This window comes from Phyllobates terribilis, unplaced genomic scaffold (assembly GCF_046119375.1).
Source record: "Phyllobates terribilis strain yellow unplaced genomic scaffold, ASM4611937v1 Scaffold_7__3_contigs__length_470593459, whole genome shotgun sequence".
Taxonomy (NCBI): Eukaryota; Metazoa; Chordata; class Amphibia; order Anura; family Dendrobatidae; genus Phyllobates; species Phyllobates terribilis.
The window spans coordinates 445,811,261-445,955,439 of NW_027362767.1; positions in this window are offsets into that span (position 1 = coordinate 445,811,261).

Genomic DNA, 144,179 nt, shown 5'->3' on the forward strand with positions numbered 1-144,179 from the left:
AGGGGCATCATACAGTGTGGAGACAATTGTACGGGCATCATACAGTGTGGAGAAAATTGTAGGGGCATCATACAGTGTGGAGACAACTGTGGGGGCATCATACAGTGTGGAGACAACTGGGGGGCATCATACAGTGTGGAGACAACTGGGAGGCATTATACAGTGTGGAGACAACTGTGGGGGCATCATACAGTGTGGAGACAACTGGGGGGCATCATACAGTGTGGAGACAACTGTGGGGGCATCATACAGTGTGGATACAACTGTTGGGGCATCATACAGTGTGGAGACAACTGTGGAGGCAGCGTACAGTGTGGAGAAAATTGTAGGGGCATCATACAGTGTGGAGACAATTGTAGGGGCATCATACAGTGTGGAGAAAATTTTAGGGGCATCATACAGTGTGGAGACAACTGTTGGGGCATCATACAGTGTGAAGACAACTGTGGAGGCATCATACAGTGTGGAGACAACTGTGGAGGCAGCATACAGTGTGGAGACAACTGTGGGGGCATCACACAGTGTGGAGACAACTGTGGAGGCATCATACAGTGTGGAGACAACTGGGGTGCATCATACAGTGTGGAGATAACTGTGGAGGCAGCATACAGTGTGTAGACAACTGTGGGGGCATCATACAGTGTGGAGACAACTGTGGGGGCATCATACAGTGTGGAGACAATTGTAGGGGCATCATACAGTGTGGAGACAATTGTGGGGGCATCATACAGTGTGGAGACAATTGTGGGGGCATCATACAGTGTGGAGACCACTGGGGGAATCATACAGTGTGGACACAATTGTGGGGGCATCATACAGTGTGGAGACAATTGTGGGGGCATCATACAGTGTGGAGACCACTGGGGGAATCATACAGTGTGGAGACAATTGTAGATGCATCATACAGTGTGGAGACAATTGTAGATGCATCATACAGTGTGGAGACAATTGTGGGGACATCATACAGTGTGGAGACAACTGTGGGGGCATCATACAGTGTGGAGACAATTGTAGATGCATCATACAGTGTGGAGACAATTCTGGAGGCATCATACAGTGTGGAGACCACTGTGGGGGCATCATACAGTGTGGAGACAATTGTAGATGCATCATACAGTGTGGAGACAATTGTGGGGACATCATACAGTGTGGAGACAATTGTGGGGACATCATACAGTGTGGAGACCACTGGGGGAATCATACAGTGTGGAGACTACTGTGGGGGCATCATACAGTGTGGAGACCACTGTGGGGGCATCATACAGTGTGGAGACAATTGTGGGGACATCATACAGTGTGGAGACAATTGTGGGGACATCATACAGTGTGGAGACCACTGGGGGAATCATACAGTGTGGAGACAACTCTGGGGGCATCATACAGTGTGGAGACAATTGTGGGGACATCATACAGTGTGGAGACAATTGTGGAGGCATCATACAGTGTGGAGACAATTGTGGAGGCATCATACAGTGTGGAGACAATTGTGGGGGCATCATACAGTGTGGAGACAACTGTGGGGGCATCATACAGTGTGGAGACAATTGTGGAGGCATCATACAGTGTGGAGACAATTGTGGAGGCATCATACAGTGTGGAGACAATTGTGGGGGCATCATACAGTGTGGAGACAACTGTGGGGGCATCATACAGTGTGGAGACAATTGTGGGGACATCATACAGTGTGGAGACAATTGTGGGGGCATCATACAGTGTGGAGACAACTGTGGGGGCATCATACAGTGTGGAGACAACTGTGGGGGCATCATACAGTGTGGAGACAATTGTGGGGGCATCATACAGTGTGGAGACAACTGTGGGGACATCATACAGTGTGGAGACAATTGTGGGGGCATCATACAGTGTGGAGACAATTGTGGGGGCATCATACAGTGTGGAGACAACTGTGGGGGCATCATACAGTGTGGAGACAACTGTGGGGTATCATACTCGGTATAGGGGCATTATACTGTGTATAGAAAGCTGTGGATGGCATTATGCTGTGTATTTGGGGATATTTAGCCATTGTACTGTGTATTGGGGGATAAGGAGGCATTAAACTGTGTGAAGATTACTGTGGGTTTATTTTACTGTGCTTAGGGGGCTTTTGGATATCAATGATAATGTGTATAGGGAAGCTGTACATGCGGCGACATTATTATTGTACATTATTATTGTACATTGGAAGACTCAGGGAACATTATTACTGCACATGAGAGGGGTAAGAGGACACTATTACTGTATGTAGGGGGACTCAGGGGACATAACTGTACATGGGGGAGACACAGGGGACCTTATTAAATGTTAAGTGAGCATTATTGTTATGGGTGCACTTGAGGTATTGTGACTGTCAAAGGGGCATACATGGGGTATTTTTAATTTCTAGGGGCAAAATGTGGGCACTGTTTTCTAGGGCTCTTGCACAGGGCAATCATATTTTCTAAATGGCAATCTAGAAGTCACAAAGGAGGCATTTTACTATGCAAGAGGCACAGTGGTGGGCGGCTCAGTATTGGGGTATCTGCAGGATGAGGAGCTTGTGCAGGTTGGGGTTAGATGGGGACGGGGCTGGATGTGTGACAAGTCTAATGTGTCTTTGTTGTAATCTCTGCAGACGAGTCCTGGCTGGAGAAGTCGTCATGTCGGTCTGGGCCAGATGGAAAAGACAGGAAAAGTGAACGACTCCATCAGAAACGTCATCTGTAAATCACTATATATAACTGTACTGTAATCTCTTATGTGTTCTGCAAGACTGGTAAAGAGATTAGTCTTCAGTAACAGCCCGGTCATCTGCTGAGGTTCCCCTATTCCCACTATTAGGATGAGTCTCCATAGTTGTACACATGGTTACCTGATTAGGGGCCATTCAGATGTTTCGCCCCCACCCCTTCTGTGTTAAAACCCCAGCTACACCTCTGCTACTCCATTTATATACAGAACTGCACTCACATCATGTCTTATTTTCCTTTAATATCCAGAGCTGTATTCATAAATCTGCCATTACATTATTTTTTACTGTTCTTATATCCAGAGCTGCACTCACAATTCTGCTGTTACATAACATTTTTTAAATCTAGTCACATCCAGTAATGATGAGCGAGCACTAAAATGCTCGGGTGCTCGATGCTCGGGTCGAGCACATTGGAATACTCGGGTGATCGACCCGAGCAACGAGCCCAATGTAAGTCTATGGGAAACTCCAGCATTTTTCAGGCGGCTCCCCCCGGTGGTCTGCAGATGGCCTAAAAATTGTCCAAATCGATGGGAACAGTGCTCAAATGACATGGGGACAGCATGGGGAAGACCCCTGGAAGCATTTCTGACTCCCAGGTCACTGCTGTCAACAACGTTGTCAGAGTATTATGCCACTTTTACGGACTCACAATAAAACATACAAAAACGAAACCAAAATGGATTTTCCTGGGAAATATGTTAAGGAACATCCTTTCCAGGGTAATGACTTGTATATAAAGCAAAATAAATAACCAAATACGCCTCCACACCTTGGGCTATGTTCACACGTAGCGTTTTTGATGCGTTTTTGCACTTTTGCATTGCTTTCAACCAAGACAAATGCATTCACTGGGAAATGTCATTTTAACATTTTACAACCTTGTGGTGTGTGACACATCATCAGACACATGCATACAGTGCTGAAAAGACATGGGAATAACATGGGGAAGACCTCTGGAAGCATTTCTGACTCCCAGGTCACTGCCTAAAAGTGTGCCCATCATAAGTGATCCTTGGCGCATGCGAAGATACCTCCCACCATGCACCTGTCGTTGCAGACTTGCAACAATCACCGTCCACGTCCTTGTCACAGTGCATCATTCAGTTGTCCCTACCCCATTCCTTGAAATGCAAGAGCAAGTATGCAGCCAGCCACCCACCCACCCACAGGCTGCAATACTATACTGCTAAATTTTTAACAGCTGCCTGCACTTGAAATGTGGCCTTTTAGGCTCATGGAGGCGGAAGCTGTCCACAATCTTATGGTGACGGTGACTGGGTATCCATACTCGGTCCCCAACCGCCACTAGTTTTCCAGGTATTGTCTCCGCCTTCCACAAGCACGGGTCCCACAACATTACCCGTGCCCTCCCCAGTGCACTTACTGGGAAGGACTGCCTAACCACAAACATGTGGGCAGGAGAATGTGGCCAGGGACGGTACGGAGCCAGTCCACAGCTTTTTTTGCTGAGTTGTATTTCACCACAGCCATATTCTTTCGCTTGGTGAAAGGACTTGGGAAACCATATCTACCCAACTGTCATTTCTCCCAGGAAGTCCTCTAAAGCTGCTTTCACTTGAAATGTGGCCTTTTAAGCTCATGGAGGCGGAAGCTTTTCATAACCTCATGCCTTCGGCCTTCGGCCGTCCATTCTCGGTACCCAGCCTCCACTATTTCTCCCGGTATTGTTTCCGCCTTCCACAAGCACGGGTCCCGCAACATTACCCGTGCCCTCCCCAGTGCACTTACTGGGAAGAACCGCCTAACCACAAACACGTGGACAGGTGAATGTGGCCAGGGATGGTAAGGAGCCAGTCCACAGCTTTTTTTGCTGAGTTATATTTAGCTCGGTGAAAGGACTGGCATAGAGGGAAACCCTATCTATCCTGCGTGTCATTTCTCCCAGGAAGTCCTCTAAAGCTGCTTGTTGCAGAAGCAATGGCAGTCTGTCCAACATCAACTCGCACTTCTCGGTGGTGCTTTGACGCACACACATCTTTCTTTGCGCATTTAATTTCATGAATACAAAGTTGGACAATGGCCTGATCTGCAATGTGGTTTAAGAAATAACATGCATAAGCATGTTTGATCCACATTAAAAAAGCAGCCATAGAGTGTCCGGGAACCTTGCCCAACACTTTTCTTAGCCATGACTGCTTCTCGGCAGGGTTGGACGGTCCCACCAGAGAATCCTCTGGTGTGCCTTAGCTTCTACCTCAGGAGAGTTCATGATAGCGCTAACTTTGCAGCTGCTATGGGGCTCTTGAGTGGGGGAGAAAGGTTATCCCTTAGAATCAAATCCTCTGGTGGGCACAATGTTTTTCAATCTGAAACAGCTTCTCAGTGGGAGTTGTATTTCACCACAGACATATTCTTTAGCTCAGTGAAATGACTGGCACAGAGGGAAACCGTATCTACCACGGCTGTCATTTCTCCGTCACCAGGTTCCGCCCATTGTCACACATGACCATGCCTGGCTGTATGTTCAGTGGTGAGAGCCACAGATCAGGCTGCTGTGTTACAGCTTTCAACAACTCTGCAGTGCTGGGCAGTTTGTCACCTAAGCATTAAGCATGTTATCTTCAGCACAGCCTGTTGCCGCTTGGCCAAGGCAGTGCTGCAGTCCTGTCAGCTTGTGACTGATGTGGTCATTTCGGGGATGGAGGAGGAGGTGCAGGAGCTGAACAATGTGATTACATTGTTGTTAAATTGGTGACGCTGTTTTTTCTGCTAAAGAAAGATCCTATTGTTTTGGTTTTTTTTACGTTATTATTTAAGACAAATGCATTCACCGGGAAATGTCATTTTAACATTTTACAACCTTATCTGGCAATGTGGTGTGTGACACATCATCAGACACATCCTGTTTCATTGATGATGTAGGGACTCTGAAAGTCATAAAGCCTATTTTTATAGGGCCATCAGACGGCCCTTACTATTCTTAAAAGGCCAGCAGTCGGCCCTCGATATTGTTAGAAAGCCATCGGCTGACTATGCTTTGTTGTTCACATTATTAACAAGTGGGTCTCCTATACTGTTATTGCGCATGCAGGGACTGCAAGGGCTGCCGAAAATTTGGACGCAACCCAATACCCCTTTGAAGAGACATAGAGGAGGGTCTCAGTAAAAAAAATGTTCCCATTATAAAGGAGTGGGTCTCCTATAGAGGTAATGCCCATGCTCTTACTGCAAGGGCTGACCAATTTTAGGAAAAACCCCACTAAGAATTTAAAGACACATAGAGCAGGGCCACAGTAATGACAAATTCCCATTAGAAAGGAGAGAGTCTGCTATACAGTTATAAGGTATGCAGTGAGTCTAACGGCTGACCAATTTTAGGAAAAACCCCACTAAGAATTTAAAGACACACAGAGCAGGGCTGCAGTAACGACAAATTCTCATTAGAAAAGAGAGGGTCTCCCATAGTGTTGGCCTGTGCAGTGAATGCAAGGACTGCCAAAAATTGGGAGGCACTTCAATGCCCCTCGGAAGAAACTTAGAGGGTCTCATAAAAGAATGTTCCCATTAGAAAGTAGCGGGACTCCTATACTTGTAATGCCCATGCACTAAGTGTATGGGCTGACAAACATTTACCCCTGGGGGGTATACAGGAACGTACTGTATAATTAATTTTTTTTTACGGGCATCATAACACCCTTTAAAAAAATTATGTGGGTGTTGCATCACGGACCACGGTCACCCTGGTGATATGGTGGTGAAGGATGAGGAGAAGGAGGAGGACAAGAGAAAATAGCCAAAATCAGGAAGCGTATACCCATGTGTGGGTGTGAAAAGGTGCATGGGAATACACCTCCCAAGAAAAGACACTGGATTTGAGTTTATGTTACACTGCTATCATTCGCTGGTGTTAAGTCTGGCCCAATCCAGCCCTTGTTCATTTTTATATGAGTCAGCCTGTCAGCATTTTCAGTTGACAGGCGGATGCGCTTATCAGTTATAATTTCACCAGCGGCACTAAAAACCCGCTCTGATAAAACGCTGGCGGCAGGGCAGGCCAGGACCTCCAAGGCATAGAAAGCCAGTTCATTCCATGTATCCAGCTTGGATACCCAATAATTAAAAGGCACAGAGGAATCATGGAGGACGTTGGTACGGTCGGCAAGGTACTCCCTCAGCAACTTCCCAAACTTTGCACTCCTTGTGAGAGTACCCCACACCTGTGCCATGGGAGGGTCTGAGAAAACTGTCCCAGAACTTTGACAGTGTTCCCCTGCCTATGCTGGATTGCATTTGTGTCTCTCTCGCCTGTACTCCTTGGTTGTCCAACGAACTGTGACCTCTGCCCCCAGCGTTTTCAGATGGGATTTTTTTTTAATAGTTCCGCAACAAGGGCCTTCAGGTACTGCCCCATTTTTGTAGACCTGTCCGCCTCAGGAATAAGAGATATAAAGTTGCCATGCGTGCCAGACTGCTAACAGGCAAGACTTCCGTGTACTCACCAAGAGGATGATTGACCATGCTTTCCTCCTCCTCCTCTCTGTCCTCTGGCCATCCACGCTGAGCAGAAGGTATGACAGTTGTGCAGGTTGTACCGTCTATAGCGAATGAAACTAGCTCCTGTTCTTCCTCCTCCTCCTCTTCCTCATTGTCACAAAATCCACGTTGGGATGAGATGAGGCTGGGCTGTGTGTAATCACCCTGTATGGTTCCTTGCTCCATCTCATCGTGCTCCGCCTGCAATGCCTCCTCTTTAATTGTGAGCAGAGAGCGTTTCAGAAGACAGAGAAGTGGGATGGTGATGCTAATTATGGCGTCATTGCCGCTCACCATCTTGGTGGAGTCCTCAAAGTTTTGGAGGATGGTACATATGTCTGACATTCATGTCCACTCCTGAGGTCTTATGTTTGGAGTCTGAATTGAATTCCGACGGCCTTGTTGATGCTGGTACTGAACAACTGCCCTCTTCTGCTCACAAATCCTTCCCAACATCTGCAGTGTAGAGTTCCAACGCATGGGGACATCACATACCAGTCTGTGAGCCGGAAGCTGCAAACGCTGCTGAAACACAGCAAGGGCTGCAGAAGCTGTAGGTGACTTTCTAAAATGGGCACACAGGCGGCGTACTTTAACAAGCAGATCCGGCAGCTCCGGGTAGGATTTGAGAAACCACTGAACCACGAGGTTAAGCACATGGGCCAGGCATGGTACGTGTGTGAGCTTGCCTCGCCTGAGAGCCGCCACTAGGTTCCGGCCATTGTCACACACGACCATGCCTGGCTGTAGGTTTAGCGGTGTGAGCCACAGATCTGCCTGCTCTTTCAGAGCTGTCCACAACTCTTCAGCATTGTGCGGTTTGTCACCTAAGCATATTAGCTTCAGCACAGCCTGTGTCGCTTGGCCGAGGCAGTGCTGCAGTGCTTCCAGCTTGTGACTGATGTGGTCATTTCGGAGAGTAATTGGGGAGTTTATCATTGGTGATGTCATATTGACATGGCAAGCAAGCGCCATGTCATTATGACATCACCAATGACTAACTCCCCGATGATTGGACCCCAGAATGAATGGGTTGTCCTAATTTTTGGGTATCTCCATGGCAACAATTAAGCAAGACGCTTCTTATACTGACGTATCAGGATACATCTTTTGTATTGATCACTCACATTGGTTGAGTGTTACACACAAGACTATATATATATATGAGGCATTTAGTACTGGCAGCCATCTTGGCAATTGTCCCATCCCCTGATGACGCCGCACATGTTGGGGGGACTTGTGCTACGAGTACAGTTTGTCCTATTCTGCTGTTTGAATGAAGCCCCCCGGGGTGCCGCTGTGTGTACAAATACAAATACCATTATAAAATACTAAAGGCAGATTAGGGACAAAGTTTTTATACCCCTAGACGTTTTTAATAAAATATGAAATAAAAGCTACGTTTTATGGCTTGTTAGAGAGGGGTCTCTTTTGGGGTTCTCCCCATTTTGTAAATTCATTTATAATGGCATCATTTCTTCTACTCCAGTCACATCCAGAGCTGTGTTCACAGTTGTGCTCCTGTACATTTAGGCTGGTATAAGGCGTATACTTTTCCTTTCTGCGTGGAATAGTGCAGCAAACTGTAGTCCGGGCATATTGTGCAGTATTATTGTTTTATACGGTGGGAGCTCCAAACCTTCAGGTGTATTGGGGACACCGGATAAACACCTGTCATTCAAGCACTAAGGTGCTTGGGCATCTTTATACTCTAGTCACATCCAGAGCTGCATTGTCTATTCTGTATAACTTCATGTCTTGTATTCCAGTAATGTGTAAAACTGTATCAGCTCTCATGCTTCTTTACTGTTAGCTCTCAGGCTCGGTGATCCTTCATGTCTCTGCTTCTACCTTGTCTTTAAACTGTATTCAGAATGTTATCATTATGTATTTGGATTAGTTCTTGACTCTAAATATGGGCTCCGCTGCTGCATATGGATATATATCGCATGGCATAACACTGTCATTACAGCAAGAACCGCTACTGTATGTCCAGCTGAGCAATCCAGTGCTGGCAATCTAAGGGTATGTTCACACTCAGTTCTTTGAGGACTTTGTGGAGCAGAAACTCTCCAAAATCCTCCTAAAAAAAAATTGCCGTTTCCACTCAGTTTCAGTTTCAAAAACTCAGTGTAAACACATTTTAAGGATATGTTCAGACTTTTGCTTCATGAGTTTTTTTTGTGGCTTAAATTGTCCTAATTCCTCCTCAAAAACTCCCGGAAAACCCTTTTCATCTATTTCTATGGTAAATCCACTTTGGCGTTTTTATTTTTCCTGAAGAGGTTTTAAAAATCTCCTGGGGAAAAAAAGAAAATGCCTGTCTCTTCTTTGACATGGGTACCGATGGAAACCTATCCAAACTACACACCATCCAGGCTGCAAAAACTAAAAAAAACCTCTTCCAAATCCTCCCCAAAATGGAAGGTTTCCTGAAGCCGTTTCTGCTTGAAAACTTGTTGATTTGAGATCCTGAAAAATACTCAGTATGAACACAGCCTTAATGGTGGAGGTTATGGCCTTAGGTGCAAGCATCAAATATCAAGCACAAGTCAACGACACCATGGAGGGGCCCCATTATCACTTTGCGGCCCTTCTTCCTCTACTATTCCGGATATTCTACACTCTTAGGTCCCGATAAGCCGGCGTGTTTTCCAAAACAATAGAATTATCCATCAAAGTCCCAATTTGTGTCAACACATGAAATCTATTGTGACAAGGAAATGATGATAAATCGCCCCTGATGGCGATATCACTCCCAGCACGTGTTGTGAGACAAAACTGCACCTTTAAGTGCACGCTGTGAAAGCCGCGCGGTTTATGGGGCATGTAAATTATCTGTGATTGGGAATATTGTCTCACAATTGGGCCGCGATGTAGAATAACCTTGGCTGTGCTGATTCCATTTGGCAACCATTTCTGTATTTTAAGATCCTAATCAGAAGAGAGTAATCCATCGTGAATGGCTCACATTTGTCTGTAAATGAGAGAAAAGTGTTCATTAAATGGCAGCGCTGAAAGCATCGTCAGGTGCAAGGCGAAGGGATACAATGTAATCAGGAGGGAAGGAATAATGGGGGCTATAATGAACAATTACCGATCTCGTCCTGACTATATATAATCCATCCTCTCTATGTCAGCAGCGCTGGACTGATATTTATAGAAGTGTCCCCGGTTTTATATCTGGACTTCAGGATAAGCTACATTTCATGTCTCCAACATCTCGACTGTCCTTGTACTGGGACCTCTGACCCCCAGAAGTCATGGTTCTGATGGTCTACACTCCATTAATTCTTCCACCCTTAGTTACATTGTAATCCATGCTGGATTTGTACATACAGGACATTATCCTATAGGAAAAGATCATAATGATAAGTGATTGGCTCCAAAGTCACCCCCAAATTGATTGTCTTTAGGGTCCTCAGATACCCTGAGGAGCTCATTACGAACCTCTTCAAATCTACAAATGAGAAACAGCAAGTTTACATATCCATACTGTGTAACTGTCACGGGTGTAATAGGTTTGACAGATAGTCGTTCTGGATCCGGCTGTAGAAGGTCTCTGCGCTTGGCTTTGCAGACACCTTTGTGATCTTTTCATCATTCTTCTCTCACTAGGACCCAGCAGTGATCTCCACCTTCTGCTGCTAATTGACAAACCCTTGCTTGATGTTTAAAAACCCTCAGTGTCTCCAGAAAGTCGACGGTGATAGAAGTATTTTCCTCTGTTCAGGCCTGGAGTTCTAGCAGTTATCTAGTTTCTTCTTGGAGTTCCTTGGTGGATTGTAGTGTATTCCCTTGTCTGTTTGTGTTGTTTGTCTTTAGTTGCAGTGGGGCTGACTAGTCCTCACCCCTCCCCCTCCTTACAGTACTTAGGGCCTAGCTCTAGGGTCTGCGATAGATTAGGTATCCTGCTAGGCGATACGTGTGGAACCTATTTAGGGAGGGTAGGGGAGCCAAGGTGTTGAAAGATCTGCCTAGGGGTCTCCACTCTACCTTTTCCTAGTTGTTTGGTTTCCCCCCTTTTCCCATCGTCATACGCTGCATCCTTCCCATACCTAGCATGATAGTAACAAAAAGAAATAATAAATATCAAAGTCCAGCTTATGTGTTTTTTCTGGCTGATCACCTTCTTTGCAGCCACTGAGCAGTCACAGGAGTTCTGTTTGCTGAATGCAAGATTTCTATACTTATAATATGGACATTTAAAGCACATCAGGTGATGCTACAGAATAACCTTGTGTGTATATGTTACGGGTCCGGGTGGTGGAACGTCTGTGCTGTGATACAAGGAAGGACCAGAGGGGTGTAACTAAGTGCCTACGCTGACCGACTGTAACGGGTCTGGGAGGCGGAACCTCTGAGCAACTTATACAAGGGGGCGGTCCTTGTAAGAAAGCGGGTGGCTCCCAGGGAAGACGGGCAGGTAGTCACGGCAAGTGACAGGGACAGTCTCTGGATAGAAGGGCAGGTAGTCACGGCAAGTGACAGGGACAGTCTCTGGGTAGAAGGGCAGGTAGTCACAGCAAGTGACAGGGACAGTCTCTGGGTAGACTAGCAGACAGGTAGCAGGTGGACGCTCCCAGGTGAGCGGGCAAAAGTCTCTGGACGGGCAGGTGGTCACAGCAAGTGACGGCAGAGCCTCCAGGTAGGCTAGCAGGCAGGTAGCAGGTGAGCGCTCCCAGGTGAGCGGGCAAGAGTCTCTGGACTGGCAGGTGGTCATGGCAAGTGACGGCAGAGCCTCCAGGTAGGCTAGCAGGCAGGTAGCAGGTGAGCGCTCCCAGGTGAGCGGGCAGGCTGGTCCATAGACAGACTGACAGGTGTCGGAAGGCAGACCGTCGGACCGCAGGCTTGCAAGCAGGTAAGCGGATATCAGGCAGGTATCAAGCTGGAATCTGGCAGGTGACTGGCAGGTAACAGGCAGGAATCTGGCAGGTGACTGGCAGGTAACAAGCAGGAATCTGGCAGGTGACTGGCAGGTAACTGGTAACGGGACCTGAGGGCTGAAGCAGAGTGAAGGCTTTGCAACAACATTGCTCGGGCACCTCCATTTTGGAGGAGGTGCCTTATATATGGTGAGGTCCTCCGGCCATTGGCCGGGGACTCCATAGGACGGCGTGCGCGGCCCCTTCAAGAGAGGGGGAGCGCGCGCGAGTGCGCCCTAAGCACAGTGGCCGGGAAGCAGCGCGCGCTGCCAGCAGAGCAGAAGGAGGACGCCGGGCACGGAGCGGAGAGGTGAGGGGAACAGCGTCCCTGCCTAGCAGGAGGCAGGGACGCCGACGCTACAGTACCCCCCCCTTTAGGCCCCCCCTTTTTTAGGCCAGACAGAAATTTATCAAGGGTGAGAGGGGCATGGATGTTCTCCCAGGGCTCCCAAGTTCTCTCCTCAGGACCAAACCCCTTCCAATCTACCAGAAAAAAGGGTTTTCCTCTTACCCTTTTGGTGGACAGAATGTTCTCTACCTCAAACTCGTTTTCAGCGGAAACCGGAGCAGGAGGCGTACCTGTAGACTTGGAAAAAGAGTTAAGTACCACGGGTTTGAGGAGAGATACATGGAAGGAGTTAGGGATCCGCAAGTTGGCCGGGAGTTTCAATTTATAGGCCACTGGGTTGATTTGTTTGATAACTTCCAGTGGGCCGATGAACCGAGGCCCTAACTTGTAGGAAGGAATCTTGAGCCAGACATACTTGAACGAGAGCCAGACTTTATCTCCAGGACGGAATTGTGGAGGATCCAGGCGTTTTTTGTCAGCGTGTTTTTTCATCCGCTCGGACGACTGAAGGAGTGCGGATCGGGTACTCTCCCAAATGGAGGAAAATTTGCTAACGAGAGATTCCGCAGCTGGATTGTCCACCGAGGTGGAGACGGGAAATGGGATCCGAGGATGCTGACCGAAGACTACAAAAAACGGGGATTTGGAGGAAGATTCGCTCTTGTGATTATTGTAAGAGAATTCAGCCCATGGCAGGAGATCCACCCAGTCTGAATGGTGGGCATTAACGAAGTGCCGGAGGTAACTGGTCAGGATCTGATTGATCCGCTCCACTTGACCATTGGACTGTGGGTGGTATGCGGAGGAGAAGTCCAGGGTGACGTCTAGCAGCTTACATGTGGCTCTCCAGAAGCGTGAGGTGAACTGGACCCCACGATCCGACACGATGTGGAGGGGCAGGCCATGGAGACCGAAGATATGGCGGATAAAGTCTTTAGCCAGCTCGGGTGCAGACGGGAGGCCTGGCAGGGGAATGAAATGAGCCATTTTGGAAAAGCGGTCAGCGACCACCCAAATGACCGTACAACCGGCAGAGACAGGGAGATCTGTTATGAAGTCCATAGCTATATGCTGCCAGGGGGCAGCAGGTACTGGAAGAGGAAGGAGGCGACCGGCTGGCAGGTGTCTCGGAACCTTGTTGCTGGCGCAGGACACACAGGCAGAAACAAAGTCTATTACGTCCTTGTGCAGGGTAGGCCACCAGTAGTGCCGGGTGATAAGCTGGAGGGTCTTTTTCTGACCGGCGTGGCCAGCAAGCTTAGACGAGTGACCCCAGTGTAGGATCTTCTCCAGATCAGATACCGTTACGAACGTCTTACCGGGAGGGAGACGATTTAGACTCACGGGGGCCACCTGCATTACTCTGGCGGGATCGATGATGTGTCTAGGTTCCTCCTCAAGATCAGACACCAGGAAGGATCGGGACAAGGCGTCCGCTTTGATGTTTTTGTCAGCCGGGCGAAAATGAAGAACAAAATCAAAGCGAGCAAAAAACAAGGACCACCGGGCTTGGCGCGGGTTAAGTCTCTGGGCACTCTGGAGGTAAGCCAAGTTCTTGTGGTCCGTGTAAATTATTACCGGGTGAAGAGCCCCCTCGAGCAGGTAACGCCACTCCTCCAATGCCAGCTTAATGGCCAATAACTCTCGGTCTCCTATAGAATAGTTGCGCTCGGAAGAGGAGAAGAGTTTGGAGAAGAAGCCGCAAGTTACCATTCTCCCGGAAGACAATTTTTGGGTAAGTACTGCTACGGCTCCAGAGGAGGAGGCGTCAACTTCCAGGAAGAATTGCTTGTTGCCGTCCGGGCGATGCAGCACCGGGGCGGAAGAGAAAGCCTGTTTTAAGGAAAGAAAGGCTTCCTCTGCTTCGGGCAGCCATTCTCTGGGATTAGTGCCCTTATGGGTGAGCGCAGAGATAGGGGCAGTCCGGGAAGAGAAGTATGGTATGAAGAGGCGGTAGTAGTTGGCGAAGCCCAGGAACCGCTGAATAGCCTTCAACCCCTCTGGTCGAGGCCACTTCTCGATGGCAGACAGTTTCTCAGGATCCATTCGTAGGCCGGTCTGAGAAATTATGTAGCCCAAAAACGGAAGCGAGGTCTGCTCAAAGAGGCACTTCTCATATTTAGCGTAGAGGTGGTTCTGCCTGAGCCTGAGCAGAACCTGACGAACATCCCTCCGGTGTGTGGGGAGATCCGGAGAGAAGACCAAGATGTCGTCCAGGTACACCACTACGCAGGAGTAGAGAAGGTCCCGGAAGATGTCATTGACCAACTCTTGAAAGACGGCGGGAGCATTACAGAGACCGAAGGGCATTACCAGGTATTCATAGTGGCCGTCCCGGGTGTTGAATGCCGTCTTCCATTCATCCCCCTGACGGATACGGACCAGGTTATACGCCCCACGAAGGTCCAGCTTGGTGAAGATTCTAGCCCCCCTCAGACGGTCAAATAATTCCGGAATGAGCAGAAGGGGGTATTTATTCTTCACCATGATCTGGTTAAGGCCTCTATAGTCTATACAGGGACGGAGTGAGCCGTCCTTCTTTTTGACGAAGAAGAAGCCTGCTCCCGCCGGGGAAGTAGATTTCCGGATGAATCCCCGGGCCAGATTCTCCTCAATATATTCAGACATGGATCGGGTCTCAGCAGCGGACAAAGGGTAAATGCGCCCACGGGGAGGAGTAGCGCTGGGCATCAGGTCGATTGGGCAGACGTATGGTCTATGAGCGGGTAATGTCTCTGCCTCCTTTTTATTAAAGACGTCCGCATACGACCAATAAGAAGCCGGAAGACCAGGTAGATTGGCTGGAGTAGGAGAAGGACGGACAGGATGGACGGGAACTAAACAAGTCTTATGGCAGTCCTGTCCCCAGCGAAGGACTTCTCCGGTCTGCCAATCAAGCACGGGTGCATGTCTCTGAAGCCAAGGTAGGCCTAGTAAGAGGGCGTTAGAGAGTCCAGGCAGAACATGAAAGAAGATGCTCTCAGAGTGCAGCATTCCCACCTGCAGGGTTATGGATTCGGTGATGAGTTGGATGGGATGTGGTAAGAGGCCCCCATCCACGGCAGCGACAGATAAGGGTACAGCTAGAGGTTTGGTGGGAATGCGGTATTTCTCTACCAGAGACTGAGAAATGAGATTTCCGGCAGCTCCAGAGTCAAGTTGGGCTAGTTCAAAATAACGGTTCTCCCCGCAGATGATAGAGACCGACAGCAACAGGGATGGAGAGGGTTTACTCTTGTCTAGGACGACCTATCTGAGCGATCCTAGACACAGGCGTTTCCCGACCTCTCCGGGCAGGAACGGATCCGGTGCTCCTTGCTGCCACAGTAGAAGCAGCTCCCCTCGGCACGACGTAACTCTTGACGGGTTTTGACCATCTTGGTCTGGTCGACCTGCATAGGCTCGGGTGAGTGCGCCTGGGGAGTAGCGGGAGAAGTGACAGGTTTCTGAAAGGTAGGGGCTAGACGTGGAAACCTCCTCTCACGGATGACCTCTTTGGCGCGTTCCTGGAGCCGGATGTCAATCCGGGTGGCAAGAGTTATTAAGTCGTCGAGAGTGGTAGGTATGTCCCAACCGGCGAGTTCATCTTTAATACGGCCGGACAGACCCTCCCAAAAGACAGACACCAGGGCTTCGTTATCCCAGGCCAGCTCCGAAGCAAGGGTACGGAACCGTATGGCATATTGGCCCACGGTGAGATTTCCTTGATGGAGGCGTAGCAGAGATGATGCGGATGAGGTCTTCCGTCCGGGTTCGTCGAAGACTTTCCGGAAAGCCGTGAGAAAGGCTGGCAGGTTGGACACCAGGGGGTCTCCTCTCTCCCATAGAGGATTTAGCCAAGCCAGTGCCTCCTCCGTGAGATGGGACATGATGAAGGCTACTTTAGCCCGGTCGGAGATAAACTGGTGGGACAGGAGTTCAAAGTGCAGGGTGCACTGGTTTATGAAGCACTGAGCTTGAGCGTGGTCGCCTCCGAAGCGAGGAGGTGCAGAAAGCCGGGGTCCGGGGCAGGATGCCATGGTATTGGTGGGCAGCGGCGCTGCCGGGCTGCGAGTCATGACACTAGCGGTGGTTGCAGGTGGAGAAGTCAGAGTGTCCAGGCGAGAGTTGACATTCCGCAGATGACTCAGGATGGACTCCTGTTGGGACCTCTGACGGGACAGTTCATGACATAGGTCCGAGATCGAGGGAGCTTGGGTGCCACCGGGTTCCATGGCCCGAGCAAACTGTAATGGGTCTGGGAGGCGGAACCTCTGAGCAACTTATACAAGGGGGCGGTCCTTGTAAGGAAGCGGGTGGCTCCCAGGGAAGACGGGCAGGTAGTCACGACAAGTGACAGGGACAGTCTCTGGGTAGAAGGGCAGGTAGTCACGGCAAGTGACAGGGACAGTCTCTGGATAGAAGGGCAGGTAGTCACAGCAAGTGACAGGGACAGTCTCTGGGTAGACTAGCAGACAGGTAGCAGGTGGACGCTCCCAGGTGAGCGGGCAAAAGTCTCTGGACGGGCAGGTGGTCACAGCAAGTGACGGCAGAGCCTCCAGGTAGGCTAGCAGGCAGGTAGCAGGTGAGCGCTCCCAGGTGAGCGGGCAAGAGTCTCTGGATTGGCAGGTGGTCACGGCAAGTGACGGCAGAGCCTCCAGGTAGGCTAGCAGGCAGGTAGCAGGTGAGCGCTCCCAGGTGAGCGGGCAAGAGTCTCTGGACTGGCAGGTGGTCACGGCAAGTGACGGCAGAGCCTCCAGGTAGGCTAGCAGGCAGGTAGCAGGTGAGCGCTCCCAGGTGAGCGGGGAGGCTGGTCCATAGACAGACTGACAGGTGTCGGAAGGCAGACCGTCGGACCGCAGGCTTGCAAGCAGGTAAGCGGATATCAGGCAGGTATCAAGCAGGAATCTGGCAGGTGACTGGCAGGTAACAGGCAGGAATCTGGCAGGTGACTGGCAGGTAACAAGCAGGAATCTGGCAGGTGACTGGCAGGTAACTGGTAATGGGACCTGAGGGCTGAAGCAGAGTGAAGGCTTTGCAACAACATTGCTCGGGCACCTCAATTTTGGAGGAGGTGCCTTATATATGGTGAGGTCCTCCGGCCATCGGCCGGGGACTCCTTAGGACAGCGCGCGCGGCCCCTTTAAGAGAGGGGAAGCGCGAGCGCGTGCGCCCTAAGCACAGTGGCCGGGAAGCAGCGCGCGCTGCCAGCAGAGCGGGAGGAGGACGCCGGGCACGGAGCGGAGAGGTGAGGGGAACAGCGTCCCTGCCTAGCAGGAGGCAGGGACACCGACGCTACAGTGACCCTGGCTACACGGCGGCTTAATCGACTCCGTGAACCAAGGAGGGACCAGGAAGGTGGACCAGTTGCCACTCTGGGACTGACCTTGTGTGAGAGCAGACGACTCCCATGGGACTAATGGCCGAAGCCAATAGGCATGACAGATGAGCATGGCAGGTAGACGGGCAGGTGATGCAGGTAGGCAGGCAGGCTTGGCTGGCAGACTGACAAGTGGACTCAGCTGGTAGACGGGCTGGCGGGCACGACTGATAGGCTGGCGGACAGCACTTAGACCTGAGGGCTGGAGAAGTGTTTATTACACAAAACAACAACTTCGCAAAGGCACCTCCATTTTGGAGGAGGTGCCTTAAATAGGGGCAGTCCTCCGGCCATTGGCCGGGGACTTTTTAGGACAGTGCGTGGCCCCTTTAAGAGGGAGGGAGCATGCACGCACCCTAAGCACAGTACCCCGGTCGGACCCTGCAGGAAAGCCAGAGGGAGGAGCGTGGGGCACCGGACCGGGGCCGTGGCAGTGAGTGGTTCGGCGTCTCTGCCGGGCAGGAGGCAGAGATGCCAACGCTACAGTACTCCCCTCTTTATGCCACCTCTTCTTCAAGCCCGCAAGAAACTTTTCTAGGAGAAGAGGAGCATGTATGTTCTCCCTGGGCTCCCATGACCTCTCCTCGGTACCAAACTCCTTCCAATCCACAAGAAAGAAAGTCTTTCCTCTTACCCTCTTGATGGCCAAAATGTTCTCTACCTCAAAGACGTCCTCAGCGGAGACTGGAGCTGGAGTGGTACCTGGATCGTCAGAGAAAAGATTGAGGACGACAGGTTTGAGGAGAGACACATGAATGGAATTGGGGATCCGTAACGAGGCAGGGAGTTTCAACTTGTACGCCACTGGATTTATTTGGCTCAGAATCTCGAAAAGACCAATGAACCGCGGACACAACTTGTATGATGGTATCTTGAGACGAACATATTTGGAGAAAAGCCAAACCTTGTCACTCGGACGGAATAGAGGCGGATCCAGACGTCTCTTATCAGCATGCTTCTTCATCCGCTCTGAGGACTGTAGCAGTGCAGATTTAGTGTCCTCCCAAATAACCGAAGTCTCTGAGAAGATGCTGACTGTACACCACAAAGAACGGAGACTTGGCAGAGGACCCACTCACATGGTTGTTGTAAGAAAATTCAGCCCAAGGCAGACGTTCTACCCATTTGCTATGGTGAACGTTGACAAAGTGCCGAAGGGAACTGGTGAGGATCTGATTAATATGTTCCACCTGGCCATTGAACTGAGGATAATAGGCCGAAAAGAAATCCAAATTGACATCCAGCAGCTTGCACGTGGCTCTCCAGAAGTGTGAAGTAAACTGAATATGAAGAGGTAGGCCATGGAGATGGAAGATGTGATGGGTGAAGTCTTTAGCCAGCACAGGCTCAGAGGGAAGACCTGGCAGGGGAATGAAGTGAGCCATCTTGGAGAAGCGGTCAGCGACCACCCATATGACAGTACAACCGGTCGATACAGGAAAATCCATGATGAAGCAGAAGGAACGGGTAGAGTAAGAAGTCGACCAGTCGGAAGCTGCCTAGGTGTCTTGTTACAGGAACAGGAAAAGCAAGCCGCGACAAAATCCACAACATCCTTGCGCAGAGTCGGCCACCAATAATGTCGGGAAATAAGCAGAAGCGTCTTCCTCTGTCCGGCATGTCCAGCCAGTTTGGACGAATGACCCCAGAGTAAGACCCTCCTCCTATCCGGAGCCACCATGAAGGTCTACCAGGAGGAAGAAGAGACAGGTCAAACGGAGCAACAGTCATTATTATGGAGGGGTCAATAACGTGTAGAGGCCCCTCCTCTTGATCGGTAGACAGGAATGAGCGGGAGAATGCGTCAGCCTTAATATTTTGTCTGCCGGGCGGTAATAGAGAGTGAAGTTGAAACGAGCAAAGAATAGAGACCATCTGGCCTGATGAGGATTTAGTCTTTGAGCAGACTGCAAGTAGGCGAGATTCTTATGGTCCATGTAGATGATCACCGAATGCAGAGCCCCTTCTAATAAGAAGCACCACTCCTCCAGCGCTAATTTGATGGCAAGCAGTTCCCGATCTCCAATGGAGTAATTGCGTTCGGAAGGAGAGAAGAGCTTGGAGAAGAAGCGGCAGGTCACTATTCGCCCGGACGAGGATTTCTGAGTGAGTACTGCTCCGGCCCCAGAGGAAGAGGCATCAACCTCCAGGAAGAACTGTTTGTTACAGTCAGGACGGTGTAGCACCGGAGCAGACGATAAAGCTTGCTTCAAGGACACAAAGGCACATTCCTCCTCAGAAGTCCATTCCTTGGGATTAGCCCCTTTGCGGGTCAGGGCAGAGATGGGAGCAGTCCAGGAAGAGAAATGAGGAATGAAGAGGCGGTAATAGTTAGCGAATCCCAGAAACCGCTGCATAGCATTCAGCCCTTCAGGCCGGGGCCATTTTAGGATGGCAAACACTTTTTTGGGATCCATCCTAAGTCCGGTCTTCGAGATTATGTATCCAAAAAATGGAAGAGAAGTCTGTTGAAAGACGCATTTCTCGAACTCGGCAAACAGACAATTCTTCCTGAGCCTCGGCAATACCTGTCGAACATCCCTCCGATGTGAAGGTAAATCAGGAGAGAACACCAGGATATCGTCCAGGTACACTACCACACATGAGTAAAGGAGATCTCGGAAGATGTCGTTCACCAGCTCCTAGAAGACAGCTGGCATGCTGCAGAGAAAGAATGGCATCACACGGTACTCATAGTGGCCATCTTGTGTGTTGAATGCTGTCTTCCACTCGTCTCCTTGGCGAATCCGGATCAGATTGTACGCGCCGCGAAGATCGAGTTTAGTGAAGATCTTCGCGCCTTTTAGGCGGTCAAACAACTCTGAGATGAGAGGCAAGGGATACTTATCTTTGATCGTAATCTGATTTAGGCACCTATAGTCGATACAAGGGCGAAGAGACAGCACGTAGAAGGAGATTTTCTCAGAGTGTAGCATTCCCACCTGAAGAGCTACAGGCTCGGTGACGAACAAGATGGACTCTGAAAGAAGCTTCCCATCCACGGAGGAAACTGCTAACGGATCTGAAAGACATTGAATAGGGGTTTGATACTGCTCCATAATGGCCTGTTGGATGAGATTTCCGGCGGCACTGGAATCCAGATAGGCAGTATCGAAGAAGTGTATCCTCTCGCAGGTTATCGACACCGACAGAGTCAGTGATGAAGAGGAAGAATTTTTGGCCAGAACGATCTCTCCAAGTGATCCTAGGCACTGGAGTTTCCCGTTCTGGATAAGAGCAGATAAGATGTTCCAGGCTGCCACAGTAAAAACATCTGCACTCAGCGCGGCGGACCCTCTGGAGACACTTGCCTATCTTAACCTGGTCTACCTGCATAGCTTCATGGGAGGATGCCGAGGTTGAGGCCTGTAGGGAGACTGGCCTTTGGAAGGTTGGTGCAAGGCGCAGAGATTTCTTTTCACGGATCACCTCCTTAGAACGCTGGAACCGGATATCGATCCATGTGGCCAAAGACACCAGGTCATTTAGAGAGGAGGGTATGTCACGACCAGCTAGTTCATCCTTGATCCGTCTAGAAAGGCCCTCCCCAAAGGTAGACTCCAGGACCTCATTATTCCAGGCCAGTTCAGACGCGAGGGTCTGTAACCTCACTGCGTACTGACCCACAGTGAGACTCCCTTGGCGCAGACGAAGAAGATACGAGGCAGACGAGGATGTATGACCGAATTCATCAAAAACCCTGCAGAAGGCCGCAAGAAAAGCCTAAAGATTCATCACCAGGGGATCCCCTCTCTCCCATAGGGGGTTGAGCCACACTAACGCCTCTCTGGTGAGATGAGACATGATAAATGCTACTTTGGCCCGGTCAGAAGCGAACTGATGAGGCAAGAGCTCTAAGTGCAGCATGCTCTGGTTGATGAAGCCCTGACATAGAGTGGGATAAGCCGAAACGTGGTGGAGCAGATAGCCGGGGTCCTAAGCCGGGTACCACAGTGCCACTGGGTTGAGGTGCCGCTGAAGCGGATGCCGCTTTGTTAGAGGCGGACACAGCCGGGGTGGACACAGCATCCAGGCGGGAGTTAACAGTCCGCAGATAGGACAGGATCGCATCCTGTTGAGATCTCTGGCAGTAGACCTCTTGGTACAGGTCAGAGAGCGAAGGAGCCTGGGAGCCACCGGATTCCATGGCCTGTGCAAATTGATATGGGTCCGGGTGGTGGAACCTCTGTGCTGTGATACAAGGAGGGACCAGAGGCGCGTAACTAAGTGCCTACCTGGACCGACCCTGGCTACACGGTGGCTTAATCGACTCCGTGAACCAAGGAGGGACCAGAAGGTGGACTAGGTGCCAGTCTAAGACCGACCTCGTGTGAGAGCAGGCTACTCCCATGGGACTGATGGCCGAAGCCGTCAGGCATGGCAGATGAGCACGGCAGGTAGACGGGCAGGTGATGCAGGTAGGCAGGCAGGCTTGGCTGGAAAACTGACAAGTGGACTCAGCTTTTAGATGAGCTGGCGGGCACGGCAGATAGGCTGGTGGGCATGGCTGATAGACCGGCTGGCGGGCATGGCTGATAGACAGGCTGGCGGACAGCACTGGGACCCGAGGGCTGGAGAAGTGTTTAGTACACAAAACAACATCTTTGCACAGGCATCTCCATTTTGGAGGAGGTGCCTTAAATAGGGTCATTGGCCGGGGACTTTTTAGAATGGCGCGTGCGGCCCCTTTAAGAGGGAGAGAGCATGAATGCCCTAAGGATCTGCGCACAGTGCGCGCACCCTGGGCAGACGCCGCAGGAAAGCCAGAGGAAGGAGCGGGGGACGCCGGACCAGTGAGTGGATCGGTGTCTCTGTCGGGCAGGAGGCAGAAGTGCCAATGCTACAGTATAACTGAAGAATAACACTATTTCTCACCATTATATGACTTGTATCCTGCATTTTCTACCAGTTTTCTTATCAGTAAACACTACCTCTAATTTTCAGTTGTCTCTGACCTACTTGGTGTAGTTGAGCAGCTATAATGTCTCCATACACAGCACACAGAGACATGAGGAATTTCTGCTCTCCTGTCTCTATGTAGCTCATCATGGAGTATATTATATAGTAATATTGAGCAGCATAGTTGTGAATCCAGCTCAGGGGTTAGATAAACACTTACTGGAAAGCAAAAACAGCATAACGTACATCTTATAAAGTACTGACCAATGAAGCTGCGAATCTAACACTGAAGGAATAAAAAACAGTTACTAAAAAGCAGCAGCAGCATGGAGGGCATTATACTACAGTACTGAGAAGTGTAGCTGTGAATCCAGCACTGAGGGGGACACTTATAAGAAGCAGCAAAACTGTCTCTCTTACCTTCCCACATCCTCTTCACCCATTTCCATAAACTTCAATAGGCAGCTGTAATCTAATCTCACAGTGAGTCATTTTTATCAGTTTTTCAGAGTACATGATGAGTTCAGGAGACATGGAGAGAAATGGCTCATCAGTGGAGAAGGAAGTCTATTTATCCGATAATAAGACATCTGCAGGGAGTTTGTAGGTTCACCGCGTGTTTGCATTGGTTTCCTCCGGGTTCTCCAGTTTCGTGTCACATACAAAAGACATACTGATAGGGAACGTAGATTGTGAGCCCCAGTGGGGACAGCAATGATGATGTCTGTACAGCACTACAGATTATGATAGCACTATATAAGTGAGTAAAATAAATAATTCAAATGTAACAATGTTTTTTATATTTACTTATACTATTGATTTATACAAAGTTTGTTGAAATGACGGTGACCATTTTGGTGCTATCCCCAGGATCAACTGAGAACATCAGTGACATCTTTTACTGAACGGGCTTATAATGTCTGATGAGAATCAGGGTTTCCTCTCCATGCTGCGCAGGAATTGCCTTGTCCATCCATTGTATAACAAAAGATCTGGACTTTCTACTATACTTTGTGCTTCCATTTCTCCCCATATTCAGCAGCTCTGCTGGCAGTTGGTGAATGGCAATTCTTGTCTACATTTAGAGGCTGAAATCACTTCTGAACCTTTCACAAATTATTATTGGAAGCATTGTATCCTGGAGTAAACCAAAGGCATTTCCCTCCGCTCTTCAGAATTACAGCTCTTCCATCGCTGACACATTGTAACTAGAGTTGAGCGAGCACTAAAATGCTCGGGTGCTCGAAGCTCGGGCCGAGCTCACTGTGATACTCGGGTGCTCGACCCGAGCAACGAGCCCAATGTTAGTCTATGGGAGACCCGAGCATTTTTGCGGCGGCACCCCCGGCAGTCTGTAGAAAGCCTAAAAAGTGCCCTAAACGATAGTGACAGTGCTCAAATGACATGGGGACAGCATGGGGATCGCCCCAGGAAGCATTTCTGACCCCCAGGTCACTGCTGTCAACAACGTGGTCAGAGGTATTAAGCCACTTTTACGGGCTCACAATAAAACGTTCAAAAACAAAACTGAAACTGTTTTCCTGTGAAATATGTTAAGGAACTTCCTTTCCAGGGTAAAGACTTGTGTATAAGGTAAAATAAATAACCAAAAACAAAAATACTCCTCCACACCTTGGGCTATGTTCACAAGTAGCATTTTTTATGCGTTTTTCCACTTCTGTATTGCTTTCATCCATGACAATGCATTCACCGGGAAATGTCATTTTAACATTTTACAACCTTATCTGGCCATGTGCTGTGTGACACATGCATAAAGTGCTGAAAAGACAAGGGATCAGCATGGGGAAGACCCCTGGAAGCATCTCTGACACCCAGGTCACTGCCTAAAAGTGTGCCCATCAGAAGTGATCGTTGCCGCATCAGAAGATGCAGACTTGCAACTATCCCCGTGCAAGTCCTTGTCCCAGGGCAGTGTTCAATTGTACCTCCCCCATTCCTTGCAATGCAAGCTCAAGTATGCAGCCTGTCACCCACCCACCCCCAGGCTGCAATACCATACTGCTTGCTTGCTTGCACTTGAAATTGGGCCTTATAGGCATGTGGAGGCGGAATCTGGCCACTACGCCAAGGCTGCGTTGGCGGCCTGGTATCCACACTCAGTCCCCAGCCGCCCGGCGGCCGGGTGTACACGCTTGCTACCCAGCCGCCAGGGGGTGGCCGGGTGTCCATACTCGGTCCCCAGCCGCCCCGCGGCCGGCCGGGTGTCCATACTTGGTCCCCAGCCGCCCCACGGCCTGGTGCCCACAAACGGTCCCCAGCTGCCCCTATTTGAAGGACAGCCTAACAACAAACACGTGGACAAGTGAATGTGGCCAGGGATAGTCCATCTGGCTGACGCCTTCACACTGGGTTAATATTGTGGAAGCCGGGACACAGTTGGACACTGGGATGCAGCACGTCCTCCAGACATAGAGGATTGCAGGTCCTGGGTCAATCAGGCTTCAACACAAAGTTCAGAAGGTAGACAGCAGCAGTGTTCGGCCTCCTACACGACGAGTAAATTATTCATGATCATGAGGCCATCCATCTCCTTAGCTTTCTGTTCCTTGGAATGCAAGCGCATGTATGTAGTAGCGGCTAGGCCTGAGGTGGTCAGCGTTTTGGCGCATATCCTACCTCCTCCGAGGATTGCTGGATGTTTTCCTGCTACTATCCCAGTTCTATGACTCCCGTTAAAACAAAGCTTCAGGTGATGAATGATGGATGAGGTGGTGGCAAAGGAGAAAGAGCAGGAGGAACAGGGACCATTCACATCAATATCAGGCCAGTCAACCACACATGTCTTGTAGGATATGTTTCTGTACCAAAAGGAGCGGTTCGGCTACACAGTTATAGGGCATATAGTGAGTGCAATGCCTACCAAAAATTTCGAGGCACTCCAATGCCCCTTGGAAGTGACATGGAGGTCAGAGTGCCTTAACTAAGCCGTTTGTTCCATTTATAGCAACTGGGTCTCCTGTATACTGTTGGCCTAAGCAGTGAATGGAAGGCTTTCCAAAAATTATGAGGAACTGCAATGCCCCTTGAAACAGACGTGGATTACAGCGTACTAAAAACTTTCTACCCATTATTGGGGAGTGGGTCTCCCTTAGTGTTCGCCTATGCATTGAAAAGCAAAAGCTGACTAAAATTAGGAGGAAATGCAATGCCCGTTGGAAGAGTCGTGGAGGTTAGAGTTAATTAAAAACAACATTTCAATGCCCCTTGGAAGAGCTGTGGAGTTCAGAGTGGTTTAACAAGACGGTTTTAATGCCCCTTGGAAGAGACGTGGAGGTCAGAGTGGTTTAACAAGATGCTTTTAATGCCCCTTGGAAGAGACGTGGAGGTCAGAGTGGTTTAACAAGACGGTTTTAATGCCCCTTGGAAGAGTGGTGGAGGTCACAGTAGCTTACCAAGACAGTTTTAATGACCGTTGGAAGAGACGTGGAGGTCAGAGTGGTTTAACAAGACGGTTTTAATGCCCCTTGGAAGAGACGTGGAGGTCACAGTAGCTTAACAAGACAGTTTAAATGCCCCTTGGAAGAGTCGTACAGGTCGCAGTGGAATAAAAAGACAATATCAATGCCCCTTGGAAGAGTGGTGGAGGTCACGGTAGCTTAACAAGACGGTTTTAATGCCCCTTGGAAGAGCTGTGGAGTTCAGAGTGGTTTAACAAGACGGTTTTCATGCCCCTTACAAGAGCCATGCAGTACAGCATATTAAAAACATTATTCTCATTATTGGGGAGTGAGTCTCCCATAGTCTTTGCCTATGCCTTCCAAGCAAACGCTGCCAAAAATTAGGACGGAGGAACTTGCAATGCTGGCAACACGGACCATGGTCACCCTGGTGGTATAGTGGTGGTGGAGGCTGAGGATAAGGAGAAGAGCAAAAAACAGCCGCAATGAGGAAGCGTATACCCATGTGTGGGTGTGAAGCGGTGCATGGGAATACACCTCCCAAAATAACACAGTGGATTTGACTTTATGTTACTCTGCTGTCATTTGGTGGTGATGAGAAGTCTGGCCCAATACAGCCCTTGTTTATTTTGATAAATAGCAGCTTGTCCGCATTGTCAGTTGACAGGCGAGTGCGCTTATCAGTTATAATTCCCCCAGCGGCACTAAAAACACGCTTCGATAACACGCTAGTGGCAGGGCAGGCCAGGACCTCCAAGGCGTACAGAGCGAGTTCATTCCAAGTGTCCAGCTTGGATACCCAATAATTAAAAGGCACAGAGGAATCACGGAGGATGCTGGTACGGTCAGCAAGGTACTACCTCACCATCTTTTGAAACTTTCCACTCCTTGTGAGAGTATCCCGCGCCTCAGGGCCTGTAAGCTGGGCGGGTCTCAGAAAACTGTCCCAGAATGTTGACAGTGTTCCCCTGCCTCTACTGGATTGGAGTTGCGTCTCTCTCACCTGTACGCCTTGGTTGGTCAACTAACTGTGACCTCTGCCGCTAGCGTGTTCAGATGGGAATTTTTTTAACAGTTCTGCAGCAAGGGCCTTCTGGTACTGCCACATTTTTGTAGACCTTTCCACCTCAGGAATAAGAGAGTGAAAGTTCTCCTTGTAGCGGGGGTCTAAAAGTGTCACCAACCAGTAATGACTGTCACCCAACATTTTGACAAAGCGAGGGTCACGGTTAAGGCAGCGTAACATAAAGTCAGCCATGCGTGCCAGACTGGTAATGGGCAAGACTTCCGTGTCCTCACCAAGATGACGACTGACCATTCTCTCCTCCTCCTCCTCCCCCCTGTCCTCAGGCCACCCACGCTGAACCGACGGTATGACAGTTGTACAGGTACTACCGTCTACAGCGCATAATACCAGCTCCTGTTCTTCCTCCTCTCCCTCATTGTCCCCCAATGCACGTTGGGATGAGATGAGGCTGGGCTGTGTGTAATCGCCCATTACGGCTTCTTGATCCATCTCATCATACTCTGGCTGCAATGCCAAAAAAAGGCAAATACAATTCTGGGATGTATTAACAGAAGCATACAGTCTAGATCACGTGAAGTCATTATCGGTCTTTACTCCTCTTTGGTCAGACCTCATCTGGAATACTGTGTACAGTTTTGGGCACCACATTTTAAAAAAGACATCGACAAACTGGAGCAAGTTCAGAGAAGAGCGACCAGAATGGTGACTGGTCTGCAAACCATGTCCTATGAGGAACGGTTGCAGGATTTGGGAATGTTTAGCTTGCAAAAAAGAAGACTGAGAGGAGACTTAATAGCTGTCTACAAATATGTCAAGGGCTGTCACATTGTAGCAGGATCATCTTTATTCTCATTTTCACAAGGAAAGACTAGAAGCAATGGGATGAAACTAAATGGGAGGAGACACAGATTAGATATTAGAAAAAACTTTTTGACAGTTAGGGTGATTAATGAGTGGAACAGGCTGCCACGAGAGGTGGTGAGTTCCCCTTCAATGGATGTCTTCAAACAGAGGCTGGACAGACATCTGTCTGAGATGATTTAGTGAATCCTGCTTTGAGCAGGGGGTTGGACCAGATGACCCAGGAGGTCCCTTCCAACTCTACCATTCTATGATTCTATGATTCCTCTTTAACTCTCTGCAGAGAGCATTGCAAAAGACAGACAAGTGGGATGCTGACGTTAATGATGGCGCCATCGCCAATCACCATCTTGGTGGACTCCTCAAAGTTTGTCAGGATGGTACATATGTCAGACATCCAGGTCCACTCCTGAGGTCTTATGTGTAGAGTCTGACCTGAATATCGACGGTCTTGTTGCAGCTGGTACTCCACAACTGCTCTCTTCTGCTCACAAATCCTTTGCAACATGTGGAGGGTAGAGTTCCAATGCAACACAGCAAGGGCGGCGGAAGCTGTAGCTGACTTCTGAAAATGAGCTGACAGGCGGCATACTTTGACGAGCAGATCTGGCAACTCGGGGTACGATTTTAGAAACCGCTGAACCACGAGGTTAAGCACATGAGCCAGGCATGGTACGTGTGTGATCTTGCCTCGCCTCAGAGCCAACACCAGGTTACGGCCATTGTCACACACGACCATGCCTGGATGTAGGTTCAGTGGTCTCAGCCACAGATCTGCCTGCTCTTTCACAGCTGTCCACAACTCACAAGCAGTGTGAGGTTTATCACCTAAGCTTATGAGTTTCAGCACAGCCTGTTGTCGCTTGGCTGAGGCAGTACTGCAGTGCTTCCAGCTTGTAACTGATGTGGTGATATCTGAGATGGAGGCTGAACATGAGGAGGAGGAGGAGGATCTGTACACTGTGGGGGCAACTCTGCCTGACATAGTGCCCGCAATCCTCGGTGTGGGGAGAATTTGTTCCGTCCCAAAGTCCGACTGGGTCCCGGCTTCCACTATGTTTACCCAGTGTGCCGTCAGGGAGATGTACCGTCACTGGCCACAAGCACTTGTCCATGTGTCCGTTGTCAGGTGGACTCTCCCAGTAACTGCATTGTTGAGGGCACGGCAGATGTTTTGGGACACGTGCTTGTGTAGTGCGGGGATGGCACACCAGGCAAAATAGTGTCAGCTGGGTACCAAGTACCGAGGGACGGCCACCGCCATAAGATTGCGGAAGGATTCCGTCTCCATCAGCCTAAAAGGCAGCATTTCCAACGCAAGCAGACGTGAAATGTGCGAATTTAGGACTGTGGCCTGTGGGGCGTTGGCTGCGAATTTGCGCTTTCTTTCAAAGCTCTGGGATATGGACAATTGAACGCTGCGGTGGGACGTGGATGTTGATGCTGTTTCTTGAGAAATTGCCATAACAAGTGAAGACAGAGAGGAGGGGGCATCTTTGCATGCAGTATGGACAGGGGATTGCCTTGCACGCACAACAGGGGGTTCTATTATACGCACAACAGCGGAAGAAGCAGTGGTGACACCCACTGACACTGGTCGTGGACCCTGGGGTGCTTTGCTGACATGTGCCTGATCATGCTGGTGGTGGTCAGGCTGGTAGTTTTGTCACCCCTGCTGATGATGGCATGGCAGGTGGTACAAATGGCCTTTTTGGGGTTATCAGCAGAGTCTTTAAAAAAAATTCCAGACTCTGGAAGACCTCTGGTGTTACGGGGAACAGTTACCTGCCTTCTGTGTGCAGCCACCACACTGCTTCTTCCTGCCTGTTGGGGTACTCTGCCTCCCTCCCTGTGCGCTGCTGGCCTCGCTCTGCGTGTCCTCCTGCCACGTTGGATCAGTTACTAGATCATCCACCACCTCCTTCTCTTCCACTTGCGCACCACGACCCTCCTCCTCACTTCCTGGCAATTGTGTCTCGTCATCATCCACCTCTTGTGACAAATTGCCAGCGTCGACTTCCTCTGGCCATGGCTGTTCAAATATTTGGGCATCGCTACATGGGATCTCCTCTTCCACCACTTCAAGCGGAGCAGGCGAGGGGCACAAATCTGGAAATGGACCAGTGAACAGCTCTTCAGAGTGTCCAAGTGTGGGATCAGTTGCTGTCTGACGACACTCGGCATGGTGGGAGGAAGGAGCATCAGGGTGAGGAGGAGTATGCAGTCGAGACTCGCGGCTACTAAAACTTGACCGTGTGGAAAACAGACCGAAAGTGGTGGTGCCCAGGTAACTGGAAGTATTATCTGCTATCCAATTAATAACCTGTTCACACGGATCAGTTCGCAATACTGGTGCTGTAGTGTGCTTCCCTAGTAATTCGGTCAAGAAGTGGGAGCGAGAAGATGTGGCTGTTGTTTGTGGCACATTTTCACCTTGGCCACGGCCCCATCCTCTACACGCACCATCACCAGAACGTCCACTTCCACGTCCCTTTCCACGCGCCTTGCCCATTGTAAATGAAGTAAAATAGCTTACACTCGCACTATCAATGGAAAAAGGGTAATAAAAAGGAGATTAGAACCGTGGAAGAGGAAAACCACAGTTCTATTTCTCTGGCCTACACCAGAATCTTTTAAACAGATATATTGGTGTTTGAACAGTCAGGGAGACACTATTACTGTTTTTTTTATGTAAAAAAGGCCAAAAGCAGGATAATACAGAGATTTGACCCGTGGAACTGCAAAACCACAGTTAAAGTTATGTGGCCTACACTAGACTCTTTTAAACAGATATATTTGTGTCTGAACAGTCAGGGAGACACTATTACTGTTTTTTTTTTTACGGAAAAAATGCCAAAAGCAGGATAATACAGAGATTTGAACCGTGGAACTGAAAACCACAGTTCTAGTTATCTGGCCTATACCAGACTCTTTTAAACAGATATATTTGTGTCTGAACAGTCAGGGAGACACTATTACTGCTTTTTTTTATGGAAAATATGCCAAAAGCAGGATAATACAGAGATTTGAACCATGGAACTGCAAAACCATAGTTCTAGTTATCTGGCCTACACCAGACTCTTTTAAACAGACATAGTTGTGTCTGAACAGTCAGGGAGACACTATTACTGTTTTTTTTTTACGGAAACAATGCCAAAACCAGGATAATACAGAGATTTGAACCATGGAACTGTAAAACCACAGTTCTAGTTATCTGGCCTACACCAGACTCTTTTAAACAGATATATTTGTGTCTGAACAGTCAGGGAGACACTATTACTGTTTTTTTTATGGAAAAAATGCCAAAAGCAGGATAATACAGAGATTTGAACCGTGGAACTGCAAAACCATAGTTCTAGTTATCTGGCCTACACCAGACTCTTTTAAACAGACATAGTTGTGTCTGAACAGTCAGGGAGACACTATTACTGTTTTTTTTTTTACGGAAAAAATGCCAAAAGCAGGATAATGCAGAGATTTGAACCATGGAACTGTAAAACCACAGTTCTAGATATCTGGCCTACACCAGACTCTTTTAAACAGATATATTGGTGTCTGAACAGTCACAGACACACTCAAATTATTTTTTTTTGGGGGGGGGGGGATACCAAAAGGTTAATAAGACGCGTATTTGTACAGTCTGACTGAGGAAAAAAAAATACAGGATTTAGATGAAAAAAAAAAGGATTTTTCCTGGCCCCTGAGACCGGGGTGATAAGTCTAGCAATTTGACCAGCAGAAGCACACAGGACTGTAATGCAGTGTTTGCTGGTATAACCACTGCGTCTCCTCTACAGCCTGCCTGCCTGATATCTGGGATGGATATTAGTCCTGAGAAGGACTGTTTGTTTGATTTGGCAGCCTTTAGAGACCCTACACTAACTATTTCGGAGTATAAATCTCTCCCTAGCTCAGCAGCACTGACCCTACACTGGCTGATCCGGAGCGACTGTGTCCAAGATGGCAGCGCCCGGTTTTAAATACTCGAGGTGACGCTGTGCGGCCAGCCAGTCACTGTGATGCCCACAAACAACATGGCTGCGGCATTACAGTGACTGGCTGGCAATCCCTGCATGTTCATTGGCTCTGTAAAGAGCGCCAAACATGCAGGGCGGAGACCCGAGCTCCCGCCCGAGTAACCCGGAAATGCTCGGTGCTCGCCGAACATCCCGAGTAGCGTGATGCTCGGGCGAGTACCGAGCAGTTTCGAGCATGCTCGCTCAACACTAATTGTAACAAGTTAATTTGCTTCGTGAGTAGAAATGAAGCAATAAAGTCCAAGTCGATACTTTGCCAATTCTCACTTTGTGACCAGCACAGTTTTCCCATACTTTACATTTGCTCATCTACAGTATTGACCCTCAGTAGCAAAAAATTTACGAGCCAAAAAGCTGAACACAAATGCCACAGAATGTTGTCCTACAAACTGTGCGATTGTGTTTATGAAGGTGCCCTCGAAGAGACTCCATTGTTACAGCACAATATGCCAGTCGCAGCATATGAAAGTGTACAGCCTCCCCTCCCCGCAGCTTGTACACAGCGCTGGAGCTGAAGTGACAGCTTGTCATTTACACATTCCGCATACATTGGCACAAATAATCTTTTTTTTTTTTTGCTATTTAAAATGATACAAAGTAAATACGTTAAACCCTCTCAGCTGATTTACTGTATGCTGTAAAACAAGTGAAAAATGTGAGGCAGTCAAACTTTGTGCCCATGGTGCTTTCCGTCATGGATTGAGCTGTCTGACATTTTCCAATTACATTTTTAATACTTTTAGTTTTATTTAATGCCATAGGTATATGTGTTAGAGCCTCGCCTTCACAACCGCAGCCGATCCGAGTGGTAATGTTATCGGCATTGTTTTCCAGAATAATCAACTGCAGTATTAAAAGTGAAGGTTCACAAGTTCTTTATAGCTATAAAATTCAGGAAAAAAAAAACAGATTGTGCCAAACCGGGAAAGATTAATGAATTTCTGATACATATACAGTACAGACCAAAAGTTTGGACACACCTTCTCATTTAAAGATTTTTCTGTATTTTCATGACTATGAAAATTGTACATTCACACTGAAGGCATCAAAACTATGAATTAACACATGTGGAATTATATACTTAACAAAAAAGTGTGAAACAACTGAAAATATGTCTTATATTCTAGGTTCTTCAAAGTAGCCACCTTTTGCTTTGATGACTGCTTTGCACACTCTTGGCATTCTCTTGATGAGCTTCAAGAGGTAGTCACCGGAAATGGTCTTCCAACAATCTTGAAGGAGTTCCCAGAGATGCTTAGCACTTGTTGGCCCTTTTGCCTTCACTCTGCGGTCCAGCTCACCCCAAACCATCTCGATTGGGTTCAGGTCTGGTGACTGTGGAGGCCAGGTCATCTGGCGTAGCACCCCATCACTCTCCCTCTTGGTCAAATAGCCCTTACACAGCCTGGAGGTGTGTTTGGGGTCATTGTCCTGTTGAAAAATAAATGATGGTCCAACTAAACACAAACCGGATGGAATAGCATGCCGCTGCAAGATGCTGTGGTAGCCATGCTGGTTCAGTATGCCTTCAATTTTGAATAAATCCCCAACATTGTCATCAGCAAAGCACCCCCACACCATCACACCTCCTCCTCCATGCTTCACGGTGGGAACCAGGCATGTAGAGTCCATCCGTTCACCTTTTCTGCGTCGCACAAAGACACGGTGGTTGGAACCAAAGATCTCAAATTTGGACTCATCAGACCAAAGCACAGATTTCCACTGGTCTAATGTCCATTCCTTGTGTTCTTTAGCCCAAACAAGTCTCTTCTGCTTGTTGCCTGTCCTTAGCAGTGGTTTCCTAGCAGCTATTTTACCATGAAGGCCGGCAGCACAAAGTCTCCTCTTAACAGTTGTTGAAGAGATGTGTCTGCTGCTAGAACTCTGTGTGGCATTGACCTGGTCTCTAATCTGAGCTGCTGTTAACCTGCAATTTCTGCGGCTGGTGAATCGGATAAACTTATCCTCAGAAGCAGAGGTGACTCTTGGTCTTCCTTTCCTGGGGGGTCCTCATGTGAGCCAGTTTCTTTGTAGCGCTTGATGGTTTTTGCAACTGCACTTGGGGACACTTTTAAAGTTTTTCCAATTTTTCACACTGACTGACCTTCATTTCTTAAAGTAATGATGGCCACTCGTTTTTCTTTACTTAGCTGCTTTTTTCTTGCCATAATACAAATTCTAACAGTCTATTCAGTAGGACTATCAGCCGTGTATCCACCAGACTTCTGCACAACACAACTGATGGTCCCAACCCCATTTATAAGGCAAGAAGTCCCACTTATTAAACCTGACAGGGCACACCTGTGAAGTGAAAACCATTTCCGGTGACCATCTCTTGAAGCTCATCAAGAGAATGCCAAGAGTGTGCAAAGCAGTCATCAAAGCAAAAGGTAGCTACTTTGAAGAACCTAGAATATAAGACATATTTTCAGTTGTTTCACACTTTTTTGCTAAGTATATAATTCCACATGTGGTAATTCATAGTTTTGATGCCTTCAGTGTGAATGTACAATTTTCATAGTCATGAATATACAGAAAAATCTTTAAATGAGAAGGTGTGTCCAAACTTTTGGTCTGTACTGTACACTACAGAGAAAAGTATGTGCCCCCTCCACATCCACCTTCATAGGCTTCATTGTCCTCCATGTACAATCTTAGACATTAATATGCAGTCGTCCTTTGCAGATATAACTGGTTCTGATCTTCTGGGTTTCCTACAAGACTTTAGAAGCGTCTGTGGGAATTTTTGCCCCTTCTTCCAGAAGAGCATTTATGGGGTCAGACCCTGATGTTGGGGCCGGCCAAGCTCACAATCCCCATTATAGGATGGGGCTGAGGTCTGGGCTCTGTGCGGCCACTCATGTTCTCCCTCCATATCTGTATGGACCTTGTGCACTGGGCAAAGTCATGAGGAACAGAAAAGGGCCATAGCTGTATTCCTGCTAAACTCCAATTGTAGTTTCACCTTTGTGGGAACAGTTTGGGGACGGGCCTTATCTGCCCCCATGACTGTGCCCTGTTCACAAGGTCCATACAGACATGGAGGGAGAACATGAGCGGCCGCACAGAGCCCGGACCTCAGCCCCATCCTATAATGGAGATTGTGAACCCCCGCCGGCCCCAACATCAGGGTCTGACCCCACAAATGATCTTCTTGATGAAGAGGCAACCATTCCCCCTTTTAATTTATATATAGTTATGGTAGAGCAAGGCAGGTGTCAATGTATACTCAGTGGTCTTCCTCCCCTCTCATGGCATACAGTATTATAGACAAAGAGTGAGAAACTTCAGCTGCATCCCCCTCCTCCTCCCTCATCTGTTTCTTTACTTGTTTCTGTTTCATTCTAGATGGATTTCATGGTGGACTGAGAAGGTTTCTGAAAATTTCTGGAAAAAAATGCAATTCAGACTTTATCACGAAATCCATTAAAAAATCCATATGAGAGAAGCAAAAAGTCAGTACACTTTGCTATGTGTTTCAAGCACCAAATAATTTTTACCTATGGCTAAAAACACACGGCATTTAACCTCATAGGCAGTTGAACAGATTTTTTGCACGCCATTTCTGAATGAAGCCTGATCGTCTTGTATCCTACGTCCCGGACATACTTTGCTTCTGCTGTAAATATACGATAACCCAGAGGCGAGTCACAAGCACCGGACTCCATAAGCACATGGACCGCGGTGAGATGGGATATTTCATTTACAGAGAGCTTCACAATTATAAAGAAACTAGATGGTGGCCCGATTCTAACGCATCGGGTATTCTAGAATAGGTATGCGGCCGACCGGGCGCAAGCAGCAGAGCGGTGTTTACATTTGGCGCCAAAATTGATCGACTTGACACACGAAAGTTTCCAAACTGAACATGAAGTTCTTAGTCTATACAAGAAGTTTTTAAACTTTCATTTTCATAACTTTGTATCGTACCTTGATCCAGGTACATGAGCAGTTGTCACATGTAATGGTGTAACGCTATTGCTGCGCTCAGGATTGTGATAGAGATGAGTAAATCATTTGAAATTCGAATTTTCCAGCTTCACCAAATTTTTTTCAAAAAATTTGATCTGTGATGAGTTGATTTTTTTTTCTAGCTCTTAGACACAGCCTTAGAAATGTCCAAATGACCTGAACATATATCGGTAAAATGATGGTAATCGGTGGTAACAAACCACCCCTTCATCACTTACTCATCTTTTTCACATCTGTGCTGCCACACACTATTTATACAAGTTTTCCATAGCTTATTTTTTTTTCGCTTTTTCCCTTTATCTCTATTGCTTGAGCTGTGAGCTGTGACGTCCTCTGATGGTCCAGATTCACCATAAACTGTCTGCTGCATTCCCCGCCTTGGCTTTTATGCAGGCTATGAGAGTCCCTCTTGTCTGCTGTGATAGATCATATGTATTGTGAATATGGGGAAGCCCACCTGGCCACACCCAAGGTTATGTGAGCCTTTACTGGCTGATCTAATATTTAGCAAGGTTCTAGAGTAACGGAAACGATAGTGAAAAGCAAATTGTTTGAATTTTGAATTATTCTCTGTGAATTCTCAAATATTCAACAGGAATTCAATTTGCATTGTTTCGATTCACTAATCTCTAGATAGTGGATCAAGAAGTGTCCCGTTCAGCTCCTCCTCCCCTCTCACAGCATGCAGTCTTCACAGTCACAAAGAGATGGAAGCTGCAGCTGCATCCCCCCTCCTCTCACCTGCAGTTCTTGCTTCTCTGTATTGCTCTAGATTGATTTTTTTTTTTTAGATGACTAAAGAAGTTATTGGAATATATTGTATATCTTTTCCTAATAAAATCATAAACTTTTACACATCACCATGAATTACTCAGCTAAGCAAGAAAAGAGAATGAAATCCAAGCCTTACTTATTAATGATCATACGTCTATATCATCACCTGCAATGACCGTGAGCTCATCGTCCTCAGACAGCAGTCCGTCAGCCTCCGTGTTTGACGCCAGACATTTGTGTGTTCATATATCCATCACTTAATGAGTTAAATATAAGAATCATCTGAAATGATGTAATCGCTCCACCAGTCCTCCCCGATAAAACAGCTATAAAATTAGACATTTTGTGCTCTATTTTATGATTTCAATTTCAGGCTTTGAAATACGGCACTTACAACGACAAAAGAAATCGATGCCACAAAATCTCTGCTCTGGGAAGAAAGTGAAAAAAATATATATCTGTAAATGTAACAAAAAAAGGAGCAATCCCACCGCTGATATACGGCGGCAAGTCCCAAATTACAGCCTGCCCGAGATTACAGCGCACAGCGCCCATTGGAATAAATAGATTAAAAATAATAAAGGTTTCTACAGGCGGCAGCCATGTCTGATGGTAACTACTACTCCCAATATTTCTGTATGCACATATCAAGAGAATGCCAAGAGTGTGCAAAGCAGTCATCAAAGCAAAAGGTGGCTACTGTGAAGAACCTAGAATATAAGACATATTTTCAGTTGTTTCACACTTTTTTGTTAAGTATATAATTCCACATGTGGTAATTCATAGTTTTGATGCCTTCAGTGTGAATGTACAATTTTCAAAGTCATGAAAATACAGAAAAATCTTTAAATGAGAAAGTGTGTCCAAACTTTTGGTCTGTACTGTATGTTAATATTAAAATGAGCTTTGTCTGAGTCAAGTTAAAAAGTGAAAGAGCTCACGAGTCCAACTGAAATCAATCACTGCCCACCTAACCTGATTGATAGCTCCTCAGTGTCCCTCCTCCCTGCTGCTCAATCTTCAGCCACCTAGCCTCATTGGCAGCTTCTCAACATCCCTCCTCCCTGCTGTTACATCTGCACTTACCCAGCCTAATGGACAGCTCATCTATATCCATTCTACCTGTTGTTGTATCTCCACCTACCTAGCCTGATTGATAGCTCCTCAGTGTCCCTCCTCCCTGCTGCTCAATCTCCAGCCACCTAGCCTCATTGGAGGCTTCTCAACATCCCTCCTCTCTGCTGTTACATCTGCACTTACCTAGCCTAATGGACAGCTCATCTATATCCATTCTACCTGTTGTTGTATCTCCACCTACCTAGCCTGACTGACAGCTCCTCAGTGTCCCTCCTCTCTGCTGCTGCTAAAATCTTACACTGCTCAGTACAAGCTGCAGTTCAGACTGAGCCGACAGAGAATCAATATACTTATATTAACTGTGGAAACACGAGGGTCAGTGGCCCGAGGCCGCATGGACCAGAGCTCATCCCACTGAATGCCAGTTCTCCTTTCCCATGGGCAGAATACTCCTCAGACAGCACAGGGTGAGGATAAAACAGTATAGCAATACTTTATTGAACCACCAAACAGACAATAATAGTCCCAACAAATACCCAAGATGGTGAAAATGTCAGAGTCTCACCCTTCCACTGGCTCACCGGGATTAGAGCAGCTGCAACTTTGGGGTTTCCAGGGCCGTCTACCCCCACCAGTGGCACCCTGCTTTTGGCGGGCACCCACAGAGATGTGGTAGCGACAAGCTTAGGAAGCTGACAGTTCTTTGAGGCACGTGGCCAGGCTACCGGAGGGTCACACCTGGCTTCTCTGAACGTCTACATGGAGCCAGGTGACCGGTGGGTCCCAATCCTGGCTTCACCGAATGCATCCATGGAGCCAGGTGACCGGTGGGTCCCAATCCTGGCTTCACCGAATGCATCCATGGAGCCAGGTGACCGGTGGGTCCCAATCCTGGCTTCACCGAATGCATCCATGGAGCCAGGTGACCGGTGGGTCCCAATCCTGGCTTCACCGAATGCATCCATGGAGCCAGGTGACCGGTGGGTCCCAATCCTGGCTTCTCTGAACATCTACATGGGGCCAGGTGACCGGTGGGTCCCAATCCTGGCTTCACTGAATGCATCCATGGAGCCAGGTGACCGGTGGGTCCCAATCCTGGCTTCACTGAATGCATCCATGGAGCCAGGTGACCGGTGGGTCCCAATCCTGGCTTCTCTGAACGTCTACATGGGGCCAGGTGACCAGTGGGTCCCAATCCTGGCTTCACTGAATGTATCCATGGAGCCAGGTGACCGGTGGGTCCCAATCCTGGCTTCATTGAATGCATCCATGGAGCCAGGTGACCGGTGGGTCCCAATCCTGGCTTCTCTGAACGTCTACATGGGGCCAGGTGACCGGTGGGTCCCAATCCTGGCTTCACTGAATGTATCCATGGAGCCAGGTGACCGGTGGGTCCCAATCCTGGCTTCACCGAATGCATCCATGGAGCCAGGTGACCGGTGGGTCCCAATCCTGGCTTCATCGAATGTATCCATGGAGCCAGGTGACCGGTGGGTGCCAATCCTGGCTTCACCAAATGTATCCATGGGGCCAGGTGACCGGTGGGTCCCAATCCTGGCTTCACTGAATGCATCCATGGAGCCAGGTGACCGGTGGGTCACAATCCTGGCTTCACCAAATGCATCCATGGAGCCAGGAGACCGGTGGGTCCCAATCCTGGCTTCACCGAATGTATCCATGGGGCCAGGTGACCTCAGGTCAACAAACTGTATGGTCCAGTAGAATGTGTAATCAACATATTAGCAAACATCGAATGTTCAATGACCCTGCGTCTCCCTTTTGCAAAGATAGCAGTACAATAACCTGTAGAGCTGATATAAGAGGTAAACAGCAGCCATTCAGCAATTTCACAAACATCAATTCTAGTGTCAACATTCAGACTCATATGACAATAGCCCATGTTTCTTGACCAACCGAAGAAAATCACATAAATTCAATAGTCAACGTTCAGACAATATCCTATGTCTCCTGGCCTACTGAAAATAGACATCTGCATAATTAAGATTAAATGCAGTGTAGTCACACTAACCCTTTTTACTTTTGCCAAACTAAAAAAAAACATGCTCATTTTAGAATTAGGATTATACATCCATTCTGACTTGGATTTTCATAGTAAGTACACCAGTCTCATCAGGATCAGGGCAAAGAGATCTATTTAAAAATATATATGAAAACTGGTGATAGTTGCTGTAAGATTCCCATTTGGCAGTAAATGATGTTGGTCTTCACCCACTTTATTAATTTCTCTTGCTTATGTAGCGCTAACATACTCCGTAGCACTTTACAGATATTGTCGGCACAATCTGAATGCCTTATCAGTCTGGCGGCTTTCGATGGAAAAAGACAACATATAAACTCCATGCAGTCTCTTGTATCATTAGTAGCACTTTATCTTCCGGGTGATAAATGCACAAAACTTCTCACATTTAGGAGAATTAATCAGAGAAAATTGTCTACTGTATGATGAACCCGTCGTCCTCTTCTCCGTGTCCCTCTTCCTTTACTGTTACAATAATGAATTTACAAGAAACAAAAGTAACATCATCCACCAGACGTTATACTATTCATTGCATTGTTTTTTAGGTTGGTTTTTAGGGATTCCATGTGTCGGCACATAGCGCTGCTGAGAAAATGAGGCTTAGTATACTTTGAAACCCCAATAGAAAAAAAGATTGTCAAAAAATATTTAAAAAAAAATACAAAAATGTTAACAATAATATTAATAACAATTGCCATTTTTAGACCTGACTGCAGACAGATTAAAGTAGGCTATATATGTAAATATGATGTCTATTATTTTATACATATTTTATTTATGTTATTTTCTTTCTTACATATGTGAATTTTTTTTTTTGATCTTTTTATAGTAAATTTTCTTTAACTTTACTTCTTTTCTATCGTCTTTATCAGGATACAGACACAGTTTTACTTTTGATTCTAAAGTGATTATGGAAAGTAACCACTTAATATATATAAGCACTCGTCCTGATGTTTTTGTTGTTACTGCCCCTCAGTGGTGCAGGAGAAAATTAATATGAACTCGTTCTTGCCAGGATTCATGGCCCAGTGCATCTGGTTAGACAGCTATGCAAAAGACACAGGACGCGGGATAGATCTTATTAGCACAGACACGCTTTAAAACTAGTACAGAGTTACACATTTTATTATAATAGCAAGTCGCTTTTAGTTATTTCTTTTTTTCCTAAATAGGTTTTATTTTGGTTATCAACCCATTCCTATCTTAATAACTGTTAGAATATAGTCTGAATATAGTATACACAATACAGAAATTGTATCCAATGTACAAGTCCTTGAAGGCAAAAATAAATAAATCAAACTAAGTTATAAATAATATTTATTTATTATGCAGTTTTAATATTTTCTTGCTTTACTTCCTGGCTATTAACTACTTGTTAGCCAAAACATGAAATGATACATTTAACAAGTTTCCAGAATAATTCTAGTGTTACTTTATTTTATTTTTTTAAATGATCTGTTTGGGAAGGTTATTGTATCAACATATTTACTCCATTTAATGTTAAAGGAGTATTCTCAAGATTGAAAGTTATCCACTCTCCGTGGGCTGGGGAATAACTTTCCGAATCGCTGGGGGGTCCGGCCGCTGGAGCCCCCCACCAATCCAAAGGACTGGGACAATGAAGAGCCTCAGCTGCAAGGATCAGAGATCGATCACGCGCACTCGCACCCTCCATTCATTCTAATGGCGCTACAGATCAGTCAGGCGCAGCGCTCAGCAATCTCCGGCGGTCCCATTATGAATAAATGGTGCAGAAGTGCAAATGATCGACATCCGCACCATATACCCAAGGCTTTAAAGCCCCGTCCCCCAGGATTGATGGGGGACTCAGCAGTCGGACATCCAGCGATCAAGAAGTCATCCCCTATCCCGCAGACAGGAAGCAACTTTAATAAATTGAGAATATAATTTTACCCATGCTTATAGGATTTCCACAGCAGTGAATAATCCCAATTTACTTGTCACATGCAGCTTTTTAGGATCAGGTTTTGCTATGTAATCTGAGAGCATCATGATTTAGTGCCAGAGTCCCTGATTCCAGTGATATGTCACTTGCTAGGCTGCGTGCTGATTTTGATTAAATCCCTGTTGCTGTAGATGTAGCAGAGCTCAGAATACTAAGCTCTGTATAACTTTGCCCACACCACTGATTGGCTGCTTTCTGTGTACACTGTTCATAGGCAGAAAGCTTCCAATCAGTGGTGGGGTTATGCTTGGACTAGGATTAAGCTTGTCTTCTAGTGATAATCTCCTGCTGATAAAACACTGGTTGTATTGAAACAGCAAAACAGCCCAATAAGTGACATATTGCTGGAATCAGGGTCTCTGCCCCTACATCAGGCTGGTCTCAGATTACAAGGCAAAACCTGCTGACAGATTCCCTTTAAAGGATAGAGAAACACTCAGGGCCTTGTTTTTACTTATTTCTATGCATATTTGGTTAAAATTCTGTTTTGCCGTTTCAGTAAACATTTTGAACCATTTACCTTCTACATCCTCTATTTATCATAGTACATAGCAGACTGCAGGGAGAGTAAACTGTGGAGATTTCAGTGAGATTGTCTCTGGTCTGTATCTTTTTTGTTGCTTTATGATCACAGAAAGGGTTTGTTCCGACTCTGAAATACATTGTTTTTCTAAGCATGGATGGAAGTATACCTCCTAGTGCCTCTGTAGATCCAGCTCTCCATTTGAAAATAAACACTACATCTGCAACCAGTGATTAGCCGCAGCGGTCCGGAGACTAGTAACTCTTTAAGTTACTTAGTTGTTAAAGCCAATCACAAGTGACTTCCGAACAGAGCAGACATCGCTTCCGGGATCGGTGCAGACCTCCGGCGCGACCAGCACTGGACCCATCAGAGTGATGGAAGGTTCGTATGGCTCTGCTTATTGTGTCCAAGTCATCCATGCCTAGAAACACTAGAAAAAGCTTCAGTGTTGGACAACCCCTTCAGTATTTGTAGACGAGAAATAAATGTTATTGACTCGCTGATGATTCACTGGAAACTCATTCTGCAGTCTGCTATGTACAGTCATACATAGAGGATGTAGAAGCCAAAAAATAAAAAATAGCCAAAAGTGTCCACATCCTTTAACTTCAGGTATATATTACTCTTATAATTAATCCCTCAACTTGTCAGTCAACAGCTTTAACCCCTTTCTACCCAAGCTCTAACCTTTAGTCTAATCTGATAATAAACGCTTATGATAAATGGAATAGAATGTCAATAAAAATGTAGCATTTACAATAAGGAAGCGGCAGAGGAGCTTTGTGACCCCCTTGAGGCTTCCTTGCTTTGGGTTGTTGTCCATCCCTTGATAGATGGCTGCTGATTACTGCTCCCCATAGAGGTCAATCATCTCTGGTCCACAGAAGCGCACACATGGTGGACGACCAATACATCTCCTTCAATGACTCCAGGAAGGAGATGACTAAAGATCGGCGTCTCTCCACTCCGCTGACAAGCAGCTGTCCATCACGGCATGACTTAAACCATTAAACACTGTGATCCCCACCAGGATTAATCAGCTTCTCGGAGTCGGAGCAGTGCATTAACAATGATTTTGCTTTACAGAATCAGATTTTATATATTATTCCTGGAGATTCATTTTTTTTTATTCTGAAGAATGAATCCTGCTTTTCATCTGAGTTGGAAAATTTCTACTTTGTATTGACCAGAGAGCCTCGTTCTCCGAGCCCCCTGGGTACATGATATAATAAACGTCCTTTATAACAACACATTAGGGATTTTTTTTATGAAAAAAAAAACAAAACAAAAAAAAAAGGTGTGAAAACTAATTTACAAAACATTCCGCATAATTGAAAGCCACGCGGCAGCTCGGAGGCGGCGGATTCTAAGGATCCGGCTCTGCGCTCGTCATTACCTGAGGATATTTTAGGCTCTTGGGTTGCTATATTTTGCCATCGTGCCCCATTAGTTCAGGATTTTTTCTCATCATTTCTCTGTTTTTGGATACAGTGATGACTCCGGCTGTCACTAGTGAGAATATTTTCCTTATTAAGCCCTGGCCCCTTCTACCTTTCACTCTGTAAACTACATCTAAATTGATGCGAATTCAGAAGCTGCCCAGAGATATTAGATGTTTTTGCAAAAAGGTGCCATATTTCAGTAATATTAATGGCCTGATTCATCATTTGCATGAATTTTAACTTATTTTGTGCAAATTTGTAGAGCAAAAAAAAGGTGTGTGATGTACAAAAAAAAAATCTTTTAAAAAAAGGAGAAAATGCAATAAATTGTGCCGTAAGTCTATGGGGCAAATTGTATTATGGACACATTTTTGCATCTGTAATACAGATTCAAGTCATGGTCTAAAGAACCAAACTGAGGGCATTTGGATCCATGAAGGTGTCAGTGCAGAAAGTTGGACCCTCGTTTGGACCATGATTTGCATTGGGAATGAAGGCAAATAAATGCACCCATAATACCCTCGTCTGAAACTGCCCTAAGAAGGTCCACAGACATTGGATTTTTCCACTGCAATTCCATAATGAACGCACAGCAGTACCTGGATTTGCTGTAGATTTTATAGTTGATTTCTCCCTCTTTCATTGATAGGGGAAAAGTATGCAGTAAAAAACACCAAAACGGGTGCATTTCTGGAGCGTGTGGATGTGCTCTTAAGACTGTATTCACACAATGGATTTCACAAACATTTTTTACCACAATTTTACTGCTTTTTGGAAATTTTTCAAAATAATGCACTGTGATTGCTTCATATAAACATGGCCTAATGGGAATCTGTCAACAAAATGAAACACTATTTAACTGCAGCCAAAGTGGTCATTTGTAGGTGAATATTGTTTTAAACATGTTTGGCAATCTAATTGGAAGGAGAGAATAAAGTCATATTCTCCCTGCAGCTGCTTACAGTCATAAGGCGAAAGGGGCAGTAACAGCGCTCAGTGCACAGTAAATGCACCGATATAACTCCAGCCTGTGCACCCAACACACCCTGCACACACCCAGCATACACACCCTGCATACACACCCTGCACACACACCATGCATACACACCCTGCATACACATGCTGCACACTCACCCTGCACACACACCCTGCATACACATCCTGCATACACACGCTGCACAGACACCCTGCATACACACCCTGCATACACACCCTGCATACACACCCTGCATACACACCCTGCACACACACCCTGCACACACACCATGCACACACACCATGCATACACATGCTGCATACACATGCTGCACACTCACCCTGCATACACACCCTGCACACACACCCTGCATACACAAGCTGCACAGACACCCTGCATACACACCCTGCATACACACCCTGCATACACACGCTGCACAGACACCCTGCATACACACCCTGCATACACACCCTGCATACACATGCTGCACACACACCCTGCATACACACCCTGCATACACACCCTGCATACACACCCTGAGTATGACTCGCCCAGGGGGATATGGGGGAAACTCGGTACCCGGGCCTTGACCTCCTTGGGAAGTCACGGCAGTCAGTTCCCGGGCCCGTACCCTGGGGTCACTCTTAAAAACGGGTTTTGTTAACAGTTTTTCTCGTGACGCCACCTGTGGCTTCTGGTAATGGGTACCAGCGCTGCTACAGACCTCCGGGGGGGTGATGGGATGGCAGCTGGGATGTTCCTGCTCCCCATAGGCAGAGCGGGCTCCCGGGGAAGGGTTGATGGAATGGATGCAGGTGAGAGGTGGCCCAGTCGGGTCAAGGGGAATGACGGACACGCACACAGGGGATTCGCTTCAGTACCTTTACTGGTGTAACGGCAGGTACGGTCCAGGGTACTTGATAGGAAGGGTGCACTTCAGGACTCTCCCCAGTGAGCGGGTATAAGGCCTCCTGATCCGTTTCTTCCTCTCCCTAAAGCTTCTGGCCAGCCTGGAACTTGACCTAGCTTCTATGCTGTTTCACTCTCTCACCTGTCGGCTTGGTAGTAGGACTTTTCTCTGGCAACAACTATCCCTGGACGCTGGGGCCTTCGTGGTTCCTAGTCCTGTAATTGATGGTAGCTTCAGGATGACCAGGGGTCTGGAAGCCTCCTGGTATGCCGGTTGTCCCTACTGGGTGTAGAGAACCCTGTAGGCGCAGACCCGGTGTCCGGCTTGTATCCTGGGGTGAGCCTGAGATGCTCCTCTGCCCCCTTAATTCCTCTCTCCTCTCTCCTTGCCTCGGCCACATTTGGGGCCGTCAGTACAGCAGCAGACGTGCTGCTTCTTCACTGCTCTCAGTGTCAGCACACTCTCTTCAGACTACTCTCTGACTGACTGACTGACTGACTGACTGACTAACTAACTCCACCCTCCAGTATATACAGGGTGGTCCAAAAGTAGGTGGACAGAAAGTGTAATAAGGTTATGAAGGGGGAGATTTATCAAACATGGTGTAAAGTGAAACTGGCTCAGTTGCCCTTAGCAACCAATGAGATTGCACTTTTCATTCCTCACAGACTCTTTGGAAAATGAAAGGTGGAATCTGATTGGTTGCTAAGGGCAACTGAGACAGTTTTACAGATCTAGTTTTCACAGATAGATCTCCCCCCAAATCTGTTTTCTTTTCAGATAATTCAGATAACACATAATGGCAAATCATTTAAATACAGATCAAAGATAATGGATTTTAACAGAGTATTGGAAATCTCAAAATGCTGAAACTGTTAGAGCAAATTGGGTTGAAACATTTGGTACTCAAGCCCCGAAGAGACAAACCATTTACCGCATTCGTGACAAATTCAATGCCACTGGCTCAATCCTTAATGCTCCAAAAACTGCTTGACCCAAAACAGTCTGTACAGAAGATAATAAACAACTTGTTGCTGAAACATTTGTTCAGAGTCCAAAAAAGTTCACAGAAGAGCCTCTGTAGAAGTGGGAATTTCACGAGCTTCTATCATGAGAATCCTGAAATCTATTGGGTGGAAAGCTGATCATCCATGTCTAATTCATGGTTTATTGGAGGATGATACAGACAGGCGGCTGCAATTTAGTGTTTGATAAATCTCCCCCTTTATAACCTTATTACACTTTCTGTCCACCTACTTTTGGACCACCCTGTATATGTCCCTAACAGGGCTCCCTCTGGTGGTATGAGGTGGAAGGGTGGAGGTGTCTGTTTGTAGTGAGGGCCTCTTGTGGAGAAGTCCGTCCATGCACCCTTTTGGGTCCTGTGGTACCTGTAGTAGCAGGGTGCCACACACACACACCCTGCATACACACCCTGCACAGACACCCTGCACACACACCCTGCATACACACCCTGCACACACACCCTGCATACACACGCTGCATACACACGCTGCATACACACCCTGCACACATACCCTGCATACACACGCTGCATACACACGCTGCATACACACCCTGCATACACATGCTGCATACACATGCTGTACACACATACTGAACACATGCTGCATACACATGCTGAACACAGACCCAGCATACTTACACTGCACACACACCCAGCATACACATGTGTGACACCCCAGGGGTCTGGTTGCCACAGTAACGTAATGTTATGTCTGAGAGCAGGTGGGAGGTCCTTTAGTCAGGGATCCTGTGCATGCCACACCTCCTGCCCAGTCTTGGGAGGGGAAGAACTTCCCCTATATAAACCTGGGGCTGAGGCAGGGTGAGTGAGTAGAAGAAGAGAAGAAGTAGAGACAGCATAGGAAGAAACAGCAGTTACAAGGAGTCAGGGGCTGGCAGCTGCAGAGTTCGCCCTGACTAAGAAGACTTTTTACCGGACCCGGAGTCCGAGGCTGTGGGGACTAATTCCTGCCCAGCAGCAGAATCCGTCAGGCAGGGGATTTCAGGTCCTCTGGCCCAGAAGCCCGAAGGCGCGGTCACACGCGTGGGACCAGCACCGCCATCGTGGAGCGGAAGCCATTAGAAGGCCCCGAGTCACCGGCCATACGGGTGAGCACCACACGGTACACTCAGGGACGTGGGCTACTTACATCAGCTCCTAGCAAGGTAGCCAGAAGAGTACAGTCAGTTTGGGAGGCCTACAACTACGCCTGGCCAGGGGAGATCCCATCTGCTCAAGGACTGACCAGGCCCCATCCGCTAGCAAGTACTCCGGGAGGGTCTTTTGTTGTTACCAGTAAAGACCCTGAACTACACCGTACCATCTCTGAGTGGTTCCTGCTACCCCCATCATCCACGTCGGCTGCCCTGAGGCCATACCCCTCCCGTTGGGGGTTATACTATCACGCTGCACAATCCCACCATCGGCCTCAGCGGTCTGCCCTGCAGCAGCAGCCCCCTGGCTGCACTCAACGGGTGGCGTAGTCATCAACCATTTACTACTAATGGACTGCCGTCTAGTTTGACTCCCTGGGCACGGACCGGGTCACCGCCACGAGACTACAACCCTCCACAGATCCGGCTCCGGGTAAGCTCCCGCATGCGCAGCGCAGCGCGACACAGGCCCAGGGGCGCGTCAACTTTGGCGTAGTCGGCAGGATTTCGTGCCCGCAACCACCGGGTACTGCGTGCCTGAAAAAGACTGTTCAAACTTACCAGTGGTGAAGATTCCCGCCATCCGTGGAGTTTTCCCGCCATCCGGCGCCATCTTCTGCCTTCTTCCCGCCATCCGAGGAGTTTTCCCGCCATCCGGCGCCATCTTGGAGACGCCGCGCGGGAAGAAGAGGGGCGTGGACTCCGAAAGCACGCGAGAACTGAAGCCCCGCCTCACGTCCGGACGTTGCGTAAGGTCCTGGAAGGAGCCCAGCAGACGCCGACGTCACAGGAGCGCGACGGAAGGTCCTCAACCCTGACGATCCACTGCGGAGCCGCGGCCTACGGAAGAGGATCATCGCAAGGTAGGCCACGGTCCACTAGGGGGGAGGAAGATGTCGGATACGGAGGAGAGCTTCACTGCCCCAACCCCCGCCACCGCTACCGCTGCTGCAGTTATGCCCTTCACAATGCCCTATATCCCGGGAGCAGCTTGGCTACCCCAGTACTCAGGGGAGTCACATACCCTGCATGACTTTAGAGAAAAGCTGGATAGCCTCTTCCAGGTGTACCCCCTCACAGAAGAGCAAAAAGTGAGCATCCTGGTGGCCCAACTAACCGGGGCAGCCAAAAGGGAAGTAAAATCCTGGCCACCTGGGAGGAAGACTGTCGCAGGGATACTAACCCGGCTGAAGGACACCTTTGATACCCGCACCTCAGCCGAGATTAAGCTTAGATTCTACGGGTGCAAGCAGCGAGCGCATGAGAGTATAAGGGACTATGCACTAAACCTACAAGAGGCCCTGAGGGCCATAAAGCAGACCGACCCTGATGGGGTGGGAAACGAGGACAGGCTGTTGACTGAACAATTTATAGAGGGTTTATATTGCAATGCCCACCGAACCCAGTTGCGGGCAATGGCCTTACAGGATCCCCATCTGGACTTTGCACAGTTCAAGGACAGAGCCATCCGGGTGCTCCGAGAACCGGCACCAGGTGGCGTTGTGACCCACAGACGCCCCACTACCACTTACTACCAGGAGGCGGCGCCCTTGTCAGCAGGGCCTGTGGGAGCTGATGCGCAGGCTTTGGACAATGACCCGGCTCCAGACCTACACCATCAGGTCCAAGAGCTAGCTAAGAGCGTTGCTGCGCTAACCCGAACTGTGCAGTCTTTACAGGTCTCCACCCCAGGGAAGATCCAGCTGGCATCCGGACCGGAGGACATCCCGTGGCGTCGACCAAGGAGGACCCCACCGGCCAGAGGAAGACCCAGTGACCGATACAGCGAGGACGGACGACCCATCTGCCGCCGCTGCAATCAACCCGGACATATGGAAAGGTACTGTTCTTTAAACGGGCACAACCTGGGGTAGAGGGCCAACCCCCAGGAAAAAGATCACCAGGCCCATCGAACTGGCGCGACAGATATGTGGGAGGACGTCCAGTCTTGCCTGTGGTACTGGATGGCATTCCCATGAGTGCCCTACTGGATACCGGGTCACAGGTCACCACCATCCCGTACGTGCTCTTCAAGCAGTACTGGAATGACTCGGATATTACCCACTACCCTGACGACGACTTGAGTATCATCGCCAGCAATGGCCAGCCCGTGCCACAGATCGGATTTAAGGAGGTGGCCCTCAAAATCGGTAGAGTCGAACTGGCCGCACAGGGACTGATCATTGTAGATATTGATAAACATGAGAGTCACCCAAAAATAACTCTAGGAACTAACGTAATTGAAAATTGTCTTGCAGAGGTGATTTTCCTTTTACAGCAGGTTGCCAAGAACGCCAGCTCCGGCGAGCAGCGGGTGCTCCAGAAAGAGATCCGGGCACTGATGCAACGGCAACAAGTGGAACTCTCCGGCGGTGAGATTGGTAGCGTAAGAATGTGTGACCCTTTTCCTATTGCCATGCCCCCAAAAAGTGAAATGATGATTTGGTGCCGGGCAGCTATTGGTCTGAGAGGAAGAGATTACCAGGCAATGGTAGAACCAGTTTACTCAGACAGTAGGCCCATCATTTTGACAGCACGGGGGGTGGTCAATGTACGCCATGGGAGGGTGCCCATTCGCATAATAAATATCGGGGAGAGGGAAGTGTACCTGCCCCGGTATGCCACGCTAGCCAAATTATATACCACTAATCAAAATTCTATACAATCTGTGGAACCCTTGCCTCCATCTCACCCGGAGGAAGGTAACGGCTCTAAGAAAGACATGGAGGACTGGTGTCAGCAACTACATTTGGGTACTGATTCCACTCCCTCACATCAGAAACAAGGAGTCTATCGGGTGGTTCAAGAGTATGAGAGAGTGTTTAGTAAACACCCGTTAGACTTCGGGCGAGTCAAGGGGGTAGAACACCGCATCCCCACGGAAGATCATCCTCCCATAAAAGAGAGGTATCGACCCGTACCCCCTGCACATTACCAACACGCCAAGGGGATGCTTAGAGACATGAAGGAGGCTGGGGTAATCCGGGATAGCTGTAGCCCCTGGGCAGCCCCACTAGTTTTAGTCAAAAAGAAAGACAACACCATGAGGATGTGTGTAGATTACCGGAAAATCAACCGTATCACACACAAGGATGCGTACCCCTTACCAAGGATAGAGGAGTCATTGGCTGCTTTAAGATCTGCTAACTTCTTCTCTACCTTGGATCTCACTAGCGGGTACTGGCAGGTTCCTGTAGCAGAGGCGGACCGGGAGAAGACCGCATTCACCACCCCGATGGGACTTAGTGAGTTCACCTGCATGCCGTTCGGACTCTGCAACGCCCCAGGAACCTTCCAACGATTAATGGAGTGCTGTCTGGGCCACAGAAACTTCGAGACGGTCCTGTTGTACCTGGACGATGTCATCGTATACTCCAAAACTTATGAGGACCACCTGAAACACCTGGCGGAGGTGTTCGAAGCTCTGGCGAGTTACGGCCTAAAGGTGAAACCCTCCAAGTGTCACCTCCTGAAACCAAAGGTGCAATACCTGGGACACGTGGTGAGCGCTGACGGAGTGGCTCCCGACCCCGATAAGATCACCGCAATTAAGGGATGGCCAAGCCCCTCCAGCGTAAAAGAAGTGCGGCAGTTCCTGGGGTTGGTAGGCTACTACCGAAGGTTTATTCCCGGTTTCACCAAAAAGGCAGCGCCTATGCAGGACCTCCTGATAGGCCAGTCCCGGAAGGCCAAGAACCAGAAGCCGCCCTTCAAATGGGAAGAGCTAGAAGAAGAGTCCTTCCGCCAGCTGAAGATGGCCCTCACGGGGGATGAAATCTTGGCGTACCCAGACTATAGCCAGCCCTTCATCCTCTACACCGACGCCAGTAACATCGGGCTAGGAGCCGTACTATCCCAGATTCAGCAGGGGAGAGAACGAGTGATCTCCTATGCCAGCCGAAAACTGCGACCCACCGAAAGGAACCCCGAGAATTACAGCTCATTTAAGCTAGAGTTCCTGGCCGTGGTATGGGCAGTCACCGAGCGCTTTAGGCATTACCTCGCTTCTTCCCGGTTCACCGTATACACGGATAACAACCCGTTGATACACCTGGACACGGCAAGACTCGGTGCCCTGGAGCAGAGGTGGATGGCCCGTCTGTCCAATTACGAGTTCACAATCAAATACCGGGCAGGACGCTCCAATACTAACGCGGACGCCCTGTCCAGGATGCAAAACCTGCCGGACGAAGGAGAAGATCCGGAGGGACTGGAAGAAGTTGAACTCCCTGCGTTCCACCGTCATGGGACTATCCAGTATTCCCACCGGGTAAGGGGTAAGCAAGCTGCTACGTTGAACCCCTTACCCCACTACAACTGGGCGGAAACGCAAGACAGCGACCCTGCCGTCCGACTGGTGAAGGAGATGCTGACTCGGCCGGAGGCTCGCCTTGAACCAGACGCTCCGGAGGAAGCCAAACAACTATGGGCGGAGAAGAGTCGACTATTCCTTTACAAGGGGAAGTTGTGCCGCAGAATGGTCAACTCCCGGACGCATGAACTACTCTGGCAAGTAGTGGTGCCCCGAAGAGACGCAGCCATGGTGATGGAGGCATACCACGACGGAGCTGGACACTTCGGGTGGAAAAAGCTGGAGTTCCTGCTGCGCGAGCGGTTCCACTGGGTAGGCATGAGGGGAACCATCGAGAAGTGGTGCAGAGACTGTGGCCCGTGCAATCTGAGAAGGAAGGACCGGGCCAGCCAGAAGACTCCCCTGCAGTCCATCGTCACCCGGCAACCGTTGGAACTGGTAGCCTTGGATCATGTAAAACTGACCCCAAGCAGAAGTGGCTACGTCTACGCGTTAACCATCGTGGATCATTACTCCCGGTTCTTGGTTGTCGTCCCCGTCAAGGACTTAACGGCTCAAACAGCAGCTAGGGCCTTCCAGCAGCACTTCTGCCGTCCACACGGGTACCCGGACCAAGTGCTGACGGACCAGGGACCTGCCTTTGAAGCGGAGGTCTTCCAGGAATTCTGCAATCTGTATGGCTGCCGGAAGATAAGGACGACACCCTACCATCCGCAAACTAATGGACTTTGTGAAAAAATGAACCAGGTGGTAATGGATCTTCTAAAAACATTGCCCCTGGAAGAACGCAGTCTGTGGCCTGAGAAGTTGCCCGATCTGGTGGACCTATACAACCACATCCCGGTAGGTTCCACCAACTGTACCCCGGCTTACCTAATGAGGGCGAGACCTGGTAAGTTACCTGTTGACCTGGAAATGGGAGTCCTGACACCTGAGGACACTTCACCAGAAACAGACTGGGACACAGAGAGGCAGCAGCAGTACCGGAGAGTACAGGAGAGCGTGGAGCGAAGTCTCTGTCAGGCTAGGGAAAGACAAGAGAAGACTTACAACCAGTATGCTCCCGCTGTTCCCCTGGTACCCGGAGAGCAGGTCTTGAAGAGGAAAAGACGGCTCCACAAGTTGGATGACCAGTGGGAGAAGGACCCGTACACCGTACTGCCCTCAAGCCACGAGAACCCGAAGGTCTGTACCATCAGTAAATACGGAGGGGAAACCACAGCCATTGTATCCCGGGACCACCTGAAGAAGTGTCCCGAACAACTGAGGAACCCTGAAGAGGAACAAGAAGACCATCGACCCGTGGGAGAAAGGGAAGATATGGTTAGTACCGTGCTCGGGGACTTCCCTCGGTCTTGGACTCAAGTCAATGGTGCAGTTGTGGTACCCGTACTCACCTTCCTCCAACCATCATCCCAGGAACCTACGGAGCAACGGGTAGAGCTGGAAGAACAGCCGGTCCAGGAGGCAGAAGACTCCACACAAGTAGAACAGGAGAATCAACCCTCTGCTTATAGTGAGCCTGCCGTACCCCTAGTGAGACAAAGAGCCGGTAGACAGCTGCCCAGTTTACCCTTGACAGCTCCTACACCCTGTAGTTCAGGGCCAGACAGTCAGCTCCGTAGGTCCACTAGGGCCACTAGAGGCCAGTTACCCGCACGTTGGAGGATCTAAATGTTTAAGCTATTTTATAATGTTTACCTGTCTATAGTTGCTTGTGTGTAATTTTGTATTTCTAGTTGTTTTTAGGAATCCTTGGTGGATTTACCGGGAATCCTTGTATATAGTTGGAGCGTAACCCAGGATGGACTAAAGACTGTCAAGGACTCGGGGTAGAACAGACCCCTACCTGGTTACGTCTCCCTGTGTTGGTGAAATGGACACCTTGCTTTCTTCAGAGACTGCACCCGGTTGCGGACACGCCGTAACCATCTTTATGTGTTTTCTTATTGTATTATTAATGTTTTGCCTTGTTATGTTTTCTAAATGTGTTTAGTCCCGGAGTACTAAATTTTACTAGGGGGGAATGTGACACCCCAGGGGTCTGGTTGCCACAGTAACGTAATGTTATGTCTGAGAGCAGGTGGGAGGTCCTTTAGTCAGGGATCCTGTGCATGCCACACCTCCTGCCCAGTCTTGGGAGGGGAAGAACTTCCCCTATATAAACCTGGGGCTGAGGCAGGGTGAGTGAGTAGAAGAAGAGAAGAAGTAGAGACAGCATAGGAAGAAACAGCAGTTACAAGGAGTCAGGGGCTGGCAGCTGCAGAGTTCGCCCTGACTAAGAAGACTTTTTACCGGACCCGGAGTCCGAGGCTGTGGGGACTAATTCCTGCCCAGCAGCAGAATCCGTCAGGCAGGGGATTTCAGGTCCTCTGGCCCAGAAGCCCGAAGGCGCGGTCACACGCGTGGGACCAGCACCGCCATCGTGGAGCGGAAGCCATTAGAAGGCCCCGAGTCACCGGCCATACGGGTGAGCACCACACGGTACACTCAGGGACGTGGGCTACTTACATCAGCTCCTAGCAAGGTAGCCAGAAGAGTACAGTCAGTTTGGGAGGCCTACAACTACGCCTGGCCAGGGGAGATCCCATCTGCTCAAGGACTGACCAGGCCCCATCCGCTAGCAAGTACTCCGGGAGGGTCTTTTGTTGTTACCAGTAAAGACCCTGAACTACACCGTACCGTCTCTGAGTGGTTCCTGCTACCCCCATCATCCACGTCGGCTGCCCTGAGGCCATACCCCTCCCGTTGGGGGTTATACTATCACGCTGCACAATCCCACCATCGGCCTCAGCGGTCTGCCCTGCAGCAGCAGCCCCCTGGCTGCACTCAACGGGTGGCGTAGTCATCAACCATTTACTACTAATGGACTGCCGTCTAGTTTGACTCCCTGGGCACGGACCGGGTCACCGCCACGAGACTACAACCCTCCACAGATCCGGCTCCGGGTAAGCTCCCGCATGCGCAGCGCAGCGCGACACAGGCCCAGGGGCGCGTCACATGCTGCACACACACCTTGCATACACATGCTGTACACACATACTGAACACATGTTGCACACACACACCCTGCATACACATGCTGCACACACACCCTGCATACACATGCTGCACACACACCCTGCATACACATGCTGCACACACACCCTGCATACACATGCTGCACACACACCCTGCATACACATGCTGCACACACACCCTGCATACACATGCTGCACACACACCCTGCATACACATGCTGCACATACACCCTGCATACACATGCTGCAAACACACCCTGCATACACATGCTGCAAACACACCCTGCATACACATGCTGTACACACACCCTGCATACACATGCTGCACACACACCCTGCATACATATGCTGCACACACACCCTGCATACACATGCTGTACACACATACTGAACACATGCTGCACACACCCTGCATACACATGCTGCACACACCCTGCATACACATGCTGCACACACACCCTGCAGACACATGCTGCACACACACCCTGCATACACATGCTGCAAACACACCCTGCATACATATGCTGTACACACACCCTGCATACACATGCTGCACACACACCCTGCAGACACATGCTGCACACACACCCTGCATACACATGCTGCAAACACACCCTGCATACACATGCTGTACACACACCCTGCATACACATGCTGTACACACATGTAGCACCCCGAGGGCTCGGCTGCTACAGGGGTATTGCACCTCAGACCAGAGGTGTGATATTCCACTCCCGGGTAAGGATGGAGTATGGACCAGGACTCGTTTAGCTGCATGCATCACACACACCCCATTTCCGAGGGACAGGTCAACGGTGCTCCCACGAGACAGGAGTGCAGGCACGACAGCATCTGTCCCTGGCTGGAGTGGGGCGGGGGGTGGAATACCCAGTGGTGTAGGAGCAGATAGGGGTGGGTCTCTGGGCATAGGTAGGAGCCCATTGGTTGCTAGTCACCTGGGCTCACACATAGAGGGAGGTATATAAGGTGGGCACCATCTTAGGACAGTGTTCAGTTCAGTCAGGAGTTCAGCCAGAGAGGGCTGACAGGGAGCTGTGGCTCAGTCTGGGCCCAGCTCCAGAGGCAGGCCTGGAGTGGAGGCCAGAAACAGCAGAAAGAGAGAGGAGAAGGAACGGAAAGGAAAGTAAGAAAGGAACTGGAACAGAGGAGAAAAGAAGCAAGGAACACAGAGAAAGGCCCAGAGACACGAGTAAAGAAGGAACCTCATATTCCCAGAGGAGATACAGGGTGAAGGGTTGGCAGAACAGGGTACCGGAACCCAAACTGGTGGAGGCAACAGATTCCTCAGCCAAAGACCGGAGGTCGTCACCACATCTTGGTGCGACCCCTCACTACATCCACCAGAAAGGCATACCGCATAGGGTCAGGGAGACCGGAGAGAGGTTTCACCAACAGAAGGCCCGAGGAAGCTGGACAAAGGTGGGTCACTGGTGGGGACGGCCAGAGAAAGGAAAGGAAGGGAGTCCTGTGCCACGCTCTGGAATTGCCTGGGAGTTGGTCGAGTCCCTTGCCTGGTGGACGCAGCACGGCTTGGGCAGTCATCGCCTGCAGGATTGACACGAATAACAACTGTGAGTAAAGCATTGGAAACTGCAACCGCACGTCTCTGTGTTTCATCGCCGCACCAGCACCATTAGTACTGGGACGCTCACACCATCACTCCCACCATCTTCTACACTAGCTGCCCTGAGGCAATACTTCTCCCGTGGGGAGTTATTCCATACTCGGCTGCGCAAACTACATCAGCCTCAACGGTCTGCAGCGCAGCGGCGGTCCCCACTGACCGCAATCCACGGGTGGCGTAGTCGGACACTTGTTACAACATTAAGACTGCCACTGAATTGACCACCCTGGGCACGGACCGGGTCGCCGCCACACGGAGACTACAACCCCCAGCATCTTACAGAAGGCCCGGCTCCGGGTATCCCCTGCACAGCACAGGCCCAGGGGGCACATCACACACACCCTGCATACACATGCTGCACACACATCCTGCATACACATGCTGCACACACACCCTGCATACATATGCTGCACACACACCCTGCATACACACGCTGCACACACATCCTGCATACACATGCTGCACACACACCCTGCATACACATGCTGCACACACACCCTGCATACATATGCTGCACACACACCCTGCATACACATGCTGTACACACATCCTGCATACACATGCTGCACACACACCCTGCATACATATGCTGTACACACACCCTGCATACATATGCTGTACACACACGCTGCATACACATGCTGCATCCTTACACTGCAAACACACACTGAACCCACAGGCGGTACATACATGCTACACACACATGTTGTACAAACTGTAAACACACGTTGCATGTGACGCGCCCCTGGGCCTTCGTCGCGCGGCATCACGCGCACGGGAGCTTACCCGGAGCCGGATCTGTTGAGGGTTGTAGTCTCGTGGCGGTGACCCGGTCCGTGCCCAGGGAGTCAAACTGAGCGGCGATGTATTAGCGGTAGATGTTGGACGACTACGCCACCCGTTGAATGCAGCGAAGGAGCTGCCGCTGCAGGGCAGACCGCTGAGGCCGGTGGTAGGATTGTGCAGCGTGATAGTATCACCCCCAATGGGAGGGGTATGGCCTCAGGGCAGCCGACGTGGATGATGGGGGTAGCAGGAATCACTCAGAGACGATGCGGTGTAATTCAGGGTCTTTACTGGTGATAAAGATAGACCCTCCCGGAGTACTGGCTAGCGATCGGGGCCTGGTCAGTCCTTGAGCAGATGGGATCTCCCCTGGCCAGGCGGAGTTGTAGGCCTCCCAAACTGACTGTACTCTTCTGGCTACCTTGCTAGAGGCGGGTATAAGTAGCCCACGTCCCTGAGTGTACCGTGTGGTGCTCACCCGTATGGCCGGTGACTCGGGGCCTTCTAGTAGCTTCCGCTCCACGACGGCGGTGCTGGTCCCATGCGTGTGACCGTGCCTTCGTCTTTCTTGGCCAGAGGACCTGAAATCCCCTGCCTGACGGATTCTGCTGCTGGGTAGGAGTTAGTCCCCACAGCCTCGGACTCCGGATCCGGTAAGAAATCTTCTCAGTCAGGGCGAGCTCTGCAGCTGCCAGCCCCTGACTCCTTGTAGTACTGCTCCCACAGAGCTCCTGTTGTTTCTTCCCATAGCTGCTTCTCTTCTCTGTCTCTACTTCTGGCATGGCCCAGGAGCTGGGCCCAGCCGGAGCCACAGCTCCCTGCAGCCCTCCTGGCTGAACTCTCCCTCTGAACTCTCTAACCCTGCCTCAGCCCCAGGTTTATATAGGGGAAGTCCTTCCCCTCCCAGGACTGGGCAGGAGGTGTGGCATGCATAGGATTCCTGACCAAGAGACCTCCCACCTGCTCTCAGACATAACATTGCATTACTGTGGAAACCAGACCCCTGGGGTGCCACATTCCCCCCTAGTGAAATTTAGTACTCCGGGACTAAACATATTTTTTTAGAAAGACATAACAGGGTATAACAATAATAATACAATAAGAAAAACACATAAAGGTGGTCACGGCATGTCCGCAACCGGGTGCAGTCTTTGAAGGAAACAAAGGTGTCCATTTCACCAAAACAGGGAGACGTAACCAGGTAGGGGTCTGTCCTGCCCCGAGTCCTTAACAGTCTTTTAGTCCATCCTGGGTTACGCTCCACTAACTGTACAAAGGATTCCCGGTAAATCCACCAAGGACTCCTATAAATTACTAGAAACACATAATTATTTACAGGATATGGCCGCTCTCAGTCCTCGGCCAGTGGGGATAAGGATTGGCTGCTCACAGTCCTCAGCCTGGTAAGGGATAGGGGCACACGGGGAACAATTCACTAATCCCAACGGGGACCATATTTTAATTAGCAGCAGTCCTTGTACCCTTACGGGTAACTATTTACAGCTCTTTATTCACGCTACTTCCCTTCAGTAGCTATGTCCTCTTTGTGCTCCCTCCTGAGGGTAGTCCTCAGACCCGTCCGGGTCCTCTTGGCTTTCCTCGTATTGGTAGTACTGCAGCTCCTCCTCGGTTAGCTGGGTTAGTATCTCTGCGACAGTCCTCCCCCCAGGTGGCCAGGACTTTACCTCCCTTTGGGCTGCCCCGGTTAATTGGGCCACCAGGATGCTCACTTTTTGCTCCTCTGTGAGGGGGTACACCTGGAAGAGGCTATCCAGCTTTTCTCTAAAGTCATGCAGGGTATGTGACTCCCCTGAGTACTGGGGTAGCCAGGCTGCCCCCGGGATATAGGGCATGGTGAAAGGCATGACCGCAACAGCGGTGGCGCTGGCGGGGGTTGAAGCGGTGAAGCTCTCCTCCGTATCCGGCATCCTTCTCCCCCCTAGTGGACCGTGGCCTACCTTGCGATGATCCTCTTCCGTAGGCCGCGGCTCCGCAGTGAATCGTCAGGGTTGAGGACCTTCCGTCGCGCTCCTGTGACGTCGGCGTCTGCTGGGCTCCTTCCAGGACCTTACGCAACGTCCGGACGTGAGGCGGGGCTTCAGTTCTCGCGCGCTTTCGGAGTCCACGCCCCTCTTCTTCCCGCGCGGCGTCCTCAAGATGGCGTCCAATGGCGGGAAAACTCCACGTATGGCGGGAAGAAGGCTGAAGATGGCGCCGGATGGCGGGAAAACTCCACCGATGGCGGGAAGGAAGCGGAAGATGGCGCTGGATGGCGGGAATCTTCACCACAGGTAAGTTTGAACAGTCTTTTTCAGGCACGCAGTACCCGGTGGTTGCGGGCACGAAATCCTGCCGACTACGCCAAAAGTTGACGCGCCCCTGGGCCTTCGTCGCGCGGCATCACGCGCACGGGAGCTTACCCGGAGCCGGATCTGTTGAGGGTTGTAGTCTCGTGGCGGTGACCCGGTCCGTGCCCAGGGAGTCAAACTGAGCGGCGATGTATTAGCGGTAGATGTTGGACGACTACGCCACCCGTTGAATGCAGCGAAGGAGCTGCCACTGCAGGGCAGACCGCTGAGGCCGGTGGTAGGATTGTGCAGCGTGATAGTATCACCCCCAACGGGAGGGGTATGGCCTCAGGGCAGCCGACGTGGATGATGGGGGTAGCAGGAATCACTCAGAGACGATGCGGTGTAATTCAGGGTCTTTACTGGTGATAAAGATAGACCCTCCCGGAGTACTGGCTAGCGATCGGGGCCTGGTCAGTCCTTGAGCAGATGGGATCTCCCCTGGCCAGGCGGAGTTGTAGGCCTCCCAAACTGACTGTACTCTTCTGGCTACCTTGCTAGAGGCGGGTATAAGTAGCCCACGTCCCTGAGTGTGCCGTGTGGTGCTCACCCGTATGGCCGGTGACTCGGGGCCTTCTAGTAGCTTCCGCTCCACGACGGCGGTGCTGGTCCCATGCGTGTGACCGTGCCTTCGTCTTTCTTGGCCAGAGGACCTGAAATCCCCTGCCTGACGGATTCTGCTGCTGGGTAGGAGTTAGTCCCCACAGCCTCGGACTCCGGGTCCGGTAAGAAATCTTCTCAGTCAGGGCGAGCTCTGCAGCTGCCAGCCCCTGACTCCTTGTAGTACTGCTCCCACAGAGCTCCTGTTGTTTCTTCCCATAGCTGCTTCTCTTCTCTGTCTCTACTTCTGGCATGGCCCAGGAGCTGGGCCCAGCCGGAGCCACAGCTCCCTGTCAGCCCTCCTGGCTGAACTCTCCCTCTGAACTCTCTAACCCTGCCTCAGCCCCAGGTTTATATAGGGGAAGTCCTTCCCCTCCCAGGACTGGGCAGGAGGTGTGGCATGCATAGGATTCCTGACCAAGAGACCTCCCACCTGCTCTCAGACATAACATTGCATTACTGTGGAAACCAGACCCCTGGGGTGCCACACATGCTCACACTGCACACACACCCTGCACACACATTCTGAATACACACTCTGCCCAGACACACTGAACACACGCTGTATACTTACACTACGAACACATGCTAAACCCACAGACTGCACATGTATGCTGCACACATATGTTGCATTCACAAGCTTCACAAACTGTGCACACACGCTGCACACACACTGCACAAACTGCACACACCCGCTGCACAAACTGTACACATAAGCTGCACAAACACTGCACACACACACACGCTGCACACACATGCTGTGCATGCATTTCAGTCAAGGACCAGGGGGAGTGATTAATGCGGCTTCACTGTGTAGTGAGCTCTGACTGATCGTAGCCGCAGTGTTGCACCGATGACTGGAAGCGAGCAACTGCAGGGAGAATATGACTTCATTTTCTATGTGCTGCTTTTATTCTAATTACACTGCTGCTTTTGTTTCGAGCAGCATTTGCCTGCGGATTACCGCTACCTCTGCAGGTAAATATTTTTCTGCCGATACCTTTTAAGGGGCTCTGTCAACACAAGTCCAGACACTCGGTGCACCATGGTGGCCAATCATTTAGAAACACCTTCCCACCTGCTTGGTTTCCATCTGTGGCGCCCCCGCGGGTCCAGTCGCCACAGATGTACTGCATCTCAGCCAGAGGTGTGGTACCCCCACCCTCAGGTAAGGAGAGAGCATTACCCGGGACCCACACACCCACATCCAACACCACATCACTCCAGCAGGGAAGGATGAGATTGCTCCTGAGGGAGAGCGCAGTCCCTGTCCCTGTCTGGAGGGGGGGAACTAGGTAGAGGAGGTGGGTGGAGGAAGTAGTTTAGGGGAGCACACAAGGAAGGACTGAAGGTAGAGGGGACCACGTAGAGTGACAGTTAGCGACATGGTTCACATGACAGACAGTATAAAAGGAAAGGTAGAAAGATCTAGAAAGTCAGTTAGTCAGTCAGAGCAGTTGGTGACAGGAGTCTGTCACAGGGAGTGAAGAGAGAATACCGGAGCAGTGAGGGGCTCCAGAGACAGAGAGGGGGTCCTAGGAGCAAGAGCACAGTGAATGAGGACCGTTGAGGAGCAGGGTCCAGTCAGCGGGGCCCAGTAAGAGAAAGAACAAGAGGAGCGAGGGAGTCAGAGAAAAGGGCTCCAGAGACAGAGAAGGGATCCTAGGGGCACGGGAAGTGCGGAGTCCACCCGTGCACCCGAATTCACGCTGACCGTAGTCGGGAGAAGGGATCAGGTCACAGTAGGGGACCGGCCCCAGACTAGTGGAGGACTGCAAGACTCAGCTAGCAAACCGGAGGCTGCGGTATCTCTAAGTGTCTTAGCCAAAACCAAACACATTCGCTGAAAACGTGGCCATATAGAACCAAGAGGACAGAGAGGACGTCGCCCGACAAGGCCCGCGGCCACTGGCTCGGGACACTGTGTGTGAGGCGCAGGGCAGGAGGGCGAGAGCCAGCGCAGAAAGACGACCTGGGAAGGTACACAAGAAGGGGGTCCCAATCAAGTGCACCCAAGTTATCCAAGAGTTGGCTGGATCACTTCCCTGAAGGACACAGGACTCGGTGGGCTGTTATAACATGGCTAGCAGTTGTAACCTGGAGCACCGTAAAAACTGTGAGTAAAAACTTGAAGACTGCACCCCACTGTGTCCTTTACTTAATTACTGCGTCACCTGCCTTGCACTACACCACCAACATCTAAAATTACCTATTTAACTTCCCTGGGGCCTAGCTCTACCCGTCGAGAGCTGAACCATCTCTGCTGTGTCACCAACGGCCCCAGTGGATCTGAACAGCAGCGGCGGCCACCTATAGCCGTGTGCCACGGGTGGCGTCACAAAACTTTATCCACAAAACTTTATTTCCCTCTTTTCTTTATTTATTGACCGCCTGGGGCCACGGACCGGGTCACACCACCGTGACTACCCCAAAAGAACCGACAGGCCCAGCTACCAAGTACCTCACGGCCCCAGGGGGCACGTCACATCTATCTCCATTCTTCTCTGACTCTATGAAGTCAGAACTGTCAATCAAAGAAGAGGGGGGCAGAGGGACAATAGGCAGGTGGGAAGGTGTTCTTAAATGATTGGCCGCCATGAAGCACCGAAACTTAGTTTGAACAGTCATTCTGCGCCGACAGAGTCCCTTTAAACTCACTTGACGCTCACTCTTGGCAATGCTCCATGTTTTCTCTTGATGTTAATGTAAATATCCTGTGCAGATCGATGTTACCATGGTAACAGACTACAAGTCTGTGTAGTCTGATCCCACTGGCAAGTTTTAAACTAGTTAGAATTTTGCATGGAAGGAAAAGCCGATCTCAATCATTTTCTGGTGACCATCTGCCACATAAAGGAGTGAGACTGGGCTGATATTGGTGGAAAGGTTGATTTGCCATGTTGGATTATTTTAGTTGCCTTTGGTTGCTGTAGCTCAGATGTTGTTCATGACAACTACAGTTCTATATCCTATCAATGGCAGCCCAGACCCAGGCACCATGGCTAAGAACTTCACAGACTAACTATGATTGATAGGTCAATGTCATGCTAGGTATGGGAAGGACCCAGCGTACGACAAGGGGAAAAGGAGGGGAAGCCCAGCTACTAGGGAAAGGGAGAGTGGAGACCCCTAGGTAGCTCTTATAACACCCTGACTCCCCTATCGTCCCTAAATAGGTTCCTCACCTGTCGCTGAGCAGGATACCTTAGCCCTGGCAGACCCTAGAGATAGACCCTAGTTAGGGAGTGGGGAGGGGTGAGCACTAGTCAGCCCCACTGCAACTAAAGACAAATGACGCGCCCCTGGGCCTGTGTCGCGCTGCGTTGCGCACGCGGGAGCCTACCCGGAGCCGGATCAGTGGAGGGTTGTAGTCTCGTGGCGGTGACCCGGTCCGTGCCCAGGGAGTCAAACTAGACGGCAGTCTATTAGTAGTAAATAGTTGATGACTACGCCACCCGTTGAGTGCAGCCAGGAAGCTGCTGCTGCAGGGCAGACCACTGAGGCCGGTGGTAGGATTGTGCAGCGTGATAGTATAACCCCCAACGGGAGGGGTATGGCCTCAGGGCAGCCGACGTGGATGATGGGGGTAGCAGGAACCACTCAGAGACGGTACGGTGTAGTTCAGGGTCTTTACTGGTAACAACGACAGACCCTCCCGGAGTACTTGCTAGCAAACGGGGCCTGGTCAGTCTTTGAGCAGATGGGATCTCCCCTGGCCAGGCGTAGTTGTAGGCCTCCCAAACTGACTGTACTCTTCTGGCTACCTTGCTAGAAGCTGATGTAAGTAGCCCACGTCCCTGAGTGTACCGTGTGGTGCTCACCCGTATGGCCGGTGACTCGGGGCCTTCTAATGGCTTCCGCTCCACGGTGGCGGTGCTGGTCCCACGCGTGTGACCGTGCCTTCGGGCTTCTGGGCCAGAGGACCTGAAATCCCCTGCCTGACGGATTCTGCTGCTGGGTAGGAGTTAGTCCCCACAGCCTCGGACTCCGGGTCCGGTAAAGAATCTTCTTAGTCAGGGCGAGCTCTGCAGCTGCCAGCCCCTGACTCCTTGTAACTCTGCTGTTTCCTATGCTGCTTCTTGTCTCCACTCTCCTTGTCTGACTCACCCTGCCTCAGCCCCGGGTTTATACAGGGGAAGTTCTTCCCCTCCCAAGACTGGGCAGGAGGTGTGGCATGCACAGGATCCCTGACCAAAGGACCTCCCACCTGCTCTCAGACATAACATTACATTACTGTGGAAAACCAGACCCCTGGGGTGCCACATTCCCCCCTAGTGAAATTTAGTACTCCGGGACTAAACACATTTAGAAAAACATAACAAAGTATAACAATAACAATACTATAAGAAAAACACATAAGATGGTTACGGCGTGTCCGCAACCGGATGCAGTCTTTGAAGAAAAGCAAAGGTGTCCATTTCACCAACACAGGGAGACGTAACCAGGTAGGGGTCTGTCCTACCCCGAGTCCTTAACAGTCTCTAGTCCATCCTGGGTTACGCTCCAACTATATACAAGGATTCCCGGTAAATCCACCAAGGTTTCCTAAAAACAACTGGAAACACAAAATTATACACAAGCAACAATACACAGATAAACATAAATAAAACTATTTTTACACTTCAAATTCTCCAGCGTGCGGGTAACTGGCCTCTAGTGGCCCTAGTGGACCTACGGAGCTGACTGTCTGGCCCTGAACTACAGGGTGTAGGAGCTGTCAAGGGTAAACTGGGCAGCTGTCTACCGGCTCTTTGTCTCACTAGGGGTACGGCAGGCTCACTATAAGCAGAGGGTTGATTCTCCTGTTCTACTCGTGTGGAGTCTTCTGCCTCCTGGACCGGCTGTTCTTCCAGCTCTACCCGTTGCTCCGTAGGTTCTTGGGATGATGGTTGGAGGAAGGTGAGTACGGGTACCACAACTGCACCATTGACTTGAGTCCAAGACCGAGGGAAGTCCCCAAGCACGGTACTAACCATATCTTCCCTTTCTCCCACGGGTCGATGGTCTTCTTGTTCCTCTTCAGGGTTCCTCAGTTGTTCGGGACACTTCTTCAGGTGGTCCCGGGATACAATGGCTGTGGTTTCCCCTCCGTCCTTACTGATGGTACAGACCTTCGGGTTCTCGTGGCTTGAGGGCAGTACGGTGTACGGGTCCTTCTCCCACTGGTCATCCAACTTGTGGAGCCGTCTTTTCCTCTTCAAGACCTGCTCTCCGGGTACCAGGGGAACAGCGGGAGCATACTGGTTGTAAGTCTTCTCTTGTCTTTCCCTAGCCTGACAGAGACTTCGCTCCACGCTCTCTTGTACTCTCCGGTACTGCTGCTGCCTCTCTGTGTCCCAGTCTGTTTCTGGTGAAGTGTCCTCAGGTGTCAGGACTCCCATTTCCAGGTCAACAGGTAACTTACCAGGTCTCGCCCTCATTAGGTAAGCCGGGGTACAGTTGGTGGAACCTACCGGGATGTGGTTGTATAGGTCCACCAGATCGGGCAACTTCTCAGGCCACAGACTGCGTTCTTCCAGGGGCAATGTTTTTAGAAGATCCATTACCACCTGGTTCATTTTTTCACAAAGTCCATTAGTTTGCGGATGGTAGGGTGTCGTCCTTATCTTCCGGCAGCCATACAGATTGCAGAATTCCTGGAAGACCTCCGCTTCAAAGGCAGGTCCCTGGTCCGTCAGCACTTGGTCCGGGTACCCGTGTGGACGGCAGAAGTGCTGCTGGAAGGCTCTAGCTGCTGTTTGAGCCGTTAAGTCCTTGACGGGGACGACAACCAAGAACCGGGAGTAATGATCCACGATGGTTAACGCGTAGACGTAGCCACTTCTGCTTGGGGTCAGTTTTACATGATCCAAGGCTACCAGTTCCAACGGTTGCCGGGTGACGATGGACTGCAGGGGAGTCTTCTGGCTGGCCCGGTCCTTCCTTCTCAGATTGCACGGGCCACAGTCTCTGCACCACTTCTCGATGGTTCCCCTCATGCCTACCCAGTGGAACCGCTCGCGCAGCAGGAACTCCAGCTTTTTCCACCCGAAGTGTCCAGCTCCGTCGTGGTATGCCTCCATCACCATGGCTGCGTCTCTTCGCGGCACCACTACTTGCCAGAGTAGTTCATGCGTCCGGGAGTTGACCATTCTGCGGCACAACTTCCCCTTGTAAAGGAATAGTCGACTCTTCTCCGCCCATAGTTGTTTGGCTTCCTCCGGAGCGTCTGGTTCAAGGCGAGCCTCCGGCCGAGTCAGCATCTCCTTCACCAGTCGGACGGCAGGGTCGCTGTCTTGCGTTTCCGCCCAGTTGTAGTGGGGTAAGGGGTTCAACGTAGCAGCCTGCTTACCCCTTACCCGGTGGGAATACTGGATAGTCCCATGACGGTGGAACGCAGGGAGTTCAACTTCTTCCAGTCCCTCCGGATCTTCTCCTTCGTCCGGCAGGTTGGGCATCCTGGACAGGGCATCCGCGTTAGTATTGGAGCGTCCTGCCCGGTATTTGATTGTGAACTCGTAGTTGGACAGACGGGCCATCCACCTCTGCTCCAGGGCACCGAGTCTTGCCGTGTCCAGGTGTGTCAACGGGTTGTTATCCGTGTATACGGTGAACCGGGAAGAAGCGAGGTAATGCCTAAAGCGCTCGGTGACTGCCCATACCACGGCCAGGAACTCTAGCTTAAATGAGCTGTAATTCTCGGGGTTCCTTTCGGTGGGTCGCAGTTTTCGGCTGGCATAGGAGATTACTCGTTCTCTCCCCTGCTGAATCTGGGACAGTACGGATCCTAGCCCGATGTTACTGGCGTCGGTGTAGAGGATGAAGGGCTGGCTATAGTCCGGGTACGCCAAGATTTCATCCCCCGTGAGGGCCATCTTCAGCTGGCGGAAGGACTCTTCTTCTAGCTCTTCCCATTTGAAGGGCGGCTTCTGGTTCTTGGCCTTTCGGGACTGGCCTATCAGGAGGTCCTGCATAGGCGCTGCCTTTTTGGTGAAACCGGGAATAAACCTTCGGTAGTAGCCTACCAACCCTAGGAACTGCCGCACTTCTTTTACGCTGGAGGGGCTTGGCCATCCCTTAATTGCGGTGATCTTATCGGGGTCGGGAGCCACTCCGTCAGCGCTCACCACGTGTCCCAGGTATTGCACCTTTGATTTCAGGAGGTGACACTTGGAGGGTTTCACCTTTAGGCCGTAACTCGCCAGAGCTTCGAACACCTCCGCCAGGTGTTTCAGGTGGTCCTCATAAGTTTTGGAGTATACGATGACATCGTCCAGGTACAACAGGACCGTCTCGAAGTTTCTGTGGCCCAGACAGCACTCCATTAATCGTTGGAAGGTTCCTGGGGCGTTGCAGAGTCCGAACGGCATGCAGGTGAACTCGCTAAGTCCCATCGGGGTGGTGAATGCGGTCTTCTCCCGGTCCGCCTCTGCTACAGGAACCTGCCAGTACCCGCTAGTGAGATCCAAGGTAGAGAAGAAGTTAGCAGATCTTAAAGCAGCCAATGACTCCTCTATCCTTGGTAAGGGGTACGCATCCTTGTGTGTGATACGGTTGATTTTCCGGTAATCTACACACATCCTCATGGTGTTGTCTTTCTTTTTGACTAAAACTAGTGGGGCTGCCCAGGGGCTACAGCTATCCCGGATTACCCCAGCCTCCTTCATGTCTCTAAGCATCCCCTTGGCGTGTTGGTAATGTGCAGGGGGTACGGGTCGATACCTCTCTTTTATGGGAGGATGATCTCCCGTGGGGATGCGGTGTTCTACCCCCTTGACTCGCCCGAAGTCTAACGGGTGTTTACTAAACACTCTCTCATACTCTTGAACCACCCGATAGACTCCTTGTTTCTGATGTGAGGGAGTGGAATCAGTACCCAAATGTAGTTGCTGACACCAGTCCTCCATGTCTTTCTTAGAGCCGTTACCTTCCTCCGGATGAGATGGAGGCAAGGGTTCCACAGATTGTATAGAATTTTGATTAGTGGTATATAATTTGGCTAGCGTGGCATACCGGGGCAGGTACACTTCCCTCTCCCCGATATTTATTATGCGAATGGGCACCCTCCCATGGCGTACATTGACCACCCCCCGTGCTGTCAAAATGGTGGGCCTACTGTCTGAGTAAACTGGTTCTACCATTGCCTGGTAATCTCTACCTCTCAGACCAATAGCTGCCCGGCACCAAATCATCATTTCACTTTTTGGGGGCATGGCAATAGGAAAAGGGTCACACATTCTTACGCTACCAATCTCACCGCCGGAGAGTTCCACTTGTTGCCGTTGCATCAGTGCCCGGATCTCTTTCTGGAGCACCCGCTGCTCGCCGGAGCTGGCGTTCTTGGCAACCTGCTGTAAAAGGAAAATCACCTCTGCAAGACAATTTTCAATTACGTTAGTTCCTAGAGTTATTTTTGGGTGACTCTCATGTTTATCAATATCTACAATGATCAGTCCCTGTGCGGCCAGTTCGACTCTACCGATTTTGAGGGTCACCTCTTTAAATCCGATCTGTGGCACGGGCTGGCCATTGCTGGCGATGATACTCAAGTCGTCGTCAGGGTAGCGGGTAATATCCGAGTCATTCCAGTACTGCTTGAAGAGCACGTACGGGATGGTGGTGACCTGTGACCCGGTATCCAGTAGGGCACTCATGGGAATGCCATCCAGTACCACAGGCAAGACTGGACGTCCTCCCACATATCTGTCGCGCCAGTTCGATGGGCCTGGTGATCTTTTTCCTGGGGGTTGGCCCTCTACCCCAGGTTGTGCCCGTTTAAAGAACAGTACCTTTCCATATGTCCGGGTTGATTGCAGCGGCGGCAGATGGGTCGTCCGTCCTCGCTGTATCGGTCACTGGGTCTTCCTCTGGCCGGTGGGGTCCTCCTTGGTCGACGCCACGGGATGTCCTCCGGTCCGGATGCCAGCTGGATCTTCCCTGGGGTGGAAACCTGTAAAGACTGCACAGTTCGGGTTAGCGCAGCAACGCTCTTAGCTAGCTCTTGGACCTGATGGTGTAGGTCTGGAGCCGGGTCATTGTCCAAAGCCTGCGCATCAGCTCCCACAGGCCCTGCCGACAAGGGCGCCACCTCCTGGTGATAAGTGATAGCTGGGCGCCTGTGGGTAACAACGCCACCCGGTGCTGGTTCTCGGAGCACCCGGATAGCTCTATCCTTGAACTGTGCAAAGTCCAGATGGGGATCCTGTAAGGCCATTGCCCGCAACTGGGTTCGGTGGGCATTGCAATATAAACCCTCTATAAATTGTTCAGTCAATAGCCTGTCCTCGTTTCCCACCCCATCAGGGTCAGTCTGCTTTATGGCCCTCAGGGCCTCTTGTAGGTTTAGTGCATAGTCCCTTATACTCTCATGCGCTCGCTGCTTGCACCCGTAGAATCTAAGCTTAATCTCGGCTGAGGTGCGGGTATCAAAGGTGTCCTTCAGCCGGGTTAGTATCCCTGCGACAGTCTTCCTCCCAGGTGGCCAGGATTTTACTTCCCTTTTGGCTGCCCCGGTTAGTTGGGCCACCAGGATGCTCACTTTTTGCTCTTCTGTGAGGGGGTACACCTGGAAGAGGCTATCCAGCTTTTCTCTAAAGTCATGCAGGGTATATGACTCCCCTGAGTACTGGGGTAGCCAAGCTGCTCCCGGGATATAGGGCATGGTGAAGGGCATAACTGCAGCAGCGGTAGCGCTGGCGGGGGTTGAGGCAGTGAAGCTCTCCTCCGTATCCGACATCTTCCTCCCCCCTAGTGGACCGTGGCCTACCTTGCGATGATCCTCTTCCGTAGGCCGCGGCTCCGCAGTGGATCGTCAGGGTTGAGGACCTTCCGTCGCGCTCCTGTGACGTCGGAGTCTGCTGGGCTCCTTCCAGGACCTTACGCAACGTCCGGACGTGAGGCGGGGCTTCAGTTCTCGCGCGCTTTCGGAGTCCACGCCCCTCTTCTTCCCGCGCGGCGTCCTCAAGATGGCGTCCAATGGCGGGAAAACTCCACGGATGGCGGGAAGAAGGTCGAAGATGGCGCCGGATGGCGGGAAAACTTCGCTGATGGCGGGAAGAAGGTAGAAGATGGCGCCGGATGGCGGGAAACCTTCACCACTGGTAAGTTTGAACAGTCTTTGCTTTTCAGGCACGCAGTACCCGGTGGTTGCGGGCACGAAATCCTGCCGACTACGCCAAAGTTGACGCGCCCCTGGGCCTGTGTCGCGCTGCGTTGCGCACGCGGGAGCCTACCCGGAGCCGGATCAGTGGAGGGTTGTAGTCTCGTGGCGGTGACCCGGTCCGTGCCCAGGGAGTCAAACTAGACGGCAGTCTATTAGTAGTAAATAGTTGATGACTACGCCACCCGTTGAGTGCAGCCAGGAAGCTGCTGCTGCAGGGCAGACCGCTGAGGCCGGTGGTAGGATTGTGCAGCGTGATAGTATAACCCCCAACGGGAGGGGTATGGCCTCAGGGCAGCCGACGTGGATGATGGGGGTAGCAGGAACCACTCAGAGACGGTACGGTGTAGTTCAGGGTCTTTACTGGTAACAACGACAGACCCTCCCGGAGTACTTGCTAGCAAACGGGGCCTGGTCAGTCTTTGAGCAGATGGGATCTCCCCTGGCCAGGCGTAGTTGTAGGCCTCCCAAACTGACTGTACTCTTCTGGCTACCTTGCTAGAAGCTGATGTAAGTAGCCCACGTCCCTGAGTGTACCGTGTGGTGCTCACCCGTATGGCCGGTGACTCGGGGCCTTCTAATGGCTTCCGCTCCACGGTGGCGGTGCTGGTCCCACGCGTGTGACCGTGCCTTCGGGCTTCTGGGCCAGAGGACCTGAAATCCCCTGCCTGACGGATTCTGCTGCTGGGTAGGAGTTAGTCCCCACAGCCTCGGACTCCGGGTCCGGTAAAGAATCTTCTTAGTCAGGGCAAGCTCTGCAGCTGCCAGCCCCTGACTCCTTGTAACTCTGCTGTTTCCTATGCTGCTTCTTGTCTCCACTCTCCTTGTCTGACTCACCCTGCCTCAGCCCCGGGTTTATACAGGGGAAGTTCTTCCCCTCCCAAGACTGGGCAGGAGGTGTGGCATGCACAGGATCCCTGACCAAAGGACCTCCCACCTGCTCTCAGACATAACATTACATTACTGTGGAAAACCAGACCCCTGGGGTGCCACACAAACAAAGTAAACAGACAAGGGGATACACTTAGCTTTGAGAAGACACCAGAGAGATCACAACAATGATTACAAAGGAACTCCAAGAAGAAAGTAGCCGACTGCTAGAACTCCAGGCCTGAACAGAGGAATATACTTCTATCACTAGTGAATCTCTGGAGAGACTGGGAGTTATTTAAAGGTCCAGCGAGGGTGTGTTAATTAGCAGCAGAAAGTGGAGCTCACTGCTGGGTCCTAGAGAGGGAAGGATGGTGAAAGGATCAAGAAGGTGTCTGCAAGGCCAAGCGAAGCGACCTTCTACCGCCGGATCCACAATGACTGTCTGTCACACCCAACACACCCGTGACAGTCAAGCTTCACTCTATCCTGTCCATCCGTTATCAAAAACAGAGTAGCACATGACTACAGAACTGCACAAGGATTGCTTGTAACCCTGTAGACACACATCGGTCTGCCTAGGAGTAGACACACATCGGTCTGCCTAGGAGCTGCATAACCCAAACAGTAGATATTTATTATTAAGACTTTTTGTATTTCTCTAGTAAAGAAACATTACAAAAATATTGCAAAAAGTGAACACGCCCTTAAGAAATACAAGAAAAAAAAAATGTAACAAAATCAAGTTACTGAAATGTATAAATGTTACCCTGTAATTAAGTGGTGGCCCGGCAGCGCTATTGTCCCGCGTCACTCGTCTTTTATGGTGCATGACCCTATAGAGGAAAACGTCTAACACAAGAAGCCGAGGAGCCAGAAACTGCAGGTTGAATTAGTAAGAACTGAAGCTGCAGGACGAAGGCTAATTTTAGTCAGGATTTAATGAAGAAATAAAATGCTTTGTGGGAAATGGTTTGGATTGGATATTATGGACGGACGGCAATCATCAGCTCCTACCATTCTGTTATATTAATGTTATGAAGCAGTGAATTCAGGACAAGTTAATACAAAGCCCCACGGTACAATTCACCCTCTGGATACTAAAGTTTTCCGACTGTAAGGAAAAAAAGTACAAATTCACTTTACGGTCTGGCGTCTTCTGTAATCACAGCCATAAAAGTCTATATATTCATCCACCTTGTGCGACATTACGGAAAGTTATTACTCTTTTTGCACTCGGACGATCCTGCAATTTCTCAGACTAAGGGCAACTTGTAACCATATCGGCTTTGTGGATGTGAAGTCTCCTCTCCGCCTGATATAGATTGTGTCTAAAAATACACATCAGACTAACGTCCGCCGATCCCACCGATATTGATGGTTTATTGTGTGTTGGGGCACCGGCACCGATGGACGGGAACAATGTTGATCGTGCATGTCCGATTTCAGATTGCCGGTAGCTTTGTTCTCCCAAGATAAACGATCGGCTGACGTACCAGACAGTGGCTCTCATACAGAACACAAGAGCGTTCTGCCGAGCATACGCTCCTGTGTATGGAGGAGACAACCGAGACATTGTGTGGCTGACGGCCGACGTATCAGACAGTGGTTCTCATACACAACATACGCTCCTGTGTATGAAGGAAACATCCGAGACATTGTGCGGCTTACGGCCGACGTATCAGACAGTGGTTCTCATACACAACATACGCTCCTGCGTATGGAGGAGACAACCGAGACATTGTGCGGCTTACGGCCGAAGTATCAGACAGTGGTTCTCATACACAACATACGCTCCTGTGTATGAAGGAAACATCCGAGACATTGTGCGGCTTACGGCCGGCGTATCAGACAGTGGTTCTCATACACAACATACGCTCCTGTGTATGGAGGATACAACCGAGACATTGTGCGGCTGATGTATCAGACACTGGCTCTCATACAGAACATACGCTCCTGCGTATGGAGGAGACAACCGAGACATTGTGCTGCCGACAGCCGACGTATCAGACAGTGGTTCTCATACACAACATACGCTCCTGTGTATGGAGGAGACAACTGAGACATTGTGTGGCTGACGGCCGACGTATCAGACAGTGATTCTCATACACAACATACGCTCCTGTGTATGAAGGAAACATCCGAGACATTGTGCGGCTTACGGCCGACGTATCAGACAGTGGTTCTCATACACAACATACGCTCCTGTGTATGGAGGATACAACCGAGACATTGTGTGGCTGACGGCCGACGTATCAGACAGTGGTTCTCATACACAACATACGCTCCTGTGTATGGAGGATACAACCGAGACATTGTGTGGCTGACGGCCGACGTATCAGACAGTGGTTCTCATACACAACATACGCTCCTGTGTATGAAGGAAACATCCGAGACATTGTGCGGCTTACGGCCGACGTATCAGACAGTGGTTCTCATACACAACATACGCTCCTGCGTATGGAGGAGACAACCAAGACATTGTGCGGCTTACGGCCGACGTATCAGACAGTGGTTCTCATACACAACATACGCTCCTGTGTATGGAGGAGACAACCGAGACATTGTGCAGCTGACGGCTGATGTATCAGACACTGGTTCTCATACACAACATACTCTCCTGTGTATGAAGGAGATATCCGAGACATTGTGCGGCCGCCAGCCAACATATCAGGCAGTGGCTCTCATACAGAACATATGCTCCTGTGTATGGAGGAGACAACTGAGATATTGTGCGGCCGACGTGCCGATGTATCAGACAGCGGCTCTAATACACAACATACGCTCCTGTGTATGAAGGACACATTGTGCGGCTGACGGCCAACGTATCAGACAGAGGTTCTCATACAGAACATGCGCTCCTGTGTATGGAGAAGACAACCCAGACATTGGGCAGCCGACAGCCGACTTATCAGACAGTGACTCTCATACAGAACATATGGTCCTGTGTATGGAGGATACAACCGAGACATTGTGCGGCCGACGTATCAGACACTGGCTCTCATACAGAACATACGCTGCTGCGTATGGACGAGACAACTGAGACATTGTGCGGCCGACAGCCGACGCATCAGACAGTGGCTCTCATACAGAACATACGCTCCTGTGTATGGAGGAGACAACTGAGACATTGTGCGGCTGCCGGCCATCAAATGTGTAAATAAAGGGAAGGAATGTAAAAGGAACCAAAAGGAAAGGCACAAACAGGGTGACCATATTGGACAGTACAATAAGAGTAATGGAAAAGGTGGGGGCTCGTCTTACTGGACCGAGCAATGGTGGGCACAACTCCATTGTGGAAAAATATAATTCAATATGCAGCCACTGTGCTCATCCCACAGACAGGAGACAAAGACAGGAGAAATGGGATGTGGAATAGGGTGCATAAAAGCGGCGTCCCTTCAATCGTGAACAGATGATAGGCGCAATAAAAGATGCAGATTGTAGTCAAAATCCAATGAAAGTTCTTTATTGTACTATCTCTAAAACACAGCATGTTTCGGGCTCCAGAGAGGCTTGTCTGTGTCTCTGCTACTTCATAAAGGGGCCACTCTAAAGCCAGAAACGCGTTGTGTTTTGGAGATGGATTTTGACCACAATCTGCATCCCTTATTGCACTTATCACTAGTGTTGAGCCACCCCCGTAGTGTTCAGGTTCGGTTCGGTTCGTCGAACACCGGCATGTTTGCCGAACGGTTCGTTGAACGGTTCATCGAACACCGTTAAAACCAATGGCAGACAAACAAAAACACAGAAACACATAGAAAACACATAAAAAACACCTTCAAAAGGTGTCCAAAAGCTGACAAACTGCTCAGAAGACACAACTAACACATGGAAAAGTGACAAGTACATATAGTCATGCGAAAAGAAAAGAGGTGGAGGAGTAAAAGGAGGAGGAGACACAGATATAGGCATGTTATGCCCTTCTAAAATCAAGAAAGGCTGGAGTAAAAATCTAAAATCAGCCTACCAACACCCAGACATCGAGACAAGAAAATTAAAAAAATAAATATCTTTAGGTAGAATGGCGGTTCCATTCAGAACACTTTCCTTACAAGACGTAGTGGTATCCCCGTTGGTAGTCGTGCCAAAAACGGAACCCAATACATTCGGACTAATCCACCATTTGTCATATCCAAGGGGCAGGTCAGTAAACGACAACATCGATGCGGAAACAAGTACAGTAGTATATACTGTACCTCCTTTGACAAGGCAATCAGGCGGGTCAAGAAGTTGGGAAGGGGCACCCTAATGGCCAAAACAGACATTGAGGGGGCGTTCTGGTTGCTTACTACCTGTGCCTCCGAATAGTGTCCGCCTATTGGGCTGCTTCTGAGAAGGAGCATACTATATAGATCGCTGTTTGCCCATGGGGTGCTCCATATCCTGCTCACTATTTAAGGTGTTTAGTTGCTTTGAGGTTACGGGCGCGAGCGGGCAGAGGGACTACGCTGGAGTGCGAAGCCGACACGGCCAGTCCGTTCCTGTCCGTGCGACCTCCGTGTCGCCAGGTTTGTGCCAGAGCTGCGGTGGACCCTGACGGCCAGCCCCCTTCTCCCAATACTGGTGCCTGTTCGCTGGTGGGTCGAGACCCCCCGTGGTGGAGGCAGGTCTAAGCTCTGTAATTTAAATTGGCTCTGTAATTTGAATGAGTACACTTTAAATCCTTTTACAAGGATCTATTGGAGGGCAAGTCTGCTGCCAGCAGCCGCGGTAGCAGGAAGAGGAAGAGGCGGAGCCTGCCGTGTGCTGCTGTGTTTGAGGTGTGGAGAGAGCTCCTGGGAAGGGAGGTTTTGTTTTTCCATCTGGGACTTTTGTCTGCCCCCTGCCCTGGAAAGCAGGCTTGTGTGGGGACTGGCCTCCGGGGCTGGGCCCCCAGCTCCCATCTCCCGGTCCATGCTGGCGGGGGGTGGGAGGAACACCACTTCGGCTAGGACAGCAAGATCTGGCCAAGCACCTGGCGAGGGGTCCAGCATGAGGACCCGGCTGAGGGGGAACCCTGAGGCCATGACCGCGGCGGCTCCTTCCCCCAGAGGTGGGTCGAGTGCGAGCAGAGGTGCTGCGGAGGTGCTCCCTGATTGGGGCACCAAGGTGGCAAAGGAGGCTACCATCAGCTATATTACCCGTGTCCACGAGCAGCTCTGTGAGTATGAGGAAGCCTCAAAAAAGCTAAGATCCCTCTGGGGGGAGTTGAGAGCAGCTCAGGGGAGGTCCGAGAGGGCCCCCACCAGCAAGAAACCTGAGCTGTCCGCCGCAGTCCGGAAGATCAAGCGGGCCATCCATGAGTTGGAGGATCGGAGATGTACCATCTTGACAGGCAGCGGACCCTTTAAGGAGAAGCTCAAGAATGAGGACCGGTTCAGAGCCATGACCGGTGGGGCTCTGGAGGCGTCTCAGAGCCCCAGCCAGGCGGTGGAGGACATGGAGGAAGAGGAGGCATGCGCTGAAGAGGTCGCGCCCTTCCCGCTGTCTGGTGGCCTGGTAAGTGATCTCCGCATAGCAGGATTGCCCCCCAGCAGATGTCTCTCCCGTCTGATTCCTGCCCTTCAGAGGGCAGCGGGAGCGAGGGGGAGGATGAGGAGGAGGGGAGTAGTAGTGAGGGGGGCTGCCTCATCATGAAGCAGATCCAGCAGGTGGAGTCCCCATTTCGTTTTGGTCAGCTAACATTCGGGGATGAGATCTGCGAGGATGAGGCACCCGGGAGGGGGAAGAAGAGGATGGCAAAGAAAAGGTCGCACATAAGTTTGTGTATGTCCCCCTCCCTGGGGCCCCCCTGTCCCGTTGTGTGGCACCCGCTACCCACCCCGGCACGGGCCCTGTTGTGGGTCCGCAGCAAGGGAGCGGGGAGAATATAGGCCGTGGCACGCAGAGTGCTGCCTCTGTTGGTAATAATGGAGGCAGTAGGGCGGATGTGTCTGACATGGAGCATAGCGCGGAAGGGTGACCCGTCGGTGGTTAACATCAGTGGTGGTGCTCAGGCTGGACCCCCTGTGAAAAGGGGGTCTGGTCTGGCACCCGGTGCGCCTGCCGGTGTGCGGGGGGTGGCGGGTTCATCTGCCGCTGTCCCTAGCACTGCTGGCGGCGCACTGACAGCCGGGGCCGCATCTTCGGCGGCGCGTGCTGGGGTGTCTGAGTCCCTCACACACGGATCCGCTAAAACTGGATCGCTTTTGGGGGCCCAGGTACCTGCTAAGCTCAAGGGCGCGGGGCCTGCGGTTCCGGCAGAGCCGGCTCATAAAAAGGTGGGGTCTGCTCCCCTGGCGGGGTCCGCGGCAAGGTCGGGGCACCCTGCGCAGGGGCCCAGTAATGGGTCTGCGAGGGGGGCTCCGCCGCCGGTGGATGCCGAGAGGGAGTGGCCTAACCTGGGGCTGGCCGCCGGAGCCAGGCTTTTTGCAGTCAAAGGTGTGACGCTGGGTTGTGCTGAGCCCCTGGGAGCTGGTGCCGTGAGTCCAGGGGCCCCCGTGAGTAGACCCGGTTCCGGGTCGGCTTCGGGGGCTCCGGCGCGGCCGGCTTCAGGGGGCACGGTCTCCCTGGCATCTGCTGTACCAGAGGGCGTGGCCTCAGAGGACCTCTCTGTACCTCCAGGTGTGGGACGTGGCCTCGCGGGCAAGCCCCACCCCCTCTACGAGGATCAGTGACCAGCGCCGTCCACAAAAGGACCCTACCTGCTACCGCTGCCGCAAGACCGGACACACCACCCAGAATTGTCCTTTAAACGAGGGCCGAGGCCCGACACCCAGGAGTAAACTCCCCAGGCCCCTCAGACTGGTACAACAGGTTCGTCGGCGTAAGACCTTTCCTGTCCATTGTGCTGGACGGCATCCCGACGCACGCTATGCTGGACACAGGATCTCAGGTAACCATAATACCTTACGTCCTCTACAAGTGGTTCTGGTCCTTGGATGACATACGTCCGCCAGCTCCAAATCTTTCTGTTTATGCCTCAAATGGACTCCCCCTTAACCTAATCGGGATTAAGAATGTGACAGTAAAAGTGGGGAGAGTGGAGCTGAAGGACCAGGGACTAATTGTAGTAGAAACTAATCCTGATGATACCAATCCGTATATGGTACTAGGCACTAACATTGTTGGTAACTGTTTGGGAGAAGTTGTGTTCTTGCTCCAACAGATAGCTGACACTGCCAGACCAGGACAGAGGAGGGCGCTGCAGAAGGAGATCCGAGTCCTGATGTACCAACAGTAAGTAAGGTTAACAGATGGTGAAATCGGTAATGTGCGGGTGACAGACCCCATACCCATTGTGATCCCCCCAATGAGTGAAATGCTTATCTGGTGTAGAGCTGCTATAGGTCTTAGAGGGCAGAGCTACCAGGCGGTAGTAGAACCCCTTTGCTCCGAGCACAGCCCCACGCTCTTAACCGCAAGAGGAGTGGTAGATGTACGCAATGGAAGGGTGCCCGTCCGTCTTCTCAACTGTGGGGAAGATGAGGTCAGACTGCCACGTTATGCCACTGTTGCCAAATTACATGCTGTAAATAACAACTGCATTCACAAGGCGGAGTCATTAACCTCACCGGACGAAGTGGAGGATGATGACCCTGGAACCCAGGTGGAGGATTGGTGTCAACAGCTCCATGTTGGGACAGACACCACTCCTGCCCATCAGAAACAGGGTGTACACCGGGTGGTCCAAGAATATGCGCAGGTGTTCAGTAAACATCCACTTGACTTAAGGATTAAGGGGGTTCAACACCATATCCCCACAGATGACCAAAACAGAGAACGTTACAGGCCTATACCACCAGCACACTACCAGAAGGCTAAAGAAATGTTGCACGACATGAGAAAGGCGGGGGTAGTAAGGGATAGTTGTCGTCCCTGGGCAGCTCCCCTAGTGCTAGTTAGGAAAAAGGATGGGAGCATGAGAATGTGTGTAGATTACAGACAAGTAAATCGCATTACGCATAAAGATGCATACCCTTTGCCACGCATAGAGGAGTCCCTAGCTGCCTTAACGTCCGCAAATTACTTTTCCACCCTTGACCTCACTAGTGGGTACTGGCAGGTAGCTGTGGCTGAGGTGGATCGGGAGAAGACGGCCTTCACTACCCCGATGGGACTCTGCGAGTTCAACAGTATGCCGTTTGGACTCTGCAATGCCCCTGAAACGTTCCAGAGATTGATGGAGTGCTGCCTGGGACACCGGAACTTCGAGACTGTTTTACTATACCTGGATGATGTGATAGTGTACTCCAAGACGTATGAGGACCACTTGAAGCACCTGGCAGAGGTATTTGAGTCACTGTCCCGATATGGGATGAAGCTGAAGCCCTCAAGTGCCACCTGCTCAAGAGAAAGGTACAGTACCTGGGGCACATTGTCAGTCCAGACGGTGTATCACCAGACCCGGAGAAGGTCACTGCCATCCAGAAGTGTCCGGAGCCGAAGAACCTCAAAGAGGTGCGTCAGTTCTTGGGACTAGTAGGATACTACCGGAGGTTTGTAAAAGACTACACCAAGAAAGCAGCTCCTCTGCAAGACCTCCTGGTAGGGCAGTCCCCCAAAGGCAGAAATCCCCCATTCCACTGGGGTAAGGAGCAAGCCGAGTCATTTCAGGAGATGAAGGAGATCCTGACAGGCGATGAGATCCTGGCCTACCCTGACTACAGCCAACCATTCCTGCTGTATACCGATGCCAGCAACGAAGGACTGGGAGCTGCCTTAAGTCAGAAGCAGAATGGCCAAGAGAAACTGATCGCATACGCAAGCAGGAAGCTCCGCCCGACTGAGAGGAACCCAGAGAACTATAGCAGCTTTAAGTTGGAGTTCCTGGCCTTGGTCTGGGCCATCACTGAAAGGTTCAAGTGTAGCGCCCCGAGGGTTCGGTTAATACAGAGGTATTGCATCTCACCCAGAGGTGAGGACCAGGGAAACGGAACATACGTTTGCCCGCCAAGGCCCGAGGTAGCTGGACAGAAACGTGGTCAATTGTGGGGTACGACAGGCCAGAGAAAGGACACACGAAGGGGGTCCTGAAAAGCGCTCCAAAGGTACCTGGGAGTTGGCCGAGCCCCTCACCTGGTGAGCACAGCACGACGTGGGCAGCCATCATCTGCAGAAGTGGCTTGGAGTGTAAAACTGTGAGTAAAGACCCTGAACTGCATCACTGGACTCTGAGTCATTACTGCTGCTCCCGCGCACCATCACCCCCACCATCTGCACTCACTGCCCTGAGGCTATACTCCTCCCGTGGGGAGTTATACTACCCTCTGCTGCGCACACAACATCAGCCTCAGCGGTCTGCCCGCAGCGGCGGTTCTCAGTGACCGCAATCCACGGGTGGCGTAGTCGGACATTTAAGTATTATAAGAACCAAAGAGACAGATCCGCCACTGGTTTGACCACCCTGAGCCACGGGACCGGGTCGCCGCCACGGAGACTACAACCCCCAGTATTACACAGAGACTTGGTTCCGAGTGTTCCCCTTTTCACACACGGCCCAGGGGGCGCGTCAACTTTGGCGCAGTCGGCAGGATCGAAACCAGCCCGTTATCATCGGGTATTGTGTGCCTAGAGACTGTTTCACTGTATTGAATGTGGCGCCTGCCCCAGAAGAACAGACGCCATTATGTGCGCACCAAAAGACAACAAGAAGCCACCTCCCATCGTGGGCCAGGTCCCAGAATGGCGCCAAAGACGGAGCCCACCCCCAACAGCCATGAGTGCGGCTGCAGAGATGTCCATCAACGTGGGGGGGCTGCCCCTGAGAGTGATTGTCAGCAGAGTGCCCCGGGACCACCCCCAACAGGGGCGGAAGGGAAAGAAAACCGAGGGGCAGTGTGTGGTTTGGATCAGTCTCGGCAGACCACACCTGGAGATGGCGAGCAGCACCAGCCCCAGTACCCGTGCCAGTGGCCTACTGCAGGCCGAAGCGGCTCCTTTCCTCCTCACGGAGCTGATGGCCCAGCTCCCCGGAGAAGACCCTGAATTCTTCCGGGCTGGATTGGAGGACTTGGACCGGAGTATGGTCCGGGCGCAGCGGGAGGCCATTGCGGGGTGGAGAGAGGAGATGGGCCAGCGAGTCGCGGCCCGGCAGCAAGAGGCGCTGCAACCACCCAGTGAGCCTGCCCCTGAGGACGGAGGAGAACCGCCGGAGGCTGAGAGCGGCGCTGCAAAGGGAGCAGGTAAGGGGGACCCCCCTGAAACCATCCAGGATGCCACTACCCTGCCCCTGGACCCCGTCACAGAGCCGATCACCCCGGAAGTTGCTGCACCTCCTCCGCTCCCGCCGCCTGCACCTAGGCCCAAAGCCCCAAGCGCGGCCGCCGGACCACGTCCCACGCCGTGCCCTGTAATCAAGGGTGCGGCCGGAAGCAGCCCACTCCAGGCCCGGTCGCAAGGCCTGACGTCCTCAGGCGCCTTCCAACAGCGAGCGCCCCCAGTCCCAACACTTCCACCCCTAGGGACTGACTTGTACAGTCAGCTCGCTGGGCCTGATGGAGAGCCAGTTCCTCTGCCACGCGGATGGGTTCACCGCTGCCACCGGAGGAACCTGTCCGCAGGGGTCGAAGCCCCGCTTGCTCCGCTCCTGCCCGCTCAGCAGCCAGTCACGATCCCCCAACTCCCGGAGGAAGAGGTCCAGATAGAGTGGGACCAGACCGGGGAGGACCTAATGGGGTTTTCACAGGAGACGCGGGTGGCCGCAGTTCGCAGGCGGGAATTCTGCCGCCGGGAAATAGAACAACTAGAGAAGGAGGAGCGGGCGCGGCACAAGAGGCAGGAACAGTTGCAGGCCTGGAGCGCGGCAGAAAAGACTCGGACCCGCCGAGACCCCGAAGCTGCACGCGGTCCCACCGTAACCGGGATCGTGGTCAAATTCCACCAGGAGAAGGGGTGGGGGTTTATTCGGGACCCGACAACTGACACAGACCTTTTTGTTAATAGAAGGAATGTGGAAAGTTATCTGCCCGCGGGTCACCCAAAACGGGACCTCTTTCCAGGGGATCGGGTAACATACACCCGACATCGAGGACTGCGAGGGTGGTACGCTCTCAACGTACGGAGGGTGGAAGAGCACCACTACCCTGAACCCTGCTATGCAGAGGACTCGGATGTGGATGAGTGTGAAGAGGATGAGGAGCCAGGATACGGCTATTGAAGCGCAGCAATAAGAGATTGTACATAGTTACCCGCCAGGGTGAAGAAGTTCAGTGCCACGCCGTTGGTGGATTACAGAAAGTTTACCCGGTTAAGGGTTGTTGTAAAAGTTTATATGTTTGCAAGAAGTTACCCAAAAATGGTCTGTGAGTTATCCGACTGAGGACTGGGAGCAGCCAATCTTTCTGTAAATAGTTGCACTTCTTAAAGTGCCCTCTATTGGTTTTATATACACCTACCTTAAAAGATGTCTGAAGATGTTTGTTGCACTTAGTAAAATTGCACCTTGTTGGGTGACATGGACACCTGGTCGCGGCAAGGACTGTGACCTGCTAAAGAGACTTCGTCGCAAGAATGCTGCTGAGAATAGTTTGTGTTTTCTACTTGAAGAGATGTTTATATACATATATATGCCAAGAGTTATATATTTGAAAGAAAATTTTATATCTATTAAAAAGTAAAGTTTAATAATGCTGAAAAGTAACAGGAAAAGTTGTCTCCCATAAAGGGAAAAAGAAAATGTTGAATTGCTTTTATATGGTTGCATTTAAAAATGTTTCTGCATGTCATTTGCTCTGTTCCAGCCCGCGGACGTGCTGCGATTTACCAGGGGGGAATGTAGCGCCCCGAGGGTTTCGGTTGCTACAGAGGTATTGCATCTCACCCAGAGGTGTGATATCTCACTTCCAGGTAAGGATGGAGTGTGGCTCAGGACCCTAACACCCACATGCACTACACCACATTTCCGGGGGACAGGGCGACAATGCTCCCAAGAGTGAGCACAACAGTCCCTGTCCCTGGCTGGAGTGGGGGGAGGGAACACCTAGAAAGGGGGAACCTGGTAGTGTGTGGGTGGGGAGAGTAGATCTCTGGGTGCACTCTAAAAGGGAATATATAAGGTGGGCACCATCTTAGAGTCAGTGTAGAAAGAGAGAAGCAGAAGTAGAGAAAGAGAAGAGAGGCTGGGAGCAGAGGCTCTGCGTGGGCTCTGCTCCGCAGGCAGGCCAAATCTCAAGGCCTGGTCCTGGAGGAGAGGAACGGAGAGGAGAAGGATGGAGGAAGCTCTAAGAGAAGACTGAAGGGACCCCAGGGGTGCGGACCGGCCAGCCGCCACCGCACGCCCGCCGCTACCAGAGTGGGGGGGTCAGGCCAAGAAAAGGGAACCGGATCCCTCATCCAGTGGAGGAGAGCATTACTGCTGCTCCCGCGCACCATCACCCCCACCATCTGCACTCACTGCCCTGAGGCTATACTCCTCCCGTGGGGAGTTATACTACCCTCTGCTGCGCACACAACATCAGCCTCAGCGGTCTGCCCGCAGCGGCGGTTCTCAGTGACCGCAATCCACTGGTGGCGTAGTCGGACATTTAAGTATTATAAGAACCAAAGAGACAGATCCGCCACTGGTTTGACCACCCTGAGCCACGGGACCGGGTCGCCGCAATGGAGACTACAACCCCCAGTATTACACAGAGACTCGGTTCCGGGTGTTCCCCTTTTCACACACCGCCCAGGGGGCGCGTCACAAGCACTACCTAGCTTCCAGTAAGTTCACTGCCTTCACTGATAACAACCCCTTGACCCATCTTGAAACAGCTAAGCTAGGGGCACTGGAACAACGATGGATGGCTCGGCTGTCAAATTATCAATTCACAATTAAATACCGGGCGGGCCGCAAGAACGCCAACGCCGATGCCCTGTCCGGGATGCCTCACCAGTCAGACACAGAAGAAGAAGTGGATGACCTGGAAGAGATCGAGCTACCTGCCTTTCACCGGAATGGGATGATCCACGAGCAACGAGCCTCCAGGAGGCAGCGTGGAAAGACGTTAAACCCCCTGCCTCACCACAGCTGGAAAGAGACCCAGGACAGTGACCCGGTTGTCTGCCTTATCAAGGAGCTGATAACCCAAGAAGGTTCCTCCCTGGAAAAAGAAGCATCTCTGCAAGCAAAGCAGCTGTGGAATGAGAGAAGCCGGCTGTTTATCTACCGTGAGAAGCTGTGCCGGAGGTACTGTACGTCAATCCAAAAACCCATGAGATGGTATGGCAGATAGTGGTCCCCAAGACAGACATCCAAATGGTGTTGGAGGCCTACCACGATCAGGCGGGGCACTTTGGCTGGAAAAAGCTAGAGACCCTGCTGAAGTGTCGATTCTACTGGGTAGGAAGGAACAGCTCCATTGAGCGGTGGTGCCGGGACTGTGGACCCTGTGGCCTAAGAAGAAAAGACTTCAGCAGCCAGAAGGCACCCCTGCAACCCATCAAGACGACTCGACCCCTGGAGATCATGGCCCTGGACCATGTCAAGCTATCCCCCAGCAGGTCAGGGTACTCTTATGCTCTGACCATGGTGGATCACTACTCACGTTTCCTGGTGGTCGCCCCCGTCAAAGACCTGACGGCAGAGACAGCAGCAAAGACATTCCAAGTGTATTTCTGTAGACCCCATGGTTATCCTGAGCAGGTGCTGACGGACCAAGGCCTGGCCTTTGAGGCTGAGTTGTTCAAGGAGTTCTTCCATCTATACGGGTGTAAGAAGATAGGAACTACACCGTACCACCCACAAACCAATGGTCTCTGTGAGAAGATGAACAACATCATCATCGACCTGCTAAAGACCACACCACTTGAGGAGAGAAATCAGTGGCCAGACCTACTACCGGACCTAGTAGATCTGTACAATCACATACCAGTAAGTTCCACCAACTGTACTCCGGCATATCTCATGCGAGCAAGGCCAGGAAAGCTGCCCATGGACCTGGAGCTTGGTGTTGTAGAACCAGAAGTGGATGTGACCACTGAGGACTGGGACATGGCCAGACAGGAGCAGTACAGAAGAGTACAAGCCTGTGTTGAAGATAGTCTCACTCGGGTGAGGGACAAGCAGGAAGCTCAATACAACAGAGGTGCCCAAGCAGAACCCTTCACACCTGGTGAAGTAGTACTAAAAAGGAAAAGAAGAAACCACAAACTTGATGACCAGTGGGAGAGGGAACCCTACACTGTGTTGAATTCAGGATTTGATAATAAGAAGACCTGCATAATTAGTAAAGACGGAGGAAGGACGACTGCAACAGTATCCAGGGATCACCTAAAGTTGTGTCCAGATCTGCTAAAACCCCAAGAGGAAGTGCCTCTCGTTATCCCGGAGGAGCTTAAAGAAGCAGTAATACACACTGACTTAGGAGATTTCCCGGCAGATTGGCCCCAACTAGGAGGAACAGTAATCATCCCTGTAATCACCTTCTACCCACAGCAATAAGAGCCTGTAAGTGCTGAAGAGGAGCCAGTTCAAGAAGAATACCCGGACGAAGGATCCCCTGTAGGAGAACAGCAAGAAGGCCCAGCCAATGGTGAACTTGTCAGTCCTGTAGAGAGGTCAATGCAGCCTAGTAGCCCCTCCACACCTAGTACTGACACATTGGGAGGTAGAGCACCTATTAGTGCCTCACGCATTCCAGTGCCACGCAGGTCCACGTGTAGTACTAAAGGTCAACCCCCTGTCAGGTATAATCAGTAAGATAGCTAAACTCTGACAAGTGTAGATAATTACCCCTGGGATATTGAACTGTATTTCTGTGTGTTTTCATGCATATGTATATTATTTTGTATTTTGCCTTATTATTGAACAGTTTAAGTGATACGGACACTTCCCTTGCGACATACAGAACTTTGTGGCTGAGGACTGTGTGCAGCCCAAAAACTATTTATTGTATATAATTGCGCTCCCTGGAGTGCCCCTTTAGGTGACCTCAGAAGTAAAACCTGTCTGGAGTAGCTCTACTGGAGGTCCAACTCGGGATCTTCATGCCCTGCAGCCACCCCAGGGCCTACGTTGAGGGTTTGGGACAGGTCCCTCAAACCACCAAGTACTCTACCCTGTGAGATGGACATCCTGTCTGGGAACCTGACCGTAAGAGACTTGAATTCTGAGGATGCTTTGTACCTGTTTATGTTATTATGCAACGTTTAAGAAATGTGCCTCCCATAAAGGGAAGAGTTATTGCATTGTTAATGTTTACTATTGTTGTTTTAAAATGTACTTCAGCCCGGGAGTGCTGAGCTTTGCTAGGGGGGAATGTGGCGCAAAGCTGCGCTAGCTACCACAGATCCTTGAAGGGTGTATTGATGGAATCCTCCACAAGAGGCCCCCATAAACATTCACATATCTCCACCTTCCACCTCAGACCAGCAGAGGGAGCCCGTTAGGGATATAAATAGGGAAAGTGGAGCTAGGCAGTTAGTTAGTCTGGAGTGCACAGAGAGTGAAAAGCTGTGTGTGCGGAAAAGCCTGTGGGTTGCTGTGTAGGCAAGCTAGGCCTCCAGCGGTCCTGAAGCCCAGTCTAGACTCAGGAGCTCAAGTAAGTGATCCCAAGGTGTGCCGATGCCTGTAAGAGCGGTGAAGAGCAGCAAGCTGCCGTTAGTGTGAGTAGCGTAGTGAGGGCCCGAGCATGGCCGAAGGCGAGTGGAAAGTGAGTAGCAGTGGGGGCAGAGGAACTTACCCAGCTCACCCCAAAACCTATACCGGACACCGGGTCCGAGCTTACCGGGATCTCTACGACCCAGTAAGGCATAATCGGAATCCCTGGAGAACTACAGGTCCCAGGTTCACCAGAGAGCTGATACGTAACAGAGCCAGGAGACACATAGGCCCCGTAAGCTGGGAGCAAGCACTCCAAGAGAAGGCCCTACCACAACGTCAGCCGGTGCAGGACAGAGATAAAGTTAGGCCTAGCTTCAGGCAGGTCAGAAACTTACTACGCAGAGGCAAGAAACAGGAGGCCCTACACCCGCTCATTGGGGAGGATCCTGATATGCACCCTTCACCCTACAGTGCTCCGGGACGTGCCTGAATTTCCATCAGTAAAAGGTACTGAAGTGACTATCGTGTCTGTCCCTGTTCTTGCTCTGACCCGGCTGGGTCTCGCCTGTCCTGCATCCCCGTCTCCGTACGCTGACCTGAGGCCTAGCTCCACCTGTGGGGAGCCATACCATTGGGCTGCCTTATCACCGGCCTCAGTGGACTGCCGCAGCACTGGTGATTCTCACCAGAAACCACAGGTGGCGTCACGAACTTTCATAGTGTTAATAAATAATCCCCTTTTAAAAGCTGACCCCAGGGTACGGGCCCGGGAGCCAACCACCACGACATCCCCAAGGCCAGGCAAAGGCCCGGGTACCGAGTTATCCCCATCCCCCTGGGCTAGTTAGGAGCAGCCTAAAAAATCAGGTGACAGTAAGACTGGTAAGAGTCGGAGGAGGAGGAGCAGAAAAGGGGCAAAAACATCTAAGGCCCCCTCCTGACCACTAAGGTGCTGACGGAAGGGCTCACCGGCTCCCCTCTGATCCCCCTCTCCAACCGGTTCCAAGCCCTTGACGACTCTGCTGGGTCAGAGGTCGAGGGTGAGGGACCGGCAGTAACATCTGGGGTGCCTTCAGGAAATGGTGGGATCTGTCCTCCGGGGGACTCAGTTTCCCCTGCGGGGGGACTGCCCCGGGGTCCGGAGGTGAGGAACCCGTTACGGGGAAGGAGATGTCCGGAGAGATGGATACCTCGGTATCACTTAAGAGGAGGGGAAACTCGGGCTCCTCCTCGGATGGTGAAGGGAAGAAATCTGGGGGTACGGTAAAGAAGAAGGCCATCTAACTCAATCACCCATGATGGCAGAACCTACCCCGTTGACTCTGGCATCGATTAATGTTGCCAGTATTAAGTCAGATGCGGCTAGATTCACGGCCTTTGATTTTTTCACCCGAGTTGAGGTTGATATTTTATTTTTGCAGGAGACCAGACTAACGGACATGGGGACCATTTACAAGGCACGGAGGGAGTGGAGGTCCGGGCCCTCATACTGGTCTCTTGCGGCCGAGCCGTATAGCGGGGTAGCGGTCCTTTTAAGGCCGCTTTGGTGGAATGCAGACGGGTGATTGAGGTAGAAATGGGGAGGTGCTTGGTCCTTGACGTCTTCATTAGGGGACAAGAGCTCCGGCTCATTAATATCTATGGCCCACAGTCTAAGTGGGACCGAAGTGTCTCTTCCTGAAGATCAAGCCCTATCTTTTTACGAGCCGGCAGGTGGTCTTCGGTGGGGACTTTAACACTGTAACTAGGTCCCGTGATAGGGGAGGCCCCGGAGACCGGCTGGCTTATGATAGTATAGCCCTGAATAGTATAATGAGTGAAGCTCACCTGGTGGATGGCACACCCCAGGTCAGGGGGGATTCACCTTTTATAGGGGTAGTAGTAGGTCCAGGATATATATTTTTTTTTAAAGGAGGAGGCCGTCTCTACTGCAGTGTCCGCTGTTGAGGTGGAATTCTCCGACCACTGTTTAATATTCTTTTCCTTGAATGTTACAGAGACCCCCGGATGGGGAGAGGCCTTTGGAAGCTGAATTCGTCCCTGTTGGAAGAAGCGGAGGTGAGACAATCCTTTGAGGAGTTTCTTCAGAGCCAGGTACCTCTCTTGGGTCTCTGTAGCAGTAAGTCTAAGTGGTGGGAGATCTTCAAAAGAAGGGTCGCAAAGTTCTTCCGTCAGCTCTCGAGCCTCAGAGGCCTGAACAGGTACCGCCTGTATCGGGATCTGGGGAGGAAACTCGAGCAGCTTGTCTCGACTGGAGGGGACCGTGTGGAAATCTCCAGGGTGAAGGCCTTGCTCAAGAGGTGTCAGTATGATAGGCACACGTCCTTAGTTTTTGAGAGGGATTTCTGCAAGTACCGCTCGCCCGACCCCTACAGGAACTGCAGGATGTCAGTGAATTTCAAAGTGGTAACGGGACTGATCGACAGTACAGGATCCCTGAACAGATCCAAATCAGGGATCCTGGAGGTGGTCAGATCCTTCTACTGACACCTCTTGGGGAGGAGGGATCCTGATCGGGATGAGATGTCGGCTTTCCTGGCTGAAGCCATCCCTGAGCCAGGGGATGACCCCTCTCTTCATGTTTTGACAGAGGTGATCAGGGAAGAGGAAGTGAGACGGGTCATTGATGGGCTCCGGCCCAAGAAATCGCCTGGTCCGGATGGCTTAACATCCGAGTTTTTCAGGACTTTTAGGGACTCTTTGGTGCCCCTCATGACTGAGGTCTTTAATGAATGTCTCTCCTCGGACATTCTGCCTGGTTCAATGAGGAAGTCTGCCCTGATTATTCTGTCAAAGGGTAAAGACTCGTCCCATATTGAGAATTGGCGTCCCATAGCGCTTCTCAATACGGACCGAAAGGTTCTGGCAAAGGTGCTTTTTAATCGGTTGGTGAAGTTTGCACCTCGGCTCCTTTCGGGGGCCCAGCACTGCTCTGTTCCAGGCCGCAGTACTTTTAGTGCTGTGCTCGGTGTCCGAGAGGCAGTGGAGCAGAGTAGGGCAGGTCACTGGAAGGGGTACTTGCTGTCTTTAAACCAGGCGAAGGCCTTTGACCGAGTTTAACCATGAGTACCTCTGGTCCGTCCTTCTGAGGTACGGTCTGCCCAGGTGGTTTGTTGATTGGTTAAGAGTGTTATACAATGGGGCAGAGACTTTTCCGCTTGTGAACGGTTGAGTTGGACACCCTTTTGAGGTGAAGTCTGGTGTCCGCCCACTGTTATACGTGTTCGCGATCGACCCCCTTCTAAGGAAGGTGGAGCGCAGACCGTTGGTGGGAGTCGGGATGGACCGGGCGGAGTCAGAGGCCACCTTGAGGGTAGTGGCGTATGCCGACAATATTTCCCTTTTGTATCCTCGAGAGAGGAGGCGGATTGGGTCATGTCTGAGGTTGAGCGCTACTCTGTGGCATCCGGGTCCATGATCAACCGGGATAAGTGTGAGAGTCTCTGGCTGGGAGGGGGAGATCCAAGTTTTGATCTCCTGGACACCCTTCCAGGGCCTCAGGCCACAGCAAAAATTCTAGGCATCAGTTTCGGCCTGGGGATTATCCCCAGCAAAATTGGGAGGGCAGACTGAAGATTGCCGCCCAGAAGGTGGATCAGTGGAAGGGTTGGTCCTTGACCCTGAGAGAAAGGGTTAGCCTGGCCAAGGGGTATTTGCTCCCTTTACTAATATACCTGGGCAGCGTTTGCATCTTGCCAGAGCCTCTTTGGACACGGGTCTACAGCCTGTTCTTCCAGCTATTGTGGGGGAATAGGCTGAACCTAATCAAGAGGGAGGTCACGTACCGCACGAGGAGACTAGGAGGGTTGGGTATGGTCAACCCAGTGGTGTTTTTAGTAAACACCTTTCTTAAGGCTAACATCGCCAACCTCTGGTTAGGGAGGGCTCCTCCATGGGTATTCTCCTGTAGGGGGTGGTTTCGGCCTTTCTTCCAGGAATGGGAAACAGGAGGGCAGGTGAAGGACCTGCGAACGCCTCATGGGCATCTTCCGGCTTACGCTACCCCGGTTCTGAAGGTGATCCGCCGGTGGGGTCTGGGAGTGTGGGAGATCAGGACCTTGTCGAGAAAACTACTTGACAATAGGGTTCTGTTGACCCACTTCCAGAAGCCCCTGGCGCTCAAGGATTGCCCAAGCTAGGATCTGGAGGTGGGGCTCGGGCTTTTGAACTCAAAACGGATCCCCGTGAAGTTTTGGAACTTGGCTTGGCGCTGCTTCCATGGGAGACTGTATGTGAGGGACAACCTGAAGTACAGGAACTCTGATGACTGGGATTGTCCCCGCGAGGAGTGTGGCGGCATGCTTGAAAGCATGGAGCACTTCCTGCTTTGGTGTCCCTTTAATACAGAGGTCTACAGCAGGGTGGGTGCTTCCATTGGCTGGCCTCGGCTGGCAAGCCTTTCCTATGCGGAGTGGGCCTATGGGGCATTCAGGTCCCTCAATGGCCGAGATCGGGGCACGGTTTTCTTAGTTAGCTTAGTGACTAGGTTTTAAACGTGGAACACACGGTGTTTAGTGTCCACCCAGCAGAAAGCCCTCCCCAGGGAGGAGGTGATTAGGAACATCCTGGGTGACCTGGCAACGGTGCGCTCGCTGGAGTACGAGAGTCTGGGTGCAGGGAGGGCCTCCCTTCTATGGAGGGGGTTCTCATTTAATGTGCCCTAGGGATAGTTAGGGTCCTGTGTGCTTGTTTATAGGGTGAGTTTAGTCCTTTTTATATTTATTTGTTGGGACAGATAGATGTGTAGGGACAGGGAGGGACAGATAGGGATAGTCTTTAGGGTCAGGCAGTTAGTATTAGGTTGGTAGTGAGGGCCAGTGAGGGACAGGTAGGGATAGGTAGGGAAAGATTGGTAGGGTGGTAGGGAGAGATTTTTCTTTTCTTTATTAGAGAGGGTCAGGGTGTTGTGAAGAAGGTCAGGCTGACGGCATCCGCAGTTTCCAGTTTCCCGGTGGTGGGCTGTTACCCTCACTTTGTAGCTTTTTGTTTTTGGTATTTGAACCCGTATATAGGGCTTGCAGGCACCAAACTTGGGTCTGATTCTGGTTCATGATAATGTAATAGGTGTTGTTATAAGATGCTGTAAAGTTGTGTATATTATTTTGTATGTTTATGATTATCATGCATATTATTCTTGTATGTATGTGTATTATGAAGTGTGTGGGGGGTTTAGTTTAGGTTGGGTGGGGGGTTTCGGGGGGGAGGGTTTTTGGGGTTCGGTGGAGGGGGGTGTGGTATCATGGACGTCCTGAAGTGGATGAAAAGGCAAAAGGACCTGTTTTTTTCGGGCCACAAACTTTAGTAGGACCCTTGTGTGATGTGATAAGGCCACAAACTCTCGTGGGACCTTGGGTGTCGGGTGTGGGTATTTAGTTTGTGTGCAGTGTTGTGTCGGCCAAGAGGCATACTTTTCTCTTTTTTGGCAGTGGGCCAGGTTTTTGGTTTGGGGTTTGGCATGAGTGCATAAGAGTGAATGTGTGTATGTTAGGAAGGGGTAAAGGAAAAAAAAGAAAAAAGGACAAAGAGGAGGGTCAAGGCCTTCCCTTGCTGAGGGGGGTTTTGAGCAAGAGGTATTGCTCTAGTGGACATTTTCTTGCTAAAGATTGCTGGACTTTGTGTTTTGGGCTTTTTTGGGGTTTCCTTGGGGATTTGTTTACTGGGGCTTATATTTGTATGTTGCTGTTTTTGTTGTGTTTTGTACTTTTCTATAAAATAAAAAAAAGAATTCCAGCTCCAGTAGCGTCCACTAAAGCTGCTGCAGTTAAAAAGCTTTTATAAGGATCGAGCTTCACGGTCCACCGCAAGGCGTGCTACCGCCAGTCCCAGCCCCTTTGCCTTGGGGCGCCTCCCCGATGCTCTTGACTGAGTGTCCCGGGGGCCCGAAGTGTTTCCTTTGAAAAAATTAAGTGTCCAAAGCACAGGTGGTGTAGCTTGCTTAACAGCTGGGCTACTCTGCTGACTAGCAAACACTGCTACTAGGCCCAAAGTATTGCCTGGGCTAGATGCAGTTAAAAATTTGTAATTAGATCTACAGGCGGTGTAGCTTGCTTAACAGCTGGGCTACTCCGCTGACTAGCAGACACTGCTACTAGGCCCAAAGTATTGCCTGGGCTAGATGCAGTTAAAAATTGTTATTAGATGCAAAGGCGGTGTAGCTTGCTTCAGATGGGCTACTCCGCTGACTACGAGACACTGCTACTAGCCCAAAAGGATTTCCTGGGTTAGATGCAGTAAAAAATTGTTATTAGATACACAGGTGGTGTAGCTTGCTTCAGATGGGCTACTCCACTGACTACCAGACATTGCTACTAGCCCAAAATGATTGGCTGGGTTAGATGCAGTAAAAAATTGTAATTAGATCTACAGGCGGTGTAGCTTGCTTCACAGCTGGGCTACTCCGCTGACTAGCAGACACTGAAGCTTTGGAGCAGACCTCTGAGTAAACAGCTCTGCAGACTCAACCATCTGTGTTACCCCAAGCCATAGTGTATGTAGTTTCTTACGGTTAAAAAGGGGGTGGGTGACCCGACCAACCTGGAATTGACGATGCCAACGTCATGTAAAACACAGCAAAAGGACTCCAAAAAGAGTCTCCATTTTTTCCAAAAATTGTGGCACAGACACCACTTAAGTGGCATCAATTGCCCCAGAGTTGCTTAAAATGGTTGGTGAAGTGATTTTCCAAAATCCTCAAGCTTTTAGTCTCCCCAGGATGACACAGGGGTAGAAAAGTCCTTGCGGATCCATGATTTGTTCATCTTTATGAACGTGAGTCTGTCTACATTGTCAGTGGACAGCCGCGTGCGCTTATCTGTCAGCACACCACCAGCAGGGCTGAACACACGTTCAGAGAGAAGACAAGATCTCCATGGCGTGAGTGGTGAGCTCAGGCCATTTTTCCAGATTGGAAGCCCAAAATGAGCAAGGGTCCAGTGACACAGTCATGGCTTCGATGTTCACTTGGAGATACTCCTGTACCATCCTCTCTAGGCATTGACTATGTGTCAGACTTCTTGTCTCCTGTGGCCTTGGAAAGGATGGTCTAAAAAATTGGTGAACTGATTCCACAAAATTGCTGTTACCAGCAGATACTGTGTTACTGTTACGGTTTGAGTGATGAAGACTCGACAGTCCCACGGTTGGCAAGTTAGAACTGTGAGATTCACTAGTGCACCACTGGTGTTTTGTGGAAAAGCAGATGTAAGATTCTGTAACAGTCTCTGCTGATACTCCTGCATGCGTGAATCCCTTTCTATGGCAGGAATTATTTCGGCAAAATTACTTTTGTACCGGGGATCTAAGAGTGTGGCAACCCAGTAGTCGGGATTACTTAGAATTCTGACAATTCGAAGGTCATGTTGCAGGTAGTGCAGCAAGAAGGCACTCATGTGTGTTGCGCATCCAGGAGGACCAAGTCCTTGTTGTGTTGGTGGCGAGGTAAGAATCATGCTTCCTTCCTCTGTCCTCTCCCCCCAACCTCGCACAACAGAAATGTGATCAAGGTCTCCCTCATCTGATGAGTCTTCCATGCCCATCGCCAGTTCGTCCTCCACTTCTTCCTCGGCTCCTGCACCTCCCTCAACAGTTTGGCTGCTACCATGAGCCCTCGTTAATCCCTCTCCCCCACCCTCCCATGCCTGCTGCCTTGGTGCTGCCGAACGTCTGGACCTTGGAGATGTTATCCCTTCCACATACGACTCTTCCTGTACTTCATCCCCCTCCTCTTGTCCCACCACCTGACTCCGAATACTGTTTAAAGTGTGCTCCAACATGTAAATTACCGGAATAGTCATGTTGATAATGGCATCGTCAGCACTAAACATCTTCGTTGCCATTTCAAAACTGTGCAGAAGGGTGCATAGGTCCCTGATCTGAGACCACTCCTGCAGCATAATTTGCCCCACCTCTGGATCTCGTTGGCCCAGGCTATACATCATAACGTATTGCACTAGGGCTTGTCGGTGCTGCCACAGTCGCTGCAACATGTGCAGAGTTGAATTCCATCGTGTCGGCACATCGCATTTCAGCCGGTGAACTGGCAGGCCCAACGACTTCTGTAGAGATGTAAGTCGTTGAGCTGCGGGATGCTAACGGCGGAAGTGAGCACATAGCGACCGTGCCCTCTCCCGAAGGCCATCTAGTCCGGGATAGTGGGCTAAAAATTGCTGGACAACCAGGTTCAACACGTGAGCCATACAAGGCACGTGTGTAACATTGCCCCGGCGAAGGGCCGCACCCAGGTTTGCAGCATTGTCGCACACGGCCTTCCCTTGCTGCAGGCTCAGTGGAGAAAGCCATTCATGACACTCAGTCTCCAGAGCTGACCATAACTCCTCAGCTGTGTGACTCACATTTCCCAGACATTTCAAAGTAAAAACCGCCTTATGACGTTGAGCCCTGCTGCCAGCATAGTAAGGAGGTGTGCAGGATCCCTTCTGCGCAGTTAGAACGCTGGTGGCATTACCAGACAGGCTTTGGGTGCAGGTGGAGGACCGAGGGGAGGTTGAGGAGGCAGAAGCAGTGGAGGAACTTCTAGATAAAGAGGATTGATGCACAACTCGTGGGGACGGCAAGACTTGGACAGCAGCCCCTTGTCCTGCTGTCACCATAGTTACCCAGTGCCCAGTCAGCGACATGTAATGCCCCTGTCCATGCCTACTCGTCCAAGTGTCTGTGGTGAAATGCACCCTGTCACACACAGAGTTTCTCAAGGAAGCGGTGATGTTGTGTGCGACATGCTGGTGTAGCGCAGGCACAGCTTTCTTTGAGTAGCGGCGACTGGGCATCTGGTACTGGGGCACTGCGACGGACATAAGGTCTCAAAAATCCTCTGTGTCCACCAGGCGGAAAGGCAACATTTCTGTAGCCAACAGCTTGCAGATGGTGAAATTCAACCTCTTAGCTTTGTCATGGCTAGGTGGAAATGGTCTTTTACTTGTCCACATCTGAGGGACCGAGGGCTGGCTGTTGTGCTTAGATGGGGTTGAGTAGGGTGTCCCCGGCAAACTGCCGGTCTGTGAGGAAGATTCAGGTGGACATGTTATGTTGCCTTGATCTAAAGGTGGTGCTCTCGATGTCGGAGAGCGCTCAACACCAGCAGGTGTTTCCACTTCCAAATGAACTGATGACCTGCCAATCACACTGGCTGTTGCGGATAAAGAGGTGGCAGGTCTGAGTCCAAAAACATGTGTGACTGCTGTCCCCCCAGTCACAGAGGATGAAGAGGCTGCGGATGCTCAAGATGGGGCAGACGGTGGTTGGCCCAGCCCGCTAGGCCACACTGTAGCACAGTGAGCTTCCCACTGCAACTTATGCTTCATATCCATGTGACGATTCATGCATGAAGTACTCAAACTATGGATTTTTTGGCCTCTACTTAGCTTTTGATGACAAATGTTACAGATAACATGAGTTGGGTCATCCTTTGCGATCTCAAAAAATGCCCAGGCTATGCAAGGCTTAGAGCCCATGCGACCTGAAGAGCCACCACAACTTGTTGTCAGAGGCAGAGTTGTGGTTGAGGATGCAGTTGTTGACGTGCTTCCAGTACTCAGTCTCTGTCTAGGAAGGCGCAACCTAACCTCGTCGTCACTAGCATCCTCCTCCACCTCCTCTGCTGACCTCATCAACTGGCTGACTGTGGATTGACAGTAAGTGGGATCTCCAACCTCATCATCATCATCACATTCTGGGCATCAGTGCAGATCATTTCCTCGTCTGGATTCACAGAAGCTCTGGAGCAGACCTCTGATTCCCAGGCTATAGTATGAGTAAACAGCTCTGCAGACTCAACCATCTGTGTTACCCCATACTCAGACGGGCAACTGGAGACTTGGGAGCTGTGAGGAAGTGCGATTGGGGTGACACCTCTGAGGACTGGAGTATTTGTGATGTTGAACTTGAGGTGGAGGAGAGCCCACTTGAAGGAGCACTTGATAGGTTCGAAGCAACTGCTTTTTTTGTGCCTCATCTGGAATTTGTAGCGATGGGCATGTCCGTAAGAAAGGGATCATATCACATTGTCCACGAAAAGAAGTAGACATCTTAGTTTGGCTGGAAGATGGTCTTTCTTCTGCAGATGTTAATGTTGCTTTACCACCTACCCCACGGACACAACCTTTTTTTCCCTTTCCAACACGCCTATTCCCCTTTCCACCAGCAGCAGGCCTTTTGCCACTCATTTTGGTGGTTAACTAATTGGCAACTCTGTAGTTGTTTGCACAAAAACGATGGATGGAAACCAAGCAGAGCTGAGTGGCCAAACTGTGGTACTAGCCCAAAAGGATTGGCTGGGTTAGATGCAGTAAAACAATTTTATTATATACACAGGCGGTGTAGCTTGCTTCACAGCTGGGCTACTCCAATGACTACGAGACACTGCTACTAGGCCCAAAAGGATTTCCTGGGTTAGATGCAGTAAAAAATTAGAAATAGATACACAGGTGGTGTAGCTTCCTTCACAGGTGGCATACTCCGCTGACTAACAGACACTGCTACTAGCCCAAAAGGATTTCCTGGGTTAGATGCAGTAAAAAATTAGAATTAGATACACAGGCGGTATAGCTTCCTTCACAGGTGGGCTACTCCGCTAACTACCAGACACTGCTACTAGGCCCAAAAAGATTTCCTGGGTTAGATGCAGTAAAAAATTAGAATTAGATACACAGGCGGTGTAGCTTCCTTCACAAGTGGGCTACTCCGCTGAGTACCAGACACTGCTACTAGGTCCAAAAAGATTTCCTGGCGTAGATGCAGTAAAAAATTAGAATTAGATACACAGGCGGTGTTGCTTCCTTCACAGGTGGGCTACTCTGCTGACTACAATACATTGCTACTATGCCCAAAAGGATTTACTGGGTTAGATGCAGTAAACAATTGTTATTAGATACACAGGTGGTGTAGCTTGCTTCAGATGGGCTACTCCACTGACTACCAGACACTGCTACTAGGCCCAAAAAGATTTCCTGGGTTAGATGCAGTAAAAAATTAGAATTAGATACACAGGCGGTGTAGCTTCCTTCACAGGTGGGCTACTCCGCTGACTACCAGACACTGCTACTAGGCCCAAAAAGATTTCCTGGGTTCGATGCAGTAAAAAATTAGAATAAGATACACAGGCGGTGTAGCTTCCTTCACAGGTGGGCTACTCCGCTGACTACCAGACACTGCTACTAGGCCCAAAAAGATTTCCTGGGTTAGATGCAGTAAAAAATTAGAATTAGATACACAGGCGGTGTAGCTTCCTTCACAGGTGGGCTACTCTACAATACACTGCTACTATCCCAAAAGGATTGGCTGGCTTAGATGCAGTAAAAAATTGGTATTAGATACACAGGTGCAACACAGATAGGCTACTCCAATGACTAAAAGACACTGCTACAGGCCCAAAAGGATTGGCTGAGCTACATTTCGCCAAATGCTGTGAAAAACACTTGCACTGCACTGACACAGACCTGCCTGGCAAAAAGTGCTATGAACTGCTGTAACCTAGCCCTCAAAAGGGCCGCAATTACAACTAGTCCCTACTCCCTAAACCTATCTCTCTATGTAACTGGAAATTCGCTCACAATTCACACAGTTATACTGTATAGCGCCCACAGCAGCAGCGGTGCCGTCTAACACTCAGCTGCAGCAGTGAGAAAATGGTGGCGACGGGGAAAATGGCTGGGTCTTATAGGGCAAGGACATGTGACATACACAGCCAATGACACATGCCCTTGCTTGTGTGAAAAAAAAGCACTTCGCTGCGTGTGTTTGCTGCTGATAGGCTGACAGATTGCACCTCCCCACTGTAAATGTGGGAAAGAATAAAAAATGGTGATCGGCATTATTTCTTCAGAGATCCATCCCCTGCCCCTCCCCCTGCCCACTCTACACTGAAACTGTCTATTAACATTGATTAACAGTAGTGCTGAGCGAGTATGTTCTGTTAACCCTTTCAGTGAGTATGCTCGGGCGAGTACTGAGTATCTTCAGAGTACTCGGTGATATGGTTGAATCACTCCCGTGTGAATGATTTGCGACTGTTTGACAGCTTTATTACTTGTGAGGATTGTCTATTTCTTACACCTTCCTCCCATGTAATAAAGCTGTCAAACAGTCGCAAATCATGCACACGGGAGTGATTCAACCATATCACCGAGCAGCTGTAAATACTCGGAGCTCGGCCTGAGCATACTCAGCGAAAGGGTTAACAGAACATACTCGGTCAACACTAGTTAACAGCATTACTGTGAGAAAATCCAGTTACGCTTTTGGTGCACGAACAGTTATCGAACATAACCTCGAACAGCCGAATTTTTTGCAAATCGTTCGTGTTCGCCGAACGGCTCGAACACCGCCCAAAACAGCTCGAATTTGAGATTGGCGAACAGTTCAAGTAGAACAACGCTCATCTCTACTTATCACCTGTCCATGAGTTGAGGAACGCAGCATTTAGACGTCCTACTCCACATCTAATGTGCACGGCCAGCTTTACACTTTATAAGAAGCTCAATCCTGCAAAGAGGGAGTGAAGGTGAATAGTCTCAGTATTCCTGACTGCCAGGAAGAGCAGAGGGAGGGACAGTTTCCCAGTTAAGGTTAATATGGGTATCAATAATATTTGCAAGACAGCAGCTCCCTGCCCTATAGAAAGAAGAAAGAAAAAATCTGCACAAGAAGAAGAGACTGCACACAGTGACTGCACAGGAGGGAGAGACTGCACACAGTGACTGCACAGGAGGGAGAGACTGCACACAGTGACTGCACAGGAGGGAGAGACTGCATACAGTGACTGCACAGGAGGGAGAGACTGCACACAGTGACTGCACAGGAGGGAGAGACTGCACACAGTGACTGCACAGGAGGGAGAGACTGCACACAGTGACTGCACAGGAGGGAGAGACTGCACACAGTGACTGCACAGGAGGAAGAGACTGCACACAGTGACTGCACAGGAGGAAGAGACTGCACACAGTGACTGCACAGGAGGGAGAGACTGCACACAGTGACTGCACAGGAGGAAGAGACTGCTCACAGTGACTGCACAGGAGGAAGAGACTGCGTACAGTGACTGCACAGAAGGAGGAGACTGCACACAGTGACTGCATAGGAGGAAGAGACTGCACACAGTGATTGCACAGAAGGAAGAGACTGTATATAGTGTAGAGAGATGGACAAGAGAGACTAAGTAACTGTAAGTGAACACCATCTCTGCTAGAACAACTGAAATGAAAGTAAAACAAAGAATTGTGTTAGCAGGAACCAAATGTTCTAGCAGATTTGCAGGGGGAGAGACTTTGTGTACTGGACCTGATTATGTGACCCAGAGCGTTTTCTGGATATAAAAGTCCAGTGCGCCAAGACACAGGCAGATTTGGCACCAGGCTGCAGAGTGGAGCGGTCGTGCTCCAGAGGGATAGCAGAGCCAAGCGTGACAGGCCTCAACCAGAGGGCTGCGCTGCACCTGAGCTGAACATCGCTTGAGAGGCTCTGGACTCCTCACAGAAGCGCCCTGAGCCTGGCGCATATTGGTCAGAGTCGGGACCTGCGCCCCACACTGAGTAAGTTCCCGGGATCCAACGCCAACTGTCAAGAACTAAGGTCTGGGCCCCCTCACCCCAAGTGTGAGAGACTACCGTCAATGGTTGGCACGGTGGCTCAGTGGTTAGCACTGCAGCCTTACAGCACTTGGGTCCTGGGTTCAAATCCCACCAAGGACAACATCTGCAAGGAGTTTGTATTTTCTCCCCGTGTTTGCGTGGGTTTCCTCCGGGTTCTCCGGTTTCCTCCCACACTGCAAAGACATACTGATAGGGAATCTAGATTGTGAGCCCCAATGGGGACAGCGACGATAATGTATGTAAAGCGCTGCGGAATATGTTAGCTCTATATAAAAATAAAGATTATTATTAATGGTCAAGCCGAGAAGAGCTGAGAGAGGACTGCGACAGGAGAGACCCACCCAAGTGAACAGGGCTGTCACTTCCAATTCTCACCTACGGTACCAGGGACAGTAGGGATTAGGATTTCAGGTTGGGAGGGGCCGGTTGGTACATAAGAGGCTAAACAGGATCTTATAGACTTTATCCGGAAGAGACTTGCGGACTAGCGGGAATAACCGGTGACCCCTGCTAGGACCATACAAAGAGAACTCACGTGGTGACTCCCACGACTGGGTGCATCACACTTTTGCAAAGAAGTTTACTGTTATTCACTGAAACTATTTCTTATTGTTATTCAAAGCTGTTGTTTATTATCCCTGTTACTAACCCCCTTCCATAATATTTGTTATACATATAAAGTGGTTTTATCAATCCCTGACTGTTCCCATCTTGTGTCTGTGTCTTGCATTCCGGCACCTGTGTTACAATAGTGACTGCACAACAGGAAGAGACTGCACACAGTGACTGCACAACAGGAAGAGACTGCACACAGTGACTGTACAGGAGGAAGAGACTGCACACAGTGACTGCACAGGAGGAAATTACTACACAGAAGGAAGAGACTGCATAAGGTGACTGCACAGAAAGAAACTGCAAACAGTGACTGCATAGGAAGAGATTGCAAACTATCTGCATAGGAAATAATTGTACACAGTGACTGCATTGGAAGAGATTGCACACAGTGACTGCACAGAAGGAAGAGACTGCATAAGGTGACTGCACATAAAGAGACTGCACACAATGACTGCATAGGAAGAGACTGCACACAGTGACTGCACAGGAGGGAGAGACTGCATAAGGTGGCTGCATAGGAAACAGAAGAGACTGCACATGAGGAAATAAATGCACACAGTGACTGTGACGCGCCCCCTGGGCCATATTCTTTTAGGGGGAATATCCGGAGCCGGATCAGATGGGGGTTGTAGTCTTCCGAGTGGCTGTGACCCGGTCCGTGCCCAGGGTGTCAAACTGAGTTGTATGTGGCAGTCCTACAGATGTTACTAAGTTCTTAATGTCGACTACGCCACCCGTTGTGTTGCGGTCACTATGGCCGCCGCTGCAGCAGGGTCCGCTGAGGCTGATGGTGCAGGTGCAGCTTGTGATGATATAACCCCCAACGGGTGGGGTATAGCCTCAGGGGGATCAGGTGCAGAGGATGGGGGTTGTGGTGATGCAGTGTAGACGGCAATCAGAGACAGAGTCGGGTTATGCAGTTTAGGATGTTTACTCACTGCTGATGTTCCGGTCACTCCAGCTTCGAGTGACCTCCCGAGCCGTGCTGCGTCCACCAGGTTCTGGATCCAGCCAACCCCCAAATAAGTCCGGAGCGTGACCCTGAGCTCTCCTTCTGTCCTTTCTCTGGCCGTCCCCACTATTGATCCACCCAGGTCCAGCTCCCTCGGGCCTTCTGTTGGGAGACCCTTGGCCTTGGGTTCCCTGACCCTCCACGTGGTATGCCTTCGTGGTGGATGTGGTGGGTGGCCGTGGCAGACGCTGCCCACGGCCTCCGGTCTCTGGCTGGGGTGTGTTTTTGCCCCCACCAGCTTGGGTTCCGGTACCCTGTGCCGACTCTTCACCCGGGGATTTAAGTTGGGTTCTTGGAGTCCTTTTTTTCTGTTTCCCCCTCTGGGTCTCTCTTTCTCCTCCCTCACTCTGGGTCTCTCTTCTCCTCCGCTCGCTGACTTTCTCTCTGCAACTGACCCTGTTCTTAGTTGGTGCCCATCTTATATACACCCTCTATGTGTGAGCTCAGGTGACCAGCACCCAATGAGCTCCTATCTTTACCCAGGCTGCTCCCCCTATCTGCCCCTACACTACTTGGGATGTACCACCCCCCTCCCACTCCAGCCAGGAACAGACTCGGTCGTACCTGCACATTTCTAAGTGGGAGTACCGTTGGTCTGTTCCTCGGAAATGGGATGTATGTAGTGCATGCAGCCTACCGAGCTCAGGTCCACACTCCATCCTTACCCGGGAGTGGAATATCACACCTCTGGGTTGAGGTGCAATACCCCTGTAGCAGCCGAATCCTCAGGGTGCTACAACTGCATAGGAAGAAGAAGAGACTGCACACAGTGACTGCATGGGAGGAAGAGCTGGTGCGCAGCTTTTTACACCTGGGAGCATCACGTTTGCTCCAGAACAGAACATGAAGCTCCTGGTCGCTGTGCTTAGAGAAGAGCTCGGACCCCGCAGGTAAAGCCTGTGTATGGAGACCCTGAAACTCTCACAGAACATAATGCAGCTCTACAGCCTCAGCACCTACGATCACTGATGTCACAGCTATGGCTGGAAGTGCAGCGGTAAAAGTGTCTCCCGCAGACACTCGGTGCGGCGCCTCGGCTGGAAACAATGACAGTGACTACAGGACGCCGCTCTACGCAGCAGAATTCATTATACGAGCAGAGCAGCAACCGGAGAAACAACAAGATCTTCACAGTCACATGAAGAAATACAAGAAGTAACTGATAAAGATACAATCTGTCACCACATGAGGACGTTTATCCTATCATGATACTTGGAGCCTGTACAGCGGAACTCCGGACCCCCGGACCACCCATCTAGCAATTCTGGCTTATTGGTCTACATTATTAACAATACCACTTGATTCCTCGAGGTCCTCTGGGTGCAGATAGTGTTAAAAACAGTTCAGAGCTGAGAGCCATCGGGTCCCTGCCCAGGCGCCCACTGGTAGATTGCAGGCTGCTGCAGGCCGGGGGTCTGCCAGTGATGGGGGCACACAGTGCATGTCAGGTGATGCCACCCCCTGGAAGAGAAAACCACCCCATCATGACTGTGGGGTGAGGGCGGCTGTAGTTTACTTTTACTATATGGAGACACAGAGGGGGCACTATGAATATACAGAGCTACAAAGGAGGCAATATATATATAAGGAGGCACAAAGAGGGGTACTGTTACTATATAGAATCAGAAAGGAGGCACTATTACTATATGGAGACACAGAGGGATACTATTACTATATGGAGACACAGAGGGATTCTATTACTATATGGAGACACAGAGGGGTACTATTACTATATGGAGACACAGAGGGGTACTATTACTATATGGAGACACAGAGGGATACTATTACTATATGGAGACACAGAGGGGTACTATTACTATATGGAAGCACAGAGGGATACTATTACTATATGGAGGCACAGAGGGATACTATTACTATATGGAGACACAGAGGGATACTATTACTATATGGAGGCACAGAGGGATACTATTACTATATGGAGACACAGAGGGATACTATTACTATATGGAAGCACAGAGGGATACTATTACTATATGGAGGCACAGAGGGATACTATTACTATATGGAGGCACAGAGGGGTACTATTACTATATGGAAGCACAGAGGGATACTATTACTATATGGAGACACAGAGGGATACTATTACTATATGGAGGCACAGAGGGATACTATTACTATATGGAGGCACAGAGGGGTACTATTACTATATGGAGGCACATAGGGGTACTATTACTATATGGAGACACAGAGGGATACTATTACTATATGGAGGCACAGAGGGGTACTATTACTATATTGAGGCACAGAGGGATACTATTACTATATGGAGGCACAGAGGGATACTATTACTATATACAGACACAGAGGGATACTATTACTATATGGAGACACAGAGGGATACTATTACTATATGGAGGCACAGAGGGGTACTATTACTATATGGAGACACAGAGGGATACTATTACTATATGGAGACACAGAGGGATACTATTACTATATGGAGACACAGAGGGATACTATTACTATATACAGACACAGAGGGATACTATTACTATATGGAGGCACAGAGGGATACTATTACTATATGGAGGCACAGAGGGGTACTATTACTATATGGAGGCACAGAGGGATACTATTACTATATGGAAGCACAGAGGGATGCTATTACTATATGGAGACACAGAGGGATACTATTACTATATGGAAGCACAGAGGGATACTATTACTATATGGAGACACAGAGGGATACTATTACTATATACAGACACAGAGGTATACTATTACTATATGGAGACACAGAGGGATACTATTACTATATGGAGGCACAGAGGGATACTATTACTATATGGAGGCACAGAGGGGTACTATTACTATATGGAGGCACAGAGGGATACTATTACTATATGGAAGCACAGAGGGATGCTATTACTATATGGAGGCACAGAGGGATGCTATTACTATATGGAAGCACAGAGGGATACTATTACTATATGGAGACACAGAGGGATACTATTACTATATACAGACACAGAGGGATACTATTACTATATGGAGACACAGAGGGATACTATTACTATATGGATACACAGAGGGGTACTATTACTATATGGAGGCACAGAGGGGGCATCATTACTATATGGAAGGACAGGGGGCATTATTACTATACTAGATGGTGACCCGATTCTAGCGCATTGGGTATTCTAGAACAGTGGTCCCCAACCTTTTTTGCACCAGGGACGGGCTTGAAGCAAGATCATTTTTCCATGGCCCAGCAAGGAGGGGGTGGGGTGGGCGGGGCTTTGGTCATATGGGGGCGGGGTAATAGAGGGATTTGTAGTTTAGTGCATACTTATCATATAGTGTAGACCAGGTCCCCGCCAGGAGCTATGCCAGGAGCCCCACATAATGTGCTGTGCCAGGAGCCGCATCACTGAGGCCCCATCACGCCCTGCAGCAGGACAGGGCAGCTGTCCTGACAGCTGCTGTTCAGCTGCATTTACTTCATCCCAGGGGCGGACACAGACTGTAGTGGGCCCCTGTGCAAGAAATTTTTGGGGGCCCCCCCCGCCCTTCATAAGGCAACAAAGTTATGTAAACATAACCCCCCCATGTGCATCTCTCACCCCCCCATGTGCAGCTCACCCCCGTGCATCTCTCATCCCCCTCCGTGCATCTCTCATCCCCCTCCGTGCATCTCTCATCCACCCCCCGTGCATCTCTCACCCCCCCGTGCATCTCTCATCCCCCCCGTGCATCTCTCATCCACCCCCCGTGCATCTCTCACCCCCCCATGTGCAGCTCACCCCCGTGCATCTCTCATCCCCCCCGTGCATCTCTCATCCACCCCCCGTGCATCTCTCACCCCCTCGTGCATCTCTCATCCCCCCCGTGCATCTCTCATCCACCCCCCGTGCATCTCTCACCCCCGGTGCATCTCTCATCCACCCCCCGTGCATCTCTCATCCACCCCCCGTGCATCTCTCATCCACCCCCCGTGCATCTCTCACCCCCCCGTGCATCTCTCATCCACCCCCCGTGCATCTCTCACCCCCGGTGCATCTCTCACCCCCCCGTGCATCTCTCACCCCCCCCGTGCATCTCTCATCTCTCCCCTCCCTCCCATGTGCATCTCTCATCTCTCCCCTCCCCCCATGTGCATCTCTCCCCTCCCCCCATGTGCATCTCTCATCTCTCCCCTCCCCCCATGTGCATCTCTCATCTCTCCTCTCCCCCCCATGTGCATCTCTCATCTCTCCCCTCCCCCATGTGCATCTCTCATCTCTCCCCTCCCCCATGTGCATCTCTCATCTCTCCTCTCCCCCCATGTGCATCTCTCATCTCTCCCCTCCCCCCCATGTGGATCTCTCATCTCTCCCCTCCCCCATGTGCATCTCTCATCTCTCCCCTCCCCCCATGTGCATCTCCCATTCTCCCCACTCCTAGTTAAAGGTATTTAAAAAAAAATAAAACTTGTTATACTTACCCCCATGCGATCCCTGCAGAATCCTGGCGCTCGTCCAAATCGCTGACACCAGGTTCTCCTGCCTTCCGGTCATGTGACGGCGCCGTCACATGACCGGAAGTCAGAGGAATTATGAGATGTCCTGGACCCGGCGCTTTGCATGGGGCCGGGGGCCCCATGAGGAGAGAGACGCACAAGAGGGGGGCTCCGAGGGGGCTCCTACCGGCCGGGCCCCATACTGGAGTCAGGGCAGTCATGCCCTGATGGCGGCCCTGCTGGAGGCTGGAGGGGCCCCCTCTCCCCGCGGACCGGCTGAAAAACCCCAACGGCCCGGTCCTGGTCCGCGGTTGGGGACCTCTGTTCTAGAATATGTATGCGGCCGACCGGGAGCAATCAGCAAAGCGGTGTTTAAATTTGGCGCCAATAATGCTGATTGGTCGCGGCATGCAAACGCGACCAATCAGCAGAGCAGTGTTTAAATTTAGCGCCAAAATCGCAGATTGGTCGCGGCCGAAGGCACAGAGGGGTACTATTACTATATGGAGGCACAGAGGGATACTATTACTATATGGAGGCACAGAGGGATACTATTACTATATGGAGACACAGAGGGATACTATTACTATATGGAGGCACAGAGGGATACTATTACTATATGGAGGCACAGAGGGATACTATTACTATATGGAGACACAGAGGGATACTATTACTATATGGAGGCACAGAGGGATACTATTACTATATGGAGGCACAGAGGGATACTATTACTATATGGAGACACAGAGGGATACTATTACTATATGGAGACACAGAGGGATACTATTACTATATGGAGACACAGAGGGATACTATTACTATATGGAGACACAGAGGGATACTATTACTATATGGAGACACAGAGGGATACTATTACTATATGGAGACACAGAGGGATACTATTACTATATGGAGACACAGAGGTATACTATTACTATATGGAGACACAGAGGGATACTATTACTATATGGAGACACAGAGGTATACTATTACTATATGGAGACACAGAGGGATACTATTACTATATGGAGACACAGAGGGATACTATTACTATATGGAGGCACAGATGGATACTATTACTATATGGAGACACAGAGGGATACTATTACTATATGGAGACACAGAGGGATACTATTACTATATGGAGACACAGAGGGATACTATTACTATATGGAAACACAGAGGGATGCTATTACTATATGGAGGCACAGAGGGGTACTATTACTATATGGAGGCACAGAGGGATGCTATTACTATATGGAGGCACAGAGGGATGCTATTACTATATGGAGACACAGAGGGATACTATTACTATATGGAGGCACAGAGGGATACTATTACTATATGGAGACACAGAGGGATACTATTACTATATGGAGACACAGAGGGATACTATTACTATATGGAGGCACAGAGGGATACTATTACTATATGGAGACACAGAGGGGTACTATTACTATATGGAGACACAGATGGGTACTATTACTATATGGAGACACAGAGGGATACTATTACTATATGGAGACACAGAGGGATACTATTACTATATGGAGGCACAGAGGGATACTATTACTATATGGAGGCACAGAGGGGTACTATTACTATATGGAGACACAGAGGGGTACTATTACTATATGGAGGCACAGAGGGATACTATTACTATATGGAGACACAGAGGGGTACTATTACTATATGGAGACACAGAGGGATACTATTACTATATGGAGGCACAGAGGGGTACTATTACTATATGGAAGGACAGACGGATACTATTACTATATGGAGGCACAGAGGGATACTATTACTATATGGAGGCACAGAGGGGTACTATTACTATATGGAGGCACAGAGGGGTACTATTACTATATGGAGGCACAGAGGGATACTATCACTATATGGAGACACAGAGGGGTACTATTACTATATGGAGGCACAGAGGGATACTATTACTATATGGAGACACAGAGGGGTACTATTACTATATGGAAGCACAGAGGGATACTATTACTATATGGAGACACAGAGGGATACTATTACTATATGGAGACACAGAGGGGTACTATTACTATATGGAGACACAGAGGGATACTATTACTATATGGAGACACAGAGGGGTACTATTACTATATGGAGACACAGAGGGATACTATTACTATATGGAGACACAGAGGGATACTATTACTATATGGAGACACAGAGGGACACTATTACTATATGGAGGCACAGAGGGGTACTATTACTATATGGAGACACAGAGGGATACTATTACTATATGGAGGCACAGAGGGATGCTATTACTATATGGAGACACAGAGGGATACTATTACTATATGGAGACACAGAGGGATACTATTACTATATGGAGACACAGAGGGATACTATTACTATATGGAGACACAGAGGGATCCTATTACTATATGGAGGCACAGAGGGATACTATTACTATATGGAGACACAGAGGGATACTATTACTATATGGAGACACAGAGGGATACTATTACTATATGGAGACACAGAGGGATACTATTACTATATGGAGGCACAGAGGGGTACTATTACTATATGGAGACACAGAGGGATACTATTACTATATGGAGGCACAGAGGGATGCTATTACTATATGGAGGCACAGAGGGATACTATTACTATATGGAGGCACAGAGGGATGCTATTACTATATGGAGGCACAGAGGGATACTATTACTATATGGAGACACAGAGGGATACTATTACTATATGGAGGCACAGAGGGATACTATTACTATATGGAGGCACAGAGGGATACTATTACTATATGGAGGCACAGAGGGATACTATTACTATATGGAGGCACAGAGGGATACTATTACTATATGGAGACACAGAGGGATACTATTACTATATGGAGGCACAGAGGGATACTATTACTATATGGAGACACAGAGGGATACTATTACTATATGGAGACACAGAGGGATGCTATTACTATATGGAGGCACAGAGGGATACTATTACTATATGGAGACACAGAGGGATACTATTACTATATGGAGACACAGAGGGGTACTATTACTATATGGAGGCACAGAGGGATACTATTACTATATGGAGACACAGAGGGGTACTATTACTATATGGAGGCACAGAGGGATACTATTACTATATGGAGACACAGAGGGATACTATTACTATATGGAGACACAGAGGGATACTATTACTATATGGAGGCACAGAGGGATACTATTACTATATGGAGACACAGAGGGATACTATTACTATATGGAGGCACAGAGGGATACTATTACTATATGGAGGCACAGAGGGATACTATTACTATATGGAGGCACAGAGGGATGCTATTACTATATGGAGGCACAGAGGGATACTATTACTATATGGAGACACAGAGGGATACTATTACTATATGGAGGCACAGAGGGATACTATTACTATATGGAGACACAGAGGGATACTATTACTATATGGAGGCACAGAGGGATACTATTACTATATGGAGGCACAGAGGGATACTATTACTATATGGAGACACAGAGGGATACTATTACTATATGGAGGCACAGAGGGATACTATTACTATATGGAGACACAGAGGGGTACTATTACTATATGGAGACACAGAGGGATACTATTACTATATGGAGACACAGAGGGATACTATTACTATATGGAGGCACAGAGGGATACTATTACTATATGGAGGCACAGAGGGATACTATTACTATATGGAGACACAGAGGGATACTATTACTATATGGAGGCACAGAGGGATACTATTACTATATGGAGACACAGAGGGGTACTATTACTATATGGAGACACAGATGGGTACTATTACTATATGGAGACACAGAGGGATACTATTACTATATGGAGACACAGAGGGATACTATTACTATATGGAGGCACAGAGGGATACTATTACTATATGGAGGCACAGAGGGATACTATTACTATATGGAGGCACAGAGGGATACTATTACTATATGGAGGCACAGAGGGATACTATTACTATATGGAGACACAGAGGGATACTATTACTATATGGAGACACAGAGGGATACTATTACTATATGGAGACACAGAGGGATACTATTACTATATGGAGGCACAGAGGGATACTATTACTATATGGAGACACAGAGGGATACTATTACTATATGGAGACACAGAGGGATACTATTACTATATGGAGGCACAGAGGGATACTATTACTATATGGAGACACAGAGGGATACTATTACTATATGGAGGCACAGAGGGATACTATTACTATATGGAGACACAGAGGGGTACTATTACTATATGGAGACACAGATGGGTACTATTACTATATGGAGACACAGAGGGATACTATTACTATATGGAGACACAGAGGGATACTATTACTATATGGAGGCACAGAGGGATACTATTACTATATGGAGACACAGAGGGATACTATTACTATATGGAGGCACAGAGGGATACTATTACTATATGGAGACACAGAGGGATACTATTACTATATGGAAGAACAGAGGGATACTATTACTATATGGAGGCACAGAGGGATACTATTACTATATGGAGGCACAGAGGGATACTATTACTATATTGAAGCACAGAGGGATACTATTACTATATGGAGGCACAGAGGGATACTATTACTATATGGAAGCACAGAAGGATACTATTACTATATGGAGGCACAGAGGGGTACTATTACTATATGGAGGCACAGAGGGATACTATTACTATATGGAGACACAGAGGGGTACTATTACTATATGGAGGCACAGAGGGATACTATTACTATATGGAGACACAGAGGGGTACTATTACTATATGGAGGCACAGAGGGATACTATTACTATATGGAGACACAGAGGGATACTATTACTATATGGAGACACAGAGGGGTACTATTACTATATGGAGACACAGAGGGATACTATTACTATATGGAGACACAGAGGGATACTATTATTATATGGAGACACAGAGGGATACTATTACTATATGGAGGCACAGAGGGGTACTATTACTATATGGAGACACAGAGGGATACTATTACTATATGGAGGCACAGAGGGATGCTATTACTATATGGAGGCACAGAGGGATACTATTACTATATGGAGACACAGAGGGATACTATTACTATATGGAGGCACAGAGGGATACTATTACTATATGGAGACACAGAGGGATACTATTACTATATGGAGGCACAGAGGGATACTATTACTATATGGAGGCACAGAGGGATGCTATTACTATATGGAGGCACAGAGGGATGCTATTACTATATGGAGACACAGAGGGATACTATTACTATATGGAGGCACAGAGGGATACTATTACTATATGGAGACACAGAGGGATACTATTACTATATGGAGGCACAGAGGGATACTATTACTATATGGAGGCACAGAGGGATACTATTACTATATGGAGACACAGAGGGATACTATTACTATATGGAGGCACAGAGGGATACTAATACTATATGGAGACACAGAGGGGTACTATTACTATATGGAGACACAGAGGGATACTATTACTATATGGAGACACAGAGGGATACTATTACTATATGGAGGCACAGAGGGATACTATTACTATATGAAGGCACAGAGGGATACTATTACTATATGGAGACAGAGAGGGATACTATTACTATTTGGAGGCACAGAGGGATACTATTACTATATGGAGACACAGAGGGGTACTATTACTATATGGAGACACAGATGGGTACTATTACTATATGGAGACACAGAGGGGTACTATTACTATATGGAGACACAGATGGGTACTATTACTATATGGAGACACAGAGGGATACTATTACTATATGGAGACACAGAGGGATACTATTACTATATGGAGGCACAGAGGGATACTATTACTATATGGAGGCACAGAGGGATACTATTACTATATGGAGACACAGAGGGATACTATTACTATATGGAGGCACAGAGGGATACTATTACTATATGGAGACACAGAGGGATACTATTACTATATGGAGACACAGAGGGATACTATTACTATATGGAGGCACAGAGGGATACTATTACTATATGGAGACACAGAGGGATACTATTACTATATGGAGGCACAGAGGGATACTATTACTATATGGAGACACAGAGGGGTACTATTACTATATGGAGACACAGATGGGTACTATTACTATATGGAGACACAGAGGGATACTATTACTATATGGAGACACAGAGGGATACTATTACTATATGGAGGCACAGAGGGATACTATTACTATATGGAGACACAGAGGGATACTATTACTATATGGAGGCACAGAGGGATACTATTACTATATGGAGACACAGAGGGATACTATTACTATATGGAGGCACAGAGGGATACTATTACTATATGGAGACACAGAGGGATACTATTACTATATGGAAGAACAGAGGGATACTATTACTATATGGAGGCACAGAGGGATACTATTACTATATGGAGGCACAGAGGGATACTATTACTATATGGAAGCACAGAGGGATACTATTACTATATGGAGGCACAGAGGGATACTATTACTATATGAAAGCACAGAAGGATACTATTACTATATGGAGGCACAGAGGGGTACTATTACTATATGGAGGCACAGAGGGATACTATTACTATATGGAGACACAGAGGGGTACTATTACTATATGGAGGCACAGAGGGATACTATTACTATATGGAGACACAGAGGGGTACTATTACTATATGGAGGCACAGAGGGATACTATTACTATATGGAGACACAGAGGGATACTATTACTATATGGAGACACAGAGGGGTACTATTACTATATGGAGACACAGAGGGATGCTATTACTATATGGAGACACAGAGGGATACTATTATTATATGGAGACACAGAGGGATACTATTACTATATGGAGGCACAGAGGGGTACTATTACTATATGGAGACACAGAGGGATACTATTACTATATGGAGGCACAGAGGGATGCTATTACTATATGGAGGCACAGAGGGATACTATTACTATATGGAGGCACAGAGGGATACTATTACTATATGGAGACACAGAGGGATACTATTACTATATGGAGGCACAGAGGGATATTATTACTATATGGAGACACAGAGGGATACTATTACTATATGGAGGCACAGAGGGATACTATTACTATATGGAGACACAGAGGGATACTATTACTATATGGAGACACAGAGGGATACTATTACTATATGGAAGCACAGAGTGATACTATTACTATATGGAGACACAGAGGGATACTATTACTATATGGAGGCACAGAGGGGTACTATTACTATATGGAGGCACAGAGGGATACTATTACTATATGGAGACACAGAGGGGTACTATTACTATATGGAGGCACAGAGGGATACTATTACTATATGGAGACACAGAGGGGTACTATTACTATATGGAGGCACAGAGGAATACTATTACTATATGGAGGCACAGAGGGATACTATTACTATATGGAGACACAGAGGGATACTATTACTATATGGAGACACAGAGGGATACTATTGCTATATGGAGACACAGAGGGATACTATTGCTATATGGAGGCACAGAGGGGTACTATTACTCTATGGAGACACAGAGGGGTACTATTACTATATGGAGACACAGAGGGATACTATTACTATATGGAGACACAGAGGGGTACTATTACTATATGGAGACACAGAGGGGTACTATTACTATATGGAGACACAGAGGGATACTATTACTATATGGAGACACAGAGGGGTACTATTACTATATGGAGACACAGAGGGATACTATTACTATATGGAGACACAGAGGGATACTATTATTATATGGAGACACAGAGGGATACTATTACTATATGGAGGCACAGAGGGGTACTATTACTATATGGAGACACAGAGGGACACTATTACTATATGGAGGCACAGAGGGATGCTATTACTATATGGAAGCACAGAGGGATACTATTACTATATGGAGGCACAGAGGGATACTATTACTATATGGAGGCACAGAGGGATACCATTACTATATGGAGACACAGAGGGATGCTATTACTATATGGAGACACAGAGGGATGCTATTACTATATGGAGACACAGAGGGATACTATTACTATATGGAAGCACAGAGGGATACTATTACTATATGGAGGCACAGAGGGATACTATTACTATATGGAAGCACAGAGGGATACTATTACTATATGGAGACACAGAGGGATACTATTGCTATATGGAGGCACAGAGGGGTACTATTACTATATGGAGGCACAGAGGGATAATATTACTATATGGAGGCACAGAGGGGTACTATTACTATATGGAGACACAGAGGGATAATATTACTATATGGAGGCACAGAGGGATACTATTACTATATGGAGACACAGAGGGATACTATTACTATATGGAGGCACAGAGGGATACTATTACTATATGGAGACACAGAGGGGTACTATTACTATATGGAGGCACAGAGGGATACCATTACTATATGGAGGCACAGAGGGGTACTATTACTATATGGAGACACAGAGGGATACTATTGCTATATGGAGACACAGAGGGATACTATTACTATATGGAGACACAGAGGGGTACTATTACTATATGGAGGCACAGAGGGATACTATTACTATATGGAGACACAGAGGGGTACTATTACTATATGGAGGCACAGAGGGATACTATTACTATATGGAGACACAGAGGGATACTATTACTATATGGAGACACAGAGGGATACTATTACTATATGGAGACACAGAGGGGTACTATTACTATATGGAGGCACAGAGGGATACTATTACTATATGGAGGCACAGAGGGATACTATTACTATATGGAGGCACAGAGGGATACTATTACTATATGGAGGCACAGAGGGATACTATTACTATATGGAGACACAGAGGGATACTATTACTATATGGAGACTCAGAGGGATACTATTACTATATGGAGACACAGAGGGATACTATTACTATATGGAGACACAGAGGGATACTATTACTATATGGAGGCACAGAGGGATACTATTACTATATGGAGACACAGAGGGGTACTATTACTATATGGAGACACAGAGGGATACTATTACTATATGGAGACACAGAGGGATACTATTATTATATGGAGACACAGAGGGATACTATTACTATATGGAGGCACAGAGGGGTACTATTACTATATGGAGACACAGAGGGACACTATTACTATATGGAGGCACAGAGGGATGCTATTACTATATGGAAGCACAGAGGGATACTATTACTATATGGAGGCACAGAGGGATACTATTACTATATGGAGGCACAGAGGGATACCATTACTATATGGAGACACAGAGGGATGCTATTACTATATGGAGACACAGAGGGATGCTATTACTATATGGAGACACAGAGGGATACTATTACTATATGGAAGCACAGAGGGATACTATTACTATATGGAGGCACAGAGGGATACTATTACTATATGGAAGCACAGAGGGATACTATTACTATATGGAGACACAGAGGGATACTATTGCTATATGGAGGCACAGAGGGGTACTATTACTATATGGAGGCACAGAGGGATAATATTACTATATGGAGGCACAGAGGGGTACTATTACTATATGGAGACACAGAGGGATAATATTACTATATGGAGGCACAGAGGGATACTATTACTATATGGAGACACAGAGGGATACTATTACTATATGGAGGCACAGAGGGATACTATTACTATATGGAGACACAGAGGGGTACTATTACTATATGGAGGCACAGAGGGATACCATTACTATATGGAGGCACAGAGGGGTACTATTACTATATGGAGACACAGAGGGATACTATTGCTATATGGAGACACAGAGGGATACTATTACTATATGGAGACACAGAGGGGTACTATTACTATATGGAGGCACAGAGGGATACTATTACTATATGGAGACACAGAGGGGTACTATTACTATATGGAGGCACAGAGGGATACTATTACTATATGGAGACACAGAGGGATACTATTACTATATGGAGACACAGAGGGATACTATTACTATATGGAGACACAGAGGGGTACTATTACTATATGGAGGCACAGAGGGATACTATTACTATATGGAGGCACAGAGGGATACTATTACTATATGGAGGCACAGAGGGATACTATTACTATATGGAGGCACAGAGGGATACTATTACTATATGGAGACACAGAGGGATACTATTACTATATGGAGACACAGAGGGATACTATTACTATATGGAGACACAGAGGGATACTATTACTATATGGAGACACAGAGGGATACTATTGCTATATGGAGGCACAGAGGGGTACTATTACTATATGGAGACACAGAGGGGTACTATTACTATATGGAGACACAGAGGGATACCATTACTATATGGAGACACAGAGGGATACTATTACTATATGGAGGCACAGAGGGATACTATTACTATATGGAGACACAGAGGGGTACTATTACTATATGGAGACACAGAGGGATACTATTACTATATGGAGACACAGAGGGATACTATTACTATATGGAAGCACAGAGGGATACTATTACTATATGGAGACACAGAGGGATACTATTACTATATGGAGGCACAGAGGGATACTATTACTATATGGAGGCACAGAGGGATACTATTACTATATGGAGACACAGAGGGATACTATTACTATATGGAGGCACAGAGGGATACTATTACTATATGGAGACACAGAGGGGTACTATTACTATATGGAGACACAGAGGGATACTATTACTATATGGAGACACAGAGGGATACTATTACTATATGGAAGCACAGAGGGATACTATTACTATATGGAGACACAGAGGGATACTATTACTATATGGAAGCACAGAGGGATACTATTACTATATGGAGACACAGAGGGATACTATTACTATATGGAGACACAGAGGGATACTATTACTATATGGAGGCACAGAGGGATACTATTACTATATGGAGGCACAGAGGGATACTATTACTATATGGAGACACAGAGGGATACTATTACTATATGGAGGCACAGAGGGATACTATTACTATATGGAGACACAGAGGGATACTATTACTATATGGAGACACAGAGGGATACTATTACTATATGGAAGCACAGAGGGATACTATTACTATATGGAGACACAGAGGGATACTATTACTATATGGAGGCACAGAGGGATACTATTACTATATGGAGACACAGAGGGATACTATTACTATATGGAGACACAGAGGGGTACTATTACTATATGGAGGCACAGAGGGATACTATTACTATATGGAGGCACAGAGGGATACTATTACTATATGGAGACACAGAGGGTTACTATTACTATATGGAGGCACAGAGGGATACTATTACTATATGGAGGCACAGAGGGATACTATTACTATATGGAGGCACAGAGGGATACTATTACTATATGGAGACACAGAGGGGTAATATTACTATATGGAGGCACAGAGGGATACTATTACTATATGGAGGCACAGAGGGATACTATTACTATATGGAGGCACAGAGGGGTACTATTACTATATGGAGGCACAGAGGGATACTATTACTATATGGAGACACAGAGGGATACTATTACTATATGGAGGCACAGAGGGATACTATTACTATATGGAGGCACAGAGGGATACTATTACTATATGGAGACACAGAGGGATACTATTACTATATGGAGACACAGAGGGATACTATTACTATATGGAGACACAGAGGGATACTATTACTATATGGAGACACAGAGGGATACTATTGCTATATGGAGGCACTGAGGGGTACTATTACTATATGGAGACACAGAGGGGTACTATTACTATATGGAGACACAGAGGGATACTATTACTATATGGAGGCACAGAGGGATACTATTACTATATGGAGACACAGAGGGGTACTATTACTATATGGAGACACAGAGGGATACTATTACTATATGGAGACACAGAGGGATACTATTACTATATGGAAGCACAGAGGGATACTATTACTATATGGAGACACAGAGGGATACTATTACTATATGGAGGCACAGAGGGATACTATTACTATATGGAGGCACTGAGGGATACTATTACTATATGGAGACACAGAGGGATACTATTACTATATGGAGGCACAGAGGGATACTATTACTATATGGAGACACAGAGGGGTACTATTACTATATGGAGACACAGAGGGATACTATTACTATATGGAGACACAGAGGGATACTATTACTATATGTAAGCACAGAGGGATACTATTACTATATGGAGACACAGAGGGATACTATTACTATATGGAGGCACAGAGGGGTACTATTACTATATGGAGGCACAGAGGGGTACTATTACTATATGGAGGCACAGAGGGGTACTATTACTATATGGAGGCACAGAGGGTTAATATTACTATATGGAGGCACAGAGGGATACTATTACTATATGGAGACACAGAGGGATACTATTACTATATGGAGGCACAGAGGGATACTATTACTATATGGAGACACAGAGGGATACTATTACTATATGGAGACACAGAGGGATACTATTACTATATGGAAGCACAGAGGGATACTATTACTATATGGAGACACAGAGGGATACTATTACTATATGGAGGCACAGAGGGGTACTATTACTATATGGAGGCACAGAGGGATACTATTACTATATGGAGACACAGAGGGGTACTATTACTATATGGAGGCACAGAGGGATACTATTACTATATGGAGACACAGAGGGGTACTATTACTATATGGAGGCACAGAGGGATACTATTACTATATGGAGACACAGAGGGATACTATTACTATATGGAGACACAGAGGGGTACTATTACTATATGGAGGCACAGAGGGATACTATTACTATATGGAGGCACAGAGGGATACTATTACTATATGGAGACACAGAGGGGTACTATTACTATATGGAGGCACAGAGGGATACTATTACTATATGGAGGCACAGAGGGATACTATTACTATATGGAGGCACAGAGGGATACTATTACTAAATGGAGACACAGAGGGGTACTATTACTATATGGAGGCACAGAGGGATACTATTACTATATGGAGGCACAGAGGGATACTATTACTATATGGAGGCACAGAGGGATACTATTACTATATGGAGGCACAGAGGGATACTATTACTATATGGAGACACAGAGGGATACTATTACTATATGGAGGCACAGAGGGATACTATTACTATATGGAGACACAGAGGGGTACTAATACTATATGGAGGCACAGAGGGATACTATTACTATATGGAGACACAGAGGGGTACTATTACTATATGGAGGCACAGAGGGATACTATTACTATATGGAGACACAGAGGGATACTATTACTATATGGAGGCACAGAGGGATACTATTACTATATGGAGGCACAGAGGGGTACTATTACTATATGGAGGCACAGAGGGATACTATTACTATATGGAGACACAGAGGGATATTATTACTATATGGAGGCACAGAGGGGTACTGTTACTATATGGAGACACAGAGGGATACTATTACTATATGGAGGCACAGAGGGGTACTATTACTATATGGAGGCACAGAGGGATACTATTACTATATGGAGACACAGAGGGGTACTATTACTATATGGAGGCACAGAGGGATACTATTACTATATGGAGGCACAGAGGGATACTATTACTATATGGAGGCACAGAGGGATACTATTACTATATGGAGGCACAGAGGGTTACTATTACTATATGGAGGCACAGAGGGGTACTATTACTATATGGAGGCACAGAGGGATACTATTACTATATGGAGGCACAGAGGGGTACTATTACTATATGGAGGCACAGAGGGATACTATTACTATATGGAGACACAGAGGGATATTATTACTATATGGAGGCACAGAGGGGTACTATTACTATATGGAGACACAGAGGGGTACTATTACTATATGGAGGCACAGAGGGATACTATTACTATATGGAGGCACAGAGGGATACTATTACTATATGGAGGCACAGAGGGATACTATTACTATATGGAGACACAGAGGGATACTATTACTATATGGAGGCACAGAGGGGTACTATTACTATATGGAGGCACAGAGGGATACTATTACTATATGGAGACACAGAGGGATATTATTACTATATGGAGGCACAGAGGGGTACTATTACTATATGGAGGCACAGAGGGATACTATTACTATATGGAGACACAGAGGGGTACTATTACTATATGGAGGCACAGAGGGATACTATTACTATATGGAGACACAGAGGGGTACTATTACTATATGGAGACACAGATGGGTACTATTACTATATGGAGACACAGAGGGATACTATTACTATATGGAGGCACAGAGGGATACTATTACTATATGGAGGCACAGAGGGATACTATTACTATATGGAGACACAGAGGGATACTATTACTATATACAGACACAGAGGGATGCTATTACTATATGGAGACACAGAGGGATACTATTACTATATACAGACACAGAGGGATACTATTACTATATGGAGACACAGAGGGATACTATTACTATATGGAGACACAGAGGGATACTATTACTATATGGAGACACAGAGGGATACTATTACTATATACAGACACAGAGGGATGCTATTACTATATGGAGACACAGAGGGATGCTATTACTATATACAGACACAGAGGGATACTATTACTATATGGAGACACAGAGGGATACTATTACTATATGGAGACACAGAGGGATACTATTACTATATGGAGGCACAGAGGGATACTATTACTATATGGAGACACAGAGGGATACTATTACTATATGGAGACACAGAGGGATACTATTACTATATGGAGGCACAGAGGGATACTATTACTATATGGAGGCACAGAGGGATACTATTACTATATGGAGACACAGAGGGATACTATTACTATATGGAGACACAGAGGGATACTATTACTATATGGAAGCACAGAGGGATACTATTACTATATGGAGACACAGAGGGGTGCTATTACTATATACAGACACAGAGGGATGCTATTACTATATGGAGGCACAGATGGATACTATTACTATATGGAGGCACAGAAGGGTACTATTACTATATGGAGGCACAGAGGGATACTATTACTATATGGAGACACAGAGGGATACTATTACTATATGGAGACACAGAGGGATACTATTACTATATACAGACACAGAGGGATGCTATTACTATATGGAGGCACAGATGGATACTATTACTATATGGAGGCACAGAGGGGTACTATTACTATATGGAGGCACAGAGGGATACTATTACTATATGGAGACACAGAGGGATACTATTACTATATACAGACACAGAGGGATACTATTACTATATGGAGGCACAGAGGGATACTATTACTATATGGAGACACAGAGGGATACTATTACTATATGGAAGCACAGAGGGATACTATTACTATATGGAGGCACAGAGGGATACTATTACTATATGGAGACACAGAGGGATACTATTACTATATGGAAGCATAGAGGGATACTATTACTATATGGAGGCACAGAGGGATACTATTACTATATGGAGACACAGAGGGATACTATTACTATATGGAGACACAGAGGGATACTATTACTATATGGAAGCACAGAGGGATACTATTACTATATGGAGGCACAGAGGGATACTATTACTATATGGAGACACAGAGGGATGCTATTACTATATGGAGGCACAGAGGGATACTATTACTATATGGAGGCACAAAGGGATACTATTACTATATGGAGACACAGAGGGATACTTTTACTATATGGAGACACAGAGGGATACTATTACTATATGGAGGCACAGAGGGATGCTATTACTATATGGAGACACAGAGGGATACTATTACTATATGGAGATGACGCGCCCCCTGGGCCAGTGCTGTTTGGGGATTACCCGGAGCCGGATCAGATGGGGGTTGTAGTCTCCGAGTGGCGGCGACCCGGTCCGTGCCCAGGGTGTCAAACTCAGTGTGTGGCAGTCTTTACAGATGTTATTAGTTGTTCTTAGTGTCGACTACGCCACCCGTTGATTTGCGGTCAAAAGGCCGCCGCTGCAGCAGGGTCCGCTGAGGCTGGTGGTATATGTGCAGCTGTGGTAGTATAACCCCCAACGGGAGGGGTATAGCCTCAGGGGGTCAGGTGTAGAGGATGGTGGTAGTGGTGGTGCAGTGTGGATGGTAAGAAGACTCAGAGTCGGGCTGTGCAGTTCAGGGTTTTTACTTACTGCTGTTCTGTTGGTCACTCTGGCCTTGAGTGACCGCCCGAGCCGTGCTGCGTCCACCAGGTCCTGGACTCGGCCAACCCCCAAGCAATTCTGGAGCGTGGTCCTGAGCTCCCTTTCTGACTGTCCTCTCTACTGGCCGTTCCCACCAGGGGTCCACTTATGTCCGGCTCCCTCGGGTCTCCTGTTGGGTGAACCTTCTTTGGCTTCCCTGACCCTATGCTCGGTGTGCCTTCTTAGTGGACTTGGTGAGGGGCTGCTCCACATGTAATGTCGCAGCCTCCGGTTCTTAGTTGAGGGTAGTTTCTCTCCTCCACTAATTTGGGATCCGGTTCCCTTGCGTGCCAACCCTTCACCCTTCTGGTTGTATACTGGGTTCTTGGGGTTCCTTCTTCTCCCCCTCTGGGTCCTTCTCTTCTCCTCTCTCTCTTCTCTCTGCAGGCGCTCCTGAACCTCTCTCAGGACTGACTGACCCTCTACAGAAGACTGACCCTGATCTAAGATGGTGCCCACCTTATATACTCCCTCTATGTGTGAGCTCAGGTGACCAGCACCCAATGAGCTCCTAGCCTTACCCAGACTGCTCCCCCTATCTGCCCCTACACTACTGGGATGTTCCACCCCCCTCCCACTCCAGCCAGGGACAGACACTGTCGTACCTGCACATATACTGGTGGGAGTACCGTCGGTCTGTCCCCCAGAAATGGGATGTATGTAGTGTATGCAGCTTTCTGAGCTCAGTCCCACACTCCATCCTTACCCGGGAGTGGAATACCACACCTCTGGCTTGAGGTGTAATACCCCTGTAGCAGCCGAGTCCTCAGGGTGCTACATTCCCCCCTGGTAAATCACAGCACGTACTCGGGCTGTAAGAGAATAAAACATCCATAAACATGCAATTTTTTTTTTTTTTTCATAACAACATAAACATATAAAACATTATATATATATTTCTGCAGCATAAAACTTTTTCATAATAAACATTCTTGTAAACTTTCTTGTTCCTCCGGCCACGGTGCAACTGGTGACCGGGTAAAGTGCAACAGTCTCTTGTAGAATAACACAGCTTTCCTATAAAACCAGTAGGGGGCGCCTTAAAAAGCGCAACTATATACAAGGGGAAATATGGCCGCTCTCAGTCCTCGGCCAGTGGGGAAGAAGGAAAGAATGACCGCTCTCAGTCCTTGGTCAGTGGGAATAGGGACACACGGGTTTCAGTTCAATTTGCTGGTCCCAACGGGGACTATATTTTAACTAGCAGCAGTAGGTAGAGGGCGCTGTTGGTACTGCGGCGCCCGGGGGTACTAGACCTTGCGACCAGGCCGGTGGTGTTTCCTGCTTTGCCGCGCTCAGGGTTGAGGCGCGTGACGTCACAGGGGTCGCGGCCGCGGCTTCTGCTTGAGGCCTTGTCTGGAGCGGTGACGATGCAGCGACGGGCACGGCAGGGGGAATTTCGGACTCTGCGACGGGGAGCTGGGGCAGGCACGCGGTTTCTCGGCTCGGGGTAGTGACGTCCCCTTTACCTGCCTCCATCTGTTCAGCTCCCTCTTCGGCGCCGTCTCCGGCCTTCACTCCTCCTGCACCATCCTCAGAGGCGGTCTGTCTCCTCGTCTCGGGTGGCGTGCTTCCCTGGCGGGTTCTTGCCTGCAGGGCCATCTCTCGGCTCCACTCCGTCAGCGTCTCTCGCTGCACCTGGGCCATCCTCCATGCGAGGCGCTCCAGCGCGGTCTGCGCACACTCCCGGTCTCGGGGGAGCTGTGCCGGGATCTCCACTAAGCCTAGTGGGGTTGTTGCTTGCAGCAGGCTCCTGACCACAGGGTCGGTGCTGCCTGACTCTCCTTCCTTCTCCGGGTACGACTTCTCCGGAGTCCTCTCCAGACTTCTTGTCTCCGGGTGCGCTCTCTCCAGACTCCTCCAGGCTGCACCCATCTTCGCTCTCTTGTTCTGTCTCCGCCCACATTGAAGGTGGTCCCGGGGCAACTTTGTGATTGTCAGTTCCAGGGGCAGTTCTCTCACGCTGATGGACATCTCTAGCATCACAGTCTCCGTTGGTGGGGGCGGTTTCCGCTTTTGGCGCCATTCCTTTACCTGGCCCACGATGGGAGGTGACCTCTTGCCACCCTTTGGCACGCCCATAATGGCGTCCGCTCTTCCAAGGCGGGAAATCTTCTGGAAATGGCGGGAATCGTCTCCCAGTGGCGGGAAACTCCGTGGATGGCGGGAAAAAGCTGCAGATGGCGGGCAACCGGCGGGAAACGATCCGTGATGGCGTCCCATGGCGGGGACCCTCTGGAACCGGCGGGAGACTTCTTCTTGAGGTAAATTTGAACTTTTCTTCAGGCACGCAGTACCCGGTGGTTGCGGGCACGAAATCCTGCCGACTACGCCAAAGTTGACGCGCCCCCTGGGCCAGTGCTGTTTGGGGATTACCCGGAGCCGGATCAGATGGGGGTTGTAGTCTCCGAGTGGCGGCGACCCGGTCCGTGCCCAGGGTGTCAAACTCAGTGTGTGGCAGTCTTTACAGATGTTATTAGTTGTTCTTAGTGTCGACTACGCCACCCGTTGATTTGCGGTCAAAAGGCCGCCGCTGCAGCAGGGTCCGCTGAGGCTGGTGGTATATGTGCAGCTGTGGTAGTATAACCCCCAACGGGAGGGGTATAGCCTCAGGGGGTCAGGTGTAGAGGATGGTGGTAGTGGTGGTGCAGTGTGGATGGTAAGAAGACTCAGAGTCGGGCTGTGCAGTTCAGGGTTTTTACTTACTGCTGTTCTGTTGGTCACTCTGGCCTTGAGTGACCGCCCGAGCCGTGCTGCGTCCACCAGGTCCTGGACTCGGCCAACCCCCAAGCAATTCTGGAGCGTGGTCCTGAGCTCCCTTTCTGACTGTCCTCTCTACTGGCCGTTCCCACCAGGGGTCCACTTATGTCCGGCTCCCTCGGGTCTCCTGTTGGGTGAACCTTCTTTGGCTTCCCTGACCCTATGCTCGGTGTGCCTTCTTAGTGGACTTGGTGAGGGGCTGCTCCACATGTAATGTCGCAGCCTCCGGTTCTTAGTTGAGGGTAGTTTCTCTCCTCCACTAATTTGGGATCCGGTTCCCTTGCGTGCCAACCCTTCACCCTTCTGGTTGTATACTGGGTTCTTGGGGTTCCTTCTTCTCCCCCTCTGGGTCCTTCTCTTCTCCTCTCTCTCTTCTCTCTGCAGGCGCTCCTGAACCTCTCTCAGGACTGACTGACCCTCTACAGAAGACTGACCCTGATCTAAGATGGTGCCCACCTTATATACTCCCTCTATGTGTGAGCTCAGGTGACCAGCACCCAATGAGCTCCTAGCCTTACCCAGACTGCTCCCCCTATCTGCCCCTACACTACTGGGATGTTCCACCCCCCTCCCACTCCAGCCAGGGACAGACACTGTCGTACCTGCACATATACTGGTGGGAGTACCGTCGGTCTGTCCCCCGGAAATGGGATGTATGTAGTGTATGCAGCTTTCTGAGCTCAGTCCCACACTCCATCCTTACCCGGGAGTGGAATACCACACCTCTGGCTTGAGGTGTAATACCCCTGTAGCAGCCGAGTCCTCAGGGTGCTACAGAGACACAGAGGGATACTATTACTATATGGAGACACAGAGGGATACTATTACTATATGGAGGCACAGAGGGATACTATTACTATATGGAGGCACAGAGGGGTACTATTACTATATGGAGACACAGAGGGATACTATTACTATATGGAGGCACAGAGGGGTACTATTACTATATGGAGACACAGAGGGATACTGTCACTATATGGAGGCACAGAGGGATACTATTACTATATGGAGGCACAGAGGGATACTATTACTATATGAAAGCACAGAGGGATACTATTACTATATGGAGTCACAGAGGGGTACTATTACTATATGGAGGCACAGAGGGATACTATTACTATATGGAGGCACAGAGGGATACTATTACTATATGGAGGCACAGAGGGATACTATTACTATATACAGACACAGAGGCATGCTATTACTATATGGAGACACAGAGGGATACTATTACTATGTGGAGGCACAGAGGGATACTATTACTATATGGAGACACAGAGGGATACTATTACTATATACAGACACAGAGGGATACTATTACTATATGGAGGCACAGAGGGATACTATTACTATATGGAGGCACAGAGGGGTACTATTACTATATGGAGGCACAGAGGGGTACTATTACTATATGGAGGCACAGAGGGGTACTATTACTATATGGAGGCACAGAGGGGACACTATTACTATATGGAGGCACAGAGGGACACTATTACTATATGGAGACACAGAGGGATACTATTACTATATGGAGGCACAGAGGGGTACTATTACTATATGGAGGCACAGAGGGGTACTATTACTATATGGAGGCACAGAAGGATACTATCACTATATGGAGGCACAGAGGGATACTATTACTATATGGAGACACAGAGGGATACTATTACTATATGGAGGCACAGAGGGATACTATTACTATATGGAGACACAGAGGGATACTATTACTATATGGAGGCACAGAGGGATACTATTACTATATGGAGGCACATAGGGGTACTATTACTATATGGAGACACAGAGGGATACTATTACTATATGGAGGCACAGAGGGGTACTATTACTATATGGAGACACAGAGGGTTACTATTACTATATGGAGGCACAGAGGGATACTATTACTATATGGAGGCACAGAGGGATACTATTACTATATGGAGGCACAGAGGGATACTATTACTATATGGAAGCACAGAGGGATGCTATTACTATATGGAGGCACAGAGGGATACTATTACTATATGGAGGCACAGAGGGATACTATTACTATATGGAGGCACAGAGGGGTAATATTACTATATGGAAGCACAGAGGGATGCTATTACTATATGGAGGCACAGAGGGATACTATTACTATATGGAGACACAGAGGGATACTATTACTATATGGAGACACAGAGGGATACTATTACTATATGGAGACACAGATGGATACTATTACTATATGGAGACACAGAGGGATACTATTACTATATGGAGGCACAGAGGGATACTATTACTATATGGAGACACAGAGGGATACTATTACTATATGGAGACACAGAGGGATACTATTAGTATATGGAGGCACAGAGGGGTACTATTACTATATGGAAGCACAGAGGGATGCTATTACTATATGGAGGCACAGAGGGATACTATTACTATATGGAGGCACAGAGGGGTACTATTACTATATGGAAGCACAGAGGGATGCTATTACTATATGGAGGCACAGAGGGATACTATTACTATATGGAGACACAGAGGGATACTATTACTATATGGAGACACAGATGGATACTATTACTATATGGAGACACAGAGGGATACTATTACTATATGGAGACACAGAGGGATGCTATTACTATATGGAGGCACATAGGGGTACTATTACTATATGGAGGCACAGAGGGGACACTATTACTATATGGAGGCACAGAGGGACACTATTACTATATGGAGGCACAGAGGGATACTATTACTATATGGAAGCACAGAGGGATGCTATTACTATATGGAGGCACAGAGGGATGCTATTACTATATGGAGACACAGAGGGATACTATTACTATATGGAGGCACAGAGGGATACTATTACTATATGGAGACACAGAGGGATACTATTACTATATGGAGGCACAGAGGGATACTATTACTATATGGAGGCACATAGGGGTACTATTACTATATGGAGACACAGAGGGATACTATTACTATATGGAGGCACAGAGGGGTACTATTACTATATGGAGACACAGAGGGATACTATTACTATATGGAGGCACAGAGGGATACTATTACTATATGGAGGCACAGAGGGATACTATTACTATATGGAGGCACAGAGGGATACTATTACTATATGGAAGCACAGAGGGATGCTATTACTATATGGAGGCACAGAGGGATACTATTACTATATGGAGGCACAGAGGGGTACTATTACTATATGGAAGCACAGAGGGATGCTATTACTATATGGAGGCACAGAGGGATACTATTACTATATGGAGACACAGAGGGATACTATTACTATATGGAGACACAGATGGATACTATTACTATATGGAGACACAGATGGATACTATTACTATATGGAGACACAGAGGGATACTATTACTATATGGAGACACAGAGGGATACTATTACTATATGGAGGCACAGAGGGGTACTATTACTATATGGAAGCACAGAGGGATGCTATTACTATATGGAGGCACAGAGGGATACTATTACTATATGGAGGCACAGAGGGGTACTATTACTATATGGAAGCACAGAGGGATGCTATTACTATATGGAGGCACAGAGGGATACTATTACTATATGGAGACACAGAGGGATACTATTGCTATATGGAGACACAGATGGATACTATTACTATATGGAGACACAGAGGGATACTATTACTATATGGAGACACAGAGGGATACTATTACTATATGGAGGCACATAGGGGTACTATTACTATATAGAGGCACAGAGGGGACACTATTACTATATGGAGGCACAGAGGGACACTATTACTATATGGAGGCACAGAGGGATACTATTACTATATGGAAGCACAGAGGGATGCTATTACTATATGGAGGCACAGAGGGATGCTATTACTATATGGAGGCACAGAGGGATACTATTACTATATGGAAGCACAGAGGGATGCTATTACTATATGGAGGCACAGAGGGATACTATTACTATATGGAGACACAGAGGGATACTATTACTATATGGAGACACAGATGGATACTATTATTATATGGAGACACAGAGGGATACTATTACTATATGGAGACACAGATGGATACTATTACTATATGGAGGCACATAGGGGTACTATTACTATATGGAGGCACAGAGGGGACACTATTACTATATGGAGGCACAGAGGGACACTATTACTATATGGAGACACAGAGGGATACTTTTACTATATGGAGGCACAGAGGGGTACTATTACTATATGGAGGCACAGAGGGGTACTATTACTATATGGAGGCACAGAGGGATACTATCACTATATGGAGGCACAGAGGGATACTATTACTATATGGAGACACAGAGGGATACTATTAATATATGGAGGCACAGAGGGATACTATTACTATATGGAGACACAGAGGGATACTATTACTATTTGGAGGCACAGAGGGATACTATTACTATATGGAGACACAGAGGGATACTATTACTATATGGAGGCACAGAGGGGTACTATTACTATATGGAGACACAGAGGGATGCTATTACTATATGGAGGCACAGAGGGATACTATTACTATATGGAGACACAGAGGGGTGCTATTACTATATGGAGACACAGAGGGATACTATTACTATATAGAGGCACAGAGGGATACTATTACTATATGGAGGCACATAGGGATACTATTACTATATGGAGACACAGAGGGGTGCTATTACTATATGGAGACACAGAGGGATACTATTACTATATGGAAGCACAGAGGGATAATATTACTATATGGAGGCACATAGGGATACTATTACTATATGGAGACACAGAGGGGTGCTATTACTATATGGAGACACAGAGGGATACTATTACTATATGGAGACACAGAGGGATGCTATTACTATATGGAGACACAGAGGGATAATATTACTATATGGAGGCACAGAGGGATACTATTACTATATGGAGGCACAGAGGGATTCTATTACTATATGGAGGCACAGAGGGATACTATTACTATATGGAGGCACAGAGGGATACTATTACTATATGGAGACACAGAGGGATACTATTACTATATGGAGGCACAGAGGGGTACTATTACTATATGGAGACAGAGGGATGCTATTACTATATGGAGGCACAGAGGGATACTATTACTATATGGAGACACAGAGGGGTGCTATTACTATATGGAGACACAGAGGGATACTATTACTATATGGAGACACAGAGGGATGCTATTACTATATGGAGGCACAGAGGGATACTATTACTATATGGAGACACAGAGGGGTGCTATTACTATATGGAGACAAAGAGGGATACTATTACTATATGGAAGCACAGAGGGATACTATTACTATATGGAGACACAGAGGGATACTATTACTATATGGAGGCACAGAGGGATACTATTACTATATGGAGGCACAGAGGGGTACTATTACTATATGGAGGCACAGAGGGGTACTATTACTATATGGAGGCACAGAGGGATACTATTACCATATGGAGACACAGAGGGATACTATTACTATATGGGGGCACAGAGGGATAATATTACTATATGGAGGCACAGAGGGGTACTATTACTATATGGCGGCACAGAGGGATACTATTACTATATGGAGGCACAGAGGGATACTATTACTATATGGAGGCACAGAGGGGTACTATTACTATATGGAGGCACAGAGGGGTACTATTACTATATGGAGGCACAGAGGGGTACTAGTACTATGTGGAGACACAGAGGGATACTATTACTATATGGAGGCACAGAGGGATACTATTACTAAATGGAGGCACAGAGGGGTACTATTACTATATGGAGGCACAGAGGGGTACTATTACTATATGGAGGCACAGAGGGGTACTATTACTATATGGAGGCACAGAGGGGTACTAGTACTATATGGAGACACAGAGGGATACTATTACTATATGGAGGCACAGAGGAATACTATTAATATATGGAGGCACAGAGGGGTACTATTACTATATGGAGGCACAGAGGGGTACTAGTACTATATGGAGGCACAGAGGGATACTATTACTATATGGAGGCACAGAGGGATAATATTACTATATGGAGTCACAGATGGGTACTATTACTATATGGAGGCTCAGAGGGGTACTATTACTATATGGAGGCACAGAGGGGTACTAGTACTATATGGAGACACAGAGGGATACTATTACTATATGGAGGAACAGAGGGATACTATTACTATATGGAGGCACAGAGGGGTACTATTACTATATGGAGGCACAGAGGGGTACAATTACTATATGGAGGCACAGAGGGATACTATTACTATATGGAGGCACAGAGGGATACTATTACTATATGGAGGCACAGAGGGATACTATTACTATATGGAGGCACAGAGGGGTACTATTACCATATGGAGGCACAGAGGGATACTATTACTATATGGAGGCACAGAGGGATACTATTACTATATGGGGGCACAGAGGGGTCCTATTACTATATGGAGGCACAGAGGGATACTATTACTATATGGAGACACAGAGGGATACTATTACTCTATGGAGGCACAGAGGGATACTATTACTCTATGGAGACACAGAGGGATACTATTACTATATGGAGGCACAGAGGGATACTATTACTATATGGAGACACAGAGGGATACTATTACTATATGGAGGTACAGAGGGGTGCTATTACTATATGGAGACACAGAGGGATACTATTACTATATGGAGACACAGAGGGATACTATTACTATATGGAGACACAGAGGGATACTATTACTATATACAGACACAGAGGGATGCTATTACCATATGGAGACACAGAGGGATACTATTACTATATGGGGGCACAGAGGGGTGCTATTACTATATGGAGACACAGAGGGATACTATTACTATATGGAAGCACAGAGGGATACTATTACTATATGGAGACACAGAGGGATAATATTACTATATGGAGACACAGAGGGGTGCTATTACTATATGGAGACACAGAGGGATACTATTACTATATGGAAGCACAGAGGGATACTATTACTATATGGAGACACAGAGGGATAATATTACTATATGGAGGCACAGAGGGATACTATTACTATATGGAGGCACAGAGGGATTCTATTACTATATGGAGGCACAGAGGGATACTATTACTATATGGAGGCACAGAGGGATACTATTACTATATGGAGACACAGAGGGATACTATTACTATATGGAGGCACAGAGGGGTACTATTACTATATGGAGACAGAGGGATGCTATTACTATATGGAGGCACAGAGGGATACTATTACTATATGGAGACACAGAGGGGTGCTATTACTTTATGGAGACACAGAGGGATACTATTACTATATGGGGACACAGAGGGATGCTATTACTATATGGAGGCACAGAGGGATACTATTACTATATGGAGACACAGAGGGGTGCTATTACTATATGGAGACAAAGAGGGATACTATTACTATATGGAAGCACAGAGGGATACTATTACTATATGGAGACACAGAGGGATACTATTACTATATGGAGGCACAGAGGGATACTATTACTATATGGAGGCACAGAGGGGTACTATTACTATATGGAAGCACAGAGGGATGCTATTACTATATGGAGGCACAGAGGGATACTATTACTATATGGAGACACAGAGGGATACTATTACTATATGGAGACACAGATGGATACTATTATTATATGGAGACACAGAGGGATACTATTACTATATGGAGACACAGATGGATACTATTACTATATGGAGGCACATAGGGGTACTATTACTATATGGAGGCACAGAGGGGACACTATTACTATATGGAGGCACAGAGGGACACTATTACTATATGGAGACACAGAGGGATACTTTTAGTATATGGAGGCACAGAGGGGTACTATTACTATATGGAGGCACAGAGGGGTACTATTACTATATGGAGGCACAGAGGGATACTATCACTATATGGAGGCACAGAGGGATACTATTACTATATGGAGACACAGAGGGATACTATTAATATATGGAGGCACAGAGGGATACTATTACTATATGGAGACACAGAGGGATACTATTACTATTTGGAGGCACAGAGGGATACTATTACTATATGGAGACACAGAGGGATACTATTACTATATGGAGGCACAGAGGGGTACTATTACTATATGGAGACACAGAGGGATGCTATTACTATATGGAGGCACAGAGGGATACTATTACTATATGGAGACACAGAGGGGTGCTATTACTATATGGAGACACAGAGGGATACTATTACTATATAGAGGCACAGAGGGATACTATTACTATATGGAGGCACATAGGGATACTATTACTATATGGAGACACAGAGGGGTGCTATTACTATATGGAGACACAGAGGGATACTATTACTATATGGAAGCACAGAGGGATAATATTACTATATGGAGGCACATAGGGATACTATTACTATATGGAGACACAGAGGGGTGCTATTACTATATGGAGACACAGAGGGATACTATTACTATATGGAGACACAGAGGGATGCTATTACTATATGGAGACACAGAGGGATAATATTACTATATGGAGGCACAGAGGGATACTATTACTATATGGAGGCACAGAGGGATTCTATTACTATATGGAGGCACAGAGGGATACTATTACTATATGGAGGCACAGAGGGATACTATTACTATATGGAGACACAGAGGGATACTATTACTATATGGAGACACAGAGGGATACTATTACTATATGGAGGCACAGAGGGGTACTATTACTATATGGAGACAGAGGGATGCTATTACTATATGGAGGCACAGAGGGATACTATTACTATATGGAGACACAGAGGGGTGCTATTACTATATGGAGACACAGAGGGATACTATTACTATATGGAGACACAGAGGGATGCTATTACTATATGGAGGCACAGAGGGATACTATTACTATATGGAGACACAGAGGGGTGCTATTACTATATGGAGACAAAGAGGGATACTATTACTATATGGAAGCACAGAGGGATACTATTACTATATGGAGACACAGAGGGATACTATTACTATATGGAGGCACAGAGGGATACTATTACTATATGGAGGCACAGAGGGGTACTATTACTATATGGAGGCACAGAGGGGTACTATTACTATATGGAGGCACAGAGGGATACTATTACCATATGGAGACACAGAGGGATACTATTACTATATGGGGGCACAGAGGGATAATATTACTATATGGAGGCACAGAGGGGTACTATTACTATATGGCGGCACAGAGGGATACTATTACTATATGGAGGCACAGAGGGATACTATTACTATATGGAGGCACAGAGGGGTACTATTACTATATGGAGGCACAGAGGGGTACTATTACTATATGGAGGCACAGAGGGGTACTAGTACTATGTGGAGACACAGAGGGATACTATTACTATATGGAGGCACAGAGGGATACTATTACTAAATGGAGGCACAGAGGGGTACTATTACTATATGGAGGCACAGAGGGGTACTATTACTATATGGAGGCACAGAGGGGTACTATTACTATATGGAGGCACAGAGGGGTACTAGTACTATATGGAGACACAGAGGGATACTATTACTATATGGAGGCACAGAGGAATACTATTAATATATGGAGGCACAGAGGGGTACTATTACTATATGGAGGCACAGAGGGGTACTAGTACTATATGGAGGCACAGAGGGATACTATTACTATATGGAGGCACAGAGGGATAATATTACTATATGGAGTCACAGATGGGTACTATTACTATATGGAGGCTCAGAGGGGTACTATTACTATATGGAGGCACAGAGGGGTACTAGTACTATATGGAGACACAGAGGGATACTATTACTATATGGAGGAACAGAGGGATACTATTACTATATGGAGGCACAGAGGGGTACTATTACTATATGGAGGCACAGAGGGGTACAATTACTATATGGAGGCACAGAGGGATACTATTACTATATGGAGGCACAGAGGGATACTATTACTATATGGAGGCACAGAGGGATACTATTACTATATGGAGGCACAGAGGGGTACTATTACCATATGGAGGCACAGAGGGATACTATTACTATATGGAGGCACAGAGGGATACTATTACTATATGGGGGCACAGAGGGGTCCTATTACTATATGGAGGCACAGAGGGATACTATTACTATATGGAGACACAGAGGGATACTATTACTCTATGGAGGCACAGAGGGATACTATTACTCTATGGAGACACAGAGGGATACTATTACTATATGGAGGCACAGAGGGATACTATTACTATATGGAGACACAGAGGGATACTATTACTATATGGAGGTACAGAGGGGTGCTATTACTATATGGAGACACAGAGGGATACTATTACTATATGGAGACACAGAGGGATACTATTACTATATGGAGACACAGAGGGATACTATTACTATATACAGACACAGAGGGATGCTATTACCATATGGAGACACAGAGGGATACTATTACTATATGGGGGCACAGAGGGGTGCTATTACTATATGGAGACACAGAGGGATACTATTACTATATGGAAGCACAGAGGGATACTATTACTATATGGAGACACAGAGGGATAATATTACTATATGGAGACACAGAGGGGTGCTATTACTATATGGAGACACAGAGGGATACTATTACTATATGGAAGCACAGAGGGATACTATTACTATATGGAGACACAGAGGGATAATATTACTATATGGAGGCACAGAGGGATACTATTACTATATGGAGGCACAGAGGGATTCTATTACTATATGGAGGCACAGAGGGATACTATTACTATATGGAGGCACAGAGGGATACTATTACTATATGGAGACACAGAGGGATACTATTACTATATGGAGGCACAGAGGGGTACTATTACTATATGGAGACAGAGGGATGCTATTACTATATGGAGGCACAGAGGGATACTATTACTATATGGAGACACAGAGGGGTGCTATTACTATATGGAGACACAGAGGGATACTATTACTATATGGGGACACAGAGGGATGCTATTACTATATGGAGGCACAGAGGGATACTATTACTATATGGAGACACAGAGGGGTGCTATTACTATATGGAGACAAAGAGGGATACTATTACTATATGGAAGCACAGAGGGATACTATTACTATATGGAGACACAGAGGGATACTATTACTATATGGAGGCACAGAGGGATACTATTACTATATGGAGGCACAGAGGGGTACTATTACTATATGGAAGCACAGAGGGATGCTATTACTATATGGAGGCACAGAGGGATACTATTACTATATGGAGACACAGAGGGATACTATTACTATATGGAGACACAGATGGATACTATTATTATATGGAGACACAGAGGGATACTATTACTATATGGAGACACAGATGGATACTATTACTATATGGAGGCACATAGGGGTACTATTACTATATGGAGGCACAGAGGGGACACTATTACTATATGGAGGCACAGAGGGACACTATTACTATATGGAGACACAGAGGGATACTTTTAGTATATGGAGGCACAGAGGGGTACTATTACTATATGGAGGCACAGAGGGGTACTATTACTATATGGAGGCACAGAGGGATACTATCACTATATGGAGGCACAGAGGGATACTATTACTATATGGAGACACAGAGGGATACTATTAATATATGGAGGCACAGAGGGATACTATTACTATATGGAGACACAGAGGGATACTATTACTATTTGGAGGCACAGAGGGATACTATTACTATATGGAGACACAGAGGGATACTATTACTATATGGAGGCACAGAGGGGTACTATTACTATATGGAGACACAGAGGGATGCTATTACTATATGGAGGCACAGAGGGATACTATTACTATATGGAGACACAGAGGGGTGCTATTACTATATGGAGACACAGAGGGATACTATTACTATATAGAGGCACAGAGGGATACTATTACTATATGGAGGCACATAGGGATACTATTACTATATGGAGACACAGAGGGGTGCTATTACTATATGGAGACACAGAGGGATACTATTACTATATGGAAGCACAGAGGGATAATATTACTATATGGAGGCACATAGGGATACTATTACTATATGGAGACACAGAGGGGTGCTATTACTATATGGAGACACAGAGGGATACTATTACTATATGGAGACACAGAGGGATGCTATTACTATATGGAGACACAGAGGGATAATATTACTATATGGAGGCACAGAGGGATACTATTACTATATGGAGGCACAGAGGGATTCTATTACTATATGGAGGCACAGAGGGATACTATTACTATATGGAGGCACAGAGGGATACTATTACTATATGGAGACACAGAGGGATACTATTACTATATGGAGGCACAGAGGGGTACTATTACTATATGGAGACAGAGGGATGCTATTACTATATGGAGGCACAGAGGGATACTATTACTATATGGATACACAGAGGGGTGCTATTACTATATGGAGACACAGAGGGATACTATTACTATATGGAGACACAGAGGGATGCTATTACTATATGGAGGCACAGAGGGATACTATTACTATATGGAGACACAGAGGGGTGCTATTACTATATGGAGACAAAGAGGGATACTATTACTATATGGAAGCACAGAGGGATACTATTACTATATGGAGACACAGAGGGATACTATTACTATATGGAGGCACAGAGGGATACTATTACTATATGGAGGCACAGAGGGGTACTATTACTATATGGAGGCACAGAGGGGTACTATTACTATATGGAGGCACAGAGGGATACTATTACCATATGGAGACACAGAGGGATACTATTACTATATGGGGGCACAGAGGGATAATATTACTATATGGAGGCACAGAGGGGTACTATTACTATATGGCGGCACAGAGGGATACTATTACTATATGGAGGCACAGAGGGATACTATTACTATATGGAGGCACAGAGGGGTACTATTACTATATGGAGGCACAGAGGGGTACTATTACTATATGGAGGCACAGAGGGGTACTAGTACTATGTGGAGACACAGAGGGATACTATTACTATATGGAGGCACAGAGGGATACTATTACTATATGGAGGCACAGAGGGGTACTATTACTATATGGAGGCACAGAGGGGTACTATTACTATATGGAGGCACAGAGGGGTACTATTACTATATGGAGGCACAGAGGGGTACTAGTACTATATGGAGACACAGAGGGATACTATTACTATATGGAGGCACAGAGGAATACTATTAATATATGGAGGCACAGAGGGGTACTATTACTATATGGAGGCACAGAGGGGTACTAGTACTATATGGAGGCACAGAGGGATACTATTACTATATGGAGGCACAGAGGGATAATATTACTATATGGAGTCACAGATGGGTACTATTACTATATGGAGGCTCAGAGGGGTACTATTACTATATGGAGGCACAGAGGGGTACTAGTACTATATGGAGACACAGAGGGATACTATTACTATATGGAGGAACAGAGGGATACTATTACTATATGGAGGCACAGAGGGGTACTATTACTATATGGAGGCACAGAGGGGTACAATTACTATATGGAGGCACAGAGGGATACTATTACTATATGGAGGCACAGAGGGATACTATTACTATATGGAGGCACAGAGGGATACTATTACTATATGGAGGCACAGAGGGGTACTATTACCATATGGAGGCACAGAGGGATACTATTACTATATGGAGGCACAGAGGGATACTATTACTATATGGGGGCACAGAGGGGTCCTATTACTATATGGAGGCACAGAGGGATACTATTACTATATGGAGACACAGAGGGATACTATTACTCTATGGAGGCACAGAGGGATACTATTACTCTATGGAGACACAGAGGGATACTATTACTATATGGAGGCACAGAGGGATACTATTACTATATGGAGACACAGAGGGATACTATTACTATATGGAGGTACAGAGGGGTGCTATTACTATATGGAGACACAGAGGGATACTATTACTATATGGAGACACAGAGGGATACTATTACTATATGGAGACACAGAGGGATACTATTACTATATACAGACACAGAGGGATGCTATTACCATATGGAGACACAGAGGGATACTATTACTATATGGGGGCACAGAGGGGTGCTATTACTATATGGAGACACAGAGGGATACTATTACTATATGGAAGCACAGAGGGATACTATTACTATATGGAGACACAGAGGGATAATATTACTATATGGAGACACAGAGGGGTGCTATTACTATATGGAGACACAGAGGGATACTATTACTATATGGAAGCACAGAGGGATACTATTACTATATGGAGACACAGAGGGATAATATTACTATATGGAGGCACAGAGGGATACTATTACTATATGGAGGCACAGAGGGATTCTATTACTATATGGAGGCACAGAGGGATACTATTACTATATGGAGGCACAGAGGGATACTATTACTATATGGAGACACAGAGGGATACTATTACTATATGGAGGCACAGAGGGGTACTATTACTATATGGAGACAGAGGGATGCTATTACTATATGGAGGCACAGAGGGATACTATTACTATATGGAGACACAGAGGGGTGCTATTACTATATGGAGACACAGAGGGATACTATTACTATATGGGGACACAGAGGGATGCTATTACTATATGGAGGCACAGAGGGATACTATTACTATATGGAGACACAGAGGGGTGCTATTACTATATGGAGACAAAGAGGGATACTATTACTATATGGAAGCACAGAGGGATACTATTACTATATGGAGACACAGAGGGATACTATTACTATATGGAGGCACAGAGGGATACTATTACTATATGGAGGCACAGAGGGGTACTATTACTATATGGAGGCACAGAGGGGTACTATTACTATATGGAGGCACAGAGGGATACTATTACCATATGGAGACACAGAGGGATACTATTACTATATGGGGGCACAGAGGGATAATATTACTATATGGAGGCACAGAGGGGTACTATTACTATATGGAGGCACAGAGGGATACTATTACTATATGGAGGCACAGAGGGGTACTATTACTATATGGAGGCACAGAGGGGTACTATTACTATATGGAGGCACAGAGGGGTACTAGTACTATATGGAGACACAGAGGGATACTATTACTATATGGGGGCACAGAGGGATAATATTACTATATGGAGGCACAGAGGGGTACTATTACTATATGGAGGCACAGAGGGATACTATTACTATATGGAGGCACAGAGGGGTACTATTACTATATGGAGGCACAGAGGGGTACTATTACTATATGGAGGCACAGAGGGGTACTAGTACTATATGGAGACACAGAGGGATACTATTACTATATGGAGGCACAGAGGGGTACTATTACTATATGGAGGCACAGAGGGGTACTATTACTATATGGAGGCACAGAGGGGTACTATTACTATATGGAGGCACAGAGGGGTACTAGTACTATATGGAGACACAGAGGGATACTATTACTATATGGAGGCACAGAGGAATACTATTAATATATGGAGGCACAGAGGGGTACTATTACTATATGGAGGCACAGAGGGGTACTAGTACTATATGGAGGCACAGAGGGATACTATTACTATATGGAGGCACAGAGGGATACTATTACTATATGGAGGCACAGATGGGTACTATTACTATATGGAGGCACAGAGGGGTACTATTACTATATGGAGGCACAGAGGGGTACTAGTACTATATGGAGACACAGAGGGATACTATTACTATATGGAGGAACAGAGGGATACTATTACTATATGGAGGCACAGAGGGGTACTATTACTATATGGAGGCACAGAGGGGTACAATTACTATATGGAGGCACAGAGGGATACTATTACTATATGGAGGCACAGAGGGATACTATTACTATATGGAGGCACAGAGGGATACTATTACTATATGGAGGCACAGAGGGATACTATTACTATATGGAGGCACAGAGGGGTACTATTACCATATGGAGGCACAGAGGGATACTATTACTATATGGAGGCACAGAGGGATACTATTACTATATGGGGGCACAGAGGGGTCCTATTACTATATGGAGGCACAGAGGGATACTATTACTATATGGAGACACAGAGGGATACTATTACTCTATGGAGGCACAGAGGGATACTATTACTCTATGGAGACACAGAGGGATACTATTACTATATGGAGGCACAGAGGGATACTATTACTATATGGAGACACAGAGGGATACTATTACTATATGGAGGTACAGAGGGGTGCTATTACTATATGGAGACACAGAGGGATACTATTACTATATGGAGACACAGAGGGATACTATTACTATATGGAGACACAGAGGGATACTATTACTATATACAGACACAGAGGGATGTAATTACTATATGGAGACACAGAGGGATACTATTACTATATGGAGACACAGAGGGATACTATTACTATATGGAAGCACAGAGGGATACTATTACTATATGGAGGCACAGAGGGATACTATTACTATATGGAGGCACAGAGGGATACTATTACTATATGGAGGCACAGAGGGATACTATTACTATATGGAGGCACAGAGGGGTACTATTACTATATGGAGGCACAGAGGGATACTATTACTATATGGGGGCACAGAGGGGTGCTATTACTATATGGAGGCACAGAGGGATACTATTACTATATGGAGGCACAGAGGGATACTATTACTATATGGAGGCACAGAGGGGTACTATTACTATATGGAGACAGAGGGATGCTATTACTATATGGAGGCACAGAGGGATACTATTACTATATGGAGACACAGAGGGGTGCTATTACTATATGGAGGCACAGAGGGATACTATTACTATATGGGGGCACAGAGGGGTGCTATTACTATATGGAGGCACAGAGGGATACTATTACTATATGGAGGCACAGAGGGATACTATTACTATATGGAGGCACAGAGGGGTACTATTACTATATGGAGACAGAGGGATGCTATTACTATATGGAGGCACAGAGGGATACTATTACTATATGGAGACACAGAGGGGTGCTATTACTATATGGAGGCACAGAGGGATACTATTACTATATGGAGACACAGAGGGATGCTATTACTATATGGAGGCACAGAGGGATACTATTACTATATGGAGACACAGAGGGGTGCTATTACTATATGGAGACAAAGAGGGATACTATTACTATATGGAAGCACAGAGGGATACTATTACTATATGGAGACACAGAGGGATACTATTACTATATGGAGGCACAGAGGGATACTATTCTATATGGAGGCACAGAGGGGTACTATTACTATATGGAGGCACAGAGGGGTACTATTACTATATGGAGGCACAGAGGGATACTATTACCATATGGAGACACAGAGGGATACTATTACTATATGGGGGCACAGAGGGATAATATTACTATATGGAGGCACAGAGGGGTACTATTACTATATGGAGGCACAGAGGGATACTATTACTATATGGAGGCACAGAGGGGTACTATTACTATATGGAGGCACAGAGGGGTACTATTACTATATGGAGGCACAGAGGGGTACTATTACTATATGGAGGCACAGAGGGGTACTAGTACTATATGGAGACACAGAGGGATACTATTACTATATGGAGGAACAGAGGGATACTATTACTATATGGAGGCACAGAGGGGTACTATTACTATATGGAGGCACAGAGGGGTACAATTACTATATGGAGGCACAGAGGGATACTATTACTATATGGAGGCACAGAGGGATACTATTACTATATGGAGGCACAGAGGGATACTATTACTATATGGAGGCACAGAGGGATACTATTACTATATGGAGGCACAGAGGGGTACTATTACCATATGGAGGCACAGAGGGATACTATTACTATATGGAGGCACAGAGGGATACTATTACTATATGGGGGCACAGAGGGGTCCTATTACTATATGGAGGCACAGAGGGATACTATTACTATATGGAGACACAGAGGGATACTATTACTCTATGGAGGCACAGAGGGATACTATTACTCTATGGAGACACAGAGGGATACTATTACTATATGGAGGCACAGAGGGATACTATTACTATATGGAGACACAGAGGGATACTATTACTATATGGAGGTACAGAGGGGTGCTATTACTATATGGAGACACA